Below are 144179 nucleotides of genomic sequence, written 5' to 3'. Positions count from 1 at the left end.
CAGGTTCCCTGCAGGCCGGAACAAAGAGGAAACTGGTGAATAAGCTGATTGTAGTCGCATAGCCAAAAATTGAGAAAGAAGAAAGCCCACCTGAGATTTCCTGCGACAGAGTCCGAGAGACTAAAGACTGTACCTCTCCAACTGGAGAGTTGGATTTTAGCTTCCCTTTCCCCTTCCCTATATTTTTTTAATAATTTAATAAAGTTTGTTTTAATTATTTATTTATAAAAAATAATCCATCTCCTCATGTCTCAGCGGTTCTCAAGTTAGATATAAGATTGTCTAGGTCACGCATGCTCTGCGTGGGAGGAAGAGTTGACAGGATTTCACATCAAAGCTCCGTTTGATGGCAGCTCGACCAGAGCTCCTCAACCACTGGGTCGTGGACAAGTTGCCACCGGGTTGCAAGAACATCCTGAAAAATGTGTATAAGCCACGTAATAGCTTACCCTGGTATTTTGTCCTTTAAGAGCCAACTTCAAATAACATTGATCATTTCTACAGAGCCGCGGTCTCTCTCTCTCTCTCTCTCTCTCTCTCTCTCTCTCTCTCTCTCGCTCGCTCTCTCTCTAGCAGTGAGTCAGCGATCACATTGCTGTCATTAGAGTTTGAGCATGCAGTACTTCTAAAACACAATAGATCAAAGAATTGCAGAGGTATGACTTTATGAATCAATTGCAAATTTACCTGGCAAATAATGTCAATACTTGAAGACGATCATCTCTGTAACATCGCAAATGACTGAAAAGTATTCAGAATTATCCAGCGATTGTGGCACCATGATCAAAATAAACTCTATTTAATGGGTACACTTTTAATGTTGGTTTGAAAGGAACCTAAACATTTTGTGAATGACAGCGCAGTCTTCTGGCAACAGTGTGTTTTTAAATATTTCTTTGCTTGCTTTTAAATTGCTCAAGGTCATGACTGTTTAAAACAAACTTGGCATCACATTCATTATTTTATGATAATCCACGAGCATTTAAACCATAAACAAAGCACTGTCACTTTAATTGAGCGTGAGCAGCGCAGCAAAAATAGAGCCGATGACAAAAGGATCGCAGAACTGCTGCTTCAGCATCACTCTTGCTACGCGAGCATGCGCTGCTCACGTGTGCAGTGTGCATGCTCAAACTTGTTAACATGGGCGTGAAAAAAAAACACTCGGTACTACTCTGTGGCGCCGCCATTTTGGGTCTGACAAATCGCATATTTTGCATCGACGTATTGTCCCAGCCCTAATTTGTACTTGTAGCGCCCCCTTAGGTCCAAAGAATGAGGCATAGAGTTTCAACTGATGCTCAATATGATTTTTATTCTTGATGCATTAAACTTCTTCTCTGCATTAACTGGTTTCATGCATCCTCTCTTAATGGCAGTGTATAAAACACTTTATTGCACCATAAAACTACACAAAAAGACAAATAACAAAAAAGAAATAAACATAAGCACGTCAACATAAACATATTGACCAAATACATATTAACAATGTACTATTTAGTGCATATCACGTTAATTTGGTAACCACGTGCAAAGTTCACTTCAATAAAACTTAACATCACAAATAATACTGAAAGACATGAAATATATGTAAATGAACATAAAATATAATACAGCATACCTCGTTCCGCACTCCTAAGGGGGAACTAAAACAATAATACAAACATTTTCATCGTTCACTCAGCACTGTTTGAGCATCTGCAATCAACTGAACAAATATGCTGCAAAACACTGACCTCTGCCCTTACTTCCCCAAGACTGTTGCACTGCCCTCTAGCGATAACTCAAAGAGAGGGAAGGGGGCGGTCATTACACTCCCACCAATCATGTTATGGTACACAACAAAAGATAAACTAATTAACATATCAAACATGATTTTAACCACAATGACCGCTTTTAGACTCTTAACACTGACACATCTTACTTAGAAATGGTCTGATGCAAGAGGGTCACCGGTATTCATTAATCATTCACTCTCAAGCAGGACCACTAACTTTTGAATTGGTCGCTCAAGGATGGTAGGTTTGGAGTGCAGCTCTCGCTTGCTGTTTGGTTTTCTTTCTCCTGTTTGAACCTTAACCTTTCTAACTAAACCATCACTCCCCTGAATGACTTCAACAACTCTGGCTAATTGCCATTGGTTTCTTGGCATCATGTCCTCCTTGATGATGACTATGTCATTGACTTTCAGATTGCGCCGGGGTGTATGCCACTTTTGCCGTGTGGAAATATTCATGAGATATTCTTTTTTCCAACGACTCCAAAATAGTTCTATCAAATACTGAACTCTACGCCACCTTTTTGTAGCATACATGTCTTCTCTTTGAAATTTCCCAGGTGGAGGAATAGCAATTTTGGACTTCATCAGAATGAGATGGTTCGGAGTTAGAGGTTCCAGTGACTTGGGGTCATTCAATTGATCTATTGTTAGGGGACGACTATTGATAATAGCCATCGCTTCGTAGAACAATGTTCTCAGGGAAGAATCATCAAGTCTGCCTGGACACTGTGAAAGAGTGGCATTAAGCACATTGCGAATTGTCCTTATTTGCCATTCCCAGACACCACCGACGTGACTTGCTGAGGGGGGATTAAAGACAAATTCACATTGGTTTTCAACAAGGAACCCTTCCAGAGCTTTGACATCACATTCCTTGAGGGCTTCATTGAGCTCGTTATTAGCTCCCACGAAATTTGTGCCATGGTCACAGCGGAGTTGACTAACAGCCCCTCGAAGACTTATGAAACATCTCAAGGCATTGATAAATGTGTCGGTGGACAGATCTTCAAGCATTTCGATATGGACAGCTCGAGAGCAGAGGCAAGTAAGGATGAGTCCATACCTTTTGTACTCCTTTCGACCCCTTTTTATGATAAATGGGCCAAAGCAGTCCATACCAGAGTAGGAAAAAGGGGCAGAGGCTTCAACACGCTCTTTAGGGAGCTCAGCCATTTGTTGTTGTTCTGTCGGCCGTCTGAGCTTCCTACATTGAACACAGCGATGTATCAATTTAGAAACTGACTTACTGCCACCAATCACCCAAAATCCATTTGCTCTGAGTTCCATGAGTGTTTGATACCTCCCTTGATGGCAAACTTTGGCATGGTAGTGGGCCAGAATGAGTTTGGTTAAGTGGCTGTCTTTAGGCAGAATCACAGGATGTCTTAGCTCTTCATTTAAAGATGCTTGTTGCAATCTTCCTCCAACACAAAGAAGACCTTCTCTTAATATGGGATTGAGGTGAAAGAGCGTATTTGAGCTCGGAAGAACCTTGCCTCCTTGAATCATCTTTATCTCTTGAGAGAAAGATTGCTGCTGAATAAGTTTAATCAGAACCTCAGAAGCTCTTGCACGTTCTTCCACAGTGACAATGTCAGTAGGATATTGCTGACTTGAGGCTAGTCGTTTATTCATTAATGAGTGTTCTCCATGATGAAAAGCAATTGAATCTGTTGAGAAATTCTAAACTGTCACTGCCTTTAGTTGCAAGTACTTGAGTTGGTCTGACCTCAGGATCACCGACAAGTAGACTGCTGGAAGGTTTGGGCATTGGAAGCACTTCTTGTTCCCATAAAAATGTAGGGCCTGTTATCCAAGATGATGTGCATATGTCTGAGGCATAAAGACCTCTGGAGGAGTGATCAGCAGGATTTTCAGATGTGTTGACATAATACCATTGATTTACATCTGTGATATCTCTGATTAACTGAACACGGTTTGCAACGAACACATGAAATCTTCTTGATTCGTTGTTGACATATGCCAGCACAACCTGCGAGTCAGTCCAAAAGAACTCCTGATCGATTTTCATTTCGAGTTCAGACTTTAACATAGCACTCAGAAACTACAGCTGCAGACAGTTCCATTCTTGGAATGCTCTTGATTTTTGTGGGAGCAACTCTAGCTTTGGCCATTACAAGACTGCAGTGTACTTCGTCTTTGTCATTTTTGAACCTAAGGTAAGAGCATGCACCATACCCTAGATTGCTTGCGTCTGAGAAGTGATGCAGCTCTGTCCTAACAATGACACCAAAGGATGGCGGATGATAACATCTTGGAATGGTGAAGTACTTTAGATCTTGGAGACTACTTTTCCACTCCTCCCACCGTGGGGTTAAATCAGCAGGAAGGAGATCATCCCATCCGATGTTTCTGCGACACAGCTCCTGAAGAATACATTTTCCTTTCAAGAGAAAAGGGCTAACAAACCCAAGAGGGTCATACAAGGAAGCAATGACCGACAGAATTCCACGACGTGTTGATGGCTGGTCCTTCATGTTAACATCAAAGCTGAATGTATCATCTGCTGTCGACCACTGAATGCCAAGAACATATCCTGTTCCCTCAGGATTAAGGTTGAGTGGTTTGGTGGTTGTTGCCCATTCAGAAGATTTCACACTGCGGAGAACTTCCTCTTCATTTGAATTAAACTTATGAAGGCACAGACCACCACGCTTGCACAATGCCTGGGCTTCGACTATTAGCTCTTTAGCTTCTTGGACTGATGGAACGGAGATGGAACGGAGATCAAACCATCATCAACGTAGAAGTTTTTCTTAATGAATGATGAGGCTGATGGATATTCAGAATTGTATTGTTCTGCCAAGTACTTAAGGCCAAAGTTGGCACATCCAGGAGATGAGGCAGCGCCGAAGAGATGCACAGCCATCCTATACTCATGGGGTTCTCTTTCCAAATCTTCATCATCCCACCATAAAAATCTCAAATAGTTTCTTTCATCAGGAGGAACAAGGAATTGATGAAACATCTTTTCGATGTCACATGTCACAGCAACGTTTTCCTTCCTAAATCTGCACAATACTCCCACCAAGGAGTTGATCAGGTCTGGGCCAGTGAGAAGAGTATCATTAAGAGAAATGCCACGGAATTTTGCAGAGCAATCAAAAACTACCCTCAATTTGCCTGGTCGCTGAGTGTGATAAACGCCATGATGTGGTATGTACCACAATGTTTCTCCATCAGATGTTGCGGGTGCTGGCTCTGCCTCTCCTTTGCTAAGCATTTCTTCCATGAAGGTCTTGTAACTCTCATGATACTGTTGGTTGTTCTTTAATTTCCTCTTCAAATGCTGTAGTCGTGCAATAGCAAGCTTCTTGTTATTGGGTAGTGAGGGAGGACCATTACCTTTGAAGGGAAGAGGCAGCTGATAATGTCCGTCATCATTCTGCTTGATGTTGTCGGTGAGATGTCTTATGAAACAGATATCATCTTGGGATACATGTTTGTCCTCTGAACTCTTCTCATTGAAGTCCGACTCTAGAACCCTTAAGATCTCATTAGCAGACGGGACTAACATTTCCTTCACTAAAACCCGATGAACAAAGCTTTGGCTTCCTTGTCTATCCAGATGAGGATTACAAAGGCCTATTATGCTCCAGCCAAGTTCTGTTTTCTGAGCAAACGGCTCGTTCTCACTGCCAATAATAACCTCTAAAGGAGCTAAAGCTGAAGGACAATCATATCCTATCAGTAACCCTATGTCACAGCTTTGAAGTGGTGGCAACTCATTGGCTATGTGTTTTAGGTGGGGCCATTGTAATGCTGTCTTCCTTGTTGGAATGTAAGCCTTGTCCACAGGAATGAAATCACAAGTATAGGCTTGCTTCACTTGAATACACTTCTCTCCTTGAAGTCCTCGAACTCGCAGGCCACTAACCTTGTAACTTGAAGTGACTGTATCAGTGGCGGCCATAGTGCTTAGCTTTAGCTTTACTGCTTGACTGCTTACACGTAGTTCATCCAGAAAATCCTTCAAGATGAAAGTCGAGTCACTTTGTGTATCAAGTAGAGCATACGTAAGAATTTCATTGTGCGGTTCCTCCACTGTTGAGATGAAGACAGGAACAATGCTAGAGGTGGCTGAAGTACACTGTGTAAGGGCATGAGATGTAACATTTTGGACTTCCTGGCTTGAATGCGAGTCTGTAGGAGCCGAGTCTGATCTTGGTGCTTTTACAGTCACTTTGTCACGCTCCTCATGCAAGCAAGTTGGATGGCGAAGACCGCAGGTGCCGCAGGTGTGTCGTCTCTTGCAGTCCTTTGTGATATGCCCCTTTCTCAAACATCCAAAACAGAGGTGGTTTTCACGAATGAAAAGCCTTTTGTCATCTGTAGATTTTGCTGCAAAGACAGGACATTTGGCGATATGGTGTGTTTCATTCTTACAAACAGAGCATGATTGTGTTGGTTGGAATTCTGGTCTTTTTAGTGTTGAACCTTTAACTTGAGCTCTAGTGTTCAGAGCCTTGGCTCTTTTGGGTAATCTTTCATCTGTGACTTTAGAACTCATCAGAAGGGAAGAGGTGACAGGGTTGCAAGCTATCTTCGATTCCTTCTTTAAAAACTCTGCAAACCGTTTAAAGCTTGGATAGTCACCAGATTCATCCAACTCTTCCACCACAATTTTGTTCCATTTGCGTACAATCCACTCAGGTAATTTCTTGAGTAGTTTGTAATTTTCCTCACAGTCATTTAGAATATCCAAACCTTTCACATGAGGAATCGCTTCCACACAGCCTTGTAGAAAATCAGTGAATTCTCGCAGTGACAGAGGATCATTAGCACCAATCTTCGGCCATTTCATAAGTTTCTCTCTAAAGGCTCTCTGAACAATGAATGAATTTCCATATCTTTCTTCAAGAACCTTCCAGGCGCCCAGGTATGCGTCTTCTGAGTTTCTATAAAAGAACCCTTCCACTGCCTTGCGGGCTTCTCCAGCAAGGTAGGTTTTCAAGTAGAACATCTTCTCACTCGCTGAAATTGACTTGCGATCAATAAGTGCTGTAAATGACATTTTCCAGTCGATAAATTTCAGTGGATCACCAGTGAAAGTTGTTGGTTCTGGAATGGGTAGTCGACTTATACTCAGAGAGTTTATTAATGCTTGAGTTAAGCTTGATGTCTCTTGGGTCACCTGTGGCTGTTGAAATGCCTGATGAGGATGAAAAGACTCTGCCTCAGGGTTTAGCTGGGGTTTGCTGTTAGCCTCTGTCCAATTGGGCATAGTTACATCCACTCTTTCATCCTCATAGTCTCCAGAATTTCCATCAAAATCATTGTATGCCTTCACACGAGCTGCAGCTACCTTGACTTCCTTATCAGCCTTTAGCATCTGCAGCCTTGTTCTCTCCTCCTCGAGTCTTAGGCACATTTCTGTTTCCCTTTGTTTAATCTCTGCTTGCATTTTTGCTTCTTTCACCTTCCAGTCATTTTCCATCTTGTGTAGTCTTGCTTGCTGATCATAGATTTCTTGCATAGCCTTTGCTTGCTCTATTTTGGCTGCAAGTTCTGCCTCGGCATCAGCTCGCTTACTGGAAGTTTTAGAGGATATCTTTGACAGGTCTTCTGGTAATGATTCTGAGATGACAGTTTCAGTGTTTGTACAGCCAAAAATAGATCCATGCTCATCTTTGTTTAACACTTGTCTTACTTTCTCTTTCACAGCGACTTCATTTCTAATGTCATCAAAGGTTTCTATTCGGTTGCTCACCAGATCACAGATTTCTGCAGTAACTATGGTACAAGCATCAACTCTTTGAACAATTTCTGGAGTCGCAGTATGATTGCGCAACAAGGGGGCATAACACTGGTTAACTACATCTTGTCTGTCTTGAATATTTCTTTGGATTAGATCAAGATCTTCACGAGAGCATAAAGTTTTCAATTTGGACCTTGTTTCCTTAGCTGTCTGCTTCCAGGAGTCATAAGCCTTGTTAAAGGCTTTCTGATGCTTTTTTGCTTCCATATTATGCATCTCTAGGCCCTTCTCTGTTAAACTTCCCTTTCGTGAACTCGATCTAATTTGTTGCTTTTCTGCAGGGAGTGACATTTGACTTGCTTGCTCAGCTGTTTGCTTAGATGCGTCTTCTATTTCTTGTCTGTCTTCCATTTTAAAGGAGCAGTGACCTCCTTGCATCAGACCTCTATAACTTAGACACTCAATTTGAAAGTAAACAGGATTAAGGCAAATGTCATGCAACCCCTCTACAAACTTTCAACATTCAGACAATTGTAGAAAGTATTTGCATAATAAAGATACAACATGTCAATGAATAGACATAACATTGCATAAATGCAGTAAATGCAGCCCAAACAACTTCAGATATGGCATGTAATCAATCCTTACAAACCTCTTTACTTTAAATTTTGAAACTTTCAATTCTACACGTGTAAACTTCAAGAATGTTTATAAAACGATTAATTGAAGTCCCATTTAATATTAAAAGTTTCAACTTGCAAAGTCACACTTATAAAAGAGATGTGTACTTGAGATTTGTTTCACTTATCTTGCTTTTAACTGAAGATCAACACTGCATCTGTAACAAGGTGCTTTGATTTGCTTTTCACTTTTCACTTGAAACAGCAGCGCTGATAATAGCCTCGGATGCAGCGTCACTTTCACTCGGATAACCCAGCTGCGATGAGAGCCTCGAGCAGCAGCGCGAAGCGATAATAGCCTCGATTCAGCGTACACGCTCACTCGGTGAACCAGCTGCGATGAGAGCCTTGAACAGCAGAGCGAAGCGGTGATAGCCTCGGATGCAGATTCACTTTCACTCGGGTAAACCAGCTGCGATGAGAGCCTCGAACAGCAGCGCGAAGCGATGATAGCCTCGGATGAACTAGCTGTGATGGGAGCCTCAAACAGCAGCGCGAAGCGGTGATAGCCTCGGATGCAGGTTCACTTTCACTCGGATAAACCAGCTGCGATGAGAGCCTCGAACAGCAGCGCGAAGCGGTGATAGCCTCGATTCAGCGTACACTCTCTCGATAAACCATCTGCGATGAGAGCCTCGAACAGCCGCGCAAAGCGATGATAGCCTCGGATGAACTAGCTGTGATGGGAGCCTCAAACAGCAGCGCGAAGCGGTGAAAGTTTCATATGTAACGGCGAGTTTTACTGTAGCGGCCCCTTAGGTCCAAAGAATGAAGCATAGAGTTTCAACTGATGCTCAATATGATTTTTATTCTTGATGCATTAAACTTCTTCTCTGCATTAACTGGTTTCATGCATCCTCTCTTAATTGCAGTGTATAAAACACGTTATTGCACCGTAAAACTACACAAAAGAGACAAATAACAAAAAAGAAATAAGCATAAGCACTTCAGCATAAACATATTAACCAAATACATATTCACAATGTTCTATTTAGTGCATATCATGTTAATTTGGTAACCACGTGCAAAGTTCACTTTAATAAAACTTAACATCACAAATAATACTGAAAGACATGAAATATATGTAAATGAACATAAAATATAATACAGCATACCTCGTTCCGCACTCCTAAGGGGAAACTAAAACAATAATGCAAACATTTTCATCGTTCACTCAGCACTGTTTGAGCATCTGCACTCAACTGAAATAATGTGCTGCAAACCACTGACCTCTGCCCTTATTTCCCCAAGACTGTTGCACTGCCCTCTAGCGATAACTCAAAGAGAGGGAAGGGGGCGGTCATTACACTCCCACACAACAAAAGATAAACTAATTAACATATCAAACATGATTTTAACCACAATGACCGCTTTTAGACTCTTAACACTGACAAATTTCACTTAGAAATGGTCTGATGAAAGAGGGTCACCGGTATTCATTAATCATTCACTCTCAAGCAAGACCACTAACTTTTGAATTGGTCGCTCAAGGATGGTAGGTTTGGAGTGCAGCTCTCGCTTGCTGTTTGGTTTTCTTTCTCCTGTTTGAACCTTAACCTTTCTAACTAAACCATCACTCCCCTGAATGACTTCAACAACTCTGGCTAATTGCCATTGGTTTCTTGGCATCATGTCCTCCTTGATGATGACTATGTCATTGACTTTCAGATTGCGCCGGGGTGTATGCCACTTTTGCCGTGTGGAAATATTCATGAGATATTCTTTTTTCCAACGACTCCAAAATTGTTCTATCAAATACTGAACTCTATGCCTCATTCTTTGGACCTAAGGGGCCGCTACAGTACTCTAACAGAAATAATCAAACTACGTCATTATGTCAAACTTATGATTCTGATTGGTTAATAATATAAATCATTTTCTAAATAAATTCAACATATAGTCCACTGCGACTTCTATATGTTTTTTCATCTTCATGACGCATTTTTGATTGGTGTGGCTTATACTCCAGAGCGACTTATAATACAGAAAATACAGTATTTATTATTTGAATTAACAAAACCTGCTTAAATGAATGCTTGAGTGATAAATCAATCAAACGCCTGTATTATTGAGATATAACCATACATTTTGTTAAGAGATATCTGCTGTTTCCTTAAGGCTGATTTTTAATTTACTTATAAGTAGGGATGCACCGAATCCAGGATTCGGATTCGGCCGAATACTGGGCTTTTTGACGGGGTGCGGACGAATCCTAGATTTTTTTCCCACCGAACCGAACCCTAGGCATGCGCTACGCTGGTCGACGTCAAGCGGCTGTTGATTACACACATCGGGTGCTGACGTGGAGATGAGGTTTTTCTTTCGGTGAGCCTTAGGGGCTGGACACACCAAAAATTTTAAACATGGCTGAAAACGCCTTGAGGACGCCAAATGCCAGCTGTTTTTCAGCCGAGCGCTTGGTAGCTGTGATGCTTCAGCAGTGAGCCGGTTGGTTGCTGTGGTAATGTCCCGCCCCTCCTCCACTGTAATTGGACGGCCGTGTGAAAACTGACATTGACGAGCGGAGCTTCTCACTCAAAGTTAAATATAGTTTTCAGCTCCGGATACTTTTACTGTGTTTTTAAACAACCAAATCAAATAATGCAAAATGCAGAGGTATTGATTCCAACTCCAACATTTGGCTCCAAAACTAAGCCTATTTATTGCAATTTTTACCCATTTCGTGTTTATTAGTGCCAGTGCCAACCAGTGATGGTAATAACGAGGTAAGAAATAAATGGCGTTACTAACGGTGTTATTTTTTTTCAGTAACGAGTAATCAAATAAATTACTGTTTCCCCCATAATAACGCAGTTACCGTTACTGGCAATAAATCCTGCGCGTTACTATAATTAATCTCACTAAAGCGATTTTCACCAGAGTAGGTTCTCTAATCCAGACAGGCAATGTTTGTCTCTAGTGTGTGTGTGTGTGTGTGTGTGTGTGTGTGTGTGTGTGTGTGTGTGTGTGTGAGTTTTGGGGGCTGAGAGACACATAACTGATGATGATTGGTGTGTGTGTGTTAGAGGGGGTGGGACAACCACATAACCGATATTGATTGGCTTAATTTCCCACGTTAGCCAACCAGAGGCAGGCAGAGTTCATACACAAACACATGCACAGTCCGGGAAGTGCAGTGCAGTGCAGTGCAGTGTTTCCAACATGGTGACTTTGTCAATAGATTTAGCAACTTTCTAAACCCCTTTAGCGACTTTACAAAAAGCGACTAGGACAAATCTAGCGATCTTTTCTGGCACAATTGGAGACTGACGCGAGAGCATGTATCGCTCTCTCTTCTTAACGAGCAGTGGGTACTGCTGCTAGACACTGACAGGCAGCCCGGTCCTCGCGCTGCAGTCCGTGAGTCCCACACACCTGCAACGACAGCGCGATGGCAAGTACAACAAACTCAAAGGTAGCAGTCGCAAACACAAAGTATAAGCACTGTTTTCCCATCGTTGAGCTGAAACGCAAGAATGTTTATGTAATGTGCAACTTATGCAGAGTAAAAAGGAGCCTCTTCACGTCTGTAATTCTGATCTTATAAAGGACCCCACATCATCACATGCTGCCACCCCTTAAAAAATTAACCCTGTTTTTTGTGGTAAAAGTGAAGTAACCACGGTTTTTTGGTGTATTGATTGCTATCAGCAATACCATGGTTTTACTACAGTAAACGTTACATGGTTTATTTTAGATGTCTCCATATGTAAAAACACCTGATTCAATTTATCAGCTTGTTAGTGTGTTAATTTAGGAGCCTGATGAGTGAAATCAGGTGTAGCATGGGTCATGGGGCAGGCGTGGACCCTGGGTCATGGGGCAGGCATGGACCGTTGAACACCTCGGCTTCCTCCTCAGTGTACACTGTCTCCTTCATGCGTCCGGGTACTACCCCCCAAAAAAATAATTGGGGGAGCTTCTGCCAACCAGAGTACCGGAGACATTGGATACCAGGGTGGTGCTGGAGGTGCTCTAAACCTGCAGACAGAGATAACGGAAAGAGATGCTGGCACAGACAGGTTATTAAGAGCAGAGTATACAAAGAGTTCAATAAAGTCAATATAGAGCCAGGCAGAGAGTTCAGAGAGTTCATGATTGGCCATCTTAAGCAGGGCAAAGAGTTCAGAGTCATAAACAGTGATCTTGGCAAGGGCAGAGAGTCCATGGAGCTTGGGAGTGACCACACTAGCTGACCTACAAGACACAGGGAAATCAGGGATAATCATCTCAGTTTCTACATGACACAGGTACCTTGGAAACAGGAAACTCAGAAACAGGCCTTATGGTTGTAACAGAAAACTCAGGAAACTTAGGCTCAGCAGATGTGGTCGGGACAATAAGCTCAGGGGACTCAGATTCAGAATTTCCAACTGAAAAATGAAGTGCAGGTGACTCATGTGCAGCAGGCGACTCAGGTGAATCAGACTCAGGCGAAACCGACAACTCTGGTGAACCAGGCAAAACCTTTTGTGATGTGGCTCGGGTGTGACAGCCATCTTGTGAAGTGGCTCGGGTGCAGGTATGAAGGCCATCTTGATAGCAGGTGCAGGGGTAACAACAGCCTTCTTGAAAACAGGTGTGGTCGTGGGTGATGGCTCTTTGGATCACAGAGACAGGCGTGGTGGCGGCCATCTTAGAGACAGGCATGGTGGCGGCCATCTTAGAGACAGGCATGGTGGCGGCCATCTTAGAGACAGGCATGGTGGCGGCCATCTTAGAGACAGGCATGGTGGGGGCCATCTTAGAGACAAGCATGGTGGCGGCCATCTTAGAGACAGGTATGGCTTGAACAGGCTTGGGTAAAACATGCATGACTTTAGCTGTGTCCAGTGTGGTGTATGGAGTGGCATTGAACGGGATATGGTGCGGTTTAATGTCTTTCGAATTCACAGAAATCCTCTACATAGTTCTCTATAGGCCTGTTACCTTGGCGAAGACAAACAAGTAGATCTGCTGGATTCATGGTGACAACAAGAATAAACAAACCTCTGCTGGATTCTGGTTAGGCAAGGTATTCTGTAATGTGGCTTTACACAAAGCGAGAGAGATGAGAATCCATGTGCAAGAAGGTTTATTAAAATCCACACAGGCAGGCAAACAAATCCAATATAGGGCAATCCAAATAGCGTAATCCAAATATGTGACCAGTCACGGAAAGTAGGGACACAAGTCGGATCTGGGGCATTTTGAGTTATTCACAGATTCTGAAAGTGCAGTTTCTAAGCTTTCCTACAATGTGTAACACATGGAAAACTATGCCATTTGAATATAACACATTCAAGAAAGAGAATGCCGAGAAATTTGAGAAAGAGGAGTTAGCACTTTTCCCTGGCTGGAGAGACAATAGGGCTCATTTACATCTCATTTAGCTAAGCCATACCCCATGTAAAGCCGTTTTGAGTTACAGATGTTCTAGCATCATATGTAAGTTAGTATTTTATGACAGAAGTCCGAATGAAAAATAAACAGAACTTTTTACCTTTGTGTTGATCACAAGTCGAATCCAGTCTGTTTCAGATGTGTGAATTATCCAATGACCAGTTTTGTCCACAAATGGGTATAATCCATGAAATATAGATATATAGTCTATTGTTTACATCAGATTTCGCATGAACTTCTGGTAAAAGAATATAATATACAATCTGAGGACTATTTACATTGTAACATGTAGTCTAAGGGTATATGAGACTCCGGTAATTTACGTTCTGTTGAACCCGCCTTCAAAGTTTGTATTTAAAATAGAGCGGTATTATAATAGGTAATCCAAACAGCGCCTTCGAAAATGTGATGTCCTTTAGAGATGTTACCAATCGCTCGCTCGTTCCTCCATCAGCCAATGACTTCATGGAAAATATTGTTAGACAAAACATGTAGCCAATTATATAACGAATTCAACAATCTCTGTGTAACTTATGTGTGTTTGACGTCATGCTGCGCTGCAAGAACTGACAGACAGATGACGTCAAAGTACAGCGAGTCGAAATTAAACTACGCAGCTGACTGTTATCTGTTCCGCCCCCCAGCTTCTTTTATTTTCTATTGTTTTGTGCGCCCGAGCTTCGTTTACAGTCTGGGGAAACACACGCTATAAATTTGAAAAAAAAAGAACTTCACGCGGTTCACAACAGAGCTGGAAGAGAAGACGATGCTGAATAAAGTCGTAATTCTTGCTATTTTTGGACCAAACTGTATTTTCGATGCTTCAACACATTCAAGCTGACCCACTGATGTAAACTCAGAATTAAGCCTTTTCCTTGTTATTATTTGATTCACGAGTCTGGACACCAATTGTCTTGCCAAGAAAAATCTTTATTATATATATGTCAGGAGAGAAACCAGTAAAGATGTTCTACTTATGACAGCTATGCATTTCTTTGATTCTCCTTCCTTTCACCCCATCATCCCTTAGTTTCTCTGGGGTGGTACAGTAAGGTTTGAGCTTTTATACATCACAGAAAGACTTCCTTGTAAGGTAGGAAAACATGTTGCTTAAGCATCTCAAATATAGAACATATATGTCATGCTAACACATGGCACAGTCCACTTCTATATTAAGAAACTACCCTTTGCGGTGCTTTGCAAACTGTACACATCTGACATGTCATTATCAGTAGAACGTATTACCCTCTTTCAATCCCATGACATCTGATCCATGCTATCTATAGTCTCGTGCACATGCATTTAAAACTCCATAAGATAACACAACTGATTATGAATACATAGAATAATAATACAGATACATAATATATAATAATGAAATCATATTAAAAGAATAAATTTTAATAAAAGAATACATTTTAAGTCTTCATCTTCCTCCACTGGAACTACGGCCATCAGTTCCACACCATTACTCCCAGGTGGCCAACCTATTGAAGTGATAGTGAGAAGAAATTGCAGACCAAGAGATAGTCAGAAAGGACAGAAGAATGGAAAAGAAAGGAAAGGAAAACAAAACAAATAAAATAGAACCCCAACCCATGGTATGTCCCTGTATACTATGTGTCAATTAACGACTATGTGTAAGCATTTAAAATGAACCCCAGTCAACTAAGAAAAGAAAAACTAATAAATCTTCGCCGGTGCCAACCCGGCCAAAACAACAAACAAAAATAAATGTTGGTGTTAAAGGATCCTATCCCTTAGGGTTGAAAATCAGTAAGCGAGTGTGCATTGTTATGAGGTTGTGTATTATGTGTAAAATCACTCTGTATGTCCTGTTTACCATCTCTAATCAATGTCAATGGAATTGATTCCTGAAATGGAAACAGAGAAATAGGCTGTTTCTCAATATGCGTTCTTCAGCGATCTTGCGTCCTCGTGTCCTCGCTCTACGTCATCATTAACGGTCAAAGCTCATTCCAATTCTCAAGAACGCAAGGACAGAGGACGCATGAAAATACCCGGATGTGTTCTTGATATCGAGGATGCATCGAGTGCAGACTTGCTGAAATCGCTTTACGCCCCAGAAGTCATTGCGGCAAAACTTCCGAGTTCGTTCTTCCAAGGTCGCCTGGCAAGACCGATCTCCACGAGGACGCAAGTCCGTTCTTTGCGTTCTTGGAATTGAGAAACAGCCATAATTAAACATCACTGCTTTGTTCCCATTCTTTAAAGCTAATGGACGAACATTGCTCAATCTCAGGCCATAAGACATTATCATCATTTTCTTCATTCACTAAGCAAGGTTTAACTTGTGACCAATGCAGGGCCGGCGCTAGCTATAGGCAGAGTAGGCAAATGCCTAGGGCCTCAAGCTTGAAGGGGGGCCTCCATTACTGCTAAATCCATGTGCGCTAGTCCAACAGCTATAAATAAAGTTTTAAGGTGAGTTCGACTTTATCCGCCGTAAGAACCGCAGGCGTTTGACATCAAAGTAATGTGAGAACGATTGATAAGCAAACTCCTCTGTATGATTTCTCGATTCGCTCTCGCGGTGCTTTGATAACATCCACCTGTCTGACCCACTTTGAGTGACACTGAAAGCGGCTATCACGTCCTTTTCCTGCTTAGCAAAAGCGGCATGCAAAGACAGTTCAGCTCATGATGCAGGTATTTTAAAATAATGCATTTAAAAGATAATCTTAGCTTTGTTCTGTTTATCAACGTCATTTCAGGACAGGTTAAACTTGAGCGCTGCTGACTCTGTTTAGACACTTTGAATGCGTGTGCACGATAGCATCGCATGGGGAGCTGACTATCAAAATAGTCAAGTTAAAAAAGTCTGTAATTCAAAGTCAAACAGCAAACAAACTGGTGTTATTATGGATATTTAAGGTATAAAAAGGTATTGAAAACATATGAATATATCCATAGTCTAATAGATAACTTTATACTGTATATTGGTTCAGTGTGGGGCTGATCACACCAAACGCGTTTATGGCAGTTGTAGGCGCCTTTTTTGAATGATATTCTATGGGCAGGGAGCGTTTGCGCGCTGTTTTTGAGTGCCGAATGCCTTGCGGTTTCTGCCACCGGCCACAGCACGCACTTTTGAAGGAGCGCTGAGCGGAAAAGCGCCCAACGTCAATAACATCTTTCCATTGTCCAATCGAATGAGGGGAGAGGCGGGCCTTTCGTTGTGGTGACGGAGGTTTACAGTTGCTTTGATTTCTTACAGGGTAGAAAAACACTTTCTCAGATTATTCTGAAAATTAGAGGGGTGTGAGGGGACTCCAACATAAATTTTGCCTAGGGCCTCCAAATATCTAGAACCGGCCCTGGACCAATGATACCATCTATCTGTCCCTACACCCTTACCTTTGAGGCAAACATTTGTATCAGTTGTTAAGAGTATCTCATATGGTCCCTCCCATCTAGGCTCTAAACCTTTTCTAGCAATGCGTTTGACCATAACAAAACTGCCTAACTCGGGAATATGTGGAATATCAGTAGTGGTGTGTTTTGAGTCCCATTGCTGTTGAGCTTCTCGCACTTTCTTATTATTGTCTTTAATAGCTTGGTCCAGCATTGCGAGATAGGGAATGCCTCCACCCACCTAGTAAACCTGTCCAAAATTACTAGAATGTATTGGTACCCTCCACTGGGTGATAAAGGTCCTGTGAAATCGATTTGCAGATGTGTCCATGGACCTGTTGGTCTGGGTGCATGTGAATTTCACACCTTTACAGATTTTCCCACATTTGCTTTTATGCAGATCAAGCATCTTCTACAGTAATCATCAATGTCTCTCATCATTCGTGGCCACCACCAAGTCTCACTGATTTGAGCTTTCATTGCTTTTGCTCCAGCGTGCACTTTTCCATGATACAGCTGCATTAGTTCTCTTCTTGTTCCGATAGGCATTACCTCTTGTCCTGTTGGAATTCTCCAGATACCTTGATCATCTTCTTTTGCTCCTGCTTTTATCCAATGTTCTTTCTTTTCATCTGTCTCCATTTGATATGAGAGAAGGTGGAGCTCAAGATTATCTTTGCTGTTTTTCTTTACCAAGGTAACAGGAGTAAGAGGAAGTAGAGACGCTTCTCTAGCTGCTGCATCTGCTGCCGTGTTACCCTGACTTTCTTTGGACTTGTCAGATTGATGTGATTTTACTTTGATCACAGCTGCTTCTCTAGGTAAGTGACAAGCTGCAATCAAGCGACGAATTATGGAAGCATGTTGTATTTCGCTTCCACTGCTAGTGGTAAGTCCACGTCTTTTCCACAGGGCAAGATAGTCATGTTCCACGCCTAAGGCATAACGGCTATTCGTATAAATATTGACTCAATCTGCTTCTGATAGTTCAAAGGCTTCCGTAAGTGCTACAAGCTCAGCTACTTGTGCTGAAAACTGTCCAGAAAGAGCTCCTTTTTTTAAAACAGTTCCATCAGCTTCCACTACAGCCCATCCAGTATGTCGTTTTCCATCGACATGGTAACTAGATCCATCGACCCATAACTCTTTGTCTGGGTTTGCAAGAGGGATTGGATTAACTGGACTAAAACTATCTTCTTCTACTTGTTTTTCACACTCATTTGGTATTACCTCATGTGGTTCCAGCATCATTGTTTGCAGGGTTAAGAGAAGAGTCCCTGATGATTTCCACTCTCAAATCCTTGTTTAACAAAGTTGCTTCCCATTTTGCTCTTCTTGCGTCAATTATGGTCTTGATGTTTTTGTTGTTCAACAGTGTCACTACGCTGTGTGGGCTGTGCAATATGATAGTTTGTGCTCCTATCAGATTTTCAACTGCATCCATTGCCCATGTGGCATCATCGAGGGCTTGAATACATTGTGGTTGACCAATCATAGTGACAGGTATTTTGTGGAAAAGTATCCAACTGGTTTGTATAGATCACCTGGTTTTTGACACAGTACTGCTGAATACGTCTCATTTCCCACCCTGGTCCACAAATGAAATGGCAACCGTCCATCAGGAAGTCCCAAGGCTGGGGCTGAAGTCAGTTTTTCTTTAATAGAAGTAAACACTTCCTAAGCTTCTGGTGTCCAGTTTATCTGTTCCACTCCAGGCTTTCCTCCCTTGTACAGGTCGATAAGGGGGCTAGTGATGCTGGCAAAATCAGGTATATACTGATGACAGTAGTTGAAAAGTCCCATCACCTTCCGCATTCCTGTAACTGTTAGAGGTTTTGGAAGTTGTCGTAATGCTTCTACACGCTCTGTTGTCATTCTCCTTCCCTTGACAAATATTTCTTGGCCCAAGTAGATCACCTTGGTTTTGGCCAACTGTGCTTTGTCAGGGTTGACCTTGAATCCTCCTTTCCTAAGGGGTTGTAGGACAACATTCAGAGCAAATACATGGCTGCTTCCATCTGGGCTTGCAATCAACAAGTCTTCAACATACTGGAGGCAAACACTTCCTGAACTCTCAATTTCAGCTTTTTGCTCTGTTAAGAACTGGTCCAAAGCTCTATGAAATTCAACAGGAGACAGATTAAGACCTTGTGTGAGTCTATTCCAGACACACTGTTTTGTGCCCACTGTGAAGGCCAATTTCTCTTGAGATCTTTCATCAATAGGTATAGACCAGAAAGCCAACAGTACATCTAGTACCATAACAATTCTTGCATTTCCTGGAATATCATTCAGAATGGTGGCAGGATTGGCTACAATAGGATGCGGTTTTGGTGTTACACTGTTAAGTCTTGTGTAATCGATGGTTAATCGCCATGAGTTATCTGATTACTTGACAGGCCATACAGGACTATTAGTGGTTGATGAAGCCTGTCTGATAATCCCTTCAGCTTCCAAGTCTGCCACTATCTCTTCCACGGCTTGTCTTGCTTCAGGTCGGATGGGGTACTGTTTATGAGAGGCATGTATTGGTCCTTTAATAACAATGGGGTCAATGTTGGCTTTGCCACAATCCAATTTGTGTTTAGCCCAAACATCTGGATATAAACTGCACAGAAGACCCCACACACCGTCTTTTCCCCAGTCTCTAATAATTGGTTTTGCTGTACCAACAGACCTTAGATAACAAGTGCGATCTTCATGTGGTATTATCCCAGCTGTTGTAGTGATTTGACGGCTGTCAGTGAATATGATCATGTTTAACAATGGAAGGATGTCCATGCCAATAAGGCTTCCTTGTGAATTCGGTCCCACCCAGAAAGAAGTCCATAAGACTTCATCTTCATGTATTTGAAGAGGAACTTGAATACTTTTGCGAAATTTTGTGATACCTCCTCCAACTCCTTGAACTTCCATAGTTTCATCTGTTGTAGGTAGGTTCATATCTGTTATGGAAATTGCTGCTCCTGTGTCAACCAAAATGTCACATGGGTGGCCCCCTATTAATGCATTGATGAAAAGGCGATTGTCTCTTTTCTTATTAATACAGGGGGCCGCTGATTCCTATTGCGGAAGCATAATTCCCTCAATGAGCTGACGAACTTGTGCTTCAGTCCATGTCTTCCCTTGAGAGTTTTCATCATAATTTTTCGCACTGACCTGTTTAAATGATGGACCTTGACCTTCTGATCCACCTTCTTTAGCCCAGCAATCTCTTCTAACGTGGCCAAGCTTTCCACAATTGAAACAAACAATTAGCTTCTTCTTTGTGTCCATGTTGTATTGAGCTGTCGCCACTCCTCTTCGATATTACTTGTTTCCTTCTTCCTTGTTTGATCTCATAGCCATCTCTAGACGGCCAGCCCAAACTGTACATCATCTCTGTCAGGTTGTTTCTTAGCACAGAGGGCCCATCTCTCATAAGCATTCCACTTACGCAGAGCATATTCATCTGGTGATTCATCATCCTTTTGCTTAATCAATGTCACTAACGTGAAAGGAATTTTACAGCTGCCTAAGATTTCTTCGATTTCTTTTCGAAACCCATCTAATGCTTGCCAAAGACCCAGGGGTCGTCCTTGGCCATCAACCCACAAATCTATCCATTAGATAGATTTGTGGGCGTTCAGAATTCTGAGATTAAAGTCAGAATTCTGAGAATAAAGTCAGAATTCAAATATTTTTTTCACCAGTGGCCCTAATCCTCTTCCGTAGATTTGGGGAAACACACATGCAATTACTTATTTTCAATATAAAAAAGTGATTGTGGACTGGATTTCTTTTACCTTTTATCACAGTCTTGGCCATGTGAAAGATTAGTAATAACATTGGCTTTGATGCATTGCTAGTTTTTGTGCAGCATCAGATTTAAATTTTTTCTCCCTCATTTACTGTCCGTGGCTGTTTTTGCCCAATTGACGTATTCTCTATTGGTTTGTGTAGTGCTACACTTTGTGTGTTCTCTGCTTTCCATCTTCATTTTGGAGTAAACTAAATTTTTTTCGTTCTCTTTTATAGATCGGAAAGGAGGCCCCATACATACCTTCGCCTTGGGCCCCCGATTTGCTAAATCCGCCACTGGTCTTGATAGAGTCTTTTTGGGACTCAAACCAGCTTAACTGCACATCCATAGATGCATTGATATCCAGTCCTTTTTTAAAAAACTTAGTTTGCTGCTGCTGCTTTTTTTCCAAATACCAAGCAGATATTGTTCTACTGTTACAGCCAGTTGCCATTTTGCTAATTATTTGTCACTCAGTCTCTTGTATGTTCAAAATGCAGGGCTATTTATGTGTGTGTGTGTGTGTGTGTGAATTCCAGGGGAGGCCGCAAACAGCAAGGCTATTTATATGTGTGTGTGCGTGTGTGTGTGTGTGTGTGTGTGTGTGTGTGTGTGTGTGTGTGTGTGTGTGTGTGTGTGTGTGTGTGTGAATTCCAGGGGAGGCCCTCTGCTTCTCTCTGCTTCTACAAGTGGTAGTTTTAATGTATATTGCAGACAATTTGTTGCAAATTCAGAAATATGAGAGAATACACAGTTGCTGTTACGTGCACGGGCATACCGCATCATAGGTAGGGAGAGAGCTTGGCCACAGACTCACACCAGAACGGGTATATGTGGGAAACACTACTGCTAACCTTTTGTTAAGTCATGACTCATGATGAATATGATCAGCCGTCTTCTCTGTTATAACATCTGTGACTGTTGACGTTAACGCGAAAAAGAAAGTACACACAGGAACGTGGAGTTAAAATACTTTATACTGTTATGCTAGACAGGCGCGCTGGCCCTGCATGTAAAACAGAGAGGGGAGGGGCGCGCGCTGTTGAGGCGCTGACCGCAACGAGAGATAGAGAGACAGGAGGCATGCTGAGCGCTCGCTGCAATGAATTAAGACGTTTTAAATGGTAAAAAAAGTGTAAATGGGAATCATGAAAAATCTATGTGGCGGCCAATGTTGATTCTGTCACTGATAAATATATGGGAAAGATATGGGAAACACTGCAACCATGACAGTTTCATCGAAATTGCGAGTGCATCCAAGGGCCGGATTGAAGCACTATGTGGGCCGGATCCGGCTCCCGGGCCGTATATTGCCCATGTATGCTCTAAGGGTTCAATCCCCTGCGTATTTAGACATTTTAGGGTTTCTTCGTATCTTCTATACTGCACTGCACTAACTCAGAGCACCGACCCGCCACTTTAAACCTCAATAAATCACCGCTTGTCACACTATCCTCGTTTCCTTCTGAAACGATTCTTCGGTGTGTTGGAAATATTTTAGAGATTACTCTGCCATCGTTTTTACAGTCTCGCCATATTCCAACCACCTCCCAGTCATGACAACTGATTGCTAAATCGCCTTACAGCTATCCTAATATATTGACTAAATGGTCTTCTTTCTAAAAAAGATCCACTTTTTTTAAAAGTCTTTTCAAACATAAAAAAGACTTCCCCAGCTTCATTCAATATTTTTTTTAGAGGTTTACTGATCAGAGCAACTCAAATAAGCCACATCAAATTCATATTATTTAAATTATTTTCCTATTTCTGACACATATATTCATTGGCAACACAACTGATGTTTAAATGACACAGTTCTTTTAAGCAGTTTCAGTCAAAGTCCAATCATCAGGCAGACTTATAATTATTTTGAAATAAAATAAAGTCTTTCCTGAAATGATTGAGACAAATGCCTGAAGATGCAATCCTTGTTCGTGACGCCAAATTGTAAACTCAGAATTAAGCCTTTTCCCCGTTATTATTTGATTCACGGGTCCGGACACCGATTGTCTTGCCAAGAAAAATCTTTACTGGTTTCTCTCCTGACATATATATAATAAAGATGTTCTACTTATGACAGCCTATGCATTTCTTTGATTCTCCTTCCTTTCACCCCGTCATCCCTTAGTTTCTCTGGGATGGTACAGTAAGGTTTGAGCTTTTATACATCACAGAAAGACTTCCTTGTAAGGTAGGAAACATGTTGCTTAAGCATTAGAGATGCGCGGATGGGCTATTATTTCATCCGCAACCGCAACACAAAACTCATCATCCGTCCGCCATCCATCTGCACCAACGTTTCTGAATAGTTTCCAAAACCGCACCCACCCGCCATCCGCTGACTGGGCGATGCAAGGCGCTGCTGATGACAGCCGCGAGACTAGAAAGCTCTCAGAATATCAGCAGTGAACTCCGTCTCCGATTGGCGCACAGCGACAAAAATAAATAAATAAATAGCCTAAATTATCCAGGCAACCCTTTTCTGGCCTTTTATTTCCTTTGTTTTTCATTTTCATTTTTTGAGTTTGCCACGTACCTCCTTTGCCGGCGTTGATAAGAGCTGTGTCAAAATGTGTCCTCATTTTTCCGCGCTGTTAATGATAGAACGAATGGATCCTTAACAGCCGAGGCTATCCCAAACAATTAAAACCTTTATTAAATAAAAGTGTGTATTTATTAGAAAACTTTTTCTTGTCACTATTTTAGTATTATAAGTTATGTTTTGTGTTAATATTATTCTGTTTATGTTGCGTATATTTCTAAGGATGATTATTTGATATACTGTTGAATAGTTTAATCTACATCAATGTGTCATATCTTCTAAAATAAATTAATATGTTTCTGATTACATATTTATTTTAATAAATCAGAAATGTCTCCGCTGTTTATTGCTGACAGGCGTGATGGGCGCTACTGGGGGCGTGTGCAGCAGGTGACGCAAATTATGGGTCCTCAGAAGGCTAGACCGTCTCATTTCAGTTCTCTTCGCGAACTTCTAAGGCTGCCACCTTGAAAGACAGAGTGCTCACCTTTTAAGGTCGCATGCTTAGACGGACACAGATAATAACAAGCAGTCGATCCGCTACCCGCCCGAATTTAATTAAAATATAATTTTTCGTCACGTCATCCGCTCGATCCGCGGTTTGTCCGCAGAGTCCGCGGCTGTAACCGCCAACCGCGCATCTCTATTAAGCATCTCAAATATAGAACATATATGTCATGCTAACACATGGCACAGTCCACTTCTATATTAAGAAACTACCCTTAGTGTATGCTTTTGTGGTGCTTTGTAAACTGTACACATCTGACATGTCATTATCAGTAGAACGTATTACCCTCTTTCAATCCCCTGACATGTGATCCATGCTATCTCGTGCACATGCATTTAAAACTCCATAAGATAACACAACTGATTATGAATATAAAGAATAATAATACAGATACATAATATATAATAATGAAATCATATTAAAAGAATACATTTTTATAAAAGAATACATTTTAAGTCTTCACTGATGTCACATGGACTACTTTGATGATATTTTTATTAACTTTCTGGGCACGGAAACCGTACATAGATTTTCAATGGTTGGGACAGAATGCTCTCGGACTAAATCTAACGTTAAAACATCTTAAACTGTGTTACGAAGATGAACGGAGGTCTTCCGAGTTTAGAACGACATAAGGGTGAGTCATTAATTACATTATTTAAATTTTTGGGCGAACTATCCTTATTTAGTAGTTACGCTGTTCCCTTTGGGGGGGGGGCAAAACACAAGCCACTTATACAGTATGTAAATATACACACAGACAATGACGTCCCCCACTGCACGCTGGAATCTCTGGAAAAACAAGCCGATTTCAACCGCAAAACATCTTAAACATGGAGAGGCTTCTCCGTGATCTCAACTAACAGATTCTGTAATAAAATTAAATTTTGAAAAATAAACGTTGTTTCTCATTTTCTCGAAACTTGTGCTGCCGACTTGTGTCACTGGTTTATACAGGCACAGGTCAAAATCAAGAACAAGAACACAGAAACAGGAAACAAGATACAAGAACACTCGGTAAGGCAGTGTGACACATACAATACTTTGCCGAGTGATATGAGTTTGAACCAGTTTTATAGTAACAAACAGGAAGTGGATAAGAATTTGTGATTTTAAAATAAAAGACCAGAAAACAAAAAACAGAATACAAACAGAACACAAGACAAAACCCTTACATTCATATAAGGAGACATCTAAAACATTCTGGGAGGGGAGGGCCTGAGGACTGGAATTGAGAACCACTGCTCCAGATGATCAACAAGGATGAGGCTGTTGGTCTCTTATAAATCACAACATTCACAATTTAACACATTTTAGCACATTATTATGATACCTGCACAGATGTTGTGCAAGATACAGAAAATTTGTTACATTTTTCAAATGGGTCAGATTGTATATCTTTCTTTCGGTGCTACATAAATAAAACTGAATTGAATTAATTACAAATGCAGATCTGGTATATCTGATTTAAACTTCATAAACAAATTTTTATACATTAAGACAATTTGTGATTGTGATTATTGATTGTCACCAAAATGGCGGTATTCAAACCCTTTATAAAGTCCACCTTCCTCTGGAAACTGTCCTCTAACGGTACATTCACACAGGGCGTAAGCGTTAACGCTTTCCATTAACTTTCAATGTGTGATGTCATGCGTTTCCGAACTGAATTGTGGATCCGTCAGTGCCGTTGCTCGCGGCAGAAGTTGAACATTTCTCAACTTTTCAAGGTAAAGGGCTTCCTGACGTGCATGCAGAGGATGCCACATGCCTAGCGGATAACTTTCCTGTGATTACATCTCATTACCAAGTGTATACATCTATAAACACTGTATCTATAAACACTGATCTCTCACCAAGACATCTGTCCTTTTCTCCTTACATTATACCTCAGTTTGTCTCCTCTAAAGCCCGGAATACACTGCACGATTTATGTCCTCTTATAAGATCATTACCTTATCACACTGTGCGACATGTATCGTTTAAACTCGGGTACGAGAGGCATGTAGACTGTACGATGATGACACGGAAGCTTCGGCGGCAGCGTCACACGTTGCGCAACGTCACCCGCATGCGCTCATGATAAACAAATACCGGCGCGCAGGTCGTAGCAGCAAACAAACTGTGCGGTGATCATGACGAATTTGTCACTGTCAGAAAACTATCGTAGGCTATCTTTGGATGCAAGACCGGGAAAACGGCCGTCTTTGAACCTCTCTCACTGTACGACATAGGACCACCGATGGAGAGCCACGATCACAGACATCGCGACAATAGTTTCACGATGGCAATCTTTCATCTGGGAACGCCAATTATCGTGCAGTGTATCCCGGGCTTTATGGTTCTGTTTAATCCTGACATGTCTTGCACTCTTGGCTGCATATCAGACTCATAATTGTATTGCTGTGGTTCGTCATACAAGTCATACATATATCATCAGCGTCCGATCTGCCATTGCGATCCATTGTTTACCTACTGATTGAATTGACCCCTCTGCCTCTTTTGAAGTCACTTCTGTATTTTAGAGGCGGGACTCAAATTTCCTTACAAAATGTACATTACTTTTCTGTACTTTGATTGACTGGGTGGTTTAACTTCCAAATTGCTCTTTAAGCATGAAGAATTTACTCAAATTACTTTCATTTCTGGAATGATAAATATTGATTAGTATTTGATTAGTAAGTATTCAAAATTATTTAAAAGGATATTATGAAAAGGAGGCAGATATCAGGAATACACCACTTTAGTGTCCTGGTATTTTAATAGTATAAAAATAAATTGATAAAGTTCATTAACTTCTAAAAACACAAACACCCATAAATGAAACTAAAATGAAAATGTCCATAAACACTAATTGATGACAGAAAGAGAAACAAATTCAACTCACTGTAGATTTAATCTGTGTGTGAACAAACTGTGTGTCTCTGTTCTCTACAGGTTGAGTGAATGTATGATCACAGATGAAGGTTGTGTTGCTCTGACTTCAGCTCTGAGATCAAACCCATCACACCTGAGAGATCTGAATCTGTCTGATAATAATCTTGGAGATTCAGGAGTGAAGCTGATCTCTGATGTACTGAAGAATCCTCAATGTAAACTGGAGATACTGGAGTAAGATTGTGATCTGATGCTCAGACAGAAATCACATACAGATTATAGTGAGACTATTTAGAGATCATAACATCTGTAATGGGTTTATAGTATTTTAATCTCAGTAATGGATATGATAACTGAAGTTGATACGTTAATGATTAATGAAAGTCACATCTTTTGATAAAATGTGAAATCTTTCCTGTCATCTAAAGACATTTAAAGAATTGTACATACTTTTATCTCAAGTCAACTAGATTATTGTAACAGCCTTTATGTTGATATTAGTCAAGCTTCCCTATCCTTCCCTATGTGAACTCCTTACCCCTGTTCTTGCCTCCCTTCATTGGCTACCACTCCATTATATGATACAATTAAAAAAAAATGTATTTGTTTTTAAATCTCCAAAGGGTCTACCGCCAATCTTCCTGACCTGATTAAACTGCAAGCTCCCCATAGAGCACTTAGATCAGCTGATCACTTATGTCTAGTCATTCCATGGACAAAGTTAAAGAGTACACTGTAAAATAAATTGTTGGCTCAATGAATTATTTTTTAGTAACTAGTTCCACAGAAATTTTACGTTCACTTTAATTTCTGTCTCCCAAGTGTTACCTGGATTATTGTTTTTTAGTTGTCCCAAACTTGACTCAAATATAAAAAAGTATGTTTGCTCAACTAGCTTTATAGTTCATTCAACTAAAATGTTTTAATCAGTTGAATCTTAAAAAACTTACAGCAAAGACTGTTTTATATGTTACTTCAATTAATATTTATTATTTGGGATTTTTAATAACATTTTTTAATTATTTATCAAATAATTTATGCTGGTGTTGTTAACAAAATAATTAACTTCAGTCACATAAAAACAAAAGCTTTTAATTCACTTATTTACTTATCATACAGAACATAGAGAATTAAGTCTACTCAAAATAAAAAGCATAAAACAGTTAAAACAGCACTCCAAAATAGTCAGAACATCTGCAAGGCCATTTAAGATAACTTCTTCTTACGCCTGTACAAGAGGAGACAGTCTCGCCATGTAGCTTATCCCTCAGGTCTGCCTCTCCACATCATCGCCGCTCTTGTTTGATAAACAGAGGAATATAAATACATACATAAATACATGTTTAATAAAATAAAGCTTGACGGTGAAAGACTTTATTCCCTAAAATAACGTTATGCCAAATTTCTCTCAGACATCACACATAATTAAACACTATTGGGCAGTTTTCTCGGACAGGGCTTATCACTGACTAAAATACTGACATCTCTTAACATATGAGTGTTATTGTTTTGTCTCGCCAGTATTGTATTTTATAAGGTTTATTTGTAAAAATGTCCAAATTATAATTAAGACCGAGTCCTAAACCCTAGATTGATCTAAGATGAAATGACCTGTGATCCAGATCCTTCCGAGTTAAGACATTTTAAATTCAAAACGCACGCACATACATACATACATGCGCACACACACGCACACGTGTATATTAGAAGTTTTATTTAAGATTGTTATGATATTGGGGGACTATTTGTCAAACCGCTCCTTCAACTCTGAGGTTTAAATTCGCAGGCAGGAAGCAGTCCGGTTATTACAAATGTTAAAGATCATTCAACAGCTATATCAATTAAGTGCAATCCTAAAATATTATTTAAAACATAAGCCTTTTATTATTAAGTATAAGAAATTAAAATTAATTAAATCACATGTTTAAACGCCACAGAGATATCAGAGCCAGCAGTCGATTTCTGATGGGCTTGCCGAGACGAGGCTGCGCTGGGCGGCGTGTGAGAGCTTAAGTGCCGGTAATTCTGTGGAGCTAATCTGGAGCTCATCTCCGTCCGAAAGTGTCCGAGCACATTTTTAAATAGACGCTACTTTTATTAACCGACTGCATATTTAAACTTAAAGCACATACATTCATGCCTGAACAACTCTTACAATTACATTTTGTTTCCAAATAACAGTAATATTATGAGCATTTTGTTGTCAGGAAACATAGCTGTCATAAGTCCACATATTTACCAGATTTGTCTTAATTACTTCAGTCTACACTAGCCATTTGGAATGTTGACTGAATTTTAAAATAACTATTCATTTAATCTTTTAAACACAGATTTATGTAGACTTAAAATAATATGTCTTCTCAACTAAGCCCAAACAAGAAAATTGGTTTAACTTATATATTTTTGCCCGTCCAACATTTCATTAATTGGATTTTTTACAGTGTAGGGGTGATCGAGCCTTTGCGGTGTCGGCCCCAAAGCTCTGGAATAGCCCTTCCCCTGGACATTAGACAGGCGCAAACTCTTGGTGCTTTTGAATGTCATCTTTAAACTTATTTTTATAGTTTGGCTTTTTACACTATGTGTGAGCTGCTTTCTTTTAGCGTGTCTGTGTTGGTGTTTTGATTTCGCTGATATGTACAGCACTTTGATAGAAAAGTGCTTTATAAATAAACTGCTACTTACTATTTGACTAAATAAAACATTAAAATTGAGTTATGTTTGGGGATTAAAGCAAAATCATTTCGAAAAAGAAACATAAGAGAAAATGTTATAATGTGTGATTAGAGGAATCAAAAGTTAATTTACTTTAAAATCTTACTAATGTGTTTCAGTAAAATACATACATGAAAATATCCAAAAACACTAAATTATGACAGGAAGAGAAACAAATTCAACTCACTGTAGATTTGATATGTGTGTGAATAAACTGTGTGTCTCTGTTCTCTACAGGTTGAGGTGTTGTTTTATCACAGATGAAGGTTGTGATGCTCTGAATTCAGCTCTGAAATCAAACCCATCACACCTAACACATCTGAATCTGTCTGATAATAAAATAAGAAATTCAGGAGTGAAGCTGATCTCTGATGTACTGAAGAATCCTGACTGTCAATTGCAGATACTGGAGTAAAGTCTCTTCTACAAATGGTTCAATGAAGATGTTTACATAAGAATCTAAAAATAGGCATTCAGATAAACGTTTTACAAAAAAACATTATTGAACCTAAAAGGTTGATCATATACACATTTCGCCCCCATTTTCATGAGCTGAACTCAAAGATCCAAGACTTTTTCTATGTGCACAAAAGGCCTATTTCTCTCAAATATTGTTCACAAATCTGCCTAAATGTGTGTTAGTGAGCACTTCTCTTTGTGGAGATAATCCATCTACCTTACACCCACATAGCAATTTTGTTGCGAACCAGCTCTGGCCCACACAACCAGTTTTTCCTTGGCCCACATACAACGAAGAATGACGGCCCTACAGTGGCCCAGTTCTGGATTACAGACAAGGGCCCATGTCTCTGCCAGATAATAGCCCATAATCGGCCCAGAACAGGTTCTAAAATCAGTACCAGTTCTCAGCCATAGGTCAACCATATTAAACCAGCATTTAACCAGAACTTCCAAAACTGAGCCACAACTCAGTCTAATCTTGCCCAAATTATATTAATAAATTAATCACATGAAAATTTACTTTCAAATTGTTTGCAGTTTTATTAATCAATAACACACAAGTCAATAACACTATAACATTGTATGAGTTAAAACTCTTCTAGTATAAACTGCCAGCAATAAACAAAAATACTAGTTTGTTTAAATACATTATTGGCATGAATCTAACACCAACAACTTAAATGACAAAGTATCCTTAGTAAACAAACAAAGGTTTAAACACTGTGACAGTTACATTGGTGTGTAAAACGTAGTTTGCCCAAATTACCAGCTATACAAAAATACAGAAGTTTTCATTGAAATTAACATATTAGCATAAATTGAAATTTAAATGGATTACAGTGTAAATACAAGTTTAAATCAAACTGAACTGAAAAGTTAGTTAAGTTAATTAGAAACGTCATGTGTATGTGAAACCAACTCTACAGCCAGCTTCACGCAAAGATACAAGTTCCAGTTAAAGTATTAGCATGAATGTAACTTAGGTAATTTTAAATCGATCGAAAAATTAAAACAATACAATTCATAAAAATGAAAAACACAATGCAACACTAATAATAATTTATGTGTATGAGAAAGTGTTCCTATTCAGGATTGTCCTCAACAAGAAGTACTGATTTCCAGTGTCTCTTTTCTTCTCAGCTCCTCTTTCCATAGATGTAAACATTACAGCAGCAGCCCACTGTTATATCAAAGAAAACAGATGCAAATCAATATTTGTTATGAAGTAAAAGCCATATAATAAAGTAATTAAAAGCATAATGAAATACTTTAAAACAGACAGTTAGATAGAGAATTAGAAGATGAACTGTTTCTTGTTTTCTTCCTCAAGTTGCTTTGGATGAAAGTGTCTGCGCTGAATGTCTAAATAAAATGAAACATAGCTTAGACCTTAAAGACGTCCTTTACATTTAGATACTTATTACACCCACTGCCATAACATAAAGAGGGATGACACAAAGGCTCATTTGAATTAGGGGAATTTATTAAAATAATATCAAAAATAATAACAATGTAGGAGAAATTAGTCAGGAACAAAAATTGGGGAAACACACTAGCAAATCCGTGTCCGGACGGCCGCTCAACCTCCGCCGCCGGAATGTGAGATCTGAGGTCATTATATAGCACTTCTGATGGACAGGTGTACCCAATCTGGTTAAACAGAAACAAAGAAAAACGTTCCTGACCCCTAGAGGGCAGACAACTACATGCATACACATTACATGTAACACCTTCATCCCCAAAAGTAACCCATCACCAAGAAAATGCTTCTGCTTCCAAACCAAGTTTAACAACAGAAAAAAAACCTTACCCACAGGTCTATCCCATCCGGGACAGTGCATCAGCCACCACGTTGTCTCGGCCTCTGACATGTTTAATGTCGAGGTCATATGGCTGCAGATATAAACTCCAGCGCATAAGACACTGATTAAAATTGCGCATAGTATTCGAAAAGGTAAGTGGATTATGATCACAATATACGACGATTGATTGGCAGCTGGACAAATACACCTCAAAGTGTTTAATCGCTAATACCAACGCCAAAGCCTCCTTTTCAATAGTAGAATACTTCTGCTGCGCAAAGTTAAACTTTTTGGAGAAGTAACAGACTGGGTGTTCCACGTCGTCAGCACCCCTCTGCTGGAGGACAGCTCCCGCACCAACATCGCTAGCATCCACCACGACGCTGAACTTATGTGAATGGTCAGGTGCTGCCAACACTGGAGATGAAATCAACAAAGATTTAACATTTTCAAACGCACTCTGGCATGCATCAGACCACTCAAACCGAACTTTAGGACTCAGCAAATCAGTTAGCAAAGAAACCACAGTTGCAAAATTTCTGCAAAACAATCGGTAATAACCGACCATTCCCAGGAAGCGTCTCAATTGCTTACGGTCTGTCGGAGGTGGAAAATCACAGATAGCCGCAACCTTTGCTATCACCGGGCGTACTTGACCCCTGCCAATCACTTTTCCCAAGTACACAATGTTGGCTTTACCAAATTCACATTTACTCAAGTTAACTGTGAGCTTTGCGTTAGCCAACCGATGAAAAACTTGGCGAAGTAAAATCATGTGTTTATCCCACGAGGGACTGTATAAGACCAAATCATCTAAATAAGCTTCACATCCCGATATACCAGTCAAAACAATATTGACCAGCCGCTGAAAGGTACTTGGTGCATTTTTCATGCCGAAGGCCATAACCCTGTAGTTCAAAAAGGCATCTGGAGTAACAAATGCCGAAATTTCCATAGCACGTTCCGTTAACGGCACCTGCCAGTATTCTATCAACAGGTCAAGTTTCGAAACATAAACAGCAGAACCGACGCGATCGACGCAGTCATCTACCCTAGGTAAAGGATAACAGTCAGTTTTCGTGACAGCATTTACACGTCGGTAGTCAGTGCAAAATCGAAAAGTACCGTCCGATTTATTAACCAGCAAACATGGCGAGCTCCATGAACTGGAGCTAGGCTCAGCAATGTTATTTTCCAGCATATACTCCACTTCCTTTTGTAAATGCATTCTTTTAGACAGATTAACACGATATGGATGCTGTTTTATAGGTGGAGTAGAACCCACATCGATATCATGTTCAACAAGTGTCGTCTGACCGGGAATGTCTTTAAACAGCACTGAGAACGTATTCACTAATTCCATGACATCAGCTTTTTCAGCTGGAGACAAATGCGGTAACTGACTAGATAATGTTAAGAGCATCTCTGAATTTTTCAATCTACCCTCAACTATACACCTAGAAGGTCCTTCGTCTGCTTCATCCACCTGTTCAGATGCAAATGAGATATGTTCTAAGCATGTTCTTAAAATGTGTGAGTAAAAATCAATTTGTGAGAACCATTATATACTGCACGTCTAAGGTCTTCACAATTGCTGTCATACTTTATCCACCTAGAAATTCAGCTTTGTAGATATTATTGTAAAGATTTGGAAGCAAACAAATTAACATTAAATTAAATGGTGGCCCTGATGTACTGTCACTAAACTGAATGTCACCTCCTCCTGTCCTGTCAGCATCATTGACCCACCTCTTTACCTGAAGCAAACACAGCAGATGATTAACAGAAAATAATTTCACAGTATTCCATATATTCAAAATATTTGTATTTTTATCATTTTCCTTTGTATTCAACAATGCAATTCGGGTAACTGAATTAATGTTAGGCTATTGTCAGTTCTTACTCACCTAATGAATGAAGCCACTGTCCAGCTCTCTGTATTTATCAGCTTTCACTGATATCAGAATGTGAGTATTTAGCCATAGAGCAATCTTTTGATATATAAACACAAAGATGCAAACATGAGCCTCAATATTTTATTTACCTTAATGTGTCTATTGGAATATTCACCCCATCATCCTCCTTTTGTCCCACTCCAGAGTCTTCAGGTCTTGATGAACCAAAAAAAGAAAATAAAAAGTTACAGAAATACATTTTCAAATATTATTTTTTGAAAATAAATGTTCTAAAATCAGGAAGACCAGATTACCAAGTTCGATTACTTCTTTATAATATGATCACAGTAATTCTTAACCTTGTAGAAAACAGCTAATTTAATATCAATTTAATTGTCACACAGACAATACAACACATTACATTACACATGAATCACGAAACGTTTGCATCCCTTTATACATTTGTTAGACATTTAAACTAAAACATTTTTATGATTGGAAAAAGTTCAAATATTTAAGTTCAGGTACTTACTGGTTATCTTTCATCCTGCTGCCTTTGAAATCTGTGTCTGATATGATTGATTGACGCCGCGTAAATGCTGCTCCTGGCGGTAACCCCGCCAATTGGTTTATTTTATTGGCCTCCCTCTCAATCATTTTTGACTCTGTGTTCGACGTAATGCTGTGTTGCAGGAACTCACAAACGGATGACGTCAAAATTTGAAATCAAAATCTTTCTCGCAGTACTTTGTCATCTGCATGTAGGTTCTTGTTGCACTGCATAAATAAACTGTGCATCCTAACGTAGTATGACACAATGATTTTGATCTTTTTTAACACATCGGCAGGCAAAAAGCACAGTGAAACATAATGTTTATTTCTACAGTATCTAACATTTGATTGTACACAATGATAGTTTTACTTAGTCATTGAAGTCAGAAATCTTCAGCAGGAATAAACTCCTGCTACAATGAAAATCGCACAAAAGCAAGTTTAAATAGAAACGTTCTATGGTGCTTCTCAAAGCAACCTTACCAAAACTTTCAAATTCAGAAAGAAAAACTTCTGGAAGTTCAGGGTCATTTGAATAAAATTATCTTGACCATGATCTGAATGCATGTTTCTGTTACTGAAATGTAGACAAACATTATTGTCCAAATATATTAGCTTTTTATTAGCTACAAAACTAACATTTTATTTAATAAAGGTTAAATAAACTAGTCTGACGTTGTCATACTCAAATCTAGTCAGAATTTGAGTCTGATACTGCTCCATTGGGCTGTGATTATGGGGTGTGTTTCAACTGAACCAGGACAAAAAATGCCTCTGCACTCAATTGGATAGACCTACAACCAATCAGAGCAACCGATTGTGCGATGTATGTTGAAATGGCGTACTTTGCAGTTAGATGAACTTTATCCACAGGCTTCCGAAAAGGAGCTGGCAACGACCGCTAGTTATATCCACGTTGTCGTGCACGACAAAATGAACTTTTGCCGAATCCAGTTGGAGGGATGGCAAAAACATCTTTCCGATCCACAAATTTATTGATCCCGTTTCTCTGTTCCTCTTTTAAAATCACTGCGCTGTCCATATCTTCTAGAACAGACTCAATGGCAGAATATTCATATCTCAATTCTCCAGCGGCAGCCGTCTTTGTTGTAAACGGATTCAACACAAGCACTCTTTGGTCACATGGTTGATTACATTACTGTTGATCATCTGTCCATCATCGTATAAAGCCCTCCTTGACAATTTGATTGGTCTGACAGTTTTTGTTCGAGCATAGTAGCACCACAACGGAGTGACTCCAGACTAGGGTGACCAGAAGTCCCGAAAAATTCAGGACAGTCCCGAAATCTAAGCTGCTGTCCCAAATCCCGAATCCTGCTCTAATTGTCCCGAAAATTATACTGAAGCTGGGGCTGGACACACCAAAGCTTTTACGCCTGCGGCCGGCGCATGTTTTCAATTGATTCCAATGGAAACTCGTCGTTTTTCTCAAATAATCAAACAGCTAGTGGGTTTTTTCCGCGCTGAAACCCGGCGCTCGGGGTTCAAAAATATTAAACTTTGAGAGAAATGCTCTGCTCGTCAATGTCAGTTCTCACAGGGCCGTCCAATTACAGTGGAGGGGGGGCGGGACCTTACCACAGCAACCAACCGGCTCACAGCTGAAGTATCACAGTTACTAAAGTGCTCGGCTGAAAAACAGCTGGCATTTAAAAGTGCTGATGTCTGTGCTGACATTGTATTGTTTCTATTACTTTATCTAATTCATCTATATGCAAGAAAGACAATAGGACAATTTTGTTTTATAGAGTAGATTAAGAGAGCGAAAGTTGCAGCAGCCGCAAGGACAGTTGAAAGTGCTGGCTGGCAGTGACAGTCAGTCGTGTGAAGGAGTCAGATTGGTGACGAGCCACTGTGTTAAAAAAATACGTCTATACGTATTATATAAATGTATGTACTTATATTAATAAAAATATGATTTGGTTCAGTAACTTCCGTTTAAAATTCATTATCTTTTAGTATTAAGTAAATGAAAACTATGAAGTATAAAATAGTTCTATACATATTATATCAATTTATTAATGCATAGGTACTTATAATAATATGATTGGTTCTGTTTGAAATTCATTATTTTTAATTATTAAATGAAATAAATAAATTAAACTAATATTGGATGAACACCCCCCCCCCATAACGTCCCGAATTTCAGCTGGTCACCCTACTCCAGACCGAATTTCCCCAAGCCTACAATGTTGTGGGCGGGGCTAAATTCGGCTGGCACCCAGGCTATAAATTAACATTAAGATTTAGAAAGCCCAAAAATCCTTAAATTCTTATAATTATTTATTATAAATCACAATATTTCAAATGTGGCTTGCAATCACTAGACTGATCTGGGCCACAATCACTAGACTGATCTGGGCCACATACCTCCCATCCACAATCTGCCATCATGGATCCAGTGCCATCATTGCCACACCTGGCCCATACTTGGCTGACATGTTGCATGCCATTGCCGGCAGCATGCCAGCAGTGCCATCATGAGGCCACATCCGAGCTCATGATCTTGTCACAATATCTCTGTGAATTCAAAATGCCATCATCAAAATGCACCTGTGTTCTTTGTCCATAACATACACCTGCCCATACCATGACACCACCGCCATGGGTCGCTCAATTCACAATGTTGTCATCAGCAAACCGCTCACCCACACGACGCCACACACTGTCTGCCATCTGCCCTGTACAGTTTAGCCAGGATTTATCCGTGAAGAGAACAACTCTACAAAGTTCTAGATGTTATTGAATGTGAGCATTTGCCCACTCAAGTCGTTTACAATAACAAACTGCATTCAGGTCGAGACATGCAGATGAGCTTCCCTGAGACAGTTTCTAACAGTTTGTGCAGAAATTCTTTGGTTATGCAAACCAGTTGTTGCAGCAGTTGTCTGGGTGGCTGGTCTCAGACGATCTTGGAGGTGAAGATGCTGGATGTGGAGGTCCTGGGCTGGTGTGGTTACACGTAGTTGGATGTACTGCCAAATTTTCTAAAACGCCTTCAGAGACAAGTTATGGTAGAGAAATGAACATCCAATTCACAGGAAACTCTGGTTGACATTACTGCAGTCAGCATGCAGTTGCATGCTCGTTCAAAACTTGTGACATCTGTGCCATTGTACTGTGTGATAAAACTGCACATTTTAGAGTTGTCCTTTGTTTTTGCCAGCCTATGGCACACCTGTGTAATATATTTAATGCTGTCTGGTCAGCGTCTTGACGTGCCACAACTGTGAGGTGGATGGATTATCTCAGCAAAAGAAAAGTGCTCACTAAGGGGCCAGTCACACCAAAAGCGTTTATGGCAGTCGCCTTTTTTGAATGATATTCTATGGGCAGGGCGCGTTTGTGCGTTTTTTTGCCGCCTGCCGCGCACGTGTTTTTGAAGGAGCGCTGAGAGCGGAGAAGCGCCCGACCTCATTCGCGTCTTTCCATTGTCCAATCGAATGAGGGGAGAGGCGGGCCTTATGTTGTGGTGAGGGAAGTTTACAGTTGCTTTGAAGAACCGGACTCAACTCGCTCACTCTCTCCTGCGTGTTTGTGCACCTCTCACCCTCAAACAAGGTCAGAGCAAGCGCCCTCTTTTTAAAGTTTCTGCTAATATGACAGTTAACAGCAAAAGAGCGCTCATGCTTCAATATTTGATTGACAAGACAGCTGACTCGGTGGTTGCTTAGCAACATGAAAAGCCGCGTCACACTGCTCTTTTTAAAAAAAGGCAGTGTGTCGGTCCTTGCGTTTGCAAGCGTTTAAAGTGACTAGCCCCTTAAACAGTTTTAGGCAGATTTGTGAACAATATTTGAAAGAAATAGGCTTTTGTGTACATAGAAAAGGTCTTAGATCAGTTAGTTCAGCCCTTGACATATGGGGGCAAAAACAAAAGTGTTATATTTATAATTTTGTTCAGTGTATTTTAATTTTTATTTTATTAAAATGTTTCAAAAATTTTATTTCATAATATTTTCAGTTGTAAGATAATTGGTGCTGATGTGTGTGTTGTGATCTGAGAGACTAAAATGTGTGATTCTGTTCTCTACAGGTTGTGGGGTTTTAATATCACCGCTGAAGGTGATGCTGTTCTGACTTCAAACCCTTTACATGTGACAAAACTAAAATATATTAATGTAGAAGATTTAGAAGTGAAGCTGATCTCTGATGAAATGAAGAATCCTGACTGTAAACTGAAGATACTGAGGTAAGATTTTGATCTGATGCTCAGACAGATATCACATATAGCTTATAGTGAGGCCATAAAATGGATTTAAGGTATCATAAAATCATTCAGAAAGAAAAACATAAATGTTATGTAAATCAGACTGTTAATATAAATGTAAACTGGTGAAGTTCATTTACTTGTAAATCTCATAAATGTGTTTCAGTAAAACACAAACACACATAAATTAAACTAAAATAAAAATGCCTATAAACATTAAATGCTGACAGGAAGAGAAACAAATTCAACTCACTGTAGATTTGATCTGTGTGTGAACAAACTGTGTGTCTCTGTGCTCGTGTCTCTGTGCTCTACAGTCTGGGGATGTGTGAAATGACAGATGAAGGTTTTAAAGCTCTGACTTCAGCTCTGACATCAAACCCATCACACCTGAGAGATCTGGATCTGTCTTATAATAAATTAAGAGATTTAGGACTGAAGCTGATCTCTGATGTACTGAAGAATCCTGACTGTAAACTGAAGAAACTGAAGTAAGATTGTGATCTGATGCTCAGACAGAAATCACATATAGATTTTAGTGAGACTATGTAGAGACCATAACATCTGCAGGGCTCTAGACTAACTTTTTGCACTGGTTGCATTGGTGCGCCTAACATTTTTTCTTAGATGCACCAGCACAAAAGTTAGGTGCACCCTAATTTTTGACCGCATCGGATTTGTAGTTCACCCAAAAATGAAAATTCTGTCATAATTTACTCACTCTCATGTTTTTACAAACCTGTATAAATGTCTTTGTTCTGGTGAACATGAATGAAAATATTTTTAAAATGTTTGTAACCAAACAATTCATGAGCCCCATTTACTTCCATAGTATTTTTTTTCCTAGAAGTGAATGGGGCTCATGCTTGGTTTGGTTATTAACATTCCTCAAAATATCTTGCTTCGTGTTTATCAGAACAAAGATATTTATACAGGTTTGTAACAAAATGAGGGAGAGTTAATGATGACAGAATTGTCATTTTTGGGTAAACTGTCCCTTTAACACCGCAAGTTTAGTGCCCATGGTGGTTTAATACAGAATATAAACATGTAGGCTATTTTATAATTTTCCTTATACGAGTCATGCACAGTCCTGTTTGATAACCCGCATCCGCGCGATTAAAATAACACTTGACCCGTTATCAGACATCAGCATCAATTTATTTCATACCCGCCCGTTTTACATAAAGACTGCGACCGGCCGCACCGCAAATCGTGAAGTAAGTAGAAAGCTTTAAAGACCTTCATGCAGAACATTGACAGAAATAAGCACAGGACCATGACTGGACAAATATATTAACATTTAATGTGAAACTTTGTGAGGGTCGGCAGATTGACAGCTGAGCGGTCAGCAGTGTTTGAACACTCATAAGCGGTGCGCTTATATTTATACCTTTTAAATTGATGATATGATTGCAGTGATTCCACAGGGATGTCCAAAAAAACTCAAGTAGAATGTTAAATGTTTAAAGTTTAATGTTTTTTTCTCCCAGCCCTGCGTAAACCCGCACCGGTGATAGCCTGAAACGTGTGATGAGATTGCATTAAAAAAGTTTTTTGTGCTGCATGATCGGATTTGGAGCGCGTCACACAATAAATAAACTCATATAGGGCCCTATTTTAACGATCTGAAACACAAGTCCGAAGCGCAAAGCACAAGTGACTTTGTGGGCGGATCTTGGGCGCTGTTGCTATTTTCCCGGCGGGAGAAATAAGTCTTGCGCCGGGCGCAAATCAATAAGGGGTTGGTCTGAAGTAGGTTCATTATTCATAGGTGTGGTTTGGGCGTAACGTCAAATAAACCAATCAGAACGCTATCCAACATTCCCTTTAAACGCAAGGGCGGAAGTTCCATGGCGGGTTGCTATTATTATGACGGATTTGACAGGCGCACGCCAGGAGCAGTTCAGAGCCGAGGAGACCGACGTTCTTGTAAGAGCAGTCAAAGACAGAGAAGTTGTTTTGTATGGGGATGGGAGAAACCCGCCCAAATCAGCGTCGGTTAAACAGGCGTGAGAGGAAATAGCCGCAATTGTCTCATCAGCTGCGCCAAGCACTACAATGATGTCAGGAGACGGGGGGATCCCAAGCTTGCCAGCATAAATCAGGCACGCCGGGCACACAGGAGGACATCGCTGCGTCCACCCTCACCGCTGAAAGGGTTTGGGGGCTTTGAAATCGGACACAAGAAACGCAAGCAAGGTTCAACCCCAAAGTACACTTACAAATCAAGTTCACATACATGTAGGTTTCTTATGAAAACCTTTTAATTATTATTTAGATAAAATAAACGTAATACAGCCAAACTTATGAAAATATTTTAATCGTTATTTGCATGATAATTGTTTAACGCTGCCACACAAAATAAATAAAAACTATCACCACAATACTCACCACAATGATTTCCCTTATCTCATGTATTAATATTTTGTATTGTAACAATTTATGATTTAATGATTTCCCTTATCTTATATTTTTTATTGTAACAATTTATGATTTGCAAAAATAACTGTTGCATCTGTGTAGATTAGATAAGCAATGCACTTTGTGCACGCTATACATTACCCTGATAGCACACATACATCTCGAAGACGTCTATTTGATGTCTGCGTTTACATCTGCAAGACGTATTATTTAGATTGTTTGCTCATCTGCAATACGTCTCTGAGACGTTTCCTAAAAGATGTCATATAGACATATTGAAGACGTCTGCAAGACGTTTTTGATTTAGAATGTATGTAAAGCAGCTCTTTATAAGACCTTTATAAGATGTTTTTACACACCAGATGTATTCCAGATAGGGATGTCCCGATCCGATCACATGATCGGAAATCGGCCCCGATCACGTGATTTCGGACTCGATCGGAATCGGACGTCACTTCCCGATCAAGACTCGGATACATATGCAGGGTTTAAAATCCATCAAGGTCTCGCTCTGCTCCGCGCCAGTGTACGCACTGCGCTGGTTCGTGTGAACTGACAAGAAGAAAATAGGCTTGTTCGACTTCATGCGGCGTCACAAGAACCGGCAGCCGGATGACGTCAAAGTTCCGCGAGAGCGATTTAAAAGCAAACTCCTCCGTATGATTTCTCGGATCACTCTCGCGGTAGTTTGACGTCACCCGGCTGTCGAGTGTTGCGGCCCCGCATGAAGTCGAACAAGCCCATTGACGTGTTTTCATTCATAGGCTTCACACTCGTGCCTGCAAGGAACCCACGACAAAACCGCGTTTTTACCGCTCATTTGAACGACGCGTTGATCGTTTTGTCACCATGTGCTCAGACGCAGCTCCGCGTCTCACTCAGAACCTCAAGAACGCGCATTCGCGCAGGATACTGGAGAGATGAGAGATAGAGAGAGAGGTAAGAATGGTGCCCACGTCGAGAAAACTTAATAGAAGTCTAGAAACAAAGTATTAAAGTATGTCTAGCCATGTCACTCATCTCATTACAATATGTTAACTAGATAACTGGATACAACTGATTGTATAGTTTAATAAAATAATGTATTTTGATTATACAAATTAATTACGACCTAACTATAGGTATTTTTTTAACTAACTGCTGACCAGCTTAGGGAATCTCTATGGCTAATTTATAAGATATACTGTATTGCTGAATCAGTATGTTGTTTTTCTTGTTAATTGAGTCTTTTTGGGTAGCCTATCTTATGCCTAGAATTAGTCAAGGAGGTTGATTCTTATAACTTCCTTCCAAGTTTGATCAATAGTGCATAATGACATGTGCAACAAATGCATATAGGGTGTCAGACTCATAGATTTGCATAATTTAAAGTTCAGGTTTTAAAGTTTGGGTCAACATGTGGCACAGCTTTAAAACTGAAACTTATAAAATCCTATCAGAGGTACAAAATGTCATTGAAACACACCAGTGGCTTTGCTGTCATCAGGATTAAACATGCTACCCCTCGAACCCTCCCTCCCAACAGAGCATCCCCACAAAACAAATCCCAATTTAACCCCTGTACATATACCATAAATATTCTAATTATTTTTTAACACATCTATAATTATGCGCTGGCACAGAGTTAGACTCTTTTGACTCCACACAGAAACAGCAACGCGTGCGGCATGACATAAGGAACATCCTGGTTCTGTTCTTCGCTCTTCTTTATTCTTTTTTATGTATTATAGAAGTATCGGATCGTGACTCGGTATCGGCAGATACTCAAAATCAAATGACTCGGACTCGGACTCGATGGCAAAAAAACCTGATCGGGACATCCCTAATTCCAGATCTCCAGATCTTTACCAGACATCTTGCAGACGTACCTGTGCTATCTGGGTATGGTCAAGCATGCGCCCTTAAAATAGCATAATGAACCACGCGCAACGCGCCACTGACTTTAGACTAGTTTTTTTTGGTTAGTAGCGCAATTGTTTTTTGAAACGGCAAAATAGCATAAGAGATGGTTTGCGCCGGAGCACGCCTCCTTTTTTGCGCTGAACCGCCCAGGGAGCGCAAGTTCATTCCCTAGTTTGCCGACGTGCGTCTGTGGAGGGAAAAACCCGATGTGCGCCAGTGCAAAATACGAAATGATACATGCGTCACTGACAAAGTCACTTGCGCTGGGTGCAAGATAGGGCCCATAGTCTATAGGCTTCTTTTGAATTCGTTTTGTTAATTTGCTAATATTTAAGTTAAACACATTTCATGTAGGCTTATTTATTTTATTATTTTTTGACAAAAGAAAGATGTAATCATCATGTTCTATTCATTTTAATGCTTTTTGCGCATAAACTAAACCCTTGGGGGAATTATTTATAAATGAATCAACAACGCAAATCAAGGAATTAACTTATTTCTCTATTTAAGACATCTGGCAGGGCGGTGATAGCGATACAGCAAACACCGAAAAGTTTATAGGATTAGATTTGGAAGTAAGATTATGAAGAAAACAGCGGTCCTGACTCCTGGCTTTTTCTATAAATTTGGCGCACGGCACGCCACATTGCTGTTCGGGGTTACGTTCAAATAATTTCTTCAAATTAATTATGCTTTGGCTCTGACTCGATTGTAAGAGGCTCATTAATTCCGTGTTCGGGTTCGGACCTGGAGCGCACACGCATTTTTAAACGTACACACACGTAGATCTGGACCATGGCTTTTTCCCTCGAACTCCTGGTCGCACCAGTGCGACCTGATATTTTTTTAAGTCGCACCATTGAGAAATTAGGTCGCACTCTAGAGCCCTGATCTGTAATGAATTTATAGTATTTTAATCTCAGTAATGTATGTGATAACTGAAGCTGATTTTTTTCAACATTCTTCACACTTTAACTCTTATTAAAAGTTTATTTTCTCCACAGGTTGAAGAGTTGTAATATAACAAATCAAGGTTGTATTGCTCTGATTACAGCTCTGAAATCAAACCTATCACACCTGACACATCTGGATCTGTCTATAAATTATCTAAGAGATTCAGGAGTGAAGCTGATCTCTGATGTACTGAAGAATCCTGACTGTAAACTAACGATACTAAAGTAAGATTGTCTCAGTGTTTCAGTACATTAGCGTCAGTACAGTATTAATTTAAGAGCTTTTATTTAGCATCTAATTTTCAGGATAACATAGAATACAGTCATAATGATTGTGACTTATAAAACACACTTGTGATCCTGAATGCTGATTGGTCAATATTAATAATTTATACAGTAAACAGCTTATTACACAACTGCTTACCAAATAAATAAACAGACATGAAATTATAAAATTATTTGTTTATATGAGGAAAATGTCAGAATAAGTGAAATGAGAGATAAATGAAACAATCAATAAGGTTTTCCAGTGAAACTGATCTGTGTGTCTGATCTGAAGTGGGTTTTGTTTTTCTCCACAGCTTGGAGTACTGTGATATCACAGCTGAAGGTTGTGAAGTTCTGAAATCAGCTCTGGAATCAAATCCATCACAGACAGAACTTAAAATTTGAGGGAATTAACTAAAATAATCATAAAGACTGATCATCATTAAGACGTTTTTAATACAATATAAATAATAATAATATAAATAATACATTTAAGTCAATACTATAAATTTTATAATCCTATTCTGATTTTATACAATTTAATCATTTTTCTTGATTAAATATATTCTGTATGTATACTTTACTGTATGTATTTTTGTATTATACACTGTAATGTTATATTATGAACATGGCTATACCCACCATTGAGGCCCCCGAGGTCCGGATCTCGGTAATTTTCTGACGATCGTCTTATTTGACTCAATGCTCAGCACTCGTTTGGCTTCTTGTGGCACCGTGCAGATCGATTGGCATGTGACGTCTTACAGGATTCAACAGTAAATGACTCAGTATGCTTTTAAATTACCCTCTGTGGGATTTGATTTTGTTTTATTAATCGTGCTGTTTATAATCTTAATTTATGTGTATTGTTACAACAATGATTTCTGCGCTGAGTACAAGAAAGTTGTCTGTGTGGTTTCGTTTGGGGGAGAAACAGGATTAGCTGAGGAATGTATATCTGGAAATTGTCAAGAGACCTGAGGAGGAAAAGCAAACAGACAACCATGTATTAACTAATGCTTTAATATTCACAGGATAAAATATGCAATATATTTCTTACTTAATCAGTATTAATCATTGAATAATTGATGTAATAAAGATATGATGTTGTCTTTGATAAATGTGTATTAACCAATGAAATGAAGGTTGCATACAGAATAACCTAATGGGGGGATGGCAGCTCAACCTTGAAGAACAGAATCTCCTGCGCTTGTTCTTTGTGTGTGTGTGTGTGTGTGTTTTCTTCCCTAACGGATGTTTGTTTTTAATAATGATTAAAGTGTTTTGCATAGAAGTAGTATTGCAGTAAAAGATTTAATATGTGTTTATCTATCTAAAGAAGTTAATGTGTGCCTTATTGATATAACCAATTTTACGAATAATGAAATGATGTCATGATATTGAAATGTGTTTTACATAATAAACACTTTCATCTTACAGCTTATGTTTTTTATGAATAAATGAATGTTTCATTAATGATTTGTTTTTAAGAAAGCATTATAATATGCTATGGGAAGTTAATCATATGTGAAGTAAAGGACTGCATGTGTAGCCCCTATGAGGCTTCTTAGGGATGACTACTCACTGAAATGTAGCTATGTATTAGGCCAGATAGATCAGAAGACAACACGGTTCGTAGGAGGCAATGGCACACACACACACACACACACACGTATATATATATAGTTTGAATGTAAATGTTTATGTATGTTGTGTTATAATTGTTACCAAAGAAAAGAAAACTTTAGTATGACAATATCACAGTATAACAAATTAAAATAAAAGGAATGTAAAAGAAAGCAAACCAACTCTAAAAGTAGAGTAACAATTAGTATAATAAACAATATAGACTCAAATGCAAAAAAATCTCCTTAGAATATATAGTTCAACAAAGTTCAAGTATATCAGTTCAAATGAGATTAATAATTTCTCTTTCTTCAGTTCCTTAGAATGAATATTCCAGTGCTTCAATAATCAAACCTTCAATAATCCAGTGAAACAATTTGTAGAAATTGCAACGCAGATATCAACAGAAGAAAAGTAGGTGTCTCATGGTGGCTCGCCATCTCACACGATGCACATTCGAAGTTCCAGATTAATGCAGTCCACAGTAAAGAGATCCAGAATCTGATTTCTCAGACAACAAAACTGGCCTGTGCACAACACACAGGATACACACTTAATCAATGTATACATCACATGCATATCTCATTATACATACACTTTAAACTTTTATACATATCTACTTTCATATAATACACACATTTATTCAATATAAACAGAACATTTATCCTTTAACACATGAACATAGTATTAAATCATACATTTTCACATATATGCTCAAAATAATCATACAAAACTCACCGATTCCCTCATATAACAAAAATATATTTTAATCTCCTTCAGATTTTCACCGGATGATGACCGGATGGCCTACATCATAGGATTTCAACACGAAAACAGCACGTGGATAACAAAACAAAAGGTAAGTTCTACTAAGATCTGTTACATTTTATTTTTCAACAAAATAATGACAAAATAACTTACAGTTTTATCTTCCAGGTGTATTTCTCGAATAAACCTCTCAAAAATCCAAACTTTATCAAAGATTTGAGCAACATGTGGCTCATGCTTCAGTTTTCATGCTCTCTATCTTTCCCCTTTCCAGCAGCTTCTCCCTAGGGCGGAGTCAGCGTTACCTACTTACACGCAACTGGCTGCCCAGTTGTGCAGTGCAGATCAATATCACAAATCAGAACAAGTTTACAACAAAAACTTTTTCTTTAGTTTTTTTTCCTTTGTTTTTACTTATATTGTAAATAAACCATCACTGATAGAAAACTTTATCTTCATTTCACTACTTAGAAATGTCTTTGTTCATTTATCATTTAATACAATTATTTATTTTATCACTACCTCAGACTACAAATGTTTTTGAGCCTGGGTTACACCCTCCCCCCTTAAAATCTTGCAAGTCCCTTTGCACATCCTTAGTAAGTACATACTCTTGAGACACAGGACAACTCAATTGGGAATGTTCTTGCAAGGACTCTGAAAAAGCATCATTCAGACCTTGAAGAAGGGACTGAACTATTGTAATCAGAGGGTTTCCTAATTTAGGGTAAGTCAAGACCTTGGGTTTCTCTCTAATTCTGGTAGATCTTCTTAGCTCATTTCCATCTATGATCTCCTCAGGCTCTTGGACTCCTGTACAAGTTTCAGCAACTTTAACATTGTTTGATTCCTCTCCAGCTGAACCAGATCTATCCATGGGTAATTCTCTATGAACACTTGATTCACTTGCCACCGAGGTAGCTGAATGAGTTAGCTGGACTGTGTTCTCTCTTTCAGGTTCGACTTCAAGACTCAGAGGTAAGCTTCCTTCAGGATCTCCAGGTAAGTTTTCTTTAGGATCTCCAGGTAAGTTTTCTTCAGGATCTCCAGGTAAGTTTTCTTCAGGATCTCCAGGTAAGTTTTCTTCAAGCTGAACCTCACCATTTGGGGTTTCATTCTCTGAGCTCGCCTTCAAGAATTTAACAGTATTCCTCTCAGGTTGTGTAACTTCAGAAGTGTGAAGTGTGTAAGACTCATGTACAACATCTAATTGAGGTCCTAAATAGTAAACCTCCTCATCTGAGTCAGGAATATTTTCAGAATCTTCACAGACTGCTCTACTACGAGTTTTACGCTTTGGAACTGGACTTGGTAACTCAAGCTCTTTTACATCAGAAGAGAGGGTTCCGCAAGGAAGTAGTAAGTCACGATGTAAAGTCCGAATGGGCCCGGTTTGAAACTCAGGACACACTTTGTACACAGGTAAATCACCATGTTGATCAATCACAACGTAGACCATTTCTTCCCATTTGTCGGCAAGTTTATTCTTTCCTCTCAATCTGACGTTTCTCACGAGAACTCTGTCACCTTTTTCCAATACTGATGCAACAACATGTCTATCATAGCAAGCTTTATTTTTTCCAGCCATCTTTTTGGAATTTTCGACTGCGATCCGAAAACTTTCCTTGAGGTTTGACTTTAGGTTCTTTACATACTGAGAGTGTGTCTTTTATGGGTAATCCAAATGCTAGATCTACTGGAAGCCGAGGTTGTCGCCCAAACATTAGCTCATAAGGGCTAAACCCGGTGGTTTCATTTCTGGTACAGTTGTAAGCGTGTACGAGTGGCTTTACAAACTCTTTCCAGCAACTTTTCTTCTTGGCTTCCAAAGTTCCAAGCATGTTTAGCAAGGTCCTGTTGAATCTTTCAACTGGGTTTCCCCTCGGATGGTATGGGGTTGTCCTGACTTTCCGCACTCCAGCAATGTCACACAATTCCTTAATTAGCTGTGACTCAAAATCAGGGCCTTGATCGCTGTGAAGGCGTTCTGGATAGCCATAGTAACATATGAACTGCTCCCACAAACACTTCGCAACAGTCTTGGCTTTTTGGTTTGGAGTAGGAATAGCCAGGGCATATTTAGTAAAGTGATCTGTTATTACCAACACATCCTTAGTGTTGCTGCGATCAGGCTCAAGTGTAAGAAAATCCATGCATACTAACTGTAAAGGCCGGTTGGTTGTAATGTTCACTAGTGGTGCAGCCTTTTCAGGTAGGACCTTTCGCCGTATACATCGACCACATGTTCTGATCTTATACTCTATGTCCGAAGCCATTTTGGGCCAATAGAAACGGTTCCGCACCAACTCTAAAGTACGGTCAATTCCCATATGACCAAGGTCATCATGTAGATATTTAAGGACGTCGGAATGAAATTCTTCCGGCAGAACCAACTGATATGTTGTCTTATCAGATACACTTCTCCTTCGATAGAGAACTCCATCATGGAACTCCAACCGTTCCTTTTCTCTGAGAAGGTAAGGTAACCTAGGAAGAGCGTCACGGACAGTTCTTGAGGGAGATTCTCCAGTCTGAATTTGGGTGATAACTTCTCTGATACAGGGATCGGCCAGTTGAGCTCTTTGGATCTCTAAAGAAGATAGATGGGGAATACTTGGTAATCCCCCACAATGGTCTTCTTGTGAGTAATCATCAGGCACTGCAGCCGTCTGCATTGTCAGAGAACTAATGAAGGTAACAGGTAAGTCGTGCACATACTCTGACTGTTGGGTAAGACGACTGTCACATATGGCTCTCACTACTTCACTGCTAATTTTTCTCTCTCCTGCCTCTTCAGTGAGCCGTTCAACAAAGGTAAGTATTTGGTTCTGTTCATTGTGAGAGGCATCATCTACAGATAGGTTTGTATGAGGTCGGCGAGACAATCCATCAGCGTCAATGTTTTGCCTCCCGCACCTGTACTGCAGCTTAAAGTCATAAGTAGAGAGCGCAGCTAACCACCTATACCCTGCTGCATCAAGCTTGGCAGTGGAAAGGACATAGGTTAGGGGGTTACTATCTGTCACTACTGTGAAGGTGCTGCCATAAAGAAAATCATGGAATTTCTCTGTGACCGCCCATTTTAACGCTAGGAATTCTAATTTATGGGCGGGATACTTGGATTCGCTGGATGAGAGTCCCCGACTTGCATAAGCAACTACCCTCATTTGCCCGTCCTGCTCTTGGTATAAAGCGGCACCTAGCCCTGATGTGCTAGCATCTGTGTGCAGAACATATGGTAATTTTGGGTTAGCGAATGCTAATACGGGAGCAGTAGTGAGTTCCTCAATTATTTGATCAAATGCTCTTTGGCAAGTAGTTGTCCATCTACTGCTGAAAGAATCCTTCGGGTTCCAATACTGTCCACTTTTATTTGGCTTTGTGTCCCGACGAGCAGGGGGGTATCCTGAAGTTAAGTCATTTAGGGGCTTGACTTTTTTTGAGAAATCTTTGACAAAACGGCGGTAATAACCTACAAATCCTAGAAAGGACCGAAGTTCTTTCAAATTCCTAGGAACCGGCCAGGTTTTGACAGCTGCCACTTTGTCTGGATCGGTCTGCACACCTTTGTCGGACACTATATGTCCAAGGTACCTGACTGAGGACTGTGCAAAGATGCATTTCTCTGGAGCAAGTTTTAAACCATATTCTTTGAGCCTGTTTAAGACCCTGAATAGCCTTTCTTCATGCTCGTCCAAGTCTTTGGAGAACACAATTATATCATCAATAAACACAAGAACTTCACGGAGATTAATGTCTGCCATGCACTTCTCCATGATTCTCTGAAAAGTGCTTGGTGCATTAGTGACCCCTTGTGGCATACGGTTAAATTCGTAGAATCCCAAGGGACACACAAACGCGGTCTTTGCCTTATCCTTCTCCTCGACCTCAATTTGGTAAAATCCAGACTTCAGGTCAAGTACCGAGAACCACTTGGATCCTGTCAAAGCCATGAAGGTATCCTCCAGTTTCGGAAGTGCATAAGCATCTTTTATGGTTCGTTGGTTCAGTTTACGATAGTCTATACATAATCTGACATCGCCACTTTTCTTTTTCACAACGACAATTGGTGAGGAATAAGGGGACACAGATTCTCGTATGACTCCTGCATCGAGCAACTCCTGTAGATGTTTCTTTACTGCTTCCATATCCTCTGGATGTATAGGCCTGGCCCGGTGTTTAAAAGGGGTCTCGTCTGTAAGGTTGATTTTATGTTTAACTTTGTCAGTGCACCCGAAATCTTGAGAATGTAAAGAAAAAACTTCTGGCATTTCCCTTAACCGACTGGTAAGCCTGTCTTTCCATTCTGGCGGAATGGACGAATCTCCAAAATTGAATTCAAGAGAAGACTTCAGAGTGGGTACTGTATCAACCTCACTGGCTGACTGTTTACTAGGATTCACAGACTGAACAGCCTTTAGTTCAGCCACAATACATCTGGAAGGAATGGTGATGTCATGAGTGGTGGGATTGGAAATCACCACAGGTAAGTAACAAGGGTTTAACTCCCCAAGGGTAGCTATGCATGTCTTTACAATCAAGCCACCAGGTAAGGAAGAAAAGGTTGGGTGTTCAACAACTACCCATTTGTCAGGGTACACTCTTTGAACAGATGCTGTTCCGCAAAGAACTGTGCTTTGACCAGCTGGAATTACTTGGGGTTGCTTCTCAGGTAAACGCACCAGCCCGACATTTCCTTCCACAGCCTGGTTTTGACGCAACTCTAGGATTTTAAGAACTTGCTTGTACCCATAAGAGGGTGAAAAGTAACGAGGTTTTTGATGTGAAAAGTCCTTATATAGCTCATCCAAGGTATTTGTGCCAATCAATACAGATGGCTGAAAGGCAGATGGAAGATCAGGAATAACAAGAGCTAAGGTAGGTACATCCATGTTGACTCCAACAAATTCTCTGGGAAAGGTGATGGTGAGTTTGACGTAACCAAGGTAGGGGACATTTTGACCGTTGGCACTCTCAACCTCAAGTAAATTACCTAAAGAATGAATTTGTTGGTCACTTAGGTTTTTATTGTAGAAAGACTGCGTGATGGTGGTAACTTGTGAACCAGTATCGAGCAAACAGTCACACGTTACTCCTGCTATGTTCACTTGGGTGGTGCATCTGGCTCCAATTAATCCTCTGGGTAACATTGGTTGTCGTAAATTCATCTGTGCTCGTGCTATCAACACTTTTTGTGGTTTGGGACACTTTGATTTGGTTCCAGTTCCTGTTTGTCCCGCAGCAGGAACTGCTTTTAGTTTGACTGCGGCTTAAGGTTGCCATACTGCAAATCCCATTCGCTTTGACGCTTTTTGAGTTGTTCTCTTTTTTCTGCTACTAACATGGGATTAGGATCATTTGAGCAGGAGCTGGCAATATGCCCCTCCTCTCCACACCTAAAGCAGTAACCTGGCTTAGGTCTAGCTGGCTGTGATTTGTCTGAAATTTTGTCTTTTCTCTTAGAACTACACGTGTCCTGACTACTCTCAGGTTTGACAGCACTAATCTTTGGGTTTTGCTTCTCTTTGGACTGTTTTGAAGTTAGCACTGCGAGCTGCTTTTGGAGCTGTGTTATTTGGCTTGCTAACTGAGCAGTGACGGAATGTAACTGGGTCACATCATCACTAATGGCTGTTTGAGAATTTACCACAACACGTGGCTTAGGATTACCTAAGTGTTGTTTCATCCGTACATTTTTTGAAGCTTGTTTGCTCTCCTCAGTACGTAACATTGTCATCAGTTCAGCAAAGGACGGAGGTGAGTTCTTTTTCTGCTCTAATTGCAACTCTAGAAGCAAGGGGCTTTCCCAACATCCCCTGCAAAACTGTTTAAGCAGATGTTTGTCGACCTCTGAACTAAGTACTCCACCACGTCGCATGGTAGTCTGCAATGCCACATGCAGTCGTTGTAAGTACGCAGATGGCTTTTCACCTGGGTTCTGGTATTTATTTAGAAATTTTGCGAATAATTCATCACCATCCTCAATGGGAGCAAAAGCAGAGTCAAGTAGCTTAATGTAAGCTGAAGTCGTTGCTGTGGGACTAAGAGATTTCACAATGTCTGCTGCTGGGGACAAAAGACTCTCACAGATTCTACGAACTCTGTGGAAATCAGATACTGTTGGGTCTTGACAGAGAAGTTCAGCACTGGTGCGCCAAGTTTCATAATCAGCCTCATTGGGTGGGTGGGGAACTCGCCCGGAGAAAGCACGGAGCCGCAATGGTGAATTCCCAGACATTGCAAAGTCACTTGTGCGTACAAGGTGCTCCACTACAACTTTTTGCACTGCAGGTGGGTTTAAGTCACTTACAGTGAATGATGGGGACCTTGGGCTTGCGGCTGCAGATGCTGGTGGAACAGTATGATGTTGTGCAGCATTTATTGGCACTTGAGACTGCTTAAAGGTGAACTCAGTTTGGGGCGGATCTGCTGAATGAACAGGTAATGACTCGTCAGCTCCTACAGGGGTAGGTTCAAGACATGGCTTTTGGATAATTGTCTCCTGAATATGATCTAGCATGCCCTTCAGAACATCCTCAAAGCTTTCCCCACTACGGCTCGCTAATTCTTTCAGATCATTGAGATAACTTTGGGTTGTGGTTTTTCCCAGCTTCTGAATATAAGTGTCTGATAGAGCTGTTACATGAAAAGAGATGTCAGGATTATCTTCTGCTTGCTGAACATAGGGAAGCATTTCCTGGAGGTTTTGAACTGCTAGTCCAGAGCTGAATTCAACTATTAAAGACTTCTTTGACTCTAAGCTAGGATCAATCACTGGGATGGATCTAATAATTGACCCATACTGCGCCAGGAAGTCTAATATTTCTTCATCCACTTCAGTATCAGTTATGCCGCTAATTAAAACAGCATTTGGAACTTTCACGCCCTCTTTCTCTACAACCTCCATTTGTTTTTGTTTTTTCACTTCTTCTACAACTGTTTTCAAAATGGCTAACTCCCTCACTAAAAAAATGGGAACTTTAAATGATCATTAGTAAGTGTGTGTGTGTTTTCCTTTGCCTCCTGGCTGGCTCGCCACGAATATGTAGCCCCTATGAGGCTTCTTAGGGATGACTACTCACTGAAATGTAGCTATATATTAGGCCAGATAGATCAGAAGACAACACGGTTCGTAGGAGGCAATGGCACACACACACACACACACACGTATATATATAGTTTGAATGTAAATGTTTATGTATGTTGTGTTATAATTGTTACCAAAGAAAAGAAAACTTTAGTATGACAATATCACAGTATAACAAATTAAAATAAAAGGAATGTAAAAGAAAGCAAACCAACTCTAAAAGTAGAGTAACAATTAGTATAATAAACAATATAGACTCAAATGCAAAAAAATCTCCTTAGAATATATAGTTCAACAAAGTTCAAGTATATCAGTTCAAATGAGATTAATAATTTCTCTTTCTTCAGTTCCTTAGAATGAATATTCCAGTGCTTCAATAATCAAACCTTCAATAATCCAGTGAAACAATTTGTAGAAATTGCAACGCAGATATCAACAGAAGAAAAGTAGGTGTCTCATGGTGGCTCGCCATCTTACACGATGCACATTCGAAGTTCCAGATTAATGCAGTCCACAGTAAAGAGATCCAGAATCTGATTTCTCAGACAACAAAACTGGCCTGTGCACAACACACAGGATACACACTTAATCAATGTATACATCACATGCATCTCTCATTATACATACACTTTAAACTTTTATACATATCTACTTTCATATAATACACACATTTATTCAATATAAACAGAACATTTATCCTTTAACACATGAACATAGTATTAAATCATACATTTTCACATATATGCTCAAAATAATCATACAAAACTCACCGATTCCCTCATATAACAAAAATATATTTTAATCTCCTTCAGATTTTCACCGGATGATGACCGGATGGCCTACATCATAGGATTTCAACACGAAAACAGCACGTGGATAACAAAACAAAAGGTAAGTTCTACTAAGATCTGTTACATTTTATTTTTCAACAAAATAATGACAAAATAACTTACAGTTTTATCTTCCAGGTGTATTTCTCGAATAAACCTCTCAAAAATCCAAACTTTATCAAAGATTTGAGCAACATGTGGCTCATGCTTCAGTTTTCATGCTCTCTATCTTTCCCCTTTCCAGCAGCTTCTCCCTAGGGCGGAGTCAGCGTTACCTACTTACACGCAACTGGCTGCCCAGTTGTGCAGTGCAGATCAATATCACAAATCAGAACAAGTTTACAACAAAAACTTTTTCTTTAGTTTTTTTTCCTTTGTTTTTACTTATATTGTAAATAAACCATCACTGATAGAAAACTTTATCTTCATTTCACTACTTAGAAATGTCTTTGTTCATTTATCATTTAATACAATTATTTATTTTATCACTACCTCAGACTACAAATGTTTTTGAGCCTGGGTTACACATGGCTCTCAGGGATGAGCGGAGAACAGTTTGTTTTTTTCTTTGTCTGTGTGTGTCTATCTTCTCCTGCAGGCTAAAACTGGGTGTGGTGATGGAGTCAGATTGACGAGGGGAACGGCCTTTGTGGGTGGAGATTCTAAGAAGAAGATCGACGTCACATACTTTATAAATAACTGTTTTCCCCAAATGCTGGGTGTGAGTCGATTGCCTATTGTGGCCTTGAGACTACCCAGCGCTGTAAAACTTTTTCATATCTGATCAATAAATAGTTTAATTTTAATACCGTGCCTTTCCTCTAATTATCAATATGCAATGGACGCCTTAAAGTCCAACACCTCGCGTTAGTTTGATGTCACAAGCCAACAGGTCTACGCTGCACCCCATTAAGTAAGATAAAGTCAAAATGATTCCGACCAATTTAATCCGCCGGTCTGATAATGGATAATAGTTATACATTGCAAGTTATATAACAACTCCGTCTGGCGGCCTGATGTGCGGCCGCTTCCCGCTGGTCAAACTGTGCAGCCTCTTTGCTCAACACAGTAGGCTACATGAAGGTGCTCAACCTGTTCGGCAGGTCCAACCATGTTTAGGAAAATTATTTTAAAAAATATAGGGGGATTATTGAATGGCCCCTCTCCAAATTGCCATAGCCTGTCAGCCTTTGATGTGAAAAGCCGCGTCACCGAATGCCTGTTTATTTCAGTACACATGCGGTCGGATTGATCCATCAAGCGGAGACTATTTGATAGAAAGTGTGGATTAAGGATGTTTAAAATCTCTAGCCTGGTGGTCAGTACTTGAATGGATAAAATCAGCACATTTGCAAAGGTTTATCTCCATATGGCTATATATAATAAATAAAGTTTAGAAGGGTAACTTTGCAGTATCAGATTTTATATTTCCTACTATTAGATTTCTATTAGATTTCCATATTAATAGACGAGAGTATTCAACTGAAATATATAAATATCCTCACAACATTATTATTTCTCAAAACTTTGACAAAAATTATTTTCAAATGAACTGTATTCTTACAGTTATTCAAAGATGCACACATTATTCCGGATATGATTTGAATATTAGACGAGATAATATAACGGCAATGAACGTCTCATGCCATTAAATATCCACATAAATTAACATTACAGCATAATGAAATGAATAAAAAGACAAGAAAGCAGGATTGGCATGTAAATTGTATTATTATTAGCGGGAAAAAAAGCAATATTACTGAAATAAACTCTGAGGTAATGCGCCAAACACGTTAAAACAAATAAGCAATAACCGTGGAAAAAACATTATTATCTCTCAAAACTTTATATGACAAAAATTATATTTAAAGGAAATATTCTTACAGTTATTCAAAGATGCACAAATTAGTCCATATTACTCCGTTTATGAGCACGTTCATCTCTGGCCTGGCTCTGTTATGTAATAGCTGATTGAGGTGCGCATCTCCGTCTTTCAACCAGGTATAATTTTGTATAGTTACTTATTTAGGAAAATTAGCCATGATTTAATGATTTTATTAATATTATGAAAATGTTTTTTTTTTTTTTTTTGGGCAAATTGATTACGATTTGTATTACCCTAGTTTTACTACAAATAGGCTATGAGACATTTTTTTACCACGGAGGGCCGGTGGTATACGAAATTTTTTGGTCCCACTCCGCCCCTGCTTGATGCCTTCCTGCCTTGCAATAGGGTTTTCGGACGCATTTCAGTTCAGGGAAGAGAGGGAAGAATGGCTGAAGCAAGAGACTTTACCACTACCACAACCATTCGCTGCAGGGAACAACGTGCTCGAAATCACAAATAAAATCTGATTAATAAAGGAACCGAACCAGATTAAATACTGGCACTGCTTTTCATCGCTGGAGACAACTAATGGACATGAAAGAAATGAGGTTCGACTCCGAAATGACAATATTTCTTTTTGATTGGTAAGTAAGATGCTGTTAGTATTTCGCTAGAAGTTCACTTATAATAGGCCTTGCGATAACCTATGCTCAGCTTGTACATGAACTACGGCTTTGTGCAGTAAATGTGGCGCAATCTGAAAGCAGCTGATGGCGATTCACTTTTCATCAAGAAACCGGCTTCACTGACGAGAAGCGCAATGACTATCGCATGCAACTTATTGCGCATCCTTAGCTGTTAGCATTTAATAGTTAGCTCTACCCACGGATCCGATCCGGTTTTCACCCGTTATCTACCAAGCTGATGCTAAAATGTAACATTAGCTAAGAAGCTTGAAATGTCTTTGATGATAATGAACACCAAATGGACGCACGAAACGTAGCGGAAAACATTGCAATTTTAATGAGACCGAATGTTTTTTTGTGTGACTAATGATAACTTACTTAGTTGCTTATGTAAATCAAACTTGATATATGCTACTAAATTAGCAGCTGCTAAATTAAAATAGACCAACTCACTTTCTGGAGGTATACTGCCCCCATCTGTTTGGAGTGTGGGGTATGAATTGATTTTTTTTTGGCGGACATTTTAAATGGTCCCTTTAAAGCCGCTCTATGCAATTCTGCGTTTTTGTCAAACAGCGACCCATAGAGTCGCTGGAGAATACTTGCAACTGTCGTAATTTCCCACTCTAGTACTCCAAAGATAATGACCAGGTAATGTTTCACAATTTCATAGAAATATTAGGCTACTGCATAGTCTACTAAACTACAGATGATGGTAATAGGATAATAAGAAGTTTATTCCAAGTGTAGAGTGCATATAATATTAAAATACCGCATTTGCTAGTTTATTATGTTTTTACATGATTGCAGCTAAATCACAATTAAACATTACAAAATGCCATGACAAAGTTAATTGTGTACGTTGCATTATCTCATAACATTGTTCGTTATAATGTCACTATACATGATTATTGCTATTTATCATAATAGTTTGCAAATTGTGCATGTTTACACTATTTACAACCTCTAGGCTTATTTATGTCCTGATAATTATGTGGGATATTGACAACTGTTGTCATGATAATCGCATGACATACTACAAGCAAGCGCAACAAGTTACAACATAGACCGCAAACAAGTTTACAAATGAGAGATTTACTTACTAGTCCATCAACAAGATCGGCAGATCAGCATCCCATCCAGTGCTGTCTTTTAGCTCACGCCAACGAGTAAAAACCTGACTGAGTGGGACTATTGTCTGGTTACTAACGTGGTCAGATTCTCTTTTCCTACTCACTTCCGAACGCGCTTTCTTAACTTTTAAATCGTTTAGCCTTACGTCTCAAATTCGCGTGTGCAGTTGTTGTTATAGGCTTGGTCGACTTGATACAGCGCTGCAAGAACCGACAGCCGGATGACGTCAAAGTGCCGTCTCGGATCATTCTTGCGGTACTTTGACGTCATCCGGCGGTCGGTTCTTGCAGCGCCACACGAATTCGAACAAGCCTAACGTGTGTGACGTCGTTGACATAAAGCAAGTCGTGATTCTCGCCAGATTTGTCAGGGGCGGTTCTCTCAAGCTTGCATTGCTGGTTTTGGTAGCGGCGTCCTCCCCAAGCTTCAACAGGAGGATGATTCGCCTTAATATGACTTTGTTTACCACCGAAATAACTTTGAAGCTGTTATATTAAGGTAAAATAACTGCATAGTGTATCTTTAATAGAAATGTATTCTGAAGTTTATAGCACAGGATAAGACATTAAAGGGATTAAGAGAAAGAAGAAAATGTGCCTGTAAATTTGCAGCGGCAGCAGATTGTGCTGACAGTGCATTTTTTAATAAACTGATCAGTAGAGGGCGCCACACAAATTTCAACATCTATAAACTCCTAACCAGCCAACATCAAGATGACAGACTGACATTAAATTTTGCGAATTAATTAAAATATTTTTTTATAAAGATATGGAATAAATACCATGATAGACCAATCAACAGGCTTTAAGTGAAAAAAAAAATGACACTGGCATATTGCTGAATTAATAAACCTACTTAAAGGGCACCTATTGTCTGATTCGTGTTTTTACATTTCCTTTGATGTGTAATGGCGCTTTTCCATTGCATAGTACCCCACGGTTTAGTTTAGTTTGGGTCGGGTCAGCTCACCTTACTTTGGCGTAGTTAGCTTTTCCATTGAGTTTAGTATCACTTCGCAGTGGGAGGGATTTAAGGCGTGTCGTTTTATTTGCGCTGCCCACAGCTGTGACATCAAACAAGTGAGAGGAGAGCGTTGTTGTGCATTCCCATACATTTATTTATTTCTCAGTCCGCCACAAAATTAAAATTGGCCACCACAAATAGATGTTTGCACATCGCGTTTATCACTACCTCTGTATCACATGACAGTTTCAAACACCCGCGGCGTCAGCCGACGGCGCTCCGCTGAGCCTCACTGAAGTTGCATTTAAGCATATATAATGCTGACGTGCTCATCGCGAATGTTCCGCCACAAACTGCAAGCCTGGAAAAAACTGTTAGAGTGTGCCTGATTCTCAACATGTGGATGTTTTTCGTCGCTAAAAGGGTGTTTGGGAACTTATAGCTGAGCACAGATGACAACATGTTTGCTCGAGACAGCGCAAGCTAGCCTAGCACAGGTAAAGCTAGCGATGACGCTGTTAGTGATGTTTTTTTCAGACCAATCAGTGATCTACAGTGTTTTCGCGTCACGTTTGGTATCAGCTCGGGTCGCTTGGAACCCCAACCGAGGTGGTACGAAAAAAAGTATCGGGTAGCTCCTAATGGATAAGCTCCCAAAAGTAAGCTGACCTGAATCAAACTAAACCAAACCGTGGGGTACTATGCAATGGAAAAGCGCCATAAGTGTGTATTAGTACATGTTAACGATATGCCCCAAAGAAAACGATGATGTGAGTTATCATCTCCAATGTAAATCTCAACCCTACAACAAACACACACACTGTTGGCAACAGTTTACTTCCTGGGCTTCCAGCAAGTAAAAATTAACTCTCTGTTATCTGATGTTGCAGTAAGTAGTACGGGGGCTCCACAAGGTTGTGTAAGTTCTCCTTTTCTATTTACTCTATACACACATGATTGTGTTAGTCACCAATCAAACCAATTTATATTAAAATTGTCAGATGACACGGTCATAGTGAACCTGTTAATAAGAGATTCCAGCACTGATGAGTATAAAGCAGCATTGGAGGGGCTTGTAGACTGGTGTGATGCTCATCACCTCCTGATTAATGTTAAAAAAAACTGAAGAGGTGATTATAGATCCCAGATCACTGGGGGACAGGAGTCCTGTCATAATACATGGACAGAATGTTAGACAGGTGGCTTCTTACAAATATTTGGGAGTTCATATTGATAATGAGCTGAAATGGCAAACCCATGTCTCAAGTATTTGTTCAAGAGTTCACCAGCGTTTACATTTTTTACGAAGATTAAGATTATATGGAGTCAGTATCAATATTATGCAAATTTTTTATAAAGCTACGATTGAGTCTGTCTTGCGTTATGGAATTACCAATTGGTTTGGAAGTTTAACAATGAAATTGAGAGCCCAGATAAGCAATTTAGTTAAGGTAGCAGGGAAAATCATGTGAGTACGGACACTAAACACTTTACAGGACATTTTTAAGAGGTCTCTGTTGCTGCAGGTAAATACAATTGTACTGGACCCCTCACATGTTTTGTATTCTGCTGTATGTGTTGATGAACTCTGGAAGGCGATACAGGGTCCCATTATGTAAGTATAATCGCTATAAACATTCTTTTGTCCCACAGTCGATAAAACTGCTTAATGAGCAAGGGTGATGATATGGTAGTGAATAGTAGTGGTATGGTTTCAGGTGTTGAATTAGCAACATTTAAATGTACTCAATTAGGAATATGTTCTTTTTATATGAAATTTATTATTATTAGAATGCGCCTTTTTTTAAATATTTAGTTTTAATTATTTATTTATTTAAGGTAAAGTCTGTTATGTATAATAGATGTATGTATGAATGTTGTTGGGGTGGACTGATGTGCAGTTCTCTCATCTAAGACAAATTTCTTCTAAGGGAGACAATAAATGGTACCTTGACCTTGGCTTGTTGGCGTGAACAAGACCGACATTTAACATAATTCCTCCCAATTCGGACTCAGCCTGATTTCGCCCAGGTGAGGGTAATCTACACAGCGGTTGCTGATAGGCTGATGAGGAGAAGGGGTAGAGGATATAAAGACCTTTGAAGACATCAAACGGGGTGCTTGTCGTGTACTTTGTGTGCGCTGTGTTGCTGCTTTGCAGACGCTTTGTGCTGGCCTGATCGTTCCCTTGGGGAAGTAAAGAAAGGAAAGACAGCTGGCGAAGGAATATTGGGAGAGTTTCACTCGTGAGTAAGCAAGATACAGAGCCAACGGGACTACAGATACAGGAAACTATTGACAACAAAGAGTGAGTAACAGCCGTTGTGTTTACCGTGTAATACTTCGAAGAGGAGTTGCTTGGTGTGTGTCTTTCTTGTGTTTGAGGTCCCTGGCCCCACCGGAGAGGGAAGTGTGGGCGAGCCGTGGGTTGACCGGAAACACGGACGAGACATTTGGATAGGAAGCGCCGTCTACCAATCGATCAGTGGCCCTGCGGGACAAGAAAGCATGGGTGAGCCAGAGAAGTAACAAACAACACATCGGGGCTGTGAGTAATATAAAGCCTATTCTCAACGGTGACCAAAACATCGCCCAGCTATCCTCCCGGGGGAATCGAAGCCTGGTGGCTAAGTCCATATTTAGATCTCACGTGAGGTGTGTGCGGGAGTGCTGTGGGTGAGTTTCACTTATTACTTGGTGTTTGCGCTGTGCTTGCTGTGTGTGTGCTGTGCTTGTGGCGACCGGGCTGCCCGGCCTCGGACGAGTCGTGGGATGTTTGCATCTGTTGTGGCCTGGGTCCTACGGAGAGGGTGAAATTGGGCCTTGGCCCCGGGTGTGTTGGAGAGAGCTTCACTCTTCGGTGGAGCGGACAGTGGTGAAACCCAGTGGTGGATAGGAGTGAGTATTTTATGAAGTGCACGGTGCGGATTGAGGGTCATAGATGTGGTTGTTCGACCTATCCAACAGAAGCTCGTGGTGGCGGAGCCTCAACGAAAGTTCGCCCCAACTCGGGACCCCGGTCGTGGAAACAGGAGGGGGAGTTCGGGAAGCGTTCGGCTCCGTGCCACTGGACCCATCAGTCCCCACGACGCCCGAGAAGCTCGAGTGGACGGGTGAAGGAATACGGTGCACCAACGCTGTAGCGAAAGTCCACTGTCTGTGAGTGAGTGTAAAGACCCCCAGTGCTGTGAGTAACTTACCCTGTGCAGCGATATTCGATCTGTGCTTATAGCAATCACTTACCTGTGTCTCGATGAAAGCTCTGTGTGAACGAAGATCCCCAGTGTTGTGAGTAACTTACCTCCTGTGTAGTGATATCGATCTGTGCTTATAGCAATCACTTACCTGTGTCTCAATGAATGCTCTGTGTGAACGAAGATCCCCAGTGTTGTGAGTAACTTACCTCTGTGTAGTGTTATTGACCTGTGCTTACAGCAACCACTTACCTGTGTCTCAACGAAGGCTCTGAGTGAACGAAGATCCCCAGTGTTGTGAGTAACTTACCTCCTGTGCAGTGATATCGACCTGTGCTTATAGCAATCACTTACCTGTGTCTCGACGAATGCTCTGTGTGAACGAAGATCCCCAGTGTTGTGAGTAACTTACCTCCTGCGCAGTGATATCGACCTGTGCTTATAGCAATCACTTACCTGTGTCTCAACGAATGCTCTGTGTGAACGAAGATCCCCAGTGTTGTGAGTAACTTACCTCTGTGTAGTGTTATTGACCTGTGCTTACAGCAACCACTTACCTGTGTCTCAACGAAGGCTCTGTGTGAAGCGAAGATCCCCAGTGTTGTGAGTAGCTTACCTCTGTGCAGTGGTATCGACCTGTGCTTATGACAATCACTTACCTGTGTCTCAATGAAGGCCCTGTGTGAACGAAGATCCCCAGTGCTGTGAGTAACTTACTCTGTGTAGTGATATTGATCTGTGCTTAAAGCAATCACTCACCTGTGTTTCAGCGAATGCTCTGTGTGAACGAAGATCCCCAGTGTTGTGAGTAACTTACCTCTGTGAAGTGTTATTGACCTGTGCTTACAGCAACCACTTACCTGTGTCTCAGCTAATGCTCTGAGTGAACAAAGATCCCTAGTGTTATGAGCAACTTACCTCTGTGTAGTGTTATTAATCTGTGCCTACAGCGACCACTTACCTGTGCCCCCGCGAAGGCTCTGTTGGGTACAAGGGTCTCCAGGGCCAGTACGCTCTGTGCGAACGAAGGCCCCCAGTGCTGTGAGTAACCTACCCTTGTGTGGTGACACCTACCTGTGTTATAGCAACCATCTACCTGGTGCCAGCGAATGCCCTGTGGTGTACAAGGATCTCCAGTGTCGTGAGTTGTTTCCCTGTATGGTCCACTAACGATCGCTGCTTCCAGTAGCGGCTGTAGAGCAACGAACCTAAGGCATAGGAGAGAGAGAGAAGATGGAGAATTAGAGCAGCAGTGAACCGCATCGAAGCACATCTTCATAACCCTTTTTCTTGATTCTGCCTCCAGGAAGAAGCGGAGTGCGCCACGGATTCTAGGACCAGAGCCCCAAAGGAGCCCCTGTCCCCAGTCCTTGTCATAAGTGGCCCTGGAGGCGAGAAGTCGTCACGTTAGTTTTAAATTGCCTTTTCCCCTTTCCCCTTTTTTCCTTTTAAATATTTAAATAAAGTTTATTTTAAACGTAGTTTACTCGTCTGTCTGGTCATTGGGGTGGTCTTGGGAAACTCCTCGAGGTGGAAGAGTTGAGAGGGGCGTGACCTTTAGTATATTCGGGTCCGCCCCTGGCCGTGACATTAGCATTGCATTGTGAGCGAATCTTTTAAACATTGTAAGGAGTGTCACATTTCTGGCTGATTTCAGAGGTATTCAGGCCAATCACAATGTATAGATTAGCTGGCCAATCAGGGAAACAGCACTTTTTAGATCGATGAGCTTTTACAAAATCAATGCGTTTGAGGAAGGCAGGAATATCTAGAACTACAAAAATGTACGGTATGTGGAAAATAATGTGTTTTTTGAATAATAAATCATGCAAACACATTGTATTATACTGAATGCACAAAATAACATTGTTTTAGCAATGAAATAGGTGCACTTAAAGGGGTCATACCATGAAAATCTGACTTTTTCCATGATTAAGTGCTATAATTGGGTCCCCAGTGCTTCTATCAACCTAGAAAATGTGAAAAAGATCAACAGTAACTTATTGGGTAAGCCATTTTTTGCAAGCGTGTGAAAAATTAGATTTCGTCTGTTTTGTGAGGTAGGTAGAAAGGCAAATTACAATAATATGGCCCCCTTTATCTGCACTATCCAATCACAGCACTGCCATGTAGTGCAGAGAGAAAGAGAGAGAAAATAATAGACAGCACAATTGAGTTTCAATTACAACAAACCACCATCATTGTGATCAGTGTTTGCATTTCATCAGCATTTCATCAGACATAAGAACAGCTTCTTTCCCTCTGCCATAACTGTACTGAACTGCAGCTAAGTGGCGTCAGCCGCTCTATGTCCATTCACAACAGTACATACTTATAATCCTATATGCATCTTGCACTCATTACACACACACATATATATATATATATATATATATATATTATATATTATATATTATTTGTATATTATGTTAATAGGGTGACATGTGTCTATATGTATATTGTTGTCTATTTTGTACAGTTTGTGTCTTATCATTATTGTTCTGTATATTGGGTGTTCTACTACCTATTTGTATTATACGTTTAAATGTTAAAGTATAGAGAGTATTTACAAACTTCCGGACACACCCAAAAACAGCACTGTACTGTTCTCATTGCAACTACCAATGCAATTTAACAGCCAGCCAAACTCCATCCATAAAGTACAGACAAGTCAGGATTCATCTTAGTCTTTGACGTTTAATAAGATGCCAGGTACATTATGAATTAAGAACTCTGGGAAAATTTTCCAGCCTTTGCAGAAGTGCATTTTCAATTATCTCAGGTGCACCATAGCATTCTGTTAATCTTTCCCAGGCATCGTGTAGCTGTTACGGATGTCAGCGCTAACGTCCCCGGTGTTCAAACATCACATTCACCTGACTTCTAACTGGAACTACATTTCCCACTATGCCCCATGCTCCGCTGATTACACTCCACCTGTTACTCATTATCCTGCCTATATACCTGGGACACACACAAACGCTCTTTGCGAAGTCTTGTTTTGCCCCGTGCAGAACTACTGAGCGTTATTTCCCTGTTTTCCCTGTGTTTGTTTCCCTGGTGATTACTTTTGGACTGCCTTTTGGATTATTGATGTTTAGCTGCCTGCCTTGACCTTGGACTGTTTACCCGTTTACGAATGATCTCTGCCTGCCTCGATATTGGACTGTGTTTACATTTACGATTGCTTTCCGCCTGCCCCGATTCTGGACTGTGTTAACGATTACGATTACTATCTACCTGCCCCAAGCCGTATCTGTGTTTACATACCAGTTTTACCGCTACATTGCATTGCCTTTGTCTAAACTGCTGTGTGATACTAATAAAGATTTGCAAATGGATCCAACCTTGTCTGACTCGTCACAGAAGACTTCGCCGCCCACGGATCCAGCAACTCTTTCCCAGATCACCGGAGAGCTCTCGTCGCAAGCCGGCGTCCTCATGGCTCACCAACAACAGCTAGCGAGGCTAACATCACTGACGGAGGAGCTCGTGCGCTCCGTTCAGAGCCTACACGGGCTCGCGGCCGCGTCAGCCGCTGCTTCCTCCGCGGCAGCCACTGCACAGCCACCTTCACCAGCTCCACAGCCACAGCCTGTCGCTCCTACTACACCACGACTGGCTTTCCCCGAGAAATTCGATGGTACACCTGAAAGATGCCGTGGATTTCTTATGCAGTGCTCATTATTCATCGCTCAGCAACCCCATGTTTACCCCACCGAGATCGGCAAGATCTCGCTAGTCTGTACGCTACTCACCGGTAAGGCTTTAGAATGGGCAACAGCATTATGGACTTCGGGAGGTTTTGATCACAGCACATACGACGAATTCCAACAAACCATGAAGGCGGTGTTCGAGCACCCAGCTGGAGGACGCGATCCGGGTGAGCGTCTGCTGGCGCTGCGTCAAGGGCGCCGCACCGCGGCTGAATTCGCGTTGGAATTTCGCACGTTAGCAGCACAAACAGACTGGCTGGAAACCACCCTCAAGACGATGTTTAGGCAAGGATTAAGTGGTGAGCTTCAATCTGAATTGGCCTGCAGAGACGAAGGGAAGAGTTTTACTGAGTTTGTGGATCTGGCCATTCGCATTGACAATCTCGTCCGGACACGAAGACCCACCCGTTATGTGAGTATCTCCCCTGTTACGTCTACCGAGGAATGTGAACCCATGCAAGTGGGTCGTGCACGATTAACCGTGGAGGAGAGAGATCGCCGATTCAGAGAGAGATTATGTCTATATTGCGGCGAGCCCAGACATGTCATAGCTTCATGCCCTGTTCGACCTGCTCAGTCCCGTTTGGGCCGGGTGAGTGCTCTTTCCCCCACGGGAACTTTTGATTGTCTCGAAATTCCTGGTACATTGAAATTTCATGGTCACACTGTAACTACTAAAGCCTTGCTAGATTCCGGGGCTGCCGGTAACTTCATTGACATTGATCTAGTTAAAACTCACAATATTAAATTAACCCCTTGCTCACCTCTCTCTGTCTCAGCGTTAGATGGGCGACCTCTCGGCTCAGGTCGCGTCACGCATATCACAGAAACAATAACCCTGAACATCTCCACCAATCACTCTGAGAACATCATCTTCTACGCCATGCCGTCACCTCATAATCCCATCATCCTTGGCGTCCCCTGGCTACACGAACATGACCCTTTAATTTCCTGGAGCAACAAGGAAATAGTGCACTGGAGCCCCTCTTGCCAGTTAAAGTGTATTCCCAGAAAACCTGAATTACCTCCACTTCCGTCACCAGTAGGTACCATGACTCCTCTTCCTGACAATGTACCTAAGGAATATCATGACCTGGCAACGGCATTTAGCAAGACCAAAGCAACACAGCTTCCAGCCCATCGATCCTGCGACTGCGCTATCGAGCTGCTTCCCAACTCACAACTTCCTAAGGGCCGCATCTTTCCCCTGTCAGAGCCCGAGACCCAAGCCATGAAAAGGTACATAGACGAAGAACTATCCAAGGGGTTTATTCGTAAATCCACATCACCCGCCTCAGCAGGATTTTTTTTCGTGGAGAAGAAGGATGGGGGTCTACGTCCATGTATTGACTACCGCGGACTCAACAAAATCACAGTTAAATTCAGATACCCGCTTCCTTTAGTCCCTGCAGCCCTAGAACAGCTTCGCAACGCCAAGATTTACAGTAAGCTCGACCTGCGCAATGCTTACAACCTCATTCGCATCCGCGAAGGTGATGAGTGGAAGACCGCGTTCTCTACGGCGAATGGTCACTATGAATATTTGGTCATGCCCTTCGGCCTATCTAGCAGTCCCTCCGTGTTCCAGTCTTTCATAAACGACGTGTTCAGAGACATGCTCAACCAGTTCGTCATTGTGTACATCGATGACATACTGATTTATTCCGATTCCAGAGAACAACACATCCAACACGTCAGAACTGTACTACAGCGACTCATACAACACCAACTTTACGCCAAGGCAGAGAAATGTGAGTTCCATTCCACATCCATTTCATTTCTGGGGTATGTCATTAGTCCCGAAGGGGTAGCTATGGATGAACGAAAGGTACATGCAGTATTAAATTGGCCGCAACCCCAATCAGTAAAAGACCTCCAGCGTTTCCTGGGCTTCGCAAACTTCTACAGACGCTTTATCAGAAATTTCAGTTCCATCGCAGCCCCTTTAAGTTCCCTGGTACGGAAAACCAATCACAAGTTGTCGTGGTGTCCCGATGCAAAAAGAGCATTCGAAGACCTTAAATTCATGTTCACGTCAGCTCCCATCTTGCATCATCCTGATCCTGATCGTCCGTTCATTGTGGAAGTAGATGCATCCAACTCAGGCATTGGCGCTATACTATCACAAAGGCAAGGTGAACCCAATAAACTTTTTCCCTGTGCATATTTTTCCAGAAAACTGAATGCAGCTGAACGCAATTATGATGTGGGTAATCGTGAGCTTCTAGCGATGAAGGCAGCGCTAGAAGAATGGCGGCATTGGCTAGAGGGTGCCAAACACACAGTCACCATCTTTACTGACCATCGCAACCTTGAATATCTGCAATCAGCAAAGCGTCTCAACACCAGACAGGCTAGGTGGGCCCTGTTCTTTACTCGCTTTCGGTTCATAATCACTTACCGTCCAGGGTCAAAGAACTCGAAAGCTGATGCCCTGTCTCGTCAATACGACTCTGTTCCACAACCCACCAAACCTGAGCCCATCATCCCACCCACCCTTATTGTTGCACCCGTGCATTGGAATGTAGTTCAGGAAATTAACCAAGCCAACGCTCAGAAACCACCACCCAGTGGGTGCCCCGTTGATCGAACATTTGTTCCACCCAAATTCAGACGACACCTCATCCAATGGGTACACACCTCTTCCAGCTCAGGACATCCAGGTATTAACACTACACTACAAAAACTGAGAAACAAATTTTGGTGGCAATCTATGCATGAGGATGTTTCCACGTTTGTCAATGCTTGTATCACATGCGCAGCTAATAAATCTCTCCACCAAGCTCCGGCAGGTCTTCTTCAGCCCCTGGAAATACCCAAAAGGCCCTGGTCTCATATTGCTGTGGATTTCGTCACTGATTTACCCCTCTCCAAAGGTAATACCATAATCCTTACAGTCGTGGACCGCTTTTCTAAAGCCTGCAGATTTGTCCCCATGCCCAAACTCCCGTCAGCCCTAGAAACAGCCGAACAACTGGTACGTCACGTTTTCAGATATTACGGACTTCCTGAGGACATTGTGTCGGACCGTGGACCCCAATTCACATCTAGGGTATGGAAAGCCTTCTTTAAAACACTCAACGTCAACATAAGCCTTACATCCGGATATCATCCACAGTCTAATGGACAGGCAGAACGTGCTAACCAAGAACTCACCAAATTCCTCAGATTATACTGTCATCAAAATCAGAATGAGTGGTGTCGCTTCTTACCTTGGGCCGAGTACGCACAGAATTCCATCACTAAAACTGCTACAGGTCTCTCTCCATTCCAATGTATACTCGGGTTCCAACCACCTATGCTTCCGTGGGATGACGAGCCATCAGAAGTCCCCGCTGTGGATGAGTGGTTTAACAAGAGTCAAGAAACCTGGAGACAAGCCTACGTTCATCTTTCACGTGCAGTCAGAAGATCCAAGGAACAGGCAGATCAGTCCAGACGACCACAACCTTCATACAAACCAGGTCAATTCGCATGGCTCTCCACCAAAGACATCCAGCTTCGACTACCATGCAAGAAACTAAGTCCCAGGTATGTAGGTCCATTCAAAATCATAAAACAAATTAATCCTGTGTCTTTTCGTCTCCAACTGCCTGCTAATTATCGTATCTCCCCCACTTTTCATGTTTCCCTGCTCAAACCCGCAGAGAATCCGGGGACGGCTGTAGAGTCCGGCTCAACAAGACCCCCCCCACTCATCGTGGATGGTGAGGAAGCCTTCCTGGTACACGAGCTCTTAGACTCCAGACGGCGGGGATCCAACATCCAGTACCTGGTAGACTGGGAGGGGTGCGGCCCGGAGGAGAGATCATGGGAGGACGCTAAGGACATCCTGGATCCCAATCTTATAACTGTCTTCCACAGGTCTCATCCGGATAAGCCGGCCCCTCGCCCCCGTGGCCGTCCGAGGAAAAACCCGTCCCGCGTCTGGAGCCGCTCGCAGGGGGGGGGTTCTGTTACGGATGTCAGCGCTAACGTCCCCGGTGTTCAAACATCACATTCACCTGACTTCTAACTGAAACTACATTTCCCACTATGCCCCACGCTCCGCTGATTACACTCCACCTGTTACTCATTATCCTGCCTATATACCTGGGACACACACAAACGCTCTTTGCGAAGTCTTGTTTTGCCCCGTGCAGCACTACTGAGCGTTATTTCCCTGTTTTCCCTGTGTTTGTTTCCCTGGTGATTACTTTTGGACTGCCTTTTGGATTATTGATGTTTAGCTGCCTGCCTCGACCTTGGACTGTTTACCCGTTTACGAATGATCTCTGCCTGCCCCGATATTGGACTGTGTTTACATTTACGATTGCTTTCCGCCTGCCCCGATTCTGGACTGTGTTAACGATTACGATTACTATCTGCCTGCCCCAAGCCGTATCTGTGTTTACATACCAGTTTTACCGCTACATTGCATTGCCTTTGTCTAAACTGCTGTGTGATACTAATAAAGATTTGCAAATGGATCCAACCTTGTCTGACTCGTCACAGTAGCGCTGCCTTGGGATCACTGACATAAACTGACCGTAACCTTTTCACGTGGTCAGATGATTCTTTGCCGAGCCATTTAATAAGCAGGTCCAGCTCTTCACCGGTTGTCAGGCCCAAACCATCTGTGGCTCCAACAAAGACTTGACGAGACTTGTATTTACAAGCTCACGACGTGCTAAATATTTTGCTAAGTCTAGCATACCTGAGGATTCTGGCTGGTGAAACGGAACTGAATGTGACCATCCTGGGATAGGTGTCCTCTGAGAGAAACATGATGCATGAGGATTATATATTTCCTGTTTAACTTCATCTCTTAATGACTTATCAAGCGGCTGAGATGGCAGTTCAGTGAAGGCATCCTGTTCAGAATTCATTTTAATGAGACTATGAGCAGAACAGTTGGGGTCTGAGGTCTCAGGATACAGTTTGTTGCTGCAATTTGAATTCTGAATGTCTGTTTCTTTTGGCTTATTTAGTTCCACCCCACTTTGCATTTCAACATAGTCTTTGGTGCGCTCCACTTTGCTATGTGAAGACACAGAGAAGCTAGCACTTGAAATACTGTCCTCAATTGCTGCTACAGCTGCTTCTAAAGGGGATCGCACACCGGCCGCGCAGCTCAGCGCCGCGCCGTTCTAAAAAAAAATGTAACACATTGTTTTCTATGAGTGTACGCACACCGGCGCCGACAGGTGGCGCCTGTCCGCGCCGCCCAGCTGTGACTCAGGAAGTTGTTCAAATCCCTGTCGCACCACACAGAGCCACTCACACAGTTTAACATTAAATAACATCATATTTGTCCCAAATCATTAACATTGGCTGCTAACATATACTTTGCATTTTGAAGTAGACGCTATCTGACGAAGCTCGCGCTATTTAATGTGCACTTCCGGTTTACAATACCTCCGAGTTCTCCTAGGCGCGGCGCTGAGCTGCGTGGCCGGTGTGCGATCCCCTTAACACTTCTGCCTGGGCCAGAGCAGCAGCTTGTTCTTTTTCATGTTGGAGGACCTCCAAATCTGCCTCCATTTTGGCTTTGTCCAGTTTATGGGACATTTCTAATTTAATCTTGTCAGTTTGATTGCATTTTCTTTCTTTACAAACGATACACGAGTTCGTGCCGCTTCTGCTTGAGCCCGTGCAGTGGCTGCTGCCATGCTAGCTGACATTCTTGATGACCGCGATGATCGTGAGAATTGTGATTTTCGTGACGATCGTAATGAATGGGAGCGTTTTGAGCCCGCCTCAGAAGCTCGGTCTACTACGCTCATGGTCTCCTCTGCGTTTTTCTCTGCAGAGGCTGTAGGCTTCTTGTCGTGGTTCATGGTACAAATGTGACTGCAATCTTCTGCCATGTAACTTGATTTGCTTGTAGGATTAACATCTTTTTACTGTACTGTTCTCATTGCAACTACCAATGCAATTTAACAGCCAGCCAAACTCCATCCATAAAGTACAGACGAGTCAGGATTCATCTTAGTCTTTGACGTTTAATAAGATGCCAGGTACATTATGAATTAAGAGTAAAACTGCAAAAAAACAGCAAATAAACATCAATCAGAAAAATTAACCAATGACTAAAGAGCATTCATGTAAGTATGTCTGAAAATAGCCCAAATTAAATCAATGTCATCAATTTACTTAAATGGCATTATCAGATGACCAAGAAATTGATAAAACATAAAAATATTGACTCATACAAAAGTTATCTTATCAAAGTAGATGAGATTAATACATTGAATGCTGTCAAACAAAGCTCAGCTAATAGCTAAAGGCTGTCATCACAAAAATTACATTAAATCAAAGCCCTGAATAAACTTATCACAAATATATAAAAATATGTATCATCAAGTATTATGTAAAGAAGAATTAACTTACAGATAGTGATGTTACCAGTGACACCGAAGCTCCGAAGCGTGTGTCAAAAAAACGAACCGATTTTCATTGAAGCTTTGTATCGAAGCTTGATTCGTTCTGGCAAAATCACGTGACCAATGACGTCTGAAGCTTCGTTTCACACACACCCACGTGACTGCTTCGTTATCTGATTCAAAGGTTTAGAATTGTGCGATGCGCGGCGCGCCCTCATGGGTTGTATTGGAGTATTGCATTACACGGAATCGATTACTGTATAGTGAGTTTATGATATATATAGAATATATTAGTAGAAAAAAGCCTTTTCTGCACCACTTAATACCATGATATATTTTTTAATTGGTTCACACTTTATACTTTTGAGACAAGGTCTATCCTTAATTTGTTATTTTTGTTTGAAGTACCATTCGCATGAAATGGAACATGCTTTGGTCATGTATTTAATATAGTGTTACATTTATTTATGAATCTATCCTTAATTTGTCAATCCATTAAGTTTTGCTTTTATAATTAAATTAATACGTTGTTTGGTTGTGGAACATGTTGTGAAACAGCACTTTCACCAGCAGAGGTCCTCATTGAGCTCTGATTTGAAAAGCTTCGAGTAATGAACCTTTTTCCGATACAATTGGGTTAAAAGCTTCACTGCTTCAAGAAAGCTTCACTTCGCCATCACTACTTACAGATGATGCTTTTACAAACACAAAACAAAGGATGGCATCTGAAGATTCAGGAGCTGACTGCATGACTAGGAGGACTGCCACTAGGGGGGCACCAAACTAAACAACTATACATTCAATACAAGTGACAAGTAATCTTGGAGTAGAACAAGCACACTTTTCCTCAGGCCTACAAATTTGCAATTTTAACTTGCTATATTAAATAATCTGTGGAGTATTTTGAGCTAAAACTTCACATAAGCACTCTGGGGACTCCAAAGATTTATTTTACATCTTCATAACAATCTCATAATATGACCCCTTTAAAGCGTGGGCAAATGAGCTCGAGCTCAGTCAAGCCTAAAATAACTGTAGTAACACAAATGTCCTGTAGATGGCACTACAGTCATAGTTGTCTTTAGACCTGTAACAGACTGAATTTCTGTTGGAGATATTAAAATATTATGCTATAGATATTATGTTCATCATCAATGTTTTTTTTTTTTAAACTTAACTGCTGTCTTTAGCATAAGGCCACTGTAGTGTTACAATGCTCAGACATTGAGTAGTAGCCTACTTTAATGGTTGAAACAGCATTTTATGAATTAAAATGTTCACTTGCTCTTTAATTATTTCACATTTTATCACATTTAATCACATTTTATTGTATTTTTAATTTTATGTTCTTAATTTTTTTATGATTTCTATAACATTACTGCTTCCCTTTCTAGAATGTTTTCATGTCCATGTTTGTGTTAATATGTTTTGCTTTTTATTTATTTTATTCAAAGTCACAGAAATAAAACTGAAATAAAATAACACTTTAAATAAAAATGCATAAACATACTCTTTTAAATTACCGCGGTTTTTTTGACCGTTTTTCAATCCGAAAGCTGCAGACTGCGGTGGTCGCAGGTTGCATACGATACGTCATATTAAGCCTGGTTAATTGAAGTTAACTGAGCATTACATTCTCAAGTCATAAACATATTACAACAATTTACTATTTATTTAGAATAATAGTCGACTTTAAAATTGTTAATATTCTGAAATAAGACAGTCTTGACGACGTATGCAGCCTACAAATGCGACCTTCGGAGGCTGCAGCCGTCGGATTGAGAATTGGCCATCGTGTGCAGAGATTGAGCAAACCGCTCTGTGTTTTCCGTAGGAGGAGTCTGACTGTAGATCAGAGCTGTTATTTCCGTTCACATGGAGAACACGGAAACGTTCAGCACGCGACGGGGAACACACGGCAGACTCGCGATTTAAATAACGGTGAGTTTTGTGTCTACGGTTTAATTTTTACGTCCTGACGGAGGTTCATTTAGAGCTTAACTTCATGCGCGCACACGCTGGCTGTGTCCCAAAACACAGTGAGCTGACTACATAAGACACATAAACAAGTGCACACATCCGGCGCGTGTGTCTGTTAATTTACCATTTGTTTAGTCGAAAAATCATCGCTTTCTCTTTACAAATATGCGCGAGTGTGTTTCCTCATATATTTATTACACCCTATCGCTAGGTTTTATACTTAACCGCTTGTCATTCGTTATAAATCGTGGCCTTAACGTGGGATTTAGGAGATGTTGAGTTGAAAGCGCGCATTGCTCTCCACCTGAGCGCGCGCTCGTGAGACGCAGGTGAGAGATGGATGTGAAATATGCGCTCGAGCCGCGTCGCGCTGATTGGATGAGAGTCCCACCGGTTTGCTTTAACGATTTACGGTGACTCGCGGAGGGACCCGTTAAATCATCTACCGGTACCCACTGACACCAAGAGAGAGGGAGTAAGAGAGATAGTGCTAGATAGAGAAAGAGGGAGGGAGGGAAGGAAAGAGAGAGAGAGAGAGAGAGAGAGAGAGAGGTGGTGTAGTGGTTTTTAATAAGATTGGGACAGGCAGTCAGTGAGAGACATAGAGTACAGACGGAGGGATTGTGTATCTGTTCTTGCTTAACTTTGTGGTTCTGTTGCAGGAGTTTCCTCAGTAAACCGGACCTGAGAGAGCAGCAACCTTGCGGTCTGGATCATCATGTAAGTAGAAAAACAGCAATTACCAGTTTAGCAAATACACACCTTATGCATGAGCTTTGCCTTCAAAATTTGATGATTTGCTTTCTTATCTGGGCTTTTTGTGCCTGGATAAGTGGGTATACTCTTAATTTATGATCCCTTTTTTTTAAGGGGCCCAACTAAGGTTGAAATTATATCTTTATTATTTATTTACAATTCTAGAGTTGTGTCTATATATCTTATAGATTTATGGTTGTGTAATGTTTCATGTTTTGAGTTTGCTTTGTGCATGTGTGTGTTTCTTAGTTTAGTTAAGTGACTAATTGGCCACTTACTCTATGCCAATAGATTATTTAATCGGATCTGTGGCCCCTCACGGCCTCTCTTCAGTTCACTCTCTCTCATTTGTCGACCACAGAATTGATCACTAACCTATAATCTGATTTATAAACCCCCCAAAAGTGTCCAGGGAGAATTTAAGTAGAAAACAGCAGTCACTTTAATCTTGTTCTTGAAATGAAGACTATGTACTTATCAAACCTTTAACATTTGTTATAGTTATACGTGTGTGTGTGTGCGCGCGTGTGTGTTATAGTTAGTGATGTACCAATATACTGTAGAGGCTGATATCTCGACCGATTTTTTTTTCCGGCATCGGCCAAAAATGATTTTTGATCGTCCAGTGAATTTCTCTATTACTTAAATTTGTTGTTTGTAATAGATGTTGAATTATGTTTTTTTTTTTTTTTGTATGGCCAATTGGCCAAATGAGGCCAATATAACACAAATTTTATCACAGTAAATAAGAGATAAACAGAAAATTGGTGAAATTGAAAAAAACATTCATTATGCATAACATTTATAAATAAAGAGTTTGTTTCCAAAACACAATCTTTTTTTTTTTCAAAATGCTATAAATCTATTGAATCAATAAATGTGCATTCATCTTTGCCATGTTATATTCATTTAGTTGACTAGTGGTATACACTGATTAAAAATAAACATTAATGGCATTAATGAAAACACTTACTTTGTCATATTAAGAACACTGTCATTGCTGCGGTTATACTTGGGACGTCGTCGCTGAAATTTTTTGACAGCGATCAGCTGTTAAATGTTTGGGTCCTGGTCGATTTTGCGTTGACTTTGAGTAAAATAATGGAAAGTTTTTCTTTTCATAAGATCCCCTGGAGTCAATGTGTTAGCATGACAGAAGCTTGATGCTTTCGTGTGAGAACAAGCAACAGCCGGCATTTTCCTTTTTCCCGAGTGCCTCTCACCTAAATTATTAGATTTTGATGGCTTACATTTCTTTCCCGTCACAGAAAAGCACCAGAGGTTTATCAATGCCAACAAAAGTAGTATTTTGTTTTTGTTTGTTTATTGATCATGAACTACAAAGTAGATGAGGGAAAACTAGGATTTTGTGTGTATTCAAAGCACCACCATTGTTGTTTATGATGCCTGAAATAGTGCGCTGTGATTTGTTGAGCGGATTTATTGCGTTCTGCAGAGAAGGAGGAGTGGCGTTTATTGCGTTTTGGGGAAAAAAAGGGAGAAAAGATGACAGAATAACACGGCGGATATTGGATTTTGCGTTAAATTAAGAAATTACTTTTTAATACTGGCCTTATACAATACTGATTTTAGCGGTAACTTTTTTTTTTTAAATCAGCGTTTATTACGTTTAAGAACAAAACTCTTTAAATATACCCTTTTAAAGTACTTAAAACACATTTACAAGACATAATTCATGTGGATTTGACATCTCACAGTACTGTTTGAAAAAGTGTGTAGTTGTACTAGTGTGTTGTTGTTTGTGACACAACATAACGTCATGTTAAAAAGTGAAAAATGTTTAGTCATTTTACTGTCTGACAGACGTTGGCTTTACATTTACTGGCATTGAGTGCCTTTTTTATTATAAACATCAAATTTAAGTAATAGAGAAATTTACTGGCCTATTGAAAAGATTTACCGGACGATAATAAAAAAAATCCAAATATCGGGCAATATATCGCCTTCTGCAATATATTTGCCTATCACTAGTGTGTAATAAAAAGGCACTCAGTGCCAGTAAATGTAAAGCCAAAGTCTGAAATACAGTAAAATGACTAACCATTTGTCACTTTATGACGTTATGTTGTGTCACACAAAATACCACACTGGTTCAACAACACACTTATTCAAACAGTACCTTGAGATGTCAGATCCATATTATTATTGTAAATTATTATTATGTAAGTGTTTTATTTGTAAGTTCTTTAAAAGGGTATATTTGTAAATGTTACGCATAACAATTGTTATGTAGTTTCACCAATTTTCTTACATTTGTGTTATATCGCCCTCATATCAAACCACTATTTTTAGTTAAACCTGTAAACCTATAGTTTAACAGGATAGTACCAACAATATAACCAAAACAAATTTGTATGTGTGAGTCATATTCTCAGTACTGTTATGTGACTAACTGGTGATTTATTCTCTGCTGATAGATTATTTGTTTGATTCTTTTCCCCTCTGCGTCTCGTCCACTTCAGTCTCTCTCGCCCTTTCTCTCTTTCTCTCTCGCTCTCTCTCTGGACGATTACAGCATCGATCACCTTCTCATAATCCGATTTCCTCTTACACAAATAATGAAACGTTTCTGCTGCAGCAGGGATTGAAGGCACTACTTACGCTTTTAAGTAATTTAGCGTTTGGTTCAAACTTGTGCGAATCAATGGGCAGGGTTTTGAAAGATGAGTCTAATGAATTCCTAAGATGCTGTAATTTCACCCTAATGCATCTCAGCGAAATTAAAGCGCACATTTGTGACGCTCAGATAAGCGAGATGAAGATTTGATCCGGATTGGAGCGCTTTGAGATGATGCCGTTATTTTGGGGCTCATCGCACTAACTGCACTAATTGGGTTTTCTGTCATTTTATTTAATTTCTGCGGAGACTTGAATATCTGTTTGCTGCTGGAGTCCATAACCTGCGTGTGTGCGCATGTGTTTGTGTGTCATGTTACTTTATAGTGTTTATACACTTTTATGAACTAAAACTTAATAATGTTAGTATCTTTATACTGTACTTTAACTGTAAATATCAAATTATTTATGATGAAAGTGATGATGTCACAGTGTGATGCAGAAATACTCACATGTGAAAGAGACATCTTTACATCTAAAGCTAGCGTCATATTAAAAAATCTTATCAGATTTTCAAAATATGAGAGACCACAAACCTGATGAAATTTTATTATGATTTACCAGTTTTGTTATTATAGTGTGTGGATGTGGTCGTCACAGCACACCACACATCTTCAAATTCCCTGCACAAACAACGGAAGTCTAGACGGGAAACATAGGAAATCTTTTGCGGAAATTTCGCCATGTCTTTCTTGTTCAAACGCAGTGTTGGGGAAAGTTACTTTTAAAAGAAATGCATTACAATATTAAGTTACTACCCCAAAAAAGTAACTAATTGCATTACTTTCATGGAAAGTAATGCTTGCGTTACTTTTTTAAAAAAGTAACTTAAATATTAATGTGTACATTTATAAAGTAATGCGTTACTTTACTCTTTACTTCAGAAAAGTAATATTATTATGTAATGCACGTTACTTGTAATGCGTTACCCCCAACACTGGTCAAACGGGACTTCACAGTATACAAACACGAGATGTCATTAATACTGTGGACTGCTTTTTACATCTCTGATGTCCATCTCACATTTTACTGTGTCTGCTGCGTCACGACTGCAGTAGTTTTTTCTTTCGTCGGCTCGCCTTTTGATTGGGTATCGTTTTATTTCACGTTCCAATCTACAGCATGCGTGTTTGTTTGTCCTCGAGGTTTCCCCCACACAGTTCTGATTGTAAATCAGCGTTTCCCGCAGAAAATTTGTTAGTTAAGGTGGTAGGGTTGAGCGGGTGTTAGGGGCCTTTAAAAAGCCATTAAAACCAATTTTTTGCACATATAAAATTAAGGTCTGAACTTATAACCATTATTTTTAGAGGATTTAAAAAATATTTAATATTTATTCAAATTTTTTAGATTATCATTATAAAAAATATAATTACGGCAACATGGTATTACATTAAATATATGCATTTACAAACCCATGTTTCGGTAATGAGAACTAAAAAGTTGTCTAGGTACTATGACAAACAAAATTTCAACTTTTATCTGGAGAGAAAAAATAAGAACTGCTTACCTGGTAGCCATCTTGAGTGTCACAGTCAATTATGTCCCTTCCAACTATTTTTTTAAAATGTTAGTTCATTGAGGGCTTAAACAAGATTGAAAATTGTTGCGGAGGATGAGAAAATTTTTATTGGACACATTTATATTCGTTATTATCGTCTCTACATTTATCAATGATCACCAAACACCACATGTTTCTTTACTGTAAATGTTGATAGTATAACATGCACTGAAGCTTTTTTATTACATTTTTTTTAATTATAAATTTTCCATGTCAAAGAACCCAAATCCAGTCATGGACACGTTGCGGTAATGAATATTTCCCTCTTAAATGTGGAAAAAAACAACAAAATTCGTTTATATGATGTCATTTGAAATCATGTGCAAAATAGTACATGAAGGGATGTTTGTAACTGTATGCTGCTTATTTTGATACTCTTACTTTGCATTGACTTTTTTATCAAAATGTTTCAGGACACCTCATAAGTCTAATTTCGCCATGTAGTATTGTCGTAAGGGGGATCTTGTGATGTGTGCAAGGCTTTAGATACAACAGCACAAACAGTTTAATTGTAACTGTCGGATGGAAATAAAAAATCAAAATGATGACTTACAATTTATAAAACACACAAACCTTGTAATACATGAGTAAGTTAGGACATAGTTAATATTCAGCCTGTTTCATATGTCTGTGTGTGATTTGTATTAATATTAATATCTAATTCTTAGTTGGCTTTGACTCAGCGGATATGTGAGCGTGCGTATCATTAAAGAGCGTGATGTATGCTACTGCAATGACAGTGGAGAGATTGTTACGGTCCAACATCATTTCTCTCTTTCTTTCTCTCTCTCTCTCTCTCACTTGCTCCATCTTTTTAATTCAAGGGCATATGTTTGGTTTTAGCATCGGTATGCATAAATTCAGTCAGGCTGCAGGTCATCTGTTCGGTCTGACTGTGGTTTTGTTTGCGGTTTAAAGTCTTGTGCTGTCACCGAGACAAGTGAAGGATGATTTTTGTGATCTGACATCTGCCAGGGTTGTTTTCTGTGTGTTCATCCATAAAGAAATAGCTTACAGCACCTTTAATGTAGAATGCAATATGACAGATGTGCTTTTATAGTCATTTTACAGCATAAGCTCATCCAATCGAAATTCAGGGAAAGACTTATTCATTTTATTAAAGGAAATAAAAACACTGTTGTTTAATAGCACAAACACGATATGAGATATGTACAGTATTATATACTGTGCTCTGGTACAGCTTGCATTAACAACACAAAAGGTCATGAGTTCCAATCCAGGAAACACACATGCTAAAAAATTGTATAGCTTATAATGCATACATGTGCAATATCTTTATATTTTTGTATATGTTCTTCATACAATCTATATTCAGATGCATTTATCTCTCCATGCAATCTCTACAGATTTTTCTCTCTTACGTCACTTCCTTTTCTTTATTGCTTCATTTTAAATCATACTCCTCACACTCTTAAAACTGTCACGTTGTAAAAACTCTTTCAGGGATGTTTTATGGAGTCGGATAATAAACCGAGTAAATGTCTGATGAAATGAAGGCAGGTGGTTTATTCAGTAAAGTGTAATAATCTCTCTCTCTCTTTCTCACTGCAGGATTCAGCCGGTCTTCTGGTTTCTATGTCTTTGTGTTTTGAGGACGGGCGTCTCTTCTGTGTCCGTCCCTCGGGCCACGGCGCAGTCAGGTAAGAGTCGTGTCTGGTTAACCCGCTGTAATTGGTCGATCTGTGAAAGGTCATTTGTGAGGGTGAAGGATGTGTCCTCGATCAGAGACTATATCCATCCTCTAAATCTATTGCCAACCAATCAAACTTCACATTTAAATAATTGATCCAATCAGCAGTCTCATGTTATAGCATCCCACCAATCAGCAGAGGTGTCTCCAGAGGTCTGTGTGGATCTCCTGCTGGATCTTAAATTATACAGCTGCAGAAATAATGCTGAATCTTCAAGATAAAGAAGAAATGAATCAAGGGGGAATATTTATTGGGAAGATTTGTTTTTTATTGGTGTGTAGCCCATAGGAGTGTCACGATTCTCCAAATCCTCGATTAGATTACATTTTAAATTCTAAGGTCACGTTCGATTTGATTCTTAATTTTTATTTGAAAGAACAGGTTGCCATGCCATTTTTAGACTAGACTTTTATGAAATATAATATCTGACGTTGAACCCGGAGATGCCCTGCCATGTTAGTCGTGCTGCCAGTGGCAAGAATATGGTACACGCACATACCTGATAAAACGAAACTTGATGAACATCTGTCAGTACTTTGCACCTTAAAAACGCGCTTTTATTATCGTCAGACGTGATTGTGAGACTATACCCAGATAAGTCGTGTTTTCATATTTCTTAAGCAACTGAAATAAGTTAATTTTTTAACAGATCTCAGTTCAGAGAAACGACCGGTCCTGACACCCTTAGAAGTCCAGTCTCATAATGGAAATATTGTTCTTGTACTTTTTTTGCAATGTTTTTACTTTTATATGAGACTTTTACGAAATCTATTTAACATGAAATAAATCTTAACAGAATTATCGAATATGGATCTAATTCAATTTAAATTTATTTCAATAGCACTTTTTACAATTTTGCATTGTACCAAAGCAGCCCAAAGGTCCAGTGTGTAGATTTTTAGCGACGTGTAGTTGTGAGACGGTTCAGTCCAAAGCTCACCCCTCCCTTTCAAAACGCATAGAGAAGCTACGGTAGCCGCCACAGGACAAACACGTCATCGTCTGAGACAACGTAGTGACAAAATGCAATCTGTAGAGCGGTTTGTCCATTTAGGGCTACTGTAGAAATATGGAGATATCCATGTATGAGGACTAGTGATGCGCAGGTCAATGTATAACTAATCCGCACGCGACCGACGTTTTCAAGTGACCAGACCGCAAAAAAAACATGTTTATATATATATATATATATATATAGCACCCCACCCACTTCCTGTAGTAATTGTTTTTAAATACTTAATTGGCATCTTTATTTCAAACGACCCTACCGACCGCATCCCGAATATCATTAAAAATACTTTTTGGATGAGTCGTAACCGCAAGCACCCGGTCATTTTGGATCAACCCGGCATCACTTACACAGTAGAGGCGATAAAACGTGCATTCGCGTGTAGTTGGACACTTGAACATTTGAGTTTACTCGCTTCATTCGCGCGTGAAATTCAAGTCATTCGAGACATTCACGCGGAAATTCGCATCATGGGAGGGGCTACTGCGACTTCGCTGAGACTCTGCTTGCTCCCTGTAATGATGTCACCACTACAGCAAGGTCCTGATTGATTAACGCGCCGCTCAATTCCGCGCCTTTCACGCCACAGGATGCCTAATCACTTCTTTGTATTGACTTAATATGTAAATCACTTGCGCTTGCCGCCTCTACCGCGTCTGGTGTTAACCCTGCATTATAATGACCTGTAGTGTATGTAGATAAAAATGCCTCATTTAAAGGTAACAAAAACAATACAGTTAATTTTGTAAGGTCTTTATACACCACTGATAATATAGTTACTTAAATTCGCAATGAAATTGAAAACTGTCATATGTTTTGTAATATTGTGATTTTTATTAAAATGGACTTCTCTGTGAGATTCATTATTTTTTTTAAATGTAAGCAAATAGCAACATGACCCCAGTTCTCAATGGACGAATTCAAGTCCAGCACTACCTTTTTCATTTCAGTAGCCATTTCATCGTATATACGTCACCACAGAGAAAATAAGACCATCTTTACTTCCATTTCATGGTTACTTTAAGCTTTACAGTAGATATATATCAGCATAGATATGTATAATAAAGGCTAGATGTCTCGTCCGCGCTGGTGGCCAATGGAGGTCGACATCCGCACCTGGCGGCCATCTTGTCTCAGTCAGCTAGCTCATTCGTAGCATCGTGTTTTAATGGTGCATGTACTTTTAAATAACCATAATTTGCTCAATTTTCTACCGATTTCAAATGTTTTTTATAAACGTGAGAGATGTACCTATGACACTGCATACTTATGAGTAATGTTGATAAAACATGTTCAAGCTTTCAGAATTATAGCCACGTTAATAACGTTTGCAAGAAACCGAACCATTTGAAAATCGGTAGAAAATTAAGCAAGTTATGTTTATTTAAAAGTAAGCTACATGCACCATTTTAACACAATGCTACGAGTGAGCGAGCTGACTGAGACAAGATGGCCGCCACAAGATCTAGCATTTATTATACATATCTATGCATATCAGTATGGGAAGTATAGACATAAACGAAATGGAGGCTTAATAAATGTATTGAAAACATAGCATTGCGAAATACGTCTAACTGTGAGACGGTTATATTCATAGTGCTATCAAACAAGCATCTTTAAACATAACAAGGGTGTTACAAAATCCACCAAAACAGTCTGCAGACTGACTAAGATTCCTCAGAAATGAGATTACGTAGACGTAGAGAATTGTTTTACGCAATCCTCTAAAGCAAAGTTATAAAAAAACTGTTTTTTTCTTGGTTGTGCAATGTTTCCTTCCTTGTAAATTTAGATGTTTAAATAGAAAGTGTGTGCGTTGTGCTTTTAGTGTTTTATAAGATTTGTTCGAGGCCCAACACTTCTGTCCTGAAGTCTCTCTGTCTAGCTGGTCAATGAATTCACAGACAGTGATGTTTTGTGACAGTATCGAGTTTCAGGGACCACAGCGTCACATCCAATGAATCAGAACAAATTCAAGCCCGGCTTTAGAGAGAAACAAGTAACGCTTCATACTCAGTGGAAGTTTATTAATGAATGGACTTCTTTCAGTGAAGGAGACATCGATCTTGTCTTCAGAGAGAGATTGCGTGACGGCATCCTGGCAGACAGGACCTTACGCTGAGTTCCTGCAGGGGTTTTTAGGTTCTGTACTCGGTGTTGTAACCTACAGTATGTGCTTTTAAATGTCGTAATAGTGTTCGTGCGTGCATGTGTGAACGTGTGTGTGTAGGTCACAGGATTATGGGCTGGTTGAACCTTTGGAAATAGAGGTTAATTAAAAACTCTGCCCACCGCAGGACGGGAAACAGATTGTTCTAGAAAGGGTCATTTATAATGTGTGTGCACGTGTACTAAGACACTCTTAATAGGAAGACTAATAACCTTACATTCGAGAAGTGACAGACCAATTACACACAGACGCGCACACACTCCACCCGACCCAACCTTCATACTGTCTATCTTACAGACACTTCTAGAGATCACCTGTCTGTCTGTCTCTGTGTGTGCGTGTGCGCATGCATGTGAATGAGATGTTGCACGCGCGTGTGTGTGTGTGCTTTGTATGCACTTGGTTGGGTTTGCTGGTGATGCTGTTTGTGTGTGCGATGCATTTAAACTTGAGAAGGTAATTTATTTAAATTGAATTTGACATTAGCAGAGTCAGCGTTTTACCGCAAAACTGAAATGAATCATCGTATCTTAAATAATTTTACTGGAATTGTGTTTGCGTATGTGTTTTGGTTATGTGAAGTGTGTGTGAGAGCTAGAGAAATAGAGAGAGAGAGGGCTCTTAGATATTAATTTTTTCATTGCTGTATTAGTTGCTGATGTGTGAATTTTTAGATGTAATTGATTCTGCCTTTTTTTATGTTTAACTTTAACACCGTGTTCATGTCGTAAATTTGATGGCTCAATTACAGAATATTGATTCGTACGCAAGAATGTGTGTATTTGAGAGAGTTTAAATGAGTGTCTTAAAAGTGTGTGTGTGTGTGTGATTTTATTACTCTGAGATTGCTCTTTCATAGTTAAAGACATTTAATAGAGTTCTTCAGTTGTAAAGTATCAGTGTCAGGTCAGACCTTAGCAATCTGATCATTTAAATATGAGTTATAATACCAAATGATATACAACACTGGTGTGTGTGTGTGTCTGTGTGTGTCAGAAGTGCAGTGATTGTGTGTGTTTTTCAGCAGTGTTATGTAGGGATGGGCGATATCTTACCGTTTGCGATATACCGCCAAAATTGATCCTCGCGATGAAAATCTGCCGCCTCGCGATAACAACGATAAATCTAGTTGATGATGTTGGCAGAACCTGTAAATGTAACATGAGCTTCTATTTTTACAGTTTCTCTGCCAACTGCTTTAGTCGAGCGGAGACTTTTATGCGTTACTTTGCGCATACTTTGCGCATGCGCACATGAACAAAAGCGTGAGAAAGCCGGTTAAGGTGTTTACATGCCACACGAATTTGGCGTAATGAGCAAAAAAGTACCTGTGCCGATCGTTTTTTGCTTACGCTGTTTATGGGCTTTCCCAGATTAAAGAAAGCCGTTTTACGCGTTTACATGACCACACGTGTTATCGGTTTATTAAGCATAATCAGCGTAAGACTGTGCATGTAAACGCACTCATTGTTACTTTTCCTGTTTGCACTATTGCGAGTATAAATAAATACAGAATCTGTGTTTACATTTTAAACTTGTAATTAATTGTGTAATTGTTGTTGTGTGATGTTTTTCAGCACAGTCACAGTGGAACACAAGTTAAACATAACCTAATCTGATATTTTACAGAAGAGAATAATTTATCGTCATTTTAATCGTCACCGCAACAAACAACTGAAATTACCGTGATACGTTTTTTTAAGGCCATATCGCCCATCCCTAGTGTTATGCAGTAGCCTCAAGCCCGTATTAGGGGCCGATCACACCCAATTTAAAATGCGTTTGGTGTGATTAGCCCTTTACCGCGCTACAGACAAGCAACTGCAAAGATTTTAATGTTAAATTCATGAAGCTAAGTCCTTCTTGTTTTACACTCATACATGTATAATAAAGGCCAAAGAAATAGTTAAGAGTAATTTGTTTTTCAATGAATTTTTTAATTCAAACTGTAAAGCGGAAGGTATACTATGCGCGCTGTCCGCATGATGTCATTTTCGTCATCATGAGGGTCCGCGGCGGACAAATTTGAGACCGCACGGACAGTCTGCGTACAGTCCGCATACGCATGAAAATATTGAGACAGGACACTCCACTACAAACAATTATACAAAGCAAATAGACTTTCTTCTTACATATGGTAACTTTCTTCGTTTTTCTTCTTACATTTTTACTTCTTTCATGTTCGTTACCATAATGTTTGATTTCTGTTCTTTGTTGTCTTGTTGTTTGTTCTAAACTGTGTTTGCAATGGTGGATCGCCTACTTTTCTTTACCTATACTAATTTTTAAATTTACTGTAAATGTGGCCCTGATGGCCTGGTAGAGTAATAATTTGAATAAGAATCATTTGTATTGCGTACATGTCGAACGCGGCCATCTGCGCGTAGCTGCGATGAGTATACCTTGAAAGCTGTGTTGACGCAGAAAAAAATTATACCACAGGCTTAATACTAGGCTATTCATATTTCATTACAGTGAATGTGTGAAAAACCTTGAGCATGCAAAGTGAATCTAAGATGACAGAATTGGCTTGTCTGCCTCTAAAGTAAATGTAAACATTAAAACTGCATTTTAACTAATCAACGCAAATCGGCATAATACAACTGATTGCTTAGCTTTGGTAGCTGTGATACTTCAGCTGTGAGCCGGTTGGTTGCTGTGTCCTATAGTGTCCATATAGTGTCCTATATTAATATGCATTTGTGTATTGCATTCATTTTGTACATTTACAGGTGCACAAACACTGCCTTATTTTAATTTCATTAAGCCACTGCAATATATGGGTGATTCTCACGAAAACTTGGTTTTAAAAATGTCAAGCATGAAAATGTAAAAATTGCTTAAATTTACTTTTTTTCCCACCAGACATTGAAAAACAAAGTCTGGAGTAAATGGGAACATTAATTTAAAAACTTTTATTATCATTTAACACTTTTTGTAACATAATTTAAAAAATGAGTCCTAAAAAATCTCATTACCACAACAGTCAGAAAACATCAACACTGACATTTTTTCAAAATGACATGACAAACCTGAAAGAACATAATTTGGAGATTCTGCACATGCATTTAAAATCAAAGTATTATGCTTCTATTAATTCAATTATCATTTAATAAGCATCTGTTGCGGTAATGATAATCAAAATGTCGTGTTAGCATTCTGACAAGACAATATTTCAAATTAACTGTAAAAAAATGATCTTACCTGGTAGCCATCTTGAAGTAACTGGTCCATGTGCTTGGTCACACAAAATCAAACTTTATTAAAATTCTGTATGTGTGCTTAAACTGTTCTCAAAAAGTGTTGCGGAGGATGAGAACATCAAGCATGGACACATCATTTTCCTAATTTTTCTTCATTATTATTATACAATAATATTCAGTAAATTTTTTTTTCTGTCATCTTAAGTAGTCTAGCAAAACATCCATTTATTTTTGTTTCTTAATATTTTTGTGTTAATTTGATTAAATTACAACATAACGCATGTTCAAACACAGCCGGACACATTGCGGTAATGAGAATTTCAGCAGAAAATTAGATAAAATGTACAATTATAAATTCTTATGTTGAAATCACACATTGTGCAAGGTAGAACACAGTATTGTGTTAATTCTGATGCTTTTTATTGTTACTATATTACACATTTTAAAGCTAAAATCATTAGTGCCGTGGTGTTTCAATGGTTTCGTGAGAATCACCCATCTGTAGTATAGCTTGTGTTAATCTTTTCTCATAAGGGGAAAGACATGTAGGACCCTGCATTTTACTTCAGTGCACCTTGTTTTGGTTTTAAATAATAATTTTATTTTAATAATTTTAATAAATAAAGGTGAAGGTAAAACTGCATACCATGCTAGTGAGTCATGCAAAATCACTGCAAGGGAAATTTCTTCTAGTGATTGTGTGTTTTCAGATGTGCAGTATTTTCAGCAGTGTTATGATTATGTGTTTGTTTCAGATGTTCAGTGTCACGACTGGGGTGTAAGCAGTGATGGATCAGTGCGTGTATATGATGGAGAGGCGGCTCCTCTTTACTGTCCTCTCTTCTCTCATCCGACGCTGTACAGTTACAGTCAGACACAGAACAGCAGTCTCTCTTTATTGTGGTACAGACACACACAAACACATGAACTGGAACAACCCATCAACCTGAAGTTACACACGCTATACAAAGCCCGGGAATATCTCTGGATCCAACCGGCTACTACACAGGACGCTGGACTCTACATCTGTATGCTTCGGTAAATACACACAATGCACATCAGATATATACACACACAGGTCTGCTGCATCTTCATGGTGCAGGAATATTTTGCCTCATGAGTCAACAGCGACCAATCAAACATGTTTCTCAAGCAACATGTAACGTTATTTAGCGATGCTTGTTTTATATGTTCATCAATATGTGTTAATTACAGTACAATACAATCACCATTAGTGTCTAAATATTGATTGAACATGGCCAGGAGGTAATATCTTTGTTTTGTGTCGTGTGTGGCAGTAACATTTCCTCATGCGTGAAGATTGGTGTGGAGCTGGAGGTCATTCAGCGTAATGGCACCTGTGACATCAAAGCTCAGCCGAATTTAAACCTGACCGTACCTCTCCAGAGTGATCGAACCCTCAGCTGTCCTGACCTCCGGACGCTCACACTGCCAAACAGTACATACACCGTCACCTGGTACCACGTAAGTCACACTGTGTGTGTGTGGCAAGTTTATGTTTATCAGTTTCTACATTTCCAGCATGTCACGGCTAATGAGAGAAAATGATTTAACTGATGTTTCGCACAACCATTTGTGACCCTGGACCACAAAACCAGTCATAAGTCGCACGGGTATATTTGCAGCAATAGCCAACAATACATTGTATGTATTTATGCCAAAAATCATTAGGATATTAAAGGGACGCTCCACTCCTTTACTATCTTTCAATAGCAGGGGACTATTTTCGGGCAGTGCGTAATATCATTGCAGCCATGTTACAGCAGCAAAGTCCTTGATTATTACGCCAGAATGAGAGTATAGTTCCTAGCCATATCTGCCTAGAAAATCGCAAATTTTAATTTTCTGTCGGTCGTAGTACACGATGTAACTACAGAAGAGTCAAGTTTTAAATAGGAAAAATATTAAAACTCTTTCGTTATTTTTTAGCGCAATGCTAATGGTCTAATCAGATTTAATGGATTATGCTAAGCTATGCTAAAAGTGCTAGCGCCAGACCCGAAGATCAGCTGACTGGATTCTAAAACTGTACAAATCAAATGTAAAATCTAGAGGAGCTGGAAAATGACCACATTTTAAAAAAAAGTGGTCCCTTTAAGTAAAGAGCACGTTCCAAAAAAGAAATTTAGGGATGTGCATGAATAGTTGAATATTCAATCTGTCATGATAATTTGAATATAAAAAATGCTATTTGAATGTGTGTTTGTTTTTAATGTGCCAAAGAAGGATTAAGACTACTGCTCATTTAATGCTTTATTACTTGCATATATATGTACACTAGATGTCGCCTTGGCTACGGCAGTTCATTGGACCGAATGCGTCAAACGGAGCCGCCATCTTGAAACAGGGGATTCCCGCATCAGCGTCATTGTAGGCAATAGTCTAATGGAAATAAAATCACCATAAATCGTCATGAATGCAATTTTTTTCGTTTCTTTTGGTTCGTTTCAACAGTCAGACATGTATTTAGCATTGGGTCAAGAAATTTTTTTAAGTTTTAACATTTTGAAAATCTACGTTTTCTAACCATAATGCATAGTGCTAGTAGGCCTAATATCCATACGCAGCACAAAAGTCCGGCATCGTCCATGAACTCAAAGTACAGGCGGAGATAGCAGCTTTACCTAGATACTTCCTATGACAAGACCCCTGTTCTAAGATGGCGGCGGTTTTGACGCATGCTCAGAACCCCAAGGCGACATCTAGTGTATATATCTATGCATTACTTGTCTTTTACAGACTTTAATGTAAAATATACGTGAAAATAGATTTTTACGTATTTCTGATTGTTTTGGCAATTCAGATCGCAGACTAATTTAATTATTCAGAGTTTTAAACAAGGACTGTAAAACATGGACGTAGTGTCTTTTACGTCATCCATAGGTTTCTAAAAAATCGTTTTTAAAGCCAATAGTAGTGGGTACCTGCCGTTGCCATCTTGGCCGTGCATCACTCGCGGATATCCAAAAATGGGTAAAGAGGCGGGGTAAAGCTGAGGGGGCTGGTTGATGAAACCACACCCACCTGGCTTGATTCTAGTGACAGCAGCAAGCGTGCCGCACAAGCCCTGAAAAGTGAAGCCAAAACGTCTCGATCGCCTCCCAGTGACTGGTCCCAGTATAGGTCATAAACCCCGCCTCCCCATGTTATTCAATGGGACTTGAGACCAACTAAACAATTTAATTAGACGTCAATTATATTTTTCCGAAGCTGGTTTCTGTCATTTACGGAGTGTTTATCACACTGTTTCGAGTGTTTGTTTTTAAAATAAGTTTGTTTTTAGATAGTTATTTAATGATATAAAAAGGGTGGTGTCACGTCATGATTGACAGCTGTGATAGGCGCAGGCCGCGAGGGCGGAGCCTTGCTGTCGCGGCTTTACTTCCTGCTCACTACTGCGCAGGACTGGTCCCGAAATTGCTACTGCGCCGACTCAAGACCCAAGATGTCAGCGCCATATCGGGACACTGACGGCTTCACTTTTCACCAATGGAAGAGAGCTAACGGGCGTCGCCCATCTTTTTTTACAGTCTATGGACAGCAGTGGCAGTTTAACCATCACTCAAGTGGCCATGTCCTTTATTATGCAGAACTTTGAAGGCCAATTTATACTTTTGCATTAGGTGCGCGTTATATGTACACCGTAACATACGCATAGACGCGAACCCTGTCGCCGTAGCCTTCGCAGTACCTGACGTGCACCTCCTCAAAAATGTAACTACACGTCGAAACGACGCGGACCGCAAGATCTGTGATTGGTCGGCGTGAATGCATTGTGTTTCCTCCTACGCATTTCGGCGGTTAACTGCAGAGCAACACAAACGCAGAAGTATAAATGCTCATGACGGCGTTGCCTACGTGCGTAGCGTCTGGCGTACCCTACGGCGTAACCCCGACGCAAAAGTATAAATTGGCTTTAAGGCTTAATATAATTTAAACGGATGAGTTACAAAAAAATTCACCTCCCTCACAGTTGTCATCAAGGGCAAAATTAGCTATACAGACCAAAAACACTTTTTGTACCAGGCTGTAAGCATATTATTTTCTGCTGTGAAGTTGGGCTTTTTAACATGTGGGTATATGGGAATTGACTCCTCCCTTTTGGAGCCTCTAGTGGCCAGTCAATGAATTGCAGTTTAAATCACTTTCGTATTGGTTTCATCAGAGAGATCGGAAGGTTGCCTCTCGGTTTTAATGCTGGGTTGTGTGTGTGTTATTTAGCGCTGCCTTTTACCGCATTATGAGAGATTTTTTTAGCTTTCTATTTTATAGCCTACTTTATTTTGTTAATGTAGAGCTAAACAAGACAAAAAAAATTATATGCGTTGCTCTGTGAAAAATGAGGCGGATAACAGCAGATGGTTGTTTAAGTAAGGGATAATGTAGAGGCAGCCGGTAGTTATTGGGAAATAAGCCCCGACAGTGTGATCAGGACCCGACGCGAAGCGGAGGGTCTTGTATCACACTGAAGGGGCTTATTTCCCAATAACCAGAGGTGGGTAGAGTACCCAAAATCTGTACTCAAGTAAAAGTACAAGTACTTATACAAAAATGTACTCAAGTAAAAGTAACAATCTAATTATTTACTTGAGTAAGAGTAAAAAAGTATTAGATGAAAAAACTACTCAAGTAGTTAGTTACTCGTTACTTCCGATCTGATTGAAAAGAAGTGTAAAATCCCTGAATTTCAGACTACTTGGAGGGCTTTCACAAACCTCTCCTTAAAAGTCTCATTGTTCTGCTTATATACTACTTATAAACCTAGGTTAAAGTAAAGCAGTCTATCTCAGTCCTCCAACATCACATAACGTGTCATTAAAAAAAATCTTAAACACACACTGACTGTTTTCTGACAGTTAACTGTGTATTTATTTTCAAGTTCACAACAAAATTTGGCTGCATCTGCCTTTAAACAAGCTTACAGTAAGAAAAAAAGAATGTGTGTGTCTGTTTGTTATCATGTTTTTATATGAATAGGTTATTTTCATTGCCGTTAATGTTCAATTAATGAACATAAGGAGCTTGATAAAATGCTTATTTTAGAATTTCAAATGGAACTCATCTGTTTTTGCAAATCAACTCTACATTTATTATAATATATAAAACATGTTTCTTTAAAAACATACTTTATTCTTTTATTTTTATAAGTATATAGATTTTTTAGGAAGGAATTAAATAAAATACAATCCAGTTTTTATTCGTATGTATTTTCTACATTTAAGTAAGGTGTCCGGTTATGTGTAGGGGAGAACAGGCGAAAAGTATTTTAAATTTTTAAAGATAATGTTTCAGACAGAGATATATTTTTGCTGTGGTCAGTAACTCACAAGTGTGGTCTATCAATACCAGGTGGAATTTTGAACAAATGTAAAATGACTAGTATAATTTCACTTTGAACATAAGTGGTGAATTGTTACTTTTTTTAACCCAACAAAACAATGTAGATTTTCGTGTTACACTTGTTTTTATTAACTATACATGACTATGACCTCTTTAATATGTAACTGCAAACATATTTTGTAATTTATCTTTGTAAAAAATAATGAAATTATATTTTCATTTTAAATTTCAGTTTTATCAAATGTTTCAAAAGCAACCAACAGTACAAACTTAAATTCAACAGTTTGAACACTATGAAAATTAAATTAAATAAAATTAGAATAATATAAATGGTACAAAAGTAAGTGTTACTTTCGTCCCGACAGGATCTCCTCACATTTAAACCCGCTTTACTTTTATTTTGAAAAACTCTTGAGAAGTCAAACTTCAGGATGTGTTAGAGCACTAAATAACCTGAAGATTGATGAAACGAGAAACACAACGCGTTATAAGAAAACAATGACCGCTTTTGGAATTTACTTATGGTTGAAAACACCTTTCTGGATCTACACCCGGAAAATGGTGAGTAAATAACGCGATATTTGTCAGCTCTGTCAAGGGTTGCAAAGATGCTGTCATAGTTTGGGATGCAAATGTTATCAGTCCTCTGAGAAAATCGCTTTGTTACTTTCGTCCAGCGTTACTTTTGCCCCGGTTCTCCCGTATTATTAATGCAAGACTTAACATGCTGTTCAATTTGTTTAGTTTTATGAGGAAATGATATGGAAATGTGCAGATGTGAACGTGTGTTGTTTGTAAGGTTAGAGTAATTTTCATTGCTTGCACAAGAGCGCATATGACAAAAACAGTGCGTGAAATAATATTATAATAAGGCACTGCAGAAAGTGACACCTACCGCAGCCGTGTTGTTTCATGTTGGAGCTTGAATTCCTGTACGCTGAGATGTCAGTTCGTTTTGGTGCACAAAGCATACATTGCATTATGAAACTATTCTTTTTGACCTTTTGTAGTGTAAACATAGACCAAACTTGAGGCCACGCGTGATCTGCCTCCGATAGCTTGCATAGGTCATCCTCCGCTTCAGTCATCTCCTTTCATCTATGTTTCATCTACGCGCGCTAAAGGGTGAAACGTAGCCACCCCTCGCAACGCAAGCTGCCTCTCTAACGTCTCGCGAGACTTTCGAACAAGCCATATAAACTTAATAAAAATAAAATATATTCATTAATTATTACCATTTGAAAGTAGCGTAGTACCGCCACCGAATGTAGCGAAGTAAAAGTACAGTTTTTTCATTAGAAATGTACTTGAGTAAGAGTAAAAAGTACCCATCCTTAAATATACTCTAAAAGTACTAGTTACCCAAAAAAATTACTCAAGTAAATGTAACGAAGTAAATGTAATTCGTTACTACCCACCTCTGCCAATAACTACCGGCTGCCTCTACATTATCCCGCTTATTACACGGCTACTTGCCACATAAGAAAAAAAACTGGACATGAATATGAATTTGAAACATTTTATTGGCATATTTGTTTTAAATTAACATTTTTATCCTTCCGCGAAACTTTGCACAGATGCATAAAATGATTGTAATACCTTATAAAGATCCTCTGCTTCATACTTGTCTCCATTTTTTCTCTTTGAGAAGTTTTAATCCCCATTCTGTATTTTTTTGTTTGTGTGCTTCGTAGCTGTCATGCTCTATTTTGTCAAGTTCAGTCTCAGTAAGCTGTCTGTGTCTTGTCGTGGTTGTCGAGTGTTTGTCACAAGATGGCGCCACACAGACAGTAATCTTTATTGATCTTTACTGGCGCGGAGCGATATTACTCGTGCAAGTAGTCCGGCTATGCGTTATTATTTTGGAGCGGTTATTATTCGAAAAGAACGAACCTGCAAATGTCTCAACTGACCAATCAGAATCAAGCATTCCAGAGAGCCGTGTAATAACAGTGTAGATCAGATCTCTACGCTGGACAAAATATTTAGGATCCAGCCTCGGACGCCAGATCCCGCCAGAAAATATAAATTACAGTGGAGCTGTTAATAAAAAAAAATAGCGTTTAACAGTCTGTCAGTCAAGAGGTCGATCGATTAAAGCTAGAGAAAAACACACATATTATATTGCTGAAAAATGCCCATTCCTTAAAAAAATGATTTATCATATTTTGATTTTTGTAGCCTCACATTCCAGATTTTCAAATAGTTGTATCGCAGCCAAATATTGTCCTGTCCTTACAAACAATACATCAATAAGCTTATTTATTACAAACAATTAACTGTTATGAATGGTTTGTGGTCCAGGGTCACATTTATCGATTTAGAGGTCATGTGAACAGAACCTGATGCCAGCACATCTGCTCATGCAGTTTGCCACTTTACTGTTTGCCAGACAGCATTATTTGGTATATGAACAAAGCTGCAATAAAGACTTCATAAAATCAAATCTTATTTATGTTTGTTAGCTGTGATAAACTATAGCAGATAAATGTATTTAGATTTTATTGTCTTTCTCATGTCACTGAATATGAAATTGATCGCCCGAGTTATACAGCTTACTGGTCATTATCGAGAAATGTTATACAGCAGATAATAATGATAATAATCTCTCTCTCTCTGTAGAAGTGCAGCAAGGATTTATTTGCATATCGGTACGATATAGAGTTGAAAGGAGATGAAGTTGTAATTCACAGGATGATGGCGGCTTATGCCGGCCCCTACACATGTGTGGTTTCTTATCAGATGAATGGACGCAAGCTTAATTTTACACGAACAATAAACATCACAGTCGTTGGTAAGAGACTCATTTCTTTACTACTACTCTTTCATCTTCTATTCATTTGATAAATGTACTTTTCATACTGTGTTTCTTCAGTCTCTTTACATGTAAACAATGTAGTGAAAAACTAAAAAAAGTTAAAAAAAATTCTAGGTTACTGGGTCACTGTTTTATAGTCTACCCATTTTATGGCTGACAACAGAACAGATAATATGAAAAAATATGTGTTAAAATGCAATATCATGTGACAGATCAAAGAGTAGATTCATGTTTACATATTTTCAGGACCCTAAAATGTGGTTGTCTTGTAAACGAACAGCCAAATGGCATACAACTTTACAGTTTGTTTGAAAACGTGTAAAATCGTTCTTAATTTCAGTTTTATTGTCATGGCAATGACTTTACATTTGTATTACTAGTTTTTTTTTAGTTTACAAAAGTTTCACACAAAAACACTCCAACCGGGTACCGAAACTCGGTATTAAACGGGCATTGGGACTTTTGTCATTAAATTATAGTTAGTCTTTGCCTTTATCGTTACTTATCGGTATCCAATCTTACGTGTTATTGCTACATTAAAGTTTTCCTTGCTCATCTTATCTCACCAGCTGTTTCTAATTTGCGATTCAAAATTTGTCTATGCCGCGTGTTCATTATTCCCAAACCAGCATTGCTCTCTCGTGCAGCTTCTGTCTACAGTGTTACGGTGCGTTCACACCGGAAGCGAATGAAGCGAGTTAACTCAAAAGGTTCAAGCATCCAACTACACACGAATTGTGCGTTTTATCAGTTTAATTCGCGTCTGGTGTGAACGCACAGTTATAGTTGAATACTAGTGAATTTCCTTACATTAAAGCTAGAATGAGCTTCTCTTCCATGTTACGATTAAACTGAAACTTCATTAAGACTGCCACTAGGGGGCGAACTTTGACAATCTTGTCCGAATGTCATGTTCAGTGTAAAGGCGGCTTAACAGTACTACCCAGTCTCATGGGGTCACGTAAATTTTTGATTCATTTTTCGTGAATGTATAACGAATTCCTGTTTTCGTGTGATTATCACGTATTTGTAACTCAACTGCCTTTTCCTTTTTTCAAACCATTGTCGCTTCAGTTTAGGGTTAGATTTGGTGCTTGCATTAGAATGTCACTTTATTGGTTTATACTATTTTTTCTGATTTCTTTTTTTAAATGTCGCCTGGCGTTAGGGTTAGAGTTGGGTTTGGGTGTTATTTTATGTAAATCTAACCCTAAACCAAAGAGACAATGGTAAGAAAACAGGACAAAACAGTTGAGTAACAAATAAGTGATAATCACGCGAAAAAAGAAATTTGTGATAATATCACGAAAAAATTATCAAAAATGTACGTTACTATATAACGAAATTTCGTGAGACTGGGCTGAACAGTAACAGTGCATTCTCTCACGTTTCTGAAATTGCACAGAATTGTCTGGGCTATACGTGATATACAATAAAACTTCTGGCATTTAAAATAAAAAATGGCTCATAACACAACAACACTGATGAGAAGAACAACAGCAGTAAGTCTTGTATTGTGATTTTGTCATACGATGTTGCATTTATAAATCTGGATTTTAGCAGCAGTTAAAGGAACAGCTGGTTGGGTTAAACACTAGGTTTTACTGGGTCGTGTTTGGTCACCGTTTTATAGTCTACTCGTTTTATGTCTGACAACAGAACAGATAAATTGTAAACAAACAGCCAAATAGCATAAAGCTTTACATTTTATGGTTGAAAACGTGTAAAATTGTTCTTAATTTCAGTTTTATTGTCATGGCAATAACTTTACATTTTTATTATCAAAGCATTTAGAGCTAAGCTGTGTATATTTATATAGATTTAATATGGTATAGACACATTTAAGCAGCAGATTTTCATTGTTTGATGGTAGGGGTGTGACGAGACACTTAATCCACGAGACGAGACACGAAATTGGGTTCACGAGACAAGACGAGATTTTTACACTGTTTAAGAAATCCTCAATGATAAAATTTATAAATGGGAAACTGAAATCATATTATTTTTAAATGTTTTAACTAATTTAGGACAGTTCATTCCAACATTTAGCTAATTGGAAATGAAGTAATTTTATGTTTTTTGGGAATAAAAACAGACCAATTTGAGCAATAACCTTTAAAATTACATAATAACGAAGATGCAATATTAATTGGTTCAAATAAAGTATCAAAACCAAGTTAAATTAAACAACATTAACAAACACATTACATTAATATGTAATAAAAAGCATTATGTATTATAACAAATGCCTGCAGTGGGCGCCAGTGGACTCGTCTCGCGGATATCATCTTCACTTTCACTTTATATGGAGAAACGCTTATTTTTAGCCAAACAACGTTTAAATCCACTTGAATCTTTAATATTTGTCCAATTCTTTACATTAGAAATGATACTGACACTGTTGTTCTTGAACAAGAACATGCAGACATTAACTTCACATCTGACACTAATCAACAGACAAACGCATCTCAGACTTCATACGAATTCCCAAACGAACATTATTGGAAACCAAACAAAAAACAAACGGAGTAAAAGAAGAATATAATGTATGCACTGTAAAAGATTCAAACGGAAAGCTGCATCCTCCGGAGGGCGCATATGCAGGCTGCATACGTCATCAAGGTTTATTTCAGTTAATTAACTGAGCATTACATTCACAAGTCATGGGCATATTACAACAATTTGCGATTAACTAAATAATTAGTAAACTTTATAATTGTTAATATTCTATAAGTCAGTCTTCATGACGCAAATGCGACCTCTGAAGGATGCAGTCTTTTATTCGAGTAACGGCCAGCATTTCACCTCCACGAGAAATCTTGTGACATAATTAATCTTGCGATACACATTTAATCTTGCGAAATCTCGTCACACTCCTATTCGATGGTGTTTACAGGTTCTAATTTTTCCAAAAATCTTTTATAGTTCCTAATGTTGGCAGTAAAGTTCCTGTTATTCTGAACCCTGCCAAAGATCAGAAGTACACTGTGACTGTGGGTAAGTGTCTAATGTGTCCTTTAGTCCCTTCACCGGTTTAACGCTAACTCTCCTATTAACATCTTCTCAATGTGTTGATGTCTCAGGAGAAACTGCGAAACTGTCCTGTAGGGTGGATCTGCCATACCTGGATACGGGCACACAAGAGATTTGGTGGACCATCGATAAAAAAACCGTTGAACAACTCGGCGACCCACGATTCACTTCACCCGAGTCCAAGTATGGGTGCATGTCACACGTTTGTACATCTTTCTGTCCGTCTGTGTGTTGTACTGATGTGTGTTTGTGTGTCTGTGTAGACTGGTGTCAGAATATCATGGAGATGAAACCAGAGAGCGACTCTTGTATGTGTCAGATTTCTCCTCTGATGATCTGCAGAAGGAGTTTAACTGCTCAGCTCGAAACAGTCGAGGATTCAACACCAGCAGAGCTCACCTCGAGTTAAAGGGTAAATACACACAAAACAGTAAAAAAATCACAAAAAAATCCACAGACAGGGTCACATATTGGAAAATGTACATACAGTTTACAAAATGACTCAATGACTCAAAATGTCCCAAACTGGGGTTCACCAACCCTTGGTGGTTTGTGGGGGAATTGCAGGGGGTTCGGGTGCTGATGAAAAACTATTAATTATTTAATAACAGTAAATAAATTATTTTAAAATCTAAAAGATATATTTTATTTGTTTAATCTGTCATGTGAACACAACACTACAATATGTCATAACATTTATGCAAAATGGACAGATACGTTTTATGTACCAATAAGAGTAAATTACTAGATATAGATTCAATAACGGGTAATAACAATAACTGGGCCTATGTAAAATATTACTGATAAAACTTTAAAAACATTTATATTTCATCCTTTTTAAAGTTAAACTTGCAAATGTGTTATTAAAGGTACAATTTATAAGATATTTGTAGTAAAATATCCAAAAACCACTAGGCCAGTGTTATATATCTTGATTACTTTACCTCATGTGTTAACATGATTTCTCATTCCTGTCTGATTGATGACCATCAGCGGTTGAGTTAAAGACAACAAATCCCATCATTATACGCTTCTTCAGCGCGTCACACTGCAGAAGATGACTTTCTTACTTGGTGTTTTTGTCTTGTTTTCGGTAGAAATATCCAAGAATTCTTGGATGAAGAGGCTTTTTCTTGATGAGCAAAATGACCCAAGAAAATAAGTCTAGTTTTTAGACCAAAAATATACAATTTAAGTCAAATTGTCCTTAAAACAAGCAAAATTATCTGCCAATGGCTGAGAAAAAAAACTGTGAAATAAGATTTCTTTTTTTCTTAAACACTTAATTCAAGTAAAAATTTCTCACCCCATTGGCAGATATCCCCGCTCGTTTCAACCATAAATCCACTTAAATTGTATATTTTTTGTCTAAAAACTAGTATTATTTTCTTGGGTCATTTTGCTCATCGAGAAAATACTTCTTGATTTAAGAATTTTTTGATATTTCTACTGAAAGCAAGACAAAAATGCTAAATAAGAAGGTCATTTTTTGCAGTGCATTCATTTACGTCATTGTTATTGTTTTGATTGTGCGCCCTCTAGTGGCAGATTCTACAAATTGTATCTTTAATTTGTTGAAATATTTACTTAAAATCTCACGGGGTACTTTAAGTACATGATTTAGTTCAAAGGGGTTTGGCTGATGAAAAGTTAAAAAAAAACTCTAAATTAAACAATCGAAATATGAGGTGTATGGTAGAAAATGAACAAAACACTAAACTTTTAAAGGGGACGTCAGACTTTTTCTCATGTTTTTGTGCAATAATTGGGTCCCCAGTGCTTGTATCAACCTAGAAAATGGAAAGATCAACACAGTAACTTAGTTTTGGTAAACCATTTTCCTCAAGCATGGGAAAAAATAGCTCATTAAAATTTAGCTCCCCTGTGATGTCATAAGGGGGTAATACCGCCTCTTAATCTGCACTATCCAACCATGTCACTGCCATTTAGTGCAGATATTAACTCATTTGCATTTTAAAATACACACCAAAAGCAGCATATTTTTGCTCACACCTACAAAGTGGCAATTTAAACATCTTGTAATAAATGATCTATATGATATTTTTAGCTAAAACTTCACATACGTACTCTGGGGACACCAAAGATTAATTTGACATCTTAAAAAAGTCTTGTGAAATGTCCCCTTTAATTTATATAATATATTTAATTTATATGTGTTAAGGTCTTGCCTCTGTAAGCTTTGTACATGTGGTGTGTTGTGTGTCCTTTTTTACCAGTCCACCTTAAATTCTTTCCAATGCTCAGCTTGAGTTTACTCTCCAAACACAACTATGAAACATGAATACAAAGTTTGTAATGCATCTTTAATAAAATAGAAACAAAGATATCTGTTTGCCAAAGTCAAGGCCCAAGTATACTTCATACCGAAATACTACATACAGGGTATACTATTGTTTCATATTAACCGGTTAACCGGAGGTAAGAATTTATGACCGATTAATGCTATCAGTTAAAAGAAAAAATTATCATCATCATCGATTCACATTAGCATTCCATCATAACCCACATTTGTGACACAACGCACATTGCATTGCGTTTTTTGTTTTTTTTTTGCATGAAATTACGTATCTCTGATCTCACAGGGCCGACGATTGGACAATCTCACTATAGAGAATATCGCTCAACACAACACACATGTGCAACAGTACGCACATATACTGTTCTGAAGATGAAATTGGGTCACACGCAGTGTCGCTGACCCTCGCTTATGCATAAAAAGTATAAAGTACACTGCAAGAAATTATTTTCAAGAAAAAACTTTTAGTATTTTTGTCTTGTTTTCAGTAAAAAAAAATAAAAAAAATTCATAAATTAAGATGTTTTTTCTTGATGAGCAAAACGACCCAAGAAAATAAGTCTAGTTTTTAGACCAAAAATATCAAATGTAAGTCATTTTGTGCATAAAACAAGCAAAAATATTTGCCAATGGGGTGAGCAAAAAAATCTTGAAAATTTTTCTTAAACACTTAATTCAAGAAAAAACTGATTTTTTGCTTGTTTTATGCACAAAATCACTTAAATTTGATATGTTTGGTCTAAAAACTAAACTTATTTTCTTGGGTCGTTTTGCTCATCAAGAAAAAGCCTCTTCATTTAAGAATTTTTATATATTTTTACTGAAAACAAGATAAAAATACTAAGAATTTTTTTCTTGAAAATCATTTTTTACAGTGCACACTGCAAAAGAATGACTTTCTTGCTTAGTATTTTTGTCTTGTTTTCACTAGAAATGTCTAGAAGTTCTTAAATTAAGATGCTTTTTCTTAATAAACAAAATGACCTAAGAAAATAAGTCTAGTTTTTAGACAAAAAATATAAACTTTAAGTAAATTAGTGCTTAAAACAAGCAAAAAAATCTGCCAATGGAATAAGAAATATTTTCTTGAAATAAATGTACTTTTTACATATACACTTAATTCAAGATTTTTTTTTCTTAGTCCATTGGGAGGGTTTTTTTTTTGCTTGTTTTAAGGACAAATTTGCTTAAATGTTATATTTTTTGTCTAAAATCTAGACTTATTTTCTTAGGTAATTTTGCTCATAAAGAAGATACATCTTAATTTAGGAATTTTTAGATATTTTTACTGAAAACAAGACAAAAAAGTAAGAGAATCATTTTTTGCAATGTATACTTTTAGGCTATAGACATCACTTTTATTGGCTTATATTTAATTTATAGATATTATATCTAACTGATAATGTGCCTAAACAAAGGTTTTGCCATAATCTCACTTTTTCCATGTTTTTGTGTGTCTGTGTAGTATATGTCCCCACACTTGAGCTGGGTTGTGGGTTAGGTGTGACTCTTGCTCTCATGTTGATGATGTTTGTCATCTATCACGTCTTCTGGCTGGAGCTTCTGTTGCTTTATCGCTCCTGGTTCGGCTCTGATGAGAGATACACAGATGACAACACACAAACATCGTCATCGTTTACTTGCATTCATGCCATTTCTTGTTTTTTACGATCTCTTCATCTCTCTTCAGATGATAAACAGTATGACGTGTACATCTCGTACGCACGAAACAGCGAAGAGGAGGAGTTTGTGCTGTCGACGCTGCGTCGCGTTCTGGAGACGGAGTTCGGTTACTCCGTATGCATTTTCGACAGAGACAGCCTCCCTGGAGGAAGTGAGTTGGGCGCTTTCAAATCTAAGTTTGCATGTCTGCGCATGTGCACGACTGTATTAACGTCTATCTGTGTGTATGTAGCTATAACAGACGATACGCTGAGGTTTGTGGGTCTGAGTCGCAGGCTGGTGGTTGTTGTGAGTCCGTGCAGTGCCGTGCGCGGGACTCAAGCCCTGCTTGAGCTGCAGGCCGGACTGACCAGCATGATGCAGGGCGGCAGTCTAAGAGTGGTTCTGATCCAGTTCAAACCGGTCCAGAGAAAGAGCTGGGTCAAAGAGCTCCGTCGGGCTCGGCTGGCGCTCACTTTAATACGGTGGAAGGGAGAGAAATCGGCTCCTCTCTCCTCGCGGTTCTGGAAAGAGCTACAGCTGAAGCTGCCTATGAGAAGAGACACACAATACACACAGCTGACAGAATATAAACACAACACAAACACACAACACAGAGACAAGAACTCAAACATACCCACAGAAAACACACATGTTGGAAAACACAAACTTATAAGTGCATAATAATACACAGTGTATTATTTATATTTTATTTGTTATAATGTATCTAAAATTGTTAAATAAAGTCCTTCTGTTAGTTACAGTGACGGTATGTTGCTATGCAACAAGAATAATGATCAGCTATTGGTGTTGTAGTTGAATAAACTACAGCTGTTAACCAATCAGCATCCAGTATCAGAACTATCCAGTTATAATAGTACAGTATTGAGGAATGTAATGTTAAATTGTATATATTTCAATGCATGTTTTATAACTTCATATATTTCATTTTATTCTTTTTTTGTTCATTTTAAATTCATGTTATTGTTTTGAATGACTCTGTCATTTCCAGTATGGTCTGTGATCATATTTTTAAATGATAAATAAATGTTTTACTTTTGTATATTCATCCGTTTCTTTCATTTCATCACCAGTGTCTCTTTCATTGCTGCACTGCTCATAACATCTGTCACAACATCTGTTCTTACATCACATAAAATTTTATACCCAACTGCAACATAAACATTTATACAAATATACCTATGCAAAGACTAAATAACGGCTCTTTGATATTAGGTTTATTCAAACAGGACCCAAGCACACATGCAAAGATATCTTTTGCATATCTCATATGAATAAAGACATGAGCATATTTACAGCTCTGACTATATTAAAACATTGATGGTAATAGAACAGTGCTGACTATTAAAGCAACACTATGTAGTTTTTTTACCTTTAAATAATGTCTCTAAAATTATTTCAGTGATAGAACAACTTTTAACTGGACAAATTGTACTGTTGCTGCAACCTGAGCAGCCTCCTAGCTGCTACAAGCACACTCTGAAAGTGGCGGTGGAGGGTAGAAAACACAGCCCCGACCCTCCCCCTGCCTGCAGAAGAGTGTCTGATACCAGGCACTGTTGCACTTTTCAACCACATGGGGGAGCTGTAAGTCATTTTTACATGGAAACTACATAGTGTTGCTTTAAAACACATGAAGAATGCATTACACACATACACCAAGCATATCTTAAGAGGTTTCTGTGTGTTTTGATATGGAGATTTCGAATGGCATGTTTATCTTTATTGTGTCATTTGTGAACTTCAAGTTATGTAAACTTGAAATGACAGGAGGTATTTGACAAGTCATACTGTCTGCTGAATGAAGCTGAGAGCTTGACTCTCTAATGTGTGTGAGTGAGCCTTAATTTTATTTCATATTGTGGGGACAAATTAAAATCCCAAAGTAAGATAAAAAGTGACAAAACATAATTTTCGGGACAGATCCTAGTTTGTAAAATCATTAAACAATTAAGACAAGTTTTTAAGTAAAAATGAAGAAAGCTTTCTGTCTGTGCTCATGTATGTGTGTCTGTTTGTGTGTTTTCTCTCAGATCTGATGGAGTCGGTGCTCAGGTGTGTGTGTATGTTTGTGTGTTTTCTCTCAGATCTGGAATCTGTGCTTAGTTGTGTGTGGGTATGTTTGTGTGTTTTCTCAGATCTGATGGAGTCAGTGCTCAGGTGTGTGTATGTTTGTGTGTTTTCTCTTGGATCTGATGAAGTTGGTGCTCAGGTGTATGTGTGTGTCTGTATTTGTGTTTTCCCCTTAGATCTGATGGAGTCGGTGCTCAGGTGTGTGTATCTTTGTGTGTTTTCTCTTGGATTTGATTAAGTTGGTGCTCAGGTGTGTTTGTGTTTCCCCTTAGATCTGATGGAGTTGGTGCTCAGGTGTATGTGTGTGTCTGTATTTGTGTTTTCCCCTTAGATCTGATGGAGTTGGTGCTCAGGTGTGTGTTTGTTTGTGTGTTTTCTCCGATCTGATGGAGTCGGTGCTCAGGTGTGTGTATGTTTGTGTGTTTTCTTTTGGATTTGATGAAGTTGGTGCTCAGGTGTGTGTGTGTGTGTGTGTGTGTGTGTGTGTGTGTGTGTGTTTGTGTTTTCTCTCAGATCTGATGATCGGTGCTCAGGTGTATGTGTATGTTTGTATGCTTTCTCTCAGATCTGATTGAGTTGGTGCTCAGGTGTGTGTGTATGTTTGTGTGTTTTCTCTCAGATCTGATGGAGTCGGTGCTCAGGCGTGTGTGTGTGTATGTTTGTGTGTTTTCTCTCAGATCTAAAGGAGTCAGTGCTCAGGTGTGTGTGCGTATGTTTGTGTGTTTTCTCTCAGATCTAAAGGAGTCTGTGCTCAGGTGTGTGTGGGTGTGTGTGTGTGTGTGTGTGTGTGTGTGTGTGTGTGTGTGTGTGTGTGTGTGTGTGTGTGTGTGTGTGTGTGTGTGTGTGTGTGTATGTTTGTGTGTTTTCTCTCAGATCTGATCAAGTTGATGCTCAGGTCCATGTGTGTGTTTTTGTGTTCTCTCAGATCACACAATGCTCAGGTGTGTGTGTGTGTGTGTGTGTGTGTGTGTGTCTGTATTTGTGTTTTTCCTAAGATCTGATGGAGTCGGTGCTCAGGTGTGTGTGTGTGTGTGTTTTCTCAGATCGGATGGAGTCAGTGCTCAGGTGCTTGTGTACGTTTTTGTTTCCCCTCAGATCTGATGGAGTCGGTACTCAGGTGTATGTGTATGTTTGTGTGTTTTGTCTCAGATCTGATAGTCGGTGCTCAGGTGTATGTTAATGTGTTTTCTTTTATATCTAATGGAGTCAATAATCGGGTCTATGTGCGTTTTTGTTTTGCCAGGTGTGTGCCTGCCTGTGTTTTCTTTCAGATCTAAAGGAGTTGGTGCTCAGGTGCTTTTTTATGTTTTTGTTTTCTCTCAGATCTGATAGGGTCATTGCTCAGGTTGTTTTTTTCTCTCTAATAAAACAGAGTCTGTGCTCAGGTGTATGTGTGTGTTTGTATTAATGTTTTCCCTCTGACCTGATGGAGACAGTGCTCAGGTGTCTGTTTATGTTTGTGTTTTTTCTCTCAGATCTGATAGAGTCTGTGCTCAGGTATGTGTATGTCTGTATTTATGTTTTCTTTCAGATTTAAAGGAGTCAATAATCAGGTCTATGTGTGTTTTTGTTTTGTCTAAGGTCTGATGGACTCTGTGCTCAGGTGTGTGTTTTTGTATTCCCTCAGAACTGATGGAGTCGGTGCTCAGGTGTATATGTATGTTTGTGTTTTCTCTCTGATCTGATGGAGTCAGTGCTCAGTTGTATGTTTATCTTCATGTGTTTTCTTTCAGATCTAATGATGTTGGTGCTCAGGTATGTGTGTGCCTGTATTTGTGTGCTTTTCTCAGATCTGACGGAGTTGTGCTCAGTTGCATATGTGTGTTTTTGTATTCTCTCAGATATGATGGAGTCGGTGCTCAGGTGTATGCAGGCGTGCCGCAGGCTGCTGGTGGTGTTGAGCTCAGACTGTCTGTGTGAGAAGAGCGTGAGTCTGCTGGAGTGTCATCTGTGTTTGTATCTGCACCATACATCTCACATTCCCATCATCACTGTGAGGCGGCACGCCTTCCGGACCTCCTGCAGCGAGATCACAGAACTGCGGAGCATTTCCACATGCGTCCGCTGGCATGGAGCCCGGTCTGAGCGGCCCAACTCACGCTTTTGGAAACTTTTGCGATTGACTTTGCCCCTACGACCCATCTCACTCGGTAAGAGACTCATTGATAGCACCTCCTCGCACTCAGACCTGGCATCCATGGCTACAAGGCACATGCAGCCAGTTTCTCTCAGACACTGCCAGAGCAGTAAAGCTCCGAAGGGCGTTAGAGGCCATGAAGGTCGTGTAGGCCTCAGGCATCTTGGAGTAAGACAGACCCGGGAGGATCGAGGTGGACAGGTTTGTGAGCAGAATGGGCGGGGCTGTGTGATCTGTGTGAACTTTCAAGAGAGTCGTAGGATTTGGGGTGGGGTTCTTGCACCCCAGTGGAACACACATCTGCACCAGCCTGTGACCAATGGAACGATACCACACAACACACACAACAACAGTACTGAAACCCAAAATAACCCCTGCAATGACCTCTGCCCCTGTGAGCCTATCAACAACAACAACCATAGCAATGAACTACAAACAACCCACTGTTGACGAACACACATGAGCTTTATACTGGACTCTGGACTGGACTGGACACCTGTGAATGTTATGAACACTACAAGGTGACATTTTTTAAACAAGAAATTTGCGCATCAACTTTATTTGTCACATACACAGTTATATGCACTATACTTTTATTTGTGCACTGTATAACTGTATTTGTGATCTTTTTGTGTTGACAACTGAAGAATGAGTTTGTATCAGGTGGTATGTAAGTATTTAATTAAATAAACTAAATTCAAATCATCAGACTGATCTGATCTCAGACAACCTGACACAATGCATGTACACAATGCCTTATGGGAAATCTTATCACACTAAGCAGTTTGTTACTGTATGTGTGCATCACACATGTAGCAGATGATCCTGGCCTTTCATGCATACTAACTTTATACACTGCACAGTATACACACTATATACCAGCGGCCTCCATCTTTTTTTGTAAGCAAGGGCTACCACAATGGATAAAACAATCTGGAGGGCTACTTTTTTGCTAGAGTCTACTCAACACTGTTTTACTTGATTTTATTTTATTTGTTGAGATGTTTTATCAAGTTTTAACATAAGGCTACATATCAATTAATCGCAACTAATCATTGCAGAATAAAAGTCTTGTTTACATTTCGTGTGTGTGTGTGTGCGTGCGTAATAATTATGCATATATAAATACACACACATACATGTATAATTTTTAAGTATTTATTTTTAATAAATATGCAATATAAATGATATATAAATAATAAAATATTATATTTCTTAAATGTATACGTGCATTTGTGTGCATTTATTTATATATGCATACCGGTAATTAACACACACACACACACACACACACACACACACACACACGATGTAAACAAAAACTTTACTTCTGCAATGATTAGTTGTGGTTAATTGTTATGCAGCCCTAGTTAGCATACATAAAAGAAACCAGGCTAATATAAATAAATATTAAAATTGAGGCTATTAATAGAATGTGCTTTGGCGGGCAACTCTCTGGCAGTGTCTCAGTCGGCTAAAAAAATTGATTGAGAAACGGCCTATGGTCCCGACAGAAGAAAGAAAGAGCTCCCAAATCAATAACGCGCTTCTACATAGGCTTAGCCTATGTATAATTTATGTATATTGAATTAGTAAGATGTGTTACCTGCATTCCCCTATTATGTTGAAGTTCTTTTATGTCTTGTTTGTTTTTTAATAAAAAAAATATTTAAATAATAATAATAAAAATAAATAAATCTTAATAAAAAAATAAAAGTCTCAATCGGAAGGTCGCATTTCCAGGCTGCATACGTCATCGATACTATCTTATTTAACCATTAAAAAGTTGACTATTAGTCTTAGTTAATCTTAAATAATAAACTAAATAATCTTAATTTAAGTTAATTTAAATAAACCAAGCTTGATGACGTATGCAGCCTGCGTATGCGACCTCCGGAGGCTGCAGTCTTCAGATTGAGAAACGGCCAGAGACCCTCCGTGCGGGCAACCATGTTGGAGACCACTGTTGTATACTTTCAAAATAAAAGTTCAAACTGGGGTATACTTTGTACCTAAAGAGTGCATATTAGTACCTCAAAGGTACATAATATGACTTTTTTTAAGTACCGTACCAGTGACAACTTTTGTAACTTAATTTCTGAGAGAGGGGTAAAAAGTAACAACCAGTATGCAAGTCATCTGTCCAGTAGAGGGCAGAATCCTCCTGTCCATCTGTAGTATTGTTTGTTGTGGTTTAACTTTTACAGACTCCATCCACGGAAATTAAATTCCTGCACTTTATTGACCCACAGATTTGGGTGTGTCTCTGTGTGTGGTGGTGTGGCATTTTAAACACTTCTCAGTAAAATTGACCTCACTTGCTGTACGTCACATTTATCGGTAGCAGGAAGTAAAACAAGAACAACAACGTGAGGCTACAGAGTCTGACGCAGGTGATGAATGATCTGGGTTCAGATTTACGGGTACGTCTGATCTCCTCACATATTTTAAACATTGGGTCCGTGCCCCCTGTGGGTCTCTGGGGGCATTACTGGGGGTTTTCCGAATATTGTTTAAAGTAATGATCTTGGAAAAAATGAAATGAGGCATCAAACAAAAAAGTGCATTAATAGGTTAATGTAAAAATATGAAAACAAAAAATAATATTTCCACAATAAACTCAAAATGTTATGTTGTATGCCTAACGTTATTATTTTAATATTTTTGTAATGTAACCATCATAACATTGAATATTAATTTAATACATTTATGGGCGGTTTCCTGGAAAAGGATTAACGTTAAACATAAACTAAAATAAATGTAAGAGCTGTCCAAACTGAAAACAACTTGCACTGACATATCTTAAAGGTGCAGTGTGTAACTTTTAGAAGTATCTAATGACAGAAATGCAATCTAATATACGTAACTATATTATCAGGGGTGTATAAAGACATTGCATAATGAACTGTTACACTGAAAAAAATGATTTATGAATTTAATCAATTTTTTTTAAGGTAAGTGGTTGCAATCAATTTATTTAAGCTACATTTAAACAAAAGTATTATATTTTATTTTACGTTACTAATCTTTTTTGTTTGAATGTAGCTTGGGTGGACTGATTGCAACCACTTGCCTTGAATTTTTTTTATTGAATTCAATGAATCATTTTTTTCAGTGTATGTGTTTATTAGCTACAGAATAAGACGTTTTTACCTACATACATCACGGGTACCCTTACATGGAAGTCGCCATTTTGTGCCGCCATGTTTTTACAGTAGCCCCAAATGGCGTTTTGTCGCTAGTTCTGTATTTTGTCCTAGACAACGTGTTTTTCCTGTGGCGGCTACCGTAGCTTCTCTATGCATTTCGGTGAACGGTGGACTGAGCCGTTTGTTGCCATTCACAATCTCACTGCTAGATGCCACTAAAATCTACACACTGCACCTTTAAAACACATCACCTTTGTTTTGCCTCAAAATGCGCACAAGTAATGTTTATAGTAAGGCATGTTTGTTAAAACTAGTTATATTTCCTAATTAAACTAAGACCTAGTCCTGGCTTAAGCTAATCCATGTCTGGGAAACCACCCTGTACTCTGGGTCCTTGCTCCTCTCTTGGGTAGCTCTTTCCAATAAAAGGGTTGAACTTAAGTTAAATCATATCCTAAAAATACCTCTGACACAAACTTTCTAAAGGAAGGCATATAAGGAAGAATTTCCCTAAAATATTCAAGACAGGAAAATGGAAAGCACACAGACCCGCCCGTGTGTCTGACTATACAAACAGACTCTCTCAAAGTTAATGTGTCAGAAAGTAACAATATTACAGAAAAAGAAAATAATAATAACACAGATCGAGGAAAAGAAGGTAAAGAAGATGAAGTGAGAGAGAAAAGGAAAAGATGTTTAGAAGAAATGTTTTGGAAATGCCCTAAAATTCCTCTCTTCCAGTAAGGTCTGTGTGTGTTTTGTTTGTGTGGTGTGTCTCTGTGTGTATGTGTGTGTGTGTGTGTTGTCCTTTACTGTTTACTTATGAGTAATCATTTAACCATTGTAATGTGGATCTGTGTCTTTCTATATTGATATGTTTATAGTAAACACACCTGACTTCCTGTATGTTAGGCGGAGCAAAACTTCAAAAGAGTTGAATGGTTTTAATAGAGTACTACTGGTTTCCATTACAAATAAACCATCAGCTGTTGACCACTAAAACCATTACAATATGACTTTATGTATGCTGTGTTTTGGGCCTCAATCCAGTAAGATTCAATAGTGCTCATGTTACATCTCACATTACCAGTACAGACACTGAGACCATAGTTTCCATTAAAACCAATACAATTCCTATTACAACCATTCAATCCATTAGAATTTGTGAATTTGATGGTTTCTATTTTGTTTAAGTCGGTTGATGTTAGTGAAACAAAGCTGAAATGAAACTCAATCCAGTGATATGAATGAGGACCCTGATCATTTGACCTTTATGTCTGACTGATAATGAAATACTCTAGAAACACTTTGCATTAGCTTACATGAATGAACGACACACCTACAGCATTTATTCTTCCATGTTATTTTTAGCATTTACTAATATATTATAAAAATGAAAAGTTGTACCTGATAAAGGTACAATTTGTAAGATATTTGCAATAAAATATCCAGAAACCACTATAGGCCAGTGTTAGATATTTTGTCCAGCTGATTACTAACAATATCTCTAATGTTACAGTCACCTGTCAACAACGTTAATATCCACATTATGGCTTTACTGATGTAGAAACCACATGACAACAGTGTCGTGGACAAATGCGGAAGTATGTGGAAGTATATAGCATCTCTCGGCCTACTCGCTAGTTTGTGGTAAATTTGTTAATCTGAACACTTAATTCTGTGCTGTTTTAACACACCATCGTATTGGACTAATACTGTAACATCTATGACTAACAATTGCGTTTTGAACCTTACATGAAACTTTACATAATGAAATAAAACAATGTCATCAAACGCAACATTTATAAAACTTGATTACTTTACCTCATGTGTTAACATGATTTCTCGTTCCCGTCTGATTGATGGTCATCAGTGGTTGAGTTAAAGACAACAAATCCCATTATTTTACGCTGCTTCAGACCGTCATTAATCTACGGCATTGTTATTGTTTTGATTGTGCGCCCCCTAGCGGTGCAGATTCTACAAATTGTATCTTTAACATTAGTAAATGCACCATAAACTAACATGTAAAAATACAGCAAAAAATATATTTCAAAATATACAAAAATATATATTTGCTTGAAATTTATTTTGAAATATGTTTACAAAAATGTATTTTTCATGTATTTTTTTGATATTTTGGCCTGATGAAGGTCTCTTGATCGAAACGTTGCCGCTTTGCCACTTTTAATTTGTATAAATAAAGGGAGAAGAACAGTGTGCGGTCTTTCTCTTTAATACATTTCTGTATATTTTGAAATATATTTTAAAATATTTTTATTCACGTCGCAATTGGAATTTGTAAGAAAAACTTTGTATGTTACAAACCTGTAAACATAACGGGTTTGAAAAGGTTAAAATTAAGTATATTTTCAACTGCAAAAATATACTTTATAAAATGTAATACAAACTTTACAAACATTTAGATTTTGGCCCCCCCAAAATTTTTTTTTTGCTATATGGGTTGTAAAATTAGTAAAGTATTTGTTTCCCCTGAAGTACATTTTAAAATATATGTTAAAGAGCCCCTATTTTTTGTGAGTTATCGTCTTCAACGTAAATCTCTTTTCTTGGACTACAACAAACACACAGATTGTATGCAACAGTTTACTTCCTGGTCCTGTTGACGTGGACACGACAGTCTTTATCATAACTCCTCCCCTGTAAGTAGTCTATGTTTTCATATTTAAAGAATTTACTACAGACTAAACCATGACTAACCCTACAGTCACATTAGCTACAAAAGTGAACGACACCGAGCGACACACACTCGCTTGATGGGCATTCCTTTGCTAGTTTCTAAAAGCGGTATCAAAAGTCACTTTAGAGGTATTGTTAAGTTACAAAAACTGTGTTTTTGGATTTAAAAGTATTTATTTCTCGATAAAAGTAACAAAATATATGAGATAAAATGCCAAACTTACCAGATATATACATAAATACGCATTTTCCGCCATCTTGAATTATTTTCTCAGACTCGACCACAAACCTACGTCACGCTGCTTCTTCACTCCGATTGGCAGTCGCTTTGTCGCATCGCTCAGCATTTGCATAAAAGAGCCTGCTTGTCTATTTTGGCCCCGCCCGTCGCTTGTCGCTGGCAAACGGCCACTCCCATTAAACATGAATGGTAGCCTGTCGCTCTGTCTCTGTCTCTTGTAGCTAATGTGACTGGGGGGTAAAACGCAAGTTTTGTGCAGTGCAGAGTAGCACTTGTTGTTTGTTGTTTCTACGATCACAAATGCAGACATGTTTTTATGTTTTTTTCGTATGTTGATCGATCAGCTTGGTCATCTGCATTTTCTGGATCAGATTCAGCTCGTATAGACGGTTTCAGCAGTAACAACACAAACAAGCGGCTTTCGTGGTCAACACGTAACTTCCGGTAAACTCTGCTAAGAATAAATAACAACAAAGTCATTTTAAAGTAGTTTATTTATATAACAAAATAAACAACATGTAGATTACTTAGGAAACCAAAACCTTTGTTATATTGGACGAGGTATTTGTTTAAGAGTTCAGTTTAGCAACTAGTCAGACCATTAAAAAAATAGAAATCGGAAGTTCCAACCACATGCGTAATCACATCACTGAACGTGCGTCCAATGAAACAGTGGCAGCCGGAGACTTATTTTTTGAGGGCACACAATGTGAAACTTGTCACAGCATGTATGTAGCCGTCATATGTGTGTGGCTACCCTGCTGAAAAATCCAGCATCAAACCAGCATGGGAATTATGCTAGTCTATGCTGGTTTAGCTGGTGGTCTCCAGCATACCAGCACCAAAACACAACATATGCTGTGTCTTGCTGGTGCTAATGCTGGTTTGGTGCTGGTTTAGCTGATGCTAATGCTGATGCTTGTTTAGCTGGTGTTCACTAGCAAACCAGCACCAAAACACAGCATGTGCTGGTCTTGCTGGTATGCTGTTTTTTCAGCAGGGTAGTCATATCAAAATATGTGTTTGGCGCATCATGTAAAGCATGTGCATCACGTGTCATGTCAAAATAAGTGCATGCTACTCGCACAATCTCATGTGTAATCAAGAGTTTAGTGTTAAAGAGCACCTATTTCATTGCTAAAAACAATGCTATTTTGTGTATTTGGTATATTACAATGTGTTTGCGTGGTTTGTGGTTGAAAAAACACATTATTTCAACATACATTATCGTACATTTTTGTAGCTCCAGATTTCACTCTCGTCCTGAAACGCACAGATTTTAAAGCGCTGTGTCCCTGATTGGCCAGCTAATCTGTATGTTGTGATTGGCCTGAATACCTCTGACGTCAGCAGGAAATGTGACGCTCCTTACCATGTTTAAAAGATTCGCTCACAATGCAATGCTAACAGGAGTTAACTTACAGGCTGTTAGTCTGAAGCAGGAGGAATTATGATAATGTCGGTCTCCACTACATCCCCAATCCCAGGAAGTAAACTGTTGCCTACAATCCGTGTGTTTGGTGTAGTCCAAGAAAAGAGATTTACGTTAGAGACGATAACTCGCGTCATTGTGGTTCACATGACACAACAAACACATATTTTGAATTCCCATCTTACGGGAAGAGCAGTCACCAGTTGTCACAGGTAATAAATACGATATTAATTCCTGTTGGCATTGCATTGTGACTGAGTCTTTCAAACATGGTAAGGACCAATCCCTAGTGTTGTAGTTCTCGAGACCGGTCTCAAGACCACTTTTTAAAGGTCTTGGTCTCGTCTTGGAATCGACCGCATTTTTACTCGGTCTCGTCTCGGTCTCAGACAAAGAGGACTCTGAATTTTATTTCAAGACCACAACTGATGGCACATCACAAATTTATTTTTCATCATTAATTTTATGCAGTTTATGCAGGTTTGGCATATGATGTTGGCATTGTTTAAGCATTGTTTAAGTTTCTCCCAATAACAATTTTTCTAATTCTATTACAAAAACACCAGCATTGTGTTAAGTGGATGGCAAGCCATCGAAAGACAGTTCAGAATAAAAGTTGATTTCAGCTCTTTAGTGTTTGTTCACTTTTATTTGCTTATAGACAAAGATAAATTCCCACATATCTGCAATGCCTTTGATTATTTTATCAACTTCACACATGTTGGTGTATGTGGTTTACGGGGACATCTCCATAGACGCAATGCATTTTATACTGTCCAAACTGTTATATTGTGTCACAAAAACCTGTTGCCAGTCTTTAATCCATGAAAAACTACCATTTAGTATGTTTTTTTAGCTTTTCTGTTCGTAAACCACCTTTATAGCATAATAACCATGTCATTATACACTATTCATGTCCTCGTAAACCACATAGACCAACCCACACACACACATGCACGCACGCACACACACACACAGACAACAAGTGCCTATTCATATGCATATTCCACATTTTATCATAAGTATTTTAATGCAGTGACTTGCACTGGTCTTGACTTGGTCTCGGTCTGTCTTGGTCTTGACTTGGTCTCGACCCTTTAAAGTCTTTGTCTTGTCTCAGTCTCGGCCTGTCTTGGTCTTGGTCATGACTTGGTCTCGGTTTAGGTGGTCTTGACTACAACACTACCAATCGTACAGATTAGCTGGCCAATCAGGGCTTTTCAGAACGATGAGCTTTGTACAAAATCAATGTGTTTAAGGGCATAAAGGAGCAACAATAATGTGCGATATGTGGAAAATAATTCCAAAAACTATGCAAAGTTGTATTACACCAAATACACAAAATAACATTGTTTTTTGCAACATTATCGGTGCTTTTTAAAATATGATGGTTAAAGGAACAGTATGTAGGATTGTGGCCAAAACTGGTATTGCAATCACACAACTGGTGTTCAATACACAAAATGACAGTGATATAAGTATTTGAAATGAAAATGATTTCTTAATGTCTAGTGACATATCAGGGCCATTTTATGATTAATTGATATACATTTTTTACATACTGTTCCTTTAAAACTAAATAGACTATATTTAAAAAATTACAAATATATTTAATTAAGCTTTACTTTCTACAAAATGCATTTAGCCCAGAGAAACTAATGCATTTACTAATGTTAACAAATACACTAAAGTGATACCAATACTTCAAAAAGCAAAAGAGCAGCATCATATCAGAAAATCATGGGTGGGCTGCTTTTACTGTTAAATGATATATTTTTGTATTTCTTTATAATTGAGTCAATCACCTGTAGATGTGATGAATTTCACACTACGATAAGATGATCCATCATGCACGATAGAATCTTGTGGGATCTCCTGAAACTCATGTCGAGAGCAATTTGACAAAAGCCATCATATTTTGGGGGGGATTTTTGTCCTGAAACTGTGTGGATGTACAGGTGTGATACTACAGGTGTGATTGTACCTGTATTGTAGGGGCGGATTTACAAAGAACTGAGCCAAAGAGATCATTGAACCGAAGCAAAACAAGAATGCTTTCATGATGAACCGAGTCTTTCGGTTGTATACTGTAAAGGTAATCATTCAGGAATGGCGTGGGATGTTTCTGTAGACGTGACGTAATGTTTGTAAACCGAAGGAGGTTTCCCAGTGTTATTAAATGAAAAATCAATGTAGTTGTTTTATGATAAGATTATTTTGAACGAAGATACCAGAACACACACCGGTATGTAGATATTTATCAGATTCCTTTTAAGTGATTTAAATAAGTGTAGCAGAAAATGTGTTAAACCATACGTCATAATAAACAGAGACAAACAAAAAGCCAGACTTGTTGTGTTATAGATGTGTCATCTGACAAACACTTCCTTATTTTGAACTCTCTCTCAATATCTTCATTAGCATGTATAAAGAAACTCTCTCTCTCTTTCTCTTTTGTCTCCTCCCACCTTGTGTGCTTTTATTGCTGACCGACAGTGCTAAAGAGGAAACACTTGTGGTAAGGGCTGTCTCTCTCTCTCTCTCTCAAGTTTATACAGTCTGCTTTGAGGGTTTTATTGATAAACTGTTATCAGATCAGTTTAATCCGTCTGTTTCAGGACTTTTGATCACTCGTGCAGTGAACAGGTTAGATATGAATAGCTTTGTTTGTTTTTTGTTTTGTATTTGATTGGCCAGTAGGGGATTTTATTCACTTTCATTTGAGTTTCGGTTTTCTGTATGAGAATAGAAAAGGCTTTTGTTTTCTCTGTGAATGCTTCTGAACTCAGTTTAGTTTAATGTTTGATGTAAATCCACATTCACTGCATGCGGTAAGCTACTACAGATCATTAAGATCAGGTAAGTTCAGTTTTCAATACTGTCTTCATTCAAATCAGCTTATAGTTAAGTGCTTGTGTTTTATTCCAGTGTAATTCAATTTAGGTTAGTTCAGTACAATGTAAAAATGCCGTATGTGTTATTTTCAAACCAGCATTTGGGTCAAAAAGGGACGAGGGATGTGTTTTAACCCAAAAATGGCTTAAAACAACCCAGCATAGGTTAAATTACAACCCATGGGGCTGATCTTGTCCTTATTTGACCCAACACTGGGTTAAAAATAACCCAGCATTTTTTAGAGTATATGGTTCAGTGCTGTCTGTCTCAAGTCGGTTTCATTTAGTTTAGTTCTCGTTTTGGAATCAGTTAAACATTTCACTCAGTTTAGTTTAGGTCAGTGCTATCTATTAAGTTTCGTGCTTGTTCCAGTTATAGCTCATCTCGTATGCATGCTAAAAAATGCCGACTTAATTTCAACCCAGCGTTGAGTCAAAAAGGGACAAACCCCGCCATTGGGTTAAATTCACCCCGAAAATGTCTGATTTGACCCAACAATGGGTTAAAACAACCCAGCATGGGTTAAACTACAACTCATCGGTTTGGGTTTGTCCCTTTTTTACCCAGTGCGGGTTGAAAAAACCAAGCATTTTTAAGAGCGTAATTTGACCTATATAGATTAAGTAAAGCATCTTATTCAATTTAGTTGAGTGAAGTTTAGTTCAATGCTGTCTGTCTCTAGTAAATTCAGTTTAGCATAGTTCTCGTTTTATAATCCATTTAACATCTCATTCACTATAAGTCAGTGTAAAGTAACGCTTGTCCAGTTAAACAGCTTGTTTAGTTTAGTTTAGTTTAGTTTAGTTTAGTTTAGTTTATTTAGTTTAGTCTAGTCTAGTTTAGAGTCAGTGTAAAGTAGCGCTTGTCCAGTTAAACAGGTCATTTAGTTTAGTTTAGTTTAGTTTAGTTAGTTTAGTTTAGTTTAGTTTAGTTTAGTTTAGTTTAGTTTAGTTTAGTTTAGTTTAGTTTAGTTTAGTTTAGTTAGTCTAGTCTAGTCTAGTCTAGTCTAGTCTAGTCTAGTCTAGTCTAGTCTAGTCTAGTTTAGAGTCAGTGTAAAGTAGCGCTTGTCCAGTTAAACAGCTCATTTAGTTTGGTCTAGTCTAGTCTAGTCTAGTCTAGTCTAGTTTAGGGTCAGTGTAAAGTAGCGCTTGTCCAGTTAAACAGCTCATTTAGTTTAGTTTAGTTTAGTTTAGTTTAGTTTAGTTTAGTTTAGTTTAGTTTAGTTTAGTTTAGTTTAGTTTAGTTTAGTTTAGTTTAGTTTAGTTTAGTTGCGTTTCGTTTCGTTTAAGTCAGTGTAAAGTAGCGCTTGTCCAGTTAAACAGCTCGTTTAGTTTAGTTTAGTTTAGTTTAGTTTAGTTTAGTTTAGTTTAGTTTAGTTTAGTTTAGTTTAGTTTAGTTTAGTTTAGTTTAGTGTAAAGTAGCGCTTGCTCCCTTCATCCAGTTAAAGAGCTAGATTAGTTTAGTTTAGTTTAGTTTAGATTAGTTTAGTTTAGTTTAGTTTAGTTTAGTTTAGTTTAGTTTAGTTTAGTTTAGTTTAGTTTAGTTTAGTTTAGTTTAGTTCAGTGTAAAGTAGCGCTTGCTCCCTTCATCCAGTTAAAGAGCTAGATTAGTTTAGTTTAGTTTAGTTTAGTTTAGTTTAGTTTAGTTTAGTTTAGTTTAGTTTAGTTTAGTCAGTGTAAAGTAGCGCTTGCTTAGTTTAGTGTAGTGCTATCTTTATTCAGTAAAATCAAAGTTGCATGCTTGTTTTAATTCCAGTTGAGTTATAGCTCATTTAGTTTAGTTGGAGGTAGCTAAATATATTTTAGGGTAATTAAGTTGAGTGCTGTCTGTCTGTAGTGAAATCTGTTTTAAAAAAGCTTTTTTGTAATTCCAGTTAAAGAGCTCGTTAAGTTTATTGTAGTTTAGTTCAATACTGTCCATCCATCTCTAGTAAAATCTCTGTCTCTAGTTTCAAGTTTCATGCCTGTTTTAAATTCCACTTAAACAGCTCATTTAGTTTAGCCGAGTGCTGTCTATCTTCAGTCAAATGTAAAGTTGCATGCTTGCCATTTCAGTAACAGTTCATTAAGTTAAGTGTAGTTTAGTTCAGTGCTGTCTGTCTCTAGTAAAATCAGTTTCATGTTTTATGATTCCATTTCAAAAATCTCATTAAGTATATACTCTCTCTATTTGAGTGCACACCTAAGTTTAAGTCGCGCTAAACGTGAGCTAATGGTGCATGAAGGTGTGTTCCAATGGGAATTCCCATGTGACAGTATCGGTGACATCATCATTCTGTTTCGCTCTTGAAGGCATGCAGTTCCTGTTTTAAATCAGTCTGGATTCATACAGCAGGCACTAATGAAACCATGAGGACCTCTGTCTGTTCTCTGTAAGTATTTCTGCAGTCAGCACAGCTTTAATACTGTAACAATTTACTGATACAATGAGTTTGTGTGAGAGATTGAAAAGTTAATGTGTGTGAAAGAGAGAAAATGTGTGTGTGACAGTCATTTAAGAACAGGGAAGTTCACCTCAGTCTTATCAGTTCTCATATGTCTGCATTTGAATGTTTTGATCTAGCATTAGAAAGAGTAAGAGGAAATCAATTTGCATTTGTTTTTTTTCCTGCTCTGCTATCGTGACAAAGAGTTTTTCTTATAGTTGCTCACTTGTGTGTTTGAGACATTATATCATGATTTCCTGAAACAATTTGTATTGTGAAAAGCACCATGCAATAACTTGATCAGACTAATGACGCAAATCAAAAGGCAGAAAAACACATCTTTTGTTTCACTTCAGCATTTCTCATGTCAATGTTGCTGGATTTGTAGTTTAATGTGGTTGCATCCTCTGATCTCTGCTGTTGAAGAGCCAAAAGTCCTGCAGGGTTTGATCTCTAAGGTGTGTTTGAGCTAAACTCATCAGGACAAAACCAAAAATCAAAACCTAAACTGTGGGTGCAACCATTCAATTCAGACAGTGCTTTCACAATTTTGCATTAAAGCACTTGATGTCCGCTGGCATAGACATCTTTAACCTTTTAAATATTAATACTTTATAGTGTTTATCCATGAGGAAGTGAAATTTAGTACTTTTTGCTCAGTTACAGTAAGCTTGAAGAATATTAAGGCTTCTTAGTTGCATTATGATAAGTCAAGGAGTAAGCACTGTTGTTTGTTGCAGTAATGACTCATGGGAAATTTAGACAGTTATTTATTGTTTTTTAGCATAGAGGGGTATGCTAATGTGACATGATTTTGTGTGTGCCTACTCAACTATATTTTGGGAACAAATTTGCACCCAAAAGTGAGCAAAACCTCTTTTGGGGGATGTCCTTATTTGTAAAAATGCTATAAAGATATAGTAAATAGGTTTTTTATTCACTGTAAAAATATGCAGCATTTGTTTTTCAAATCAACATATATTTTTAAACTTTTTATAAGTTAAATCAACTTTTTACAAGCCAAAACTTAAAACAAAAAAAAGTAGGTTGAATTGACTTGCACACTGCAAAAAATGAATGCCTTGTTTAGTTTTTTTGTCTTGTTTTCTAATACAAATATCTGTAAATTCTTAAATTGACATAGATTTACTTCGTAAGCAAGTGGCTTAAGATATTAAGTCTTGTTTACTGAAATAAATGATTAAAAAAATAATAATTATCTGCCAGTGCAATAAGCAAAATAAACTTACATTAAGATGAAGTGAATTAAGTTGCTGGCAGATATTTTGACTTGTTTTAAGTAAACCAACTCTTGATTTTCATCATTTTGTTCAGTGAACAAGACTTAATTTATGAATTTTCAAATATTTATATTAGACAACAAGACAAAAAAAGTAAGACATTCATTTTTGCAATGCATAACCAAGTTTTACAGTATTGTAAAAATGCATAAAGATTATAGGTTAGGATTAGGTTATAGTATTTATAACTAACTAGTGCTTTATAAAACAATAAAAGTCTAGGGAATGTCCTCATTTATATAGATAAGTAAACGAGCACATGTGTTTGTGTGTGGGGGATGTCTAGTTCTTACTTTTTTGGTTGTGTGTTTTTTTTTCAGGCTTCTTGGGATCTTAGTACTGCTTGCAGCCAAAAACGGTAAGAATGACATCACAAAACTTCTGACTTTTTAATTCCTTGTAAGATCAGGTGTACATTTATTTAGCCACATGAGATATCAATTACATTTTTTTTAAAGACTTTTTAAAGATTTTTTCTTCTGACTCGCTATAGACACAAATTAATGTCTTAATGGGATAGCTCACCCAAAAACTTAACCTTAAGTTGTTCCTCCTGAACACAAATTAAGATTTTTGAAAATTGTAAATATCCAGACAGATGGGGCACCATTGACTTCCATAGTATTATTTTTTCATGGAAGTCAATGGTGCCCCAGATCTGTTTGGATATTAACATTTCCCAAATGATCTTCTTTTTGTGTTCAGCATGATTATCTTGAAGTTAAGTAAATGATGTTTTAACTACCAGATTCTTGTGTTTTAAGTTTCATATAGACTCAAATTTGACCTGTTTGTATTGTGATTGTGTCTTTGTCCAGGTGACGGAAACGCAGTTGAAACCTTCACGGGTGTTTTGGGTCAAAACGTCACATTACAGTGTCCTAAAACCCGGACTATTCCTGCCACACGATTGTACATACAGAAAGAGGATGGAGCCAATCAAGTATTCATCAATGGTTTTGATACAGAGAAAGAGCTACCAGTGAAACTTAAGTACAAATACAGGACCAACGTTAACCGAACAGACCTCAGCATGGAAATGAAAAACATCTCATTTCCAGATGAAGGATTGTACAGCTGCATTGTTTTTTACACCCCAACAGATAAAGAAGAATTCACATTCCATCTCAAAGTCACAGGTTTGACACATAATTTATAATTACATGGTTGGGCATAACTCATATCGTCTGTCGGTTTTATGTACATGCGTATTTGTGTGTCTATATGTGGGCGAATGTGCATTCGTGTTGGAAACTCAATGCTGACTAAGGGCCCGGGATATCTTTATTGACGTGGTTTCTAATAGTTTATAGGGAACTGAAACATCGTGGGTGGGGTGCTTCTCCAGATCTCTAAAATGTCACTCTGTTCCCTCCATTTACAGCCGAGTACAACGTTCCCAATCTGACGGCAAACTGCAACGAACCCAACCCTGTGACCGGCGGGAAGAAATGTGAACTGTTCATCTTGAACTGTTCGTCAACAGGTGGTTACCCTCAGAGTAACGTGGAGTGGTCGGGGCTTAATTCAAGCTTAAAACGTATCATCCACGACAAAAGTTTTCAGGATCCAACCTCCAAAACATGGACCATTATTCAAACCATCTCATACCTCTGCAACAAACCAACAAACATCAGCTGTTCAGTAGACACATCTGTTTCAAACATTGTCAGCATCTGTAAGTATGAAAGAAGATGATCCAATAGACTTCCGGTTCATCGCTTTATCTTTGTGACTTTATGATCGTGTTTGTCTTGCAGGTGAAACAGGAGATAAAGATAAGAAGTTTCCTCTGGATGCACTTGTGATTTCAGCAATCGTTGTCACGTTGCTGATTATTTTTATTTCATCAGCTGTTTACATTATAAAAAGATGGCGACCCAGGAGACGTCTCCCACCAGGTACATGAGAATAATCAGCCTGATCGCACGAGAATTCATACGTATTTTAATGAATTGGCTAATTTGTACGATTGAACATAAAAAACAATAATAAAAACCCCACCGCTAACCCCAATGCCACAGGGCCAAAAGCAAATCTTACAAATATGTGCAAATGTGGTCTTACGAATTAGCCACCTTGTAGCGCTGGAAAGATTGAAAGAAACATAAGCGTAACTTAAAATTGAGCACAGTTCACAATTTGTTAATTTTTAATTAATGCATTAGAATTGAAAACAAATATAATGTCCATCACAACAATGTTATAATCATAAATCCTAATTTGAATTTATAAAGCTATAAGTCTCAAAAAGCGTGATCAAAATTTTACGTTAAAATTACAAAAAAATAAGGCGTGTGTGTCACTTTTGAGTGTTTTACCAACAAAAGCCACTAGGTGTCATCGGTTTGCTGCATACTCTTGTCACAAATAAAAAAAGTACTGTCACTGCATTACTATGAAATATGAAAACTACACTATCAGAGCTTTCCAAAGATATATAGTTTGTCAAGATTTTTAGGTTTAGATAGAGTATTCGTGTTATAAATAAGTAAGTACAAGTATGTGGGCCCGCCTGTAGGCTCATGATAGTTTAGAAAATGACTCTCACTATTACAATATTTTCCCAGAATGATGCTGACAAATGAAAACTACACTCTCAGAGCTTTTCAAAGATATATTGTTTGTTGAGATTTTTTAGGTTTAGATGCTGAGTTTACACCAACCGCGTTTCAGGCGGCAAAATCGCGTCTACCGGGCGTGGTTTGCCGCTTGAACAATTTGGATGCATTCGCGCGTGTAGAGCGGAGTAGAGGCAAACTCCGCTTCTTGTGGGAGGGGCAAGTGCTATGCTATGTCTGTTTGCAAGATGACTGATGTTGATTGTGCATTTATCGAGAGAGTTACCAGTTTGTATTTGGTAACCTTACTATAGGTGGAAAATAAACGGTGCGGGTCGATAAACGTCACGTGACTCAAAAGTAAAATGTGTATTTACAACTTACCAGGTTGCACAAAGTCCTCACTGACTCTTCCAAGCGAGGTCCTTTTTATTCCTGTCTCCTCTATAGAAATAAGAACTTGTGTCGTATAGCTCCGTGTGACTGCTTACGGACAATATCAAGCGTTGGTTGAATGAGTGACTCCTGGCGGGGCTGCCACCACAGCAGCAAGCAGGCTCCTGATTGGTTAACGTGGCGCGAAATTTCGGCAAAGTTCAAAATGTTCAACTTGGGCGTCAGCCGCAAATTCGTGTGAAACGCAAAATGCACAAAAAGCACCATTCGAGCGCACAACGCTCAACGCTCAATTCCCGCCTTTCGCACGCCTTTCTGCCGTGCCGAACGCCTCTTCCGCACCGCGGGACCTTCTGACGCGTGGCAACATGTCTGCACATTGACTTAACATTGGAATCACTTGCGGTTCACGCCTCTACCGCGGTTGGTGTAAACGCAGCATTAGTGTTATAAATAAGTAAAAATAATGTGGGCCTGACATTTTAGATAATGACTCTAACTATGTCAATCTTTTTTGAAAATGACAATGACAAATGAAAACTACACTCTTAGAGCTTTTCAGAGATATATAGTTTGTCATGATTAGATCAGAATTCACATGCAAAACACCGAAGTAAAAGTAAGCGTCCGGCTGGCGGGACAGTGACATTTAGCAGGATTATCAATGTTTTGAGACACACTCTTTTCAAAAATGAATCGCTTACTAGGCTACATGATATATTTTAAAAAACATTGCTGCAATATCTTTTATAGAGGCTTAGACCTTTCCGAGATAAGCAGTTTGATATATTCGATCAACATTTACATTCAAAATACTAAAGTAAACTTAGGTGTCCCGTATACGGGACATGAGACAGTTAAGGGTTAAATAGATTTAGTTGCTATCCAGCAAGCAATAGCCGTAATTTCACCATCTACTGTAGGTTAAACCCAATAGTCGGGCTATGAGTACCCCACCTCTAGCCAAAATAAACTTAAATTTAGTTAGTGTTTTTTGCTAAATAATAACTTAGCGAGATGTTTGATAATCCATCATGTAAGTGGAGTCAACAATGATTACAATGGTTTCACTTATTTATTTATTTAATTTTTTGGCTATGGTTAGACCTAAATTTGCCTCGTTTTAGCCTAGACGTCTTTGTAACGTCTTTTAGACTTCTTGCTGGGTAATAGCACATTGATCTTCAGACAGTTTGTGTTAATCTCTGTCTTTTCTTTATGAATTTTCTCCACAGATGATCCCGATCTTGGACTTCCATTAGAGTGAGTATCTTCTTACTCTGCTCTCGTATCACCAAAGACTCGATTTCATTAAAACACACGAGTACAGTGTGACTGATAAAATGCCTGTATTTCTAACTAGTGACTGCCATTCGCAACCACAGGAGAGCTGAGGGGTGAGATTCACGTTGAGACGTTTCTGAGGATCATCTGCGTACGCAGACGGACCTGCAGCATCCGACGGACCTTTGACCTCGACGGTCATCGTGAAGGAAGCTCGTCTGACTGAACGCTATGTATTTAAAGTGACTTTACAACAGGCTGCTGTAAGAGATGTTTGACCTCAAGTCACTTGAACAGAATAACGCTGACTGCATGTTACCTTTTATAACACCGTTATTTATGTGGCATAGCCGATCATTGAGGAGCAGCTCAGGGTTTATTTTTGTTAAATAAAACAGGGATTTATAGAGGTGCACTGAATAATGAATGTTTAATTGTATTGAAAGTAACCCAGATAAATCCTATAAAACACAAATGTATCTTGTGAAACAATTGCAGTATTTAAAATGTCCAGAAAAAGCTTGAACCCTTTCCTAAGGGCTAACAGAAATAAATAGCCTGATCAATTCTGGATCAATATGTCTGATGCAGTGCATATTCAAATGTTTTATGTTAAAATAACTCAGACTTTTCTCTAACTCGATTGAATTGGCGAATGTTGTTCATGCTGGGACATTTCATTTGCTTTTTTTTTAAAAGCTCTAGTTCTCAAAGAAATTTATTTTTATACCATAGAAACATGACGACATACTGTGTTGTTTTCTTCTGTACGTTTACTTTTATCGCTATAGAGTAAAGCCTAAATGTGTCTCTCTTTTAAACCATTACTGACATGATCTCTTCTAGCATTTTAGATTATTTTGACCTGGTTTCATAGATAAGCCAGGATTAGGTCTTAGTTAAGTTAGGATATTTAAGTAGCTTTTATAAATATGACTTGTTGAGACAAAGCAATGGCGCAGATATATTTTAAGATATGTCAGGGTTGTTCTCAGTTAAAACACCTCAAACATGCATTTTAGTCTGCGACTATCTGTTCTCAGGTTGAGCGTAATAGAAAATGTTTCTATTCAAATGAAAACCGTTTCCTACTGGAAATATCTTAATGCACTTTGCTTTCTGACCTCTGACTTTGTAATTTATTAAAAAAATAACTTATTTCTGTGTTTTTAGCTGAAATAAAAAAACTAATTCAAATGCATCTCGACTGTGATTTCATTATTTTTGCAAAATAAAGTATAAGGACTTAATGTCTACTTTGGTTTCATGATGTGTCTTTATTATATGTAATGTATCTGTAAAAGTTGCATCAATAGTCAGTGTAATGTTGTGCTGTTGCAAGTTTAGACCAGCAGGTGGCATCAAGAGACTTCTTAATAAACAGCAGAAGTCAATCAGTTGTTAAATGACAGCATCTGTTCAGTTTGCGTAGTTTGAGATTACTAAATGATTTTATGTGCCCTTTGTCTCCATGATATACTGTAAGTACATTTACCTTTCTTGTATTTGGAGATTGTGAAATGTGAGTGACATTTATTTAGTGTAGTTGTGTAGCACTGCTGAAAAAAACAATAGAAACCATCACAGAAATTCTAATGGTTTCCATTTAATGACCATTAGGAACCATTAGCTTTTACCATTTAAACCAGTATAAAATTGCTTTTTGTAGTGTGTTTTGGGACATATTCTAGTATGATTTAATGCACCCACCAATATAACCCAACATATACCAGTAGAGACCCACAGAGGCCATTATAGTTTCCATTACAACCAATAAAATTAAATCCAATAGAATTACTGTGATGGTTTCTATATTGTGTTGCAGACGTTATTTATTAAAACATGCTTTTGATATGATTGATAGATACAAACAATTACCTATGGATAAAATCATATCATATGCTATACAGTACTGTTTTCTTGTTGAATATTCAGTTTTTTTCAGAAATAGCTGAAAAAATTTTGGGTTTTTTCAACCGAGCATTGGGCCAAAAGGTACAAACCCATGAAAGTGTTTATATTTGACCCAACGATGGGTTTAAACAACACAGAATGGGTTAAATTACAACCCTTTCTTGGGAAGTAGGGCTGAATAACGAATAATCGCAACTAATCGTTTGCAAAATAAAAGTTTTTGTTTACATCATATATGTGGCATGTGTATAAGAATTATGTATATATAAAAATACACACAAATGCATGTATTATTTTTTAAGAAAAAAAAAAAAATATATATATATATAAATAATAATAATTTTTATTTAAAGGCGCCTTTCATGGCACTTAAGAACAACTTAAAACGTAGGACAATAATAAAAATACAAAATAATCAAATTACATTGTCACATAAAAAGTTTTTCTTAACTATATACATGTGCATGTGTGTGTTTATATACACATAATTATTATACACAGTACACATCCATGATGTGTGTGAACAAAAATGTATTAAACTTATTAACGATTAGTTGCGATTAATCGTTAACTTTGTACCTTTTTGACCAAAAATAACTCAGCATTTTTAATAGTATTGCGGCAATAAAAAAGGTTTTTGCTTTTTTATGTTGTTTTAACTACTTTTTATACTAATACAAGTTTTTTGTTATCACCAGCATGTTTTAATAGGATGAAACACTGTCTGGCACATTAAAAAAAAGGTGTTAAAATCTTCCTTTGAGAAATTAGATCATAAAAAAATGCTGCAGTGCAAGTTTAATCAAATTGGTTATGCAAGTCAATTAAATCTACAATTTTAAGTTTTTGACCAATATTTAGTTGAGATAAGTTATAGCAAGTTTAAAAAATGTATCTAATTTGTCATGTTGATATGATTTTGTTACAGGGTACAAACACTTTTCTTCCCTTATTCATAAGAGATATTTATAAAATATGGGGTCATGAGATGTAAATCTGTGGTTAGTTTTTATCACACATCTTCTGATGAAGTTCGTGACAATGTGTTGTGTAAAAATGTCAAAGTTAAAACCATCTGATGCAATTGTCTCCTATTAAACCCTGAGCTGAAAGTTTATTGACCTTAGACTGCTATTTTTGACCTTTTATTTTGTTAGACCATTTATTGACTTTAGAAGTTAGATTGCTGGTTAAATCTGTCTAGATGATTTCTAGGTGGAGGAATTTTAAACATTAAGTCAGACATTATGAAAAATGAGGTATTTGCCTCTTATAGGGAGATTTAGCGTATAATTCCCGAAACAATGTTTTAATTCCACACCGCACAAAGCGGATTTTCAAAGGTCACAAGACGTTCGAAGTTAAACCTTAAAAGCTTTTGGATAGTGAACAAAAACGTAGACTCCGAGATCATTTTCAAAAATTTAATTTCTCATCTCGATACAAAAGCCTCCTTAAATAAATTTCTTATTGTTTTTACATTTTTGTCGTTTTTACAAAGATAAATTAGCATTTCATAACACAAAAATAACAGATATTACAAACACCAGTTTATGTACAAATGGATGTAAAGATTCTTCATGAAATCCAGGACTGTGTGTACCACCCGCGTGAGTCTGAGGCACTTTAAAATCCACGTTCATACATTCAGCGCTCCTTTATATAGGACACAGTCAGTGATTGTCACATCCATGCTATGTGGCTCAACAGATCATTGAACTGTCACAGTAAAATACAGAAGTGTCCTCGCATGGACAACATCATAGCTTTGTCACTAACTACTATGAAAGTGGTTTCTGGGATCTCTACGCAATCATTTTTGCAGGCCATGCTGAAAATACCATAATAATTTAACTTTCATATGTTAGGAACTCAAGATGGGTGACATCAACTGAAATAAAGGTTATTTCGTTTGTTGGGGGTGAACGCAGGATTTAAAGCTCTTTGGAGTCTAGTACAGCCAGTATTGTAAGTGACCGGAGAAGCGAAGCAGGCAGCCGTGAGGTAAATGACTCTGATGGCTGAGGTACTTTACCGCGGTATAGCTCACACATACACACATAGGTTTGGTTGAGTAGCTAGCACGTTCCATCTGAAACTAAGGCACTTCAGTGAATATTTGACATTAGCCGTAGTGCATAAATCACTGAACGTTGTATTTGCACAGAAAATACAAAATACGAGGGCTGTCCAGTGTAAAATTTAAACTTAAGAACATTTTGTGTGTCAAATGTATAAAGACGACTTCAAATAGTGCTACAACTCTATCAGAGGGAGAGAGAGGGAGAGAAAAACTGCGGTGCACCAAGTGTCCACATGGTGGCGAGCTCGTCTCAGTTTTCTCCAGCCTGCATCGATCCCTGAGGCATTCAGTCTCTTGCACTTTCTCCCTCTTTGTTTCACACAACAGTCTCGTTGCCTTTGCCCGGTTTCACCCAACCGTTGGTTGTCCGTTTGACGCGGTTGTTTCGTCCGCTGTGTACGAGCCGATGAGAACATCGATGCCACGTGTGAAGGGTTTTGGCCGACCACACCCACATACCCGAAGTGATGCCCACTAGCAGAGACATAAACATCCGTAGCATCTCCGCCGCCATGTACGAATCGCGCGCGGACTGGCGAAAGTCCGTCCAGTTCGAGATCTCGTAGAAATAGCAGGCGATGACGCAGGTGGCCGGGACCGTGTAGAGTACGGAAAACACGCCGATCTTCACCATCAGTTGCTCCAGCTTGTCCGTCTTCGTTCCGTCCTTCTGCAGGTTGGAGCGGATCTTAAAAAGAGCGACCAAACCTGCAGCGATGAACAGCGTCCCGATCACCAAGTACGTGAAGAGCGGAGCCACGACGAACCCGGTGAGCGCGTCCAGGTTCTGGTTCCCCACGAAGCACATCCCCGTCAGGTCGTCGGCGTCCACCAGCCGCATGATGAGGATTACGATGGTCTTGACGGCGGGAATCGCCCACGCCGCGATATGGAAATACGAACTGTGCTTCTCGATAGCCTCGTGACCCCATTTGAGCCCCGCCGCCAGGAACCACGTCAGGGTCAGGATCACCCACCAGATCGAACTCGCCATGCCGAAGAAATACGACAGGAGGAAGACGATCGCACAGCCGGTGTTCTTCAGACCCTCCTGCACGAGAACCGGCACTGCTGCCTCTTCAAGGTCACAGGAGATGCGTTCACGTCCAACAGTCAGTCGCACAATAAAGGCCACGCTGTAGATATTGTAGCACATGCTGAGAAAAATGATGGGTCGCTCCGGATATGAGAACCGGGAGGAGTCCACCAAAAAGGTCAGCACGGTGAAAGTGGTGGAAACGAAGCAGAGAACCGCCCACACCGCCATCCAAACGTCCGTGAAGACTTTGGCCTGTCGCCGGTAGAGTCCCGTGTCGTACCCGCACTGCAACGAACAACTGCCGCTCCGCTTGACCCACGCGTACTGCTCCACGCCCGCTCCCAGCGCGATGCACTCCTCCTCCTGCGGAGCCAGAGGCCGGACGGCGTGGAACGGCGGATCCTCGTCGCCCGGACCCTCCATACACATGTTATGCTGATCGTTCGTGGGTGGAAACAGGCTGCAGTTGAGTACGTCGGGCCACACGAACCCAAACTCCTGCAGGACCGGAAGGCATTTCCTCTTCACGGACATGCACATGCTTCCGCAAGGCCCGATCCGGATGGGAACCTTCTCTGTGCACATGGGGACGTAGACGGAGCACAAGAAGAACTATAGGAAATCAGAGAGAGACAACAATTAGATGTTTTGAATTACTAAATCTTAACATTTTAAGCAGTTTAACCTTTTTCAAAACAGGAGTACCCAAACTTGGTCCTGGAGGGACAATGTCCTGCAGAGTTTAGCATTAGGCGATTAGGGTTAATTAGGCTAAACTCTGCATGACACCAGCCCTCCAGGACTGACTTTGGGCACTCCTGTTTTTAAAAATAAAGGTTGCTAAAAAGGATAGAGTGATGCAACAGAACATTTTTTGGTATTTCAAAGAACGTTTCAGTTCCCCAAAAAATAAAAGGACTTTCAGTCTAAATAACTTTTTCCACTGTGCAACCATACTGCCTGACAAAGAATCTTTATTTGTTTCGTATCCGATTTTATTATCAATGACGTACAACACGGCTTGAGATGGGAATTGGGAATATCCAATCTGTTTGTTTACAAGGCATGTATCAGATTTATATCTAATTTATTTCCACATAAAACTGATTGGGGAATATCAGAATCTATTCGCTTTTTCCTGCTGCTTACACGTTCATGAGTCATATCCGATCTTTCCAAAAATATCCGGAATCGTGTCACCTCAATCATGCAATGTAAATACGGTCTAAGAGTGTATGTGGGTGTGCCTTCAGTACAGTATATTTCATTATGTTATGTGTGTAAGTAGTATTGTAAAGATAATGTACCAGCTTTAGAAACAGGTAGTGCAGCGTTGAGTGTTTTCCCGCTCCGTGTGCACATCCGTGTGCATGCGGGAAGTTTTGGAGAATGTGACTGGTACTCTTGGGAGGAAACTGTGGATTTTTTGTCTACTTGGAACTGTAAACCGCTCTAAAAACATACGATTATATATCACTGTGTGGCATGAAGTCCGAGGAAGAAGTGCTGCTGGTTTGAGATGTTTGTGATGTCGGCTTTAATCACGAGATCCTCCGACAAATGCAGACGGGAATCTGAGTGGGATGTTTTTTTCTACGCATCGAATCAATAAAACAACAACTGCCTCTGTCTTCACAGCTCTCACACACAAACAAACACACACATACACAAGAGTCTCTCATAGGCTGCTACTGTTCTTGACATTATATGTAATGCACAATTTACTCAAACCTCTATAGAAACCCTGTGATGATATTAGATTATTATTAAGGAGTACTTTTTGGGCAGATTTATTACACTGAAGAGGACGATCCTCACAAATCAGATTGAAGTGTTTACTGTTTTCACAAAGACTACGTAGAAAACTGTGTATGTGTGTGTATAATCTTTTTTAACAGGGGTCCGTGGTCCCCCAAAAGGCTCAATGGGGCCCCCAGAAAATTTAAAGGAAAAAAGGCAAAGCAAAAATTGTCAAAAGTTTATGTGTAGACAATTTGCTGTCTTTATAGCATCACAATAAATATATAATTTTTAAAATATAAAATATGGATGTATATTTTAGGTAAGGGGTCCCTCGTTACAGGTTTATTATGTGGGGGTCCCTGCCATCAAATTTTAAAAACTTTTTTGGTATATTGATTACTATCAGCAAAACCATGGTTTTACTCCACTAACTATGCTTTAGTCAAAACCATGGTTATTTTGTGGTTACCATGGTTTTACTACAGTAACCATGGCTTGTTTAATTTTTGTAAGGGTATAGAGACTCTGTGTGTGTTTTTGTGTGTTGAGGCTGTTTCAATGTGTGTGTAAATCTTAAGTTGTTTGTGTATGAAGTAGATCATGGCTACAGTCTTTGTTTGTGTTTGTGTGTCTAGGCTAAATTTGTGAGGGACACAAACATGTCAACAGGTCTGTGTAACAGTTTTGTACATAATATTGTCTGGGTATGAAAACTAATACACTAATATAGATTTGTTAAACTGTGTGTCTGTGTGTGTGTGTGAGAGTCTAGGTTTATTTTTAAGATTGTGTGTGTGTGTATAAATGGGAGAATGCGTTGCTGGTATGTGTAAGTCTATATATGTGTGTTTATATGAGTCTGGATGTGTGTGTGTGTATAATTTAAGAATTTGTGTTTGAGTGGGTGTGTCCACTCGAAGTGTGTGTGTCAGATTGTGAGTGTGTATAATATAAGAATGTGTGTGTCTATACATAATTCCATGTGTATAAGTGTATGTATAAATGTGTGTGTGTCTGTGTGTATAATCTGGGAATGTGTGTGTGTGTGTGAGTCTCTATACATAATTTCATGTGTATAAGTGTATATATAAATGTGTGTCTATGCGTGTGTATAATCTAAGTGTGTGTGTTTGTGTGAGTGTGTATATAATCTAAGAATGTGTGTGTGTGTGTGTGTGGGTGTGTGTGTGTGTGGTGTGTGTGTGTGCGTGCGTGCGTGTGTGTATGAATCTCTATACATAATTTCATGTAAGTGTATATATAAATGTGTGTGTGTGAATAATCTAAGAATGTGTGTGTGTGTGTGTGTGTGTGTGTGTGTGTGTGTGTCTGACTGTGTGTAATCCAAGAATGTGTGTGTGTGTGTGTGTGTGTGTGTGCATATGCATGAATCTGTATGCATAATTTCATGTGTATATAAAAATGTGTGGGTGTCACACTGTGAGTGTGTATAATCTAAGGATGTGTGTTTGGGTGGGTGTGTACATTCTAAGTGTGTGTATCTGCGCGCATATGTATGGATCTGTATGCATAATTTTTAGTTGTATTAGTGTATATATAAATGTGTGTGTGTTTAATCTAAGAATGTCTGTGTATGCCTATGTGTATATATAAATGTGTGTGTGTGTGTGTGTGTGTGTGTGTGTGTGTGTGTGTTTGTGTTTCACACTGTTAGTGTGTATAATCTAAGAATTTGTGTTTGGGTGGGTGTGTACATTATCAGTTTGTATAAATGCGTGTGTGTGTATAATCTAAGAATCTGTCTGTGTGTGCATATGTATGAATTTGTATGCATAAGTGTATGTATAAATGCATGTGTGTGTTTGTGTGTGTATACCTTTAGTTGGTTCGAGCAGCCGTACTGGATCAGCGGCGTGAATGTAGTCAGCTGAAGTTCGGCGTCAGACTGCAGCACGTTTCCCACCAGGTTCGGCATCTTGGTCACATTGTATCCCAGATCCTGACACATTGAGATGCGGATCGGGTCGCAGGTCATTTCCTCCTCGTCCCCGAACGCGTGCGCGACCCCAAATACAACCGCGATGAGCAGCGCGAGCCCTAGCCGACCCATCATCATCATCATACCAAAAAATCCGCTGCGTAAAATCCGAATCACTCCACACAAGCTTCAGAGACGCAACAGTCCCAAACTTTCTCCGAGTCCAGAACCGACGGTTCGGGTACTTCACCTGAGCTGCTCCGTTAACGCGTACGGCACCCGTTTGTTCAAATAAACCTTTTTTTATCCGTATCCACACGCAGGCTCGTCCGTGAATTGTGCGCGATCCTGTGTGTCCGTAGCGCAGTCGCGCGGGTTCTGCCCGGTGGAGCTCTAGACTGAGATGGGACAGCTGCCTTGGGACCCGCGTCAGCCAATCAGAACGACAGAGCGAGAATGGGCGGGGCTTGCCATGGCTACAATAACATAAGATACATTTCGACTTTTCTTTCTTAACTTTATCACGTGTTTGGTACATATTTCACATTTTACTTTTTATTACGTTTTTTTAACGACTAAATATTTTTCTATCCTCAATCTATTTGTTAATTTTGTTTATAAAGTTTACATTTGACTTTTTCTTCATATGTAAATCTGTCCGAAGTACTATCATGTATGAGATCTAAGCATGATCTTTATTGTTATTAACTTTGGTACAGCAAAAATCTTTACCTTTTTCCTCACAAGAACTAAAAAAATTATATATATATAAAACTAAAACATTAAAAATGCATTAAAAATGTTTTGTGTAAAATGTGCTATATAATTAAATTTATATATAAAAAATATTTTATTTGTTAATCCTCCTTTACTCCATTTGGTCTCTTACTGTCATCCTTCAGAAGATGAAATAAATTGCATGGTGAATTGCAATGGTTTCTCATTCACGTAGACACCAAATCCAGTTCTTCTCTTTACATTAATAAATATATTAAAGTCCCAATTTTTGCGTTCAGCAGCAGGACACCAAACTCTCATTAAACGGATCCGTGTGAAGCAGCATTTCTCTATAGGACAGAGATTTGGGGGTCTGAACCCAGATTACAAGCGTTAGATTGATGCATTCCCTCCCTCTGTTTCGCCTCAGTGGTCACTAACTATCAGAATAAATTCCCTCCTCAGCCCCCTGCCCGACACCCGGCCTGCTCCCAGCCCCCTCCCGTGACCCGGACGGGCGGAGGTCAGCGGTAATTAGCAGATTTTAAACGATGAACTGGGAAAGAGGAGACTTGCAGACTGGTATCCGTGGAGAAGCTATTAAAATGGTAATGAGCCGATGGATTGTACTCAAGTGCTGTCGGGAAAGCTATCCCAGCAGCTCACAGTCACTTGATTTCTATTAGACTCATTCATCTGTGAATATTCTCAGATTAAGAGACTGTTCTCAACTATTATGGATTCCAAATAACTTTTTCACGTCACCACATCAGGGGTGGACACCCGGGAACTATGGTTTGTCCTCCTCACATATAAAGTTGGTTAGGTAAGTGTGTGTGTAAATGCAAGCAGCTGCCTCGGATTTAAAACAGAAGGAAAGTTTGCAGGAGCTCAATAAAACCGAAGTGCGTGTACTGTGCATGCGATGCAATGCACATTATGTGTACAAGCTGCAGCAATGCAAAACATTTGTAAATACAACATGGTGTCCTATGGCATTGTTTGAATCTTTAATTTTTCAGGAGTATTTGATAATAACTATTACAGCGATTGAGTGATTAGACTTATGAGTTGTCTTGAAACAATTTAATTAAAAAACTAAATGCAAAGTAAGAGTATCAAAATAAGAAGCATACAGTTACAAACAGCTCTTCATGTGCTATTTTGCACATGATTTCAAATGACATCATACCAATTTTGTTGTTTCTTCCACATTTTAGGGGGAAATTGTCATTACCGCAACGTGTCCATGACTGGATTTGGGTTATTTGACATGGAAATATTTATAATTAAAAAATCTAAAAAATAAAAAGCTTCAGTATATGTTATACTATAAACATTTACAGTAAAGAAACATGTGCTATTTGGTGATCATTGGTAAATGTAGAGACAATAATAATGAATATAAATATGTCCAAGACCAATTTTCTCATCCTCCGCAACAATTTTCAATCATTGTTTAAGCCCTCAATGAACTAAAATTTTCAAAAAAAAAATTGTTGGAAGGGACATAATTGACTGTGACACTCAAGATGACTAACAGGTAAGCAGTTCTTATTTTTTCTCTCCAGATAAAAGTTGAAATTTTGTTTGTCATAGTACGGTAACAACTTTTTAGTTCTCATTACCGAAACATGAGTTTGCAAATGCATATATTTAATGTAATATCATGTTGCGGTAATGATAATTTTTGATAATGATAATCTGAAAAATTTAAATAATTCTATAGGATATATTTTTTAAATCCTCTAAAAATAATGGTTAGTGTAAGTTCAGACCAAAAATGGCATTTTAAAAATTCGGATGCTGGACACCTTCTAAATCTGGATTTCGTGAGAATCACCCGATTACATATTTTTGTAGGCCAACCCGGGATAGCAGGACACTGGTTCCCTCTCCAAAAAGCCTATTCATTTCGGAAGTGCTAAAATGCTAACTCACTACAAAAATATGTCATCCCTTCGGCAGTTTATCAGACCAAGTATACACTTAAAGGGGTAGTTCACCCCAGAAATGAAAATTCAGTAATTTCCTTTAAGTCTGTATAAATGTCTTTGTTCTGCTCTGAACTTATTTTAAAGAATGTTTCTAACAAAGCAGATCTGGGGCACCATTGATTTCCATAGGAAAAAATACTATGGAAGTAAATGGTGCCCCAGATCTGTGTCGCTAAACATCTTTGTTTTTTTTTGCGAACTCTCTCTTTAAAGGTAACATTCATCCTGATCCTATTTTTTAAACCCTAGTTAGTGTGTAATGTTGCTATAATAGCATAAATAATACCTGTACAATGATAAACTCAAAGTTCACTGCCAGGCGATATATTTTCATTAACAGAATTCACCTTTTAAACCCTACAGCGAATGGCCGGTTTGGACTACAGCCCTCTACTTCCTGCTTTCATGACGTCAGTTTTTGGACTAACCTCCGCCCACCAGAATACGTCAGTCGCAAGATAAGCTAACGGCAAGCTAAGCTGCTGTCGAATTATAACACACTAAACAAACTACACAATCAGAACTCGACACGTATTTCTGAAGGAGGGACTTCATAGAACAAGGAAGACATCAGCCGTTTTGAGGACAGTGAAAATAGCGATATAGAGAAGTAAATTGTGTAAAAAAAACATTAAAAAGCATCAGAATTAACACAATACTGTGTTCTACCTTGCACAATGTGTGATTTCAACATAAGAATTTATAATTGGAAATTTTATCTCATTTTCTGCTGAAATTCTCATTACCGCAATGTGTCCGGCTGTGTTTCAACATGCATTATGTTGTATTTAATCAAATTAACACAAAAATATTAAGAAAAAAAATAAATGGATGTTTTGCTAGATTACTTTAGATGACAGAAAAAATATTTACTGAATATTCATGTATAATAATAATGAAGAAAAATTAGGAAAATGATGTGTCCATGCCTGATGTTCTCATCCTCCGCAACACTTTTTGAGAACAGTTTAAGCACACATACAGAATTTTAATAAAGTTTGATTTTGAGTGACCAAGCATATGGACCAGTTACTTCAAGATGGCTACCAGGTAAGATCATTTTTTTTACAGTTAATTTGAAATATTGTCTTGTCAGAATGCTTACACAACATTTTGATTATCATTACCGCAACAGATGCTTATTAAATGTTCATTTAATTAATAGAAGCATAATACTTTGATTTTAAATGCATGTGCAGAATTTCCAAATTATGTTCTTTCAGGTTTGTCATGTCATTTTGAAAATATGTCAGTGTTGATGTTTTCTGACTGTTGCGGTAATGAGATTTTTTTAAATTATGTTACAAAAAGTGTTAAATGGTAAGTAAACGTTTTTAAATTAATGTTCCCATTTACTCCAGACTTTGTTTTTCAAAGGTAAAAAAAATAAATTTAAGCAATTTTTACATTTTCATGCTTGACATTTTTAAAACCAAGATGTCGTGAGAATCACCCATAAACACAATCAAAGCTTCAAAAACACAGAAAGAACCTTTAACTTACAGTCCATTCAATCTATACATGTTTAGCATTACATGTGTCTGAACCCATGTGAATTCGAACCCATGACCTTTGCATTGCTAACTAATTGAGGTACAGCAACACTATAAATAACACAATATTATTAAATAAGCAAAACCCCAGACACGCGTGTTTGTTTGTTGACTCCAACAGTTGCTAACATGGTACAAACTGACCACAGTACACACGTCTGCAGCATGTGAGGGGCGGAGGAAAGATGTGTGTGTGTGTGTATGCGACGTGTATGTGTGTAGCTATATGTGAAAAGTGTGTGTCGGTAGCTATATGTTTGACGTATGTTTCCAAACACAGTTCGTAAATCTGAGCTTGTTGGCGAGTTTAACCCCCGACTCACAGATATCTTTAGACTCATAAGCTTCGAGTGTGTATGTGTGCGTCTGTTTGTGTGTGTGTGTTTTGTGGTTGCATTAGAGAGCTTGTCAGAAATATAGTTGTTTTCTGGGAAAGCTGCCGGGTTGCTTGTGGGTTCAAGCGTCTCGGCGCAACAAAACCACAAAATTTCTCTCTCTATCTTTCCCTCTATTTCTTTCTTTAAGAATCATGGAGTGGCTGGAATCTGACCGAATGAAATTCATAAAGATGCATTGTAGTGTGTGTGTGTGTGTTTAAATAACATCAGTGGAATTTTTTGTTATATTTGAAACTTGGCCACCGCTTTGATTTTGGTTTGTTGTGTAGTTTGTGTGTATCAGTGTTTGGGAAATTACTTTGAAAATGTTGCCTGCCAAACTACATTCGAGCTACTCGTAACATAAAATTGCTGAACGGCAGTCAACCTGTTTTTTATTTAAACTAGCACTATAGATGCAACATTTTAGTTTAGGGTAAAGTTATCTTGGTAGTTTAGGTATCTGATTAGAAGTATACTTAAAGTCTAGGAACTGCTGAGCTACTGAAAAATGAAGTTATTTTAGTAGCTAGTCAGTGTGTCGCCCCCATGACCGGTGTGTATTCACGCGACTAACTCCCTGTGGTTTTTTACAGGTTACACTTTTGCTGAGTGAGTTGACACGTTACACACACAGACACACACATGCACACACACACAATGTCATATCTCCAAATACACACACTTTTGTGTGCTACCATGTGCATTAATGCTATTATATGTGTGTGCGCGTGTCAAGTATTATTTTGTATTTATTTATGTCTGTGTGTGTTCTGGTCAGTATGTTCTCTAGCTGGACAATGGGGACAGGAAATGTCTCTGTGGCGATGGGAAGGGAGTTGCGATACAGTTGTGATATGTGTGTACTTGTGCACAGTGTGTGTGTGCGGTCCCTGATGCTATCAATAGGAAATCCGCCACTATGGTCTGCAAGCCCAGTTTAATGTTTATTTTTTGTCCTGGTTGTTTTGTTTGTTTATCAGTGTCAATACTGTTATTTCTCTTTAAACTAATGTATAAATGATTTCGTTACGACTCGCATGTTACTTAAGCGACGCACAATTCATATATATGGAGGTCATCAAGTTTATGTATACAGTATGTTATATTCTGTATTGATATAAAACACATTTGCCTAAAGATGCAACATATCAACAGGCGCTTGGTTTGTTAGGACGGTAAACGCTGTTTTTCAACCCAACATCTGCTTAAACAGGTGGTTTGGGGTGAGGTACAGGTGTAAACAGATGCAGCTGGTGCTGCTCACAGACTTGATATGAAAACCAGAGGGGTGTACTGATCCCGGGTCAGGTAACAAGAGTGGCTTAACACATACAGACACTTGCAGCACATTATTTCACATACTTCAGGATTATTTTTGCATTATGTACTTTGTATAGCAGTTTTTATTAGGGGTGCACCGCTAGGATTTTTTGGGCCGATACCGATTTAAACAGACAACTTCTGGCCGATACCGATGTCGATACCAATATTAAACACTTTTATACAATACTATACAGTTGGTCTATTAGCTAGTTTATTTCTGCATCAAATTATTTTTACTGAACATGGATTGGATCTAATTAACATTCAACTGACCAACATAATAAGAGAGGCACAAATTAAGCTAAAACAAATATAATAAGGCAGCATGACAACCCTCAAAGGTGGTTTTTGCTATTAAGCATTTATTTTATTAACAACATTAACTCATTTTTTACATATAATGGATTTCTTTATGCAGTTAATTAATAAACAATCGGTATCGGACTTCCTTGTGCTTTTGCCGATATGCCGATGGTTTCAAATTCATCAAAAATCGGCCGATAAATATCGGCGGCCGATACATCGGTGCATCACTAGTTTTTAGTAGGCAATACACAATTTGTCTCAAAATCAGATTCATGTGTGCATGTGGACATCACTAAAGGTCACGCTTAAGAAACATCTAGGGTGGCCATTTGTGCCAGGATTTTGGGTCCACCCTTTGGAAGATGCGTTGGTTGACCGCATAGTCATCGAGGTTTAATATTTCAAGCAACCGTTAGATTTCGAGGTTAGAATGAAACTATTGTATATTTTATTTCATTTTGATTGCATGTTTTAAGAGAAATAAATCTTAATTTTATAATATATTGAACTGAAATGTGAGAACCTCGATGACGTATGCGGTCAAATAAAGAACGCACCCAAACTCCTGGCCAGGACGCGTCCTGCAAAAATGGTACGTATGGCCACCCTAGAAACATCTCACCTTGTTTCTCAGGTTCCCTCATGCTTGTGATTAATTGAAAACGTTAAACACAATACATTTTTATATTATTGCAAGTATTTTTCAATTCTTTGGTTGTTAACAAAAACCTTATAGCAGCTTTCAGTCTTTTTACAAAACTGTATTCATTCACATTATAATGCACACTTACTGTGAGCTACAATATCTTTTCACTGACAGGAAGTCCGAGTGAACTCGCAGTTTATGTGTGTGTGGATGGTTTGCTGATATAATTGACTTATTCATGTAGTTCAGTCTGCCAGGCTCTCCCACACAATCTCGCTCTCTCCCCGTCTTTGTGTGAAGACTACACCAGACTGTCTAAGCAATTAAAGGTACAGTTCACCAAAACATTTTGTCAAAATTGATGTCCATAGTAGGAATAACAAATACTATGAAAGTCAATGAGTACCTTCAACTGTGTGTTAACAATCATTTATCAAAATATCTTCTTTTGTGTTCATCAGAATAAAGAAACTCATACAGGTTTTAAACAACATGAGGGTGAGTAAATGACAATTTTTGGGTGAACTATCCCCATTAAAGGCATAGTTCACCCAATAATGAAAATAATGTCATTAATGACTCCCCCTTATGTCATTTCAAACTTCTAAGACCTCTGTTCATCTTTGGAACACAGTTTAAGATGTTTTATATTTAGCCCAAGAGCTTTCTGACCCTCCATTGAAAATCTAGTAACTATATACTGTCCATGTCCAGAAAGGTAATAAAAACATCATCAAAGTATTCCATGCGCGAGTCTAAAGTCACATGACTGCAGTGACGCGGATGACGTAAGACGTGGCTGACGTGTTATCTGGTGCGCCCCAGCTGTTTTTTTTCCCCGGGCTTTGTTTACAGTCTGAGGGAGAAAAGTTTGAAACTTCGCAAACATGTCTGAGGATAACACGTCATCCGCGTCACTGCAGTCATGTGACTTTAGTCTCGTGTATGCGCTTTACAACAGACACGGAAGAGAAGCCAATGCTGAATAAAGTTATCATTTTTGTTATTTTTGGACCAAAATGTATTTTCGATTCTAACTGACCCACTGATGTCACATGTACTACTTTGATTATGTTTTTATTACATTTCTGGACATGGACAGTATACCGTAAGTAGATTTTCAATGAAGGATCAACAAGCTCTCGGACTAAATCTAAAACATCTTAAATTGTGTTCTGAAGATGAACGGAGGTCTTACGAGTTTGGAACGACATGAGGGTGAATCATTATTTTCATTTTTTGGTGAACTATCCCTTTAAAGATGCAGTGTGTAGATTTTAGCAGCACCTAGCAGTGGGATTAAGAATTGCAACCAACGGCTCAGCCCACAGCTCACCCCTCCCTTTCAAAACGCATAGAGAAGCTACTGTAGCCACTACAGACGGTTTCAGCAGTAACAACATAAACAAATGCTTTTGTGGAACGAGGCATAGACGCATAACAGCGCCAATGCATGTGCGTGTGATGAAACCGACTATAGGACCAACATATCAATGTCTAATGGTGCGTTCACACCAGACGCCGAAGAGGCGGCAAGCGTGAGTGATTTACATGTTAAGTCAATGCAAAGACGCGAATAGGCATTCTGCGGCGCGGAAAAATCTGAACTTTGGTGGATTTTCGCACCGCATTAACCAATCAGAAGCTTGCTCTAGAATTGACGGAATTACAGGAAGCGAGCGGAGGCAGAAAAACAAAACAACAATGGAGGACGATCATCATCACTACACGAGACATTTTGGTACTTTTACAGGAATTAAAAGGGTCTTGTTTGGAAGAAAGTGAAGTGAGTGAGGAGGTCAACAATCTGGTAAGTTTGAGCTATATAAGCACCTCCCATGACGAAATTACGCGTGAATGTCTCGATTGACTAGAATTTCATGCGTGAATGAAGCGAAAAAACTGAAAATGTTCAAGGGTCCAACTATGCGCGAATAGCACGTTTGGCTGCCTCTTCCACGTCTGGTGTGAACGCACAGTAAGACAACATATCAGAATAAACTGTATTTAATTCATTTGAATGTGCACTTTAAAATCATCTCTGTCTGTTTCTCTATACTGATGTTCTGATTACAATAGAATATAAAATTTAATTTTTAATTTAATCATTGAATTAATAATTTTTTTCTCTAGAAGATACAAACATATTTAAATCGCATGCACCTAAAATCACAAGCAATGTATGAAAAGTCCCACTGTTTGTATAGTTTGGTCAATTTAAGTGTTACGCCGTGAAATGATAAACTCTTGAGAGTATTTACCTTTTAAATACAATAGCGTGTAAAAGTTGCGTGTGGCGGCGGCTGCGGTCGTGTTTGTTTTGACGATGAGCCATCATACAGCAAAACGCTGGAGAACAGCATAATAAACTAATTACACACACGCGCACTGCCAAAAACTTTGCTCGCTCGTCCAGAAATAACATCAGTTTCCTCCCTGATACACTACATTACCACCCAGGACCCCCAACACACACACACGTACACACAAAGCAATGCATCTCTGTGTAGTTTTAACATTTGTAAATGTGTGCATGTGTCCATGTACAGGAAGTGCTTTACACATTAATGAGGTCACACCGGACCATTAATTCACTGTCAGATTTATCCCCGATACACAAACACTCGCGGTTTGTTGCTCAGAGGCAATTACGATTATGATGATTACACAAAATTACTAATAGAAGCTGTAAATATATTATGTGTGTGTGTGTGTGTGTGTGTGTGTGTGTGTGTCGTTTTTGTGTGTCCAACCCTGAAGGCATCACAAACTAACCCCTCCTCCCATACACATACACAATGCAGAACTTCTAGGGTTACATTACAAAGACACACACACACACACAGTATAGGCTTAAATTACAGGGAAAACTGCCCCCCTGCTAGTTATGTGAAGGTTTGTGACTTTAGTTTTTGCCCCCAGTAGTGAGTTAATGCCACTTTACTTAGATGTAGTTGAAGAGTTTGAGCTTGTTTGAAAAACAATTAAAATTCATTTAGACAGATCAGTAAATGCTCGAGTTTATGTGCAATTGTGCATCAGTATACTTATCAAAAAATGAATATAATCTTTGTTTCTGCCCAAATATGTTTCTTCTGTTATAAATGTATTATGTGTTATATTGAAATAACAGAAAGTGTGTTTTATTCTGTCACAACCCCTTTCCGTCATGAACTTTTTGCGATAAGCAAAACCTCCACTTTCTCTTTTTATATGTCTGTTACATTACACAAATCTGTTGTGTCATCAAAACGGCAATTTCATAATCATGCTGAATCACAAACACAGCACACCGACATGACAGAAACGTTGCGTATATATGCTCAAAAGCAAACCTTTTTTTTTGTCGTTTTGTTTGGCAATGCTTGTGGGACAGAAATTAGAACGACGCTTTAACAGAACCCTTCTAAAAATTAATGGGATAGTTCACCTAAAAATTAAAATTAGCACATATTTTACTCACCCTTAAGCCACCTAAGTGTACGTGACTTTCATCTTTCGTCAGTCAAACACAGTCAGAGGTACAGTATGTAAAAATAATATCCTGCGCTCTTAAAACGGATGTGTTAAAAACAACACAATCAGTGTTAGTTTTGGGACAAAACATTAACTGCGTTCTCCCAGAATACACACATCCGTGTGTTATTATTGGAACAACACATTT

The 144179-nt window shown here is 38.9% G+C and overlaps 3 protein-coding genes and 3 long non-coding RNA genes across 9 annotated transcripts; 4 read left to right on the top strand and 2 right to left on the bottom strand.

The window, feature by feature from the left end:
• Positions 1-45754: 45754 nt before the first annotated feature.
• Positions 45755-54449, top strand: LOC129451182 (uncharacterized). 2 transcript variants are annotated; one of them, XR_012367496.1, is made up of 4 exons: positions 45755-45887; positions 46254-46332; positions 53676-53774; positions 54141-54449. It is a non-coding gene; the product is annotated as an uncharacterized lncRNA (long non-coding RNA). The 2 variants fall into 2 exon arrangements; XR_012367495.1 differs by lacking the exon at positions 45755-45887 and having other exon boundaries at positions 46042-46332.
• Positions 53148-54235, bottom strand: LOC141361426 (uncharacterized). Its single transcript, XR_012367494.1, has 2 exons — positions 54099-54235; positions 53148-53887 (listed from the first exon to the last, which is right to left on the bottom strand). It is a non-coding gene; the product is annotated as an uncharacterized lncRNA (long non-coding RNA).
• Positions 54450-73826: 19377 nt separating the features above from the next.
• Positions 73827-107066, top strand: il1rap (interleukin 1 receptor accessory protein). 2 transcript variants are annotated; one of them, XM_073862556.1, is made up of 12 exons: positions 73827-73985; positions 74687-74744; positions 80548-80636; positions 87825-88107; positions 88368-88554; positions 95053-95224; positions 98174-98245; positions 98332-98464; positions 98545-98693; positions 102064-102211; positions 102293-102432; positions 106196-107066. In XM_073862556.1, coding segments are annotated over exons 2-12 (2121 nt in total). In that variant the 5' UTR covers positions 73827-73985; positions 74687-74742; the 3' UTR covers positions 106942-107066. The 2 variants fall into 2 exon arrangements, with proteins under 2 accessions (XP_073718657.1, XP_073718658.1); XM_073862557.1 differs by lacking the exon at positions 106196-107066 and adding an exon at positions 102514-103325 and having other exon boundaries at positions 73835-73985.
• Positions 107067-116537: 9471 nt separating this feature from the next.
• On the top strand, positions 116538-120996 carry LOC141361650 (uncharacterized). Of its 2 annotated transcripts, none has more exons than XR_012367808.1 (3): positions 116538-116872; positions 119200-119279; positions 120955-120996. It is a non-coding gene; the product is annotated as an uncharacterized lncRNA (long non-coding RNA). The 2 variants fall into 2 exon arrangements; XR_012367809.1 differs by having other exon boundaries at positions 119083-119279.
• Positions 120997-121340: 344 nt separating this feature from the next.
• Positions 121341-126076, top strand: LOC129438684 (T-lymphocyte activation antigen CD80). Its single transcript, XM_073863402.1, has 6 exons — positions 121341-121359; positions 121453-121773; positions 122019-122312; positions 122395-122535; positions 124827-124854; positions 124955-126076. The coding sequence occupies exons 1-6, from the start codon at positions 121341-121343 to the stop codon at positions 124983-124985; spliced, it is 834 nt and encodes a 277-aa protein (XP_073719503.1). The 3' UTR covers positions 124986-126076.
• Positions 126077-128199: 2123 nt separating this feature from the next.
• On the bottom strand, positions 128200-133996 carry fzd4 (frizzled class receptor 4). Its single transcript, XM_055197513.2, has 2 exons — positions 133492-133996; positions 128200-130523 (listed from the first exon to the last, which is right to left on the bottom strand). Exons 1-2 carry the CDS (start codon positions 133735-133737, stop codon positions 129189-129191), a joined length of 1581 nt encoding a protein of 526 aa, XP_055053488.2. The 5' UTR covers positions 133738-133996; the 3' UTR covers positions 128200-129188.
• Positions 133997-144179: the final 10183 nt, after the last annotated feature.

This window comes from Misgurnus anguillicaudatus, chromosome 24 (genome assembly GCF_027580225.2).
Source record: "Misgurnus anguillicaudatus chromosome 24, ASM2758022v2, whole genome shotgun sequence".
NCBI lineage: Eukaryota > Metazoa > Chordata > Actinopteri > Cypriniformes > Cobitidae > Misgurnus > Misgurnus anguillicaudatus.
This window is presented reverse-complemented; position numbering and strand designations above follow the sequence as displayed.

What these genes read in the sequence shown, in the direction of transcription:
- il1rap (XM_073862556.1), top strand. An exon ending in CTCTACATCTGTATGCTTCG is followed by an intron (nt 88,108 to 88,367) that starts GTAAATACACAC and finishes CGTGTGTGGCAG; the next exon opens with TAACATTTCCTCATGCGTGA. An exon ending in AGCTCACCTCGAGTTAAAGG is followed by an intron (nt 98,694 to 102,063) that starts GTAAATACACAC and finishes GTGTCTGTGTAG; the next exon opens with TATATGTCCCCACACTTGAG.
- LOC129438684 (XM_073863402.1), top strand. An exon ending in ATTCCATCTCAAAGTCACAG is followed by an intron (nt 121,774 to 122,018) that starts GTTTGACACATA and finishes CTCCATTTACAG; the next exon opens with CCGAGTACAACGTTCCCAAT. An exon ending in CAGGAGACGTCTCCCACCAG is followed by an intron (nt 122,536 to 124,826) that starts GTACATGAGAAT and finishes TTTTCTCCACAG; the next exon opens with ATGATCCCGATCTTGGACTT.
- fzd4 (XM_055197513.2), bottom strand. Translation starts at nt 133,737, where the DNA reads ATGATGATGATGATGGGTCGGCTAGGGCTCGCGCTGCTCATCGCGGTT. An exon ending in GCTGCTCGAACCAACTAAAG is followed by an intron (nt 130,524 to 133,491) that starts GTATACACACAC and finishes GATTTCCTATAG; the next exon opens with TTCTTCTTGTGCTCCGTCTA.